Source organism: Pholcus phalangioides, unplaced genomic scaffold (genome assembly GCF_987345545.1).
Source record: "Pholcus phalangioides strain wild (caught in Gottingen) unplaced genomic scaffold, Ppha-v1.0 ptg000013l_1, whole genome shotgun sequence".
Taxonomy (NCBI): Eukaryota; Metazoa; Arthropoda; class Arachnida; order Araneae; family Pholcidae; genus Pholcus; species Pholcus phalangioides.
Genome location: NW_028301606.1, coordinates 38,138,221 through 38,282,399, shown reverse-complemented (window position 1 = coordinate 38,282,399; position 144,179 = coordinate 38,138,221). Strand labels below are relative to the sequence as shown.

The window sequence follows — 144,179 nt, the reverse complement described above, 5'->3', positions numbered from 1 at the left end:
CCATCTGGTGGCAGTGTCGGCAATTGTGAGCTTTTTTCCTGAATTAGGTCCGACCGTCTATGAACGGTCCCGTTCAGCTCACACGAGCTCTAAGAAAAGATTAAGAGTCGTAAAGTCCTCTAGAACTCTCACCTGGCAAGGAAGAGGACGTGGATTCGATTCCACGCAAGGGCAGGCGAATTTTCTCTCTTTCCTAAATTCATCTTTGCAACAGCCAGCTGTTGAAAATATTCGTATTAATATCCGGAATTATTTTAATAAAAATAATTAAATTCGTATTACTATCGGATCACATAAAGTATTCTATGGGTTATATAGAATTTTTACATGTAGAATCGTAGCCGTGTAACATTGATTGAATTTCGAAGGAGAAAAAAAGTGTAATGAAGAGTGTGAACGGAAGCAATGTTAGTTAGAGAACCAAGTCGACGTTTTTATTGCAGAGGGAAATAAAAAAAGAGAAAGATATCACGTCAGAAGTTGGTAATAGGTCCAAGATGGAGGACATAGAATCCGATCCTCGAGAGATTCGCTTTCTGTTTACACAGTAATCATGGCAAAGAGAACGAATGTTTGTCCCAGAGGAAAATCCTAGGCAAAGACACGTTCACAAACACATTGTCATTGTATGTGGAGTATAAGAAACTGTATATTTTTTCTTTCGCAAGTCGACACTACAGTGACAGCTGTACTGAAATAATACAGAATGATACAGAAATAGTCCATGTACGTGTAATAGACATTGATTGATAAACTGATCGAGAAAACTTTGATCAGTCATTTAATTTTGAATTTAGCAACATGATGAAAATTAATTGAAATTTGAAAGAAAATGCAATGTTTGTGAGAAATCAATGAAACATTTTTAAAAATTGATTAAAAAATCAACCAATTGACATAAAAAGAAATGTAGTTTGCACTCAAATACTCATTATGGCGTACAGCAGGGGTGGACAATCTTTTCAGTCTGCGGGCTAGAGATATACTTTCATTCTGCCGTTTGCGGGCCAGAAATCTGTATCTATGAGGTGTGTGACCATATGATCTGTAACTTTATACAACTTTCAATTTTCTTCGTCCCAACTTTTCATATATAAAATGTCCCGTTTTTTCCCTTATTTTCAACAAGGCTGGCTCGGTAGATTTGAAAAAAATAATAAGTTAGATTTAATAATCTTATCATAATTTGCATTTAATAATTTAATAAAAAGGCAACTTTATTTGCATTTAATAATTTTTTGTAATAATTCGCAACTTTATTTGCATTTAATAATTTTTTGTAATAATTCGCAACTTTATTTGCATTTACTAATTTTTTTGTAATGGAACCGGCACGAGAATGGAAGAAAGAATTTTTACTCAATTTCAGCGGTCTACAATGAGAAAGGTTAAAGAACCCTGAACTAAATCATACAAGGCCCAGGCTTTTGGTGCCAATAGGTAATTTCATCCATTGCCTTACAATTTGACTCTATAATGCCTTCTGAAATTTTTTTTTTAAATTTCCCGATTTTTATCTAAGGATTTTTCTCCTGAATAATTCTAGAATTATCCCTCTCATTTATTTTAGAATTACTTCATTTATTCTAGTGTTATTTTGAATTATTTCTTCATGAATTCAGAAATTATATTTTTTCATGAATTCAGAAATTATATTTTTTCATGAATTCAGAAATTATATTTTTTCATGAATTCAGAAATTATATTTTTTCATGAATTCAGAAATTATATTTTTTCATGAATTCAGAAATTATATCTTTTCATGAATTCAGAAATTATATCTTTTCATGAATTCAGAAATTATATTTTTTCATGAATTCAGAAATTATATTTTTCATTAATGCTGGAATTCATAGTTTTTCAAGTTTTAAACCATTTCCTGAAAATGATCGGCGGGCCACGACAAAAAGCTCTTAGGGTCAAATGTGGCTAGTTGGAGATGCGTTGAAGACACTTCCCTTGGTATCTAGTATAATAGATTACGATGAGGTAAATAATCGTAACTGGTTCACGGCACATTCCTAGATTACTTGATTGACCAGCGGTATACTGAAGTAGCCCGCGTCATGTTCTTGAACTAATTAAGTGGCCAGCGCTTTCTAAAATGTTGAGCCCACTTGCTCCAAATTATGTTTTATATCAATTGTTCTTGTTTCTCAGTCGCATGGTCTGGCCACCCTATTCTAGGCTCGTGGCTGCCGACTGTTCCCTCACAGTAAATCGGTTATAATTATATGAGCGAGGTGAATAGTAACTTGGCGAGTTCTTTTCAGTCGCGAGAAGTGTGGAAAATTACAAGTATCGGGTTGACAAATTTTAGATTTTTTATTGGTGAATACATTCCTTTTGAATTTTAGTATTTCTTCCAGAATTTCAATTAAAAAAAAAATTATGATTGAAATTTTTTATGAAAATAAATCAATTTGTTTTTAAAATTTTTGAAGTAAGTAAATCCAGTGATGATATATTTCGTGCATGTAAAATACAATTCGGGCATCTATTATTTCAAGTTACATGTCTGACCGGGCATGTAAATGAAAATAAATTTTTGGAGATTTGTCCAGCTTTAGTGCAAATGCAAACCACACTTTTTTGTGTGAATTGGTTTATTCCTTTTTAATCAATTTTTAAATTTTGTCATCGATGGTGTCACTCACCCTGTATATTTGTGAAAAAATACAGTAGTATGATCATATGTGGCATTTCTCACCTTTACAACAATGCAAGCTTCACCAGTCGAATGTTAACGCAAGGGAATTAGGAAACTTTTGAATTTTTTCCGATCGCCATAAACAAAAAAGATCCGTGGAAAATGTCACATACCATTAGTCTTAAAGGTAATCAACATCCACGTCCCTTTTTAACAGGCCACCATGGCGGTAAAAATCGGGTGTCTGGAAACTTTTGCCGCAGGCAGCGGCTTAATCAGCTTAATTTGCGAAGGATATAATCTATAGGCAGTGCAATAAATCACAAATTGTTCCCCCTGCATCAACAAAGTATTATCTTTCCCATTTCCTAGACAATCATTTTTGCAAGAAATCCTTCTCAAATGCGGCACATACACGCGGCAGGGATCCACGGATCTCTTTGCTTCTGAGACAATCGATTTTTACCACCAAACCATTAGCAGCTGGAGACACGTTAGGAAAAAAAAAAGTACATTGCTATTAATAATGGTATACAACAATTGCTGCTAACATTTTTCTTTCTGACAGTAGAAAATCAGAACTTTTCTGGTCACTTTACGATATTTTCTGACGTATTTTTTGAAAATTTGTTGATAATGAAGAGTGAGATTCATGTACAACGGCTTGATGTAGTTCATGATATTTATCTGTACGGTATAGACATAAAAAGAAACGGTGTCTAAAAGTAGTTTTATTTTTCTCTTGTGAGTAGACGGCAAATACTTTTTTTTGTGTGTTAATATTGTATTTACTGGTAGTTTGAATACAAGCATTTCTAACCCACCCTTTTGATGTTTTTAGACTTAAAGACTTCTTTAGATTTAGCAAAAAAAAAAATATTCCGTGAAGAATTTGTTTGTGTGTCAATGGGGAAAAAACAAAAAATCAGTCTATATAATTGTGTGTCTTAATGTATATTTTGAATATTTTTTGAGTTTTGACCCAAGTTGGGTGCGGTAGACCAGGTCGATAAGATACTCGCCTAAAGTGCCAAAGGATGCTTAGAGTCGTCGCGAGTTCGATACGCGGTTCGTTCTTGTCAGAAAACCTTCCTGACACAGGGGTACAACAGAAACGACGACATGACCGCAGAAAAAATTGTTACCCCAAGGAGCCTCCCATCACACCAACCTCTCGATGAGTATGCCGCCCATTTGAGAAATGGCGGAAAGAATTTCGATTCGATTCTAACGTGAGGTAATTTTCATTTACTTAGTCAATATATGTACGTGCGCGCGTGTGTGGTGAGTTGGTGTTGCTTTTTGAATCTGCTGTTTGATCAAACCAAGTTAACCTCTTTTTTGAAATCACTTTGAAAACGACTGAATCGTAAATAAATTTTTGAGACGGTCATTTTTCAATTTTTTTCATTTTGATATCAAGCAAATAAAAAAAAAATTGAAACTCAACTACTTAATATAAGGGGTCATTCAAGTATTACGTCAGCATCGAGGGGGTTTCGGATTTGCTGCCTTTTGATGACAAAGGTGGGGGGGGGGGTTTGAAGGTTGCTTACGTCAACCACCCCATTTTAAATATATGAATTTCAAGTTTTTCCTTGGTTACCTATTTATATTTTCAATAAACCTTTCAAAATTTGTTATAGAGTTTGAGAATGTGAAAACTTCTTTCTTGAGATGTTTATTTATTCTAAGGTCTGATAATTTTTTCCGAATAAAGTATATGTACAACAAAAATTGATTTAGCCAAGGGGTTTACGGTAAAAACTCAGAGAAAAAAGTTTGAAAAATAATACTCCAAAATATATGTTTCCGTTACTTGAAAATTGAAAAAAAAGTTTATAAAACTAAACAAAAATATATGTAAAAAAATCTATCAAACTTTACTTGATAACTTGGCAAAATACACTACTGTATATAATTCCATAAATTACTCTATCCTTAGCTTTATGATAAACACTATTTAGTCACTATTTAAGTTAAAAAAATATTACCCATTTTTATGGTAAAACAAACTATTATTCAAATAATTATTTAAATAACTCTAATCTTGATTGTGAATCTCTGAAACAAAGGGCAATTTTTCTCCCAAAAGTTCATGTTTTGTGATATTTTCTTCAAAAAACTCACTTAAAAAAAACTTCCCGTTGCTTTTAAAAACCGCTTTAATACGATAAAAACTTGAAATATCGGGGCTTTATATCATCTAATTTGTTTTCCTTGGAAGGACATTGACTGGTACAGAATGAGTTCAGTCGAGCGAGAGATAACAGCAACCGTGAACCATCAGTCAATGTTGAACCGCGGGGCTTTTGTCACCTCAGTCGAGAACGGCCCCGTGAACATATTATTATCATATTCAATAGCGATAAAATAATCTCTTTTATGATATATTTTTTATGCACTTATTCAATATTGTTTATCTGCTCTCTGTTCACGCTCAAATTCTGATCCGAACATAATAGGTTTAATCATCTGGAACACTAAGAGCTTGACAGTTATTGATAAACTCACTGTCTTGATACGAAAGTGACAAGAATATACATAAAAAAATATATACTATAACACAACGTCGGGTTATCCTAATAATATTTTCCTTATGAAGAAAACATAATTTTTATTTCGATAACATTTTTGTTTTTTGCATAATCATGTACAACAAGCAATATTTCTGTCAGATAGTAATTTATTGGAGTATGGATTTTTAATAGATCTTTGTTTTACCAATATCTAAACGATTTATATGCAACGGTAAATGTGATAAATCGGTCATTATGCATAACAACGGTTTATTATGCAAAATTGCCAATCATCTCAGAAAGGTTGATAAATTTATCACTTTCACCGGCGATTATAGCTAATACCCAAGCGTTGTTGGTATATTTGATAAATACTAAAAAAGTCTTTCCACACATAGCAGGCAGACCCTGAAACGGGAAAATGATTTTTTGCTGTGATTTGCATAGCTGTCATTTCAATTTGAAAATCAGATGGCAACACTTCGAACACATAATTGCACGCATCTCGGACAGTCATAAATATACTATTCATAATTCATGATGCACCAGCCATAATTCATTATGTACCAGCCATGATCCATAATGCACAATGCATAATACACACTGTTTATAGCAATACTCATAAATATACTATACAAACTTTACACCACCAATTTCTCAGAGTAGATGCAAAAGGCAGTTCAGCGTTAGTAATAGCAATGCGTATCATAATACACGTTGCACTGGGTATCTCATAAATCCGTAGATAGTCCAAAAATTCATGGAAGTTGAAGGAAACGGTATATTTGAATGCGGTTTGTGAAAAAAGTTATCGAGTTGTTGTTCTTGTTGTGTGTGTATGTCCACCCCCCCCCCTCCAGAAAAAAGGTTCAGATTTTTGTCGATAGATGGCGCCACAAGAACTCAAGAAAGAAAATAACCGGAAAACATGCAAATCATAGTCCTATGAAATACAGGGTATAGAATTAACAGCAAATTTCATAATTTTCCTGTCACTGACGCTGTCAATGTTTTCATTGTGATGTTGGAATTGCTGGATGAGGTTCACAACTGCACTTTTGGTGAAGTTGTTTTATCTCAATAACGGCTGAATGAAGTTTTACGAACGTTTCGGACACAGAAGTGATTGAAGAAAGGTTTAGTACAGAATAACATTATTTGCTTTTATGCAGTGCCCTATATTGACAAAAAAAAAACTATTACCAAAAATAATCACACTTGGTGAGAATAACATTTTATATAGAACTGCATTTAAAATATACCAATTCTTTCAATATTCATGTACTTTCGAACTATTAATGGATTTGAGCGACACTTCTGTATGAATATCATGGTAATATACAAACATAAATACAGTATGTATGGATACAAAAATGATGCATACTCGAGATCGAGTGCCCGAATATAGCTTCTTTGCAATAAAACTGATTGAGCAGTGAAACAACATTTGCAGTTCTGGTTGAATCCAATTTTCGCCAAACTATACCCGAAATGTGTTTTTATTTACAGTAACACGTTTTGAGGTGATTCCTTCGACATTTAATGTTCGTGTCCTCCCAATTTTTTTTTTGTTATTTTTCGTGCCCTTTAAGGGATCACATACCTCTTAACATGGGAAATAGTTAAAATGTCATTAAAAATACTATTTATCCATTGGTTTATTAGAATTTTTTTTCACATATTTTTTATTAAATATGCTATCCTACACTGGTATAAAATTTTGCATATCTTTCACACTTAATTTTTTAAAAATTTTCAAAAAAATACAGTGTTTTAAAAAGAGTCACCCAATTAAACAAAAGTCATAACTATTCAGCTTTTAATCCGTTTTGATCGAATAATGTATAGGTAGAAAGAGGAAAAATCTTCAGTTTCACGCAGTTGTCGACAGGTAACGCTAACGCTGTTCTTTTTGTCGCAACTACAGTGTTTTCAAGATTGGCTTTTCCCACAGTTAGAACCGATTCGAATGACTTCATTTTCCAGCAGGATGGGCCACCACCACACTGGAGATTGGACGTTCGAGAATTTTTGAACAATCGCATTCCTAAACGATGGATCGGCCGTACGGAGCATGACGATTCAGTTAAGCATCAACATCCCCGGACCTCACAGAGAGCAATTTCTTCTTGTGGGGTTTATAAAAGACTCCGAACTGGAGATACGCATAACGGCAGCCGTGGAAGCAGTGAATGCAAACGAATTTGACTACCGTATAGAATATACCGAACCGTATAAAATATACGGTAGTCAAATTCGTTCCAAACTTTTGCGAGCGTGTTTGCATTCACTGCTTCCACGGCTGCCGTTATGCGGTGCATCCCAAGGTGGACATATTGAGTACCTTTAATTTGGTTTGTAAACAAACTTTATGATTAACCATGTAATATGAAATTAATCTTAAGTGTCTATGTTCAATATTTTTAGTAATATACGCAACGCATTTCAAATTGAGTGATTCTTTTTGAAACACTTTGTACATTAAAAACAGCTTGACGGTAAAATGACATGACATGAATGTAACTATGCAATATTAAAATTAAAATGAAGAAAAAACGGTTCATTTCATAAAATGAACTGATTGAAATTTTATTCACTCATCTCTTATTTAAAATTTAAATCTTGAAAAATTAAAAAAAATTATTATTTTATAAATCAAATATTTACGAATGGATCTGAAATCTTTTAGTTCATTTTATTTAGTTAATTTCAATATTGTATGGTTACACTGATTTCATGTCATTTTATCATGCGCTTAAGCTGCTTTTAATGTATTTTTTCGAAAATTAAAAAAAAAAATTAAGTATCAAGATACGTAAAATTTTATACCAGCATAGGATTGTATATTTAATCATAAATATGTAAAAAAATTTCTCATAAACCAATGGTTATATACAGATAAGTAGTACTTTATTTTTATAATGATATTTCAACTTTTCCCCATGCTAAGAGGTATGTTGCCCCTTAACGTGATTATGAAAACACAATTTGAATGTAACAAAGTCTTGACCACTTATTTCTCTTCAAGATTTACTTTTCGAATTTATGAAACACTGTATAACGCTTATTATGGTTATAAACAAACCGAGATCGGGCGCCTGATCATAGCTTCTTTGCAATAAGACCATTTGTGCACTGAAACAACACTTCCGGAAAAGGTGTTTCGTCACATTTTCATTTCAAAAATTGTGAAATAAAATTTCACAAATGAAACTTCTCTTAGCGACATAACAGTAAAATTCTGTGAGGGAAAGAAAATTCATCATATAAACTGAAAGGCTTTCTTTTTCCTCAAAATCAAACTTTCTTTTTCCTTCTAATTGATTGTGTGATGAATGCTCAAGAAGCAAATGGGTTGTGGTGGTGATGGCGAGGGGTGTCAACAGAGGTTCGACCGTGTAAGAAAATCAAGTTGCTGGGGGAAAGTGATTTGCGTCAGACAAAGGTTTATTACCTTTCCCTATACTTCCCGTGACGCCGCAACCCCCTGGCCACTGTAGAGCATATTTCGCACGCGAATGCTAGTTTTGTGACGTCACAGTGCCAACTCCTAATTGGCTGTGCCGTCACGACGCAATTTCTTTTATTTTGAATAAATTTTTATTCAATTACATTGATGTCGGGTTATTTTATCATGTGTGCAAGCTATTTTTAACGCATTTTTAAACTTTATTTGGCACATACATTATATTGTTGAATTTATAATAATTACAAATTTTCAAAAATTCGGGAATCTTGTCATGTCAAACCTAGAAATTTCACTTCTACCGGGCAAGATGCCCACGCAGATTTTTTTTTTTTTTGGAAACAAATAAATTTTAAATAAAATTCAAGGAACAAAATTCGGTATCCATTTACATGAAATTTAATATTCTTTTCGATAGGTACGAATTAAATCACAAACTTTTTCCTGTTCGAAAAACATTCCTCATTCATTTTAATGATTTTAATGAATTATAGCACAAAAAGAGAAGGGAAAACAAAGGAATTGAAATGCATTAAAAAAAAAATGACAGAAGCAGCACAAAAAATGCCAAGTACGATCTTTTAAAATATTTCTTCTAATACATAATAAAAAATTGATAATTGCGCAAAGGAACAAATTGAATTTTATGTCACTCTAATTAGAAGAATCAAATTATTTTCCAAAATGTTTATAACTTGCACTACTTTCGTATATTAAAAAAATTAAAAATAAAGAAGAAAAAAAGGAAAAATCCTATGGGATCAAATCCTTCAATTTCGGTAAAAAATAAATTTACGGGAGAGGGGAATAAAATTTTTCTCCGCAGTTCCGGTTGAACTCAATTTTCGCCAAACTAAACCCGAAATGTGTTTTTATTCACAGGAGCATGTTTTGAGGCGATTCCCTCGACATTTGTTGCTCGCGGCCTCCCCCTCTTTTTTTTTTCTCTTACTTTTCGCGTCCTTTAACGTGATTATGAAAACGCAATTTGAATGTAACAACGTCTCGGAGCACTTATTTCTCTTCAAGATTTACTGTAAAATAAAAGAAACAATTTTTAGTTTCCCTTTTCCAAATAAGTTCAAACTAGAATCTTAAAAAAAATTGTAACTGCAGCTTTTATTATTATTACTGTTTTTCTTGTTTTCTCTTCCGATTGATCGCCTGAGGGAATGTTGGAGATACTATTCTTCTGTCTAAGTTTTATTTTCTTGTAAGGACATTCCATTGAGGTGATCAACCATAAATTTTTAAGCATAACCCCACAATTTTTCCTCCATCAAAAAGAAAATACACAACACTATTAACATCTTCATTTCCTCAGGGTTACGGTTAGAAAGCGGTATTTATTAGTTAAAATACCGAACGATGGTAATTGATGTAATTTATATTCAAGACAAACTTAAAAAAAAATCAAATGTTTTAGCTTCTAATTCTAAATTTCATGCATGGATACATTTTCCTGTTTATTGCGTTCATTCTTTCATTCATGCCTATTGCGTTTTTGTTTAGTAATCATTTTTCATCTTGTATTCTCACTGCTGAAAAACACACACAAAATAAAATTTCAGTCATTTCGGCACACATGCTATTAATTTAATTTTTTTAAATAACCTATTTTTTTAAGGAAGAAAAAATTTATTTATTTTTTTAGTTTAATGTTGTTTCTATAGACATGGGGAAGTCCAGAAAACACAGGAAATTTTTCATCTCACATTCTATGGATATTTTTATAAAACTTAAGAAAGCTTCTAGGACTTTAATTGTGTTAATTTTAACATCCATAACTTGAAACTTTTTGAAAACACAAAACCATATTTTATACCATAACAATTTTGAAATCATTCTAACGGGAAATTCTCTCGCGAAAGCGAGAGTGTCCACTAATACCTCAGTGCTGAGACACACTAAGTTTCAACTCATTTAAAGAAGTGGTGTTTGAAAAAATGTTCGTTACAAATTTTCCTTACTCTGACAAAAAACATAGCTTTGAGAAATGACACTTTTAATGGAAAAATTAGTATATATGAGTACAATGCCTGCTAGCGGTTTATATTAAGATATTCTAAAAATACTTCTAGTGCAAGTAGAACAAAAACTCGAAGGCAGTTGGACGCAAATTTTTTTTAGTATTTAAAAGTTGAAACACATGGTTTTTTGCAAATTTGCGAGCACCCCAATCCCCGCTAAATGATTTTCTCCACTGAGAGCAGACGGACCATCAACATGATACTTAACTTACATAGACACGAAATTCAGGCATTTCTCATTTCAACTTCTAATGCTGAAGCCACTTGTAGTACTTCTCGAACCAGAACACATATCTTTGGCATCATGAATCGCTAAGACCACGTGTATGTAGGGTGTCCCAGAACTCTGTCGCTGAAACGAGGAGAGGATGATAGTACATGTAAAGGCAAACAATTTTTCCAATGGAACCTAAAACCTAAGGCCACAAATTAATTTTTTTTTTAAATTTTTTGACTTTTCATCAATTAATATAAGCTATTCGGTTACGTTACCTTTTAAATGTGATAACCAGTCCTACATTCAGTTATTCTTGGGGGGGGGGGGAGGGTACTAGGCGGGAAGACACGAATGGTTTATAATGGCCATTACAAGATTACATGAAGTTTTTATTTTATATATATACATTTTTTTATAGATATAACCAACCAAAGCGAGTCAACAAAAACAACGACTGAAGATAATCCCTATCTAAGGCTCTCTTCAGACAATCCTCCACTTGAATTAATACCACATTGCTCCCCGAAATAGGTATACTAGAGCGACACGACTCGGCTTGGCAGTTATGCATATGAATGTATGTATATTGTGTATGTGTATATATGTGTGTGTATGTTTTTTCCCCCTCCCTTTATTTTAGTTCCTCATGCACAACACACGTGCATACTCATATTGTCGTGTTCATGTCGCTCACTGAATAAGGTGCTAAGCGAGATGGCATGGGTGATCCCAAATTACATGTATTCCTCCACATGATATTGTTGAGTGAACTCAACCCAATAAAAATGATGCTAGCTTCTGGCCCACAAGTTATGAAACCCATTTGCTCACCAACAAGGTGTTAAGCGAGATGACTCGCTCCGATGGACATTTTATATTATGCAATAAGATTTTCGTTTTGTTTGTTTGTTATACCCTACGTATATAATATGACAAGTGTAAGGTAACAGATCAGATGGCATGCCCCCTTCCTCCAATTGCTTCTAAAATATACCTTCATTGTAATATGTGTGCGTTTTCATCCTTCTTAATAAAACCCCGGAACTTTTGTCTAACTCCCAAATAAATCTCATCTGTTATCACCACAAAATTTGTTGATCGTGACAGTACCCAATTGTCCGGGAAAATATGTCGTAAAAATTTTGTATATTTGTTTTTTTTTGGTTTTTTATTCAAAATAAAGTGTTCCGGACTGTGCCACGAAGCTAGGCTGGAAAAGATCTCGGCAATGGGATGAGTCCAGTGGCAATCTTCTAGCGTTCATTAATTGCTTTACAATTTTTAATTCATTTGCACTAAAAGTGTTTAAAAATTTTTCATTTTAGAAAATTTCAAATGTTCCTCAAAAGTGGGTGATTTTTTCAATTGGAAAGCATGGAATACCAAGATAGTGCACCAACCCCCCCTTCATTGAGTTCAGCTGCATTGAATTATCATTCATTAGTTAATATCTAACCAGATTACTTGAATTTTAGGCCACCCAAAATTCAAAATTTACAATGAAAACTCTCGATATCTGTCACGGATATTGCATGTTCCCCGTCATTGTCATGGCGGAAGTTCGAGAGTATTCGATTTCCCGAGAAAGTTTTGAAATTTCCGAAGGATCGGTCAGCCTGGAATCGATTCCAATACAAACACGATGCGCGCACGCAACGATAAGCTATTAGCGGTGAATCGTAGCGTTTATTAACTTTTCCGCTCGAGCATCAAGCGGATAACATCGATTGATGAAGGGTTATTTGCCCAAGTAATTCCATTCCGAGAGATTACCTGCTCAAGAGATGCTCTTAACTTTACTCTCTCTCGTTTGATAAACACAATTTAGAATTTCCCCTTCACTCAGGAATGGAGAGAGATGAGTTGGTGGATCTGAGAGGAGTTCCCTCTCTATACCAAAGTCGGTTAGTGCAGCCTAACAAAGTTATATTTCGGGGTGGAAAGGAATACACCACTGGATAAATAACCCGCCAGTTCAAAAGGACACTGATTAAATATTGAAGTTTCCTTTCTCCAATACACCAATCCTCATCTACCAAAGCATTATAGGTATTTGTATTAACGTCAATTACCTCGAGAATGAAATATGCTAGAACCAACGATGAATTGGAACGAGTGTCTCGGCAAGACTTATATTTGAGCAAAATTATGAAAAACTGGAAAAAAGACCCGCTCTAGATTTCGACTGCATTAATGAATATATACGGGGTGCATGGTTAGCATCTCGCACCGTAAATTACTGACGAACCGTTTATCTTAGAGACATAGTCCCAGTTAGAAAAAAATATTCAAATAACGTATGGACCTCAAGTAAATCGTTCATATGGCAAGGGTTGTGTAGTTACTAAAATAAAAAATTAACTGTTTATATGAATAACCTGCGCTCGAAAGTGGTTGTCCTGTCTTTCTTGAGATAAACGCAAATTATACGTTTTTAAGTGTAATATTCACTGACCTATTTGACTTCACAAATTGAAAAACAACAGGAGATATATATCTGTGGTATTTGGTCAGAACACGATATCTCCAAAAAATGGCTTTTTGATCTAAAATTAAGTCTTGCTAATTATAACTAATATGACACGAGAAAAATACTCAAATACGTGCGTACAGCTGAACAACATGCTGGTATGCTGCATACAGTATGCAACATGCTGATGTATGATATTTTCATTTGTATTTGTGTGTATGTTTTGTTTCTGATTTTTTAATGACAATTAAAATGCTTGTATCTCAAAACTGATTTTGGAGAGAGAATTATCATGTTCTGACCAAACGAGGTGTTGTCTGCTAGTTTATGCTGTTCTTTTCCAACTTTTCTCCGATTTTTGTATCGAATAGGGGGTCATCCAAGTATTACGTCAGCATCGAGGGGGTTTCGGATTTGCTGACAAGAGGGTAGGGGGGGTTTGCAGGTTGCTTACGTCATCAACCATCCTTTTTTGAAGATATCAAATATTCTAAGCTGCTGACGGGGGGGGGGGGGGTCAAAAATAGCTGACAATCTGCTTACGTAATACTTGAATGGCCCCATACTGCTATCAGAAACGTGGAATTTTTATTCGTTGTTGTGATGGTTTTAGAGAACAGTCGGCCCCGAATACAATCCTCTGCACAATATAATTATTTATGGTAAAACAACGCTAAATCCTAAATCCTAAATATGACATAGTGGCCTGTGGGTTCCGACTGAAATTGGCAATCAGTGCATACCCCTGAGTCATTTCTTAGCCATCCTGGACTAGTAGTGCGATTTTCGCCATGGTTGTATATGTTTTATTTTTAAACTACTTAGAGTTTAATATTACCCATATTGGGTTATTAATCTAGGGGGAAAAGAAAGCTTAAGTAGGCTGGAGGAGAAATAGAAAGCAGAAAGTGTCACTCAACAAGGCAGTGACAGAATGTCACTTCATCAGCCTGTTAGGACGTCATTAAGTTATAATTAATGCTATTCTTTTAACATTAATCATTCAACATAATGCATATATTACCTACTCTCATTTTTATGTTCAGCGTCAACTATAGATCATATTAATAAATGCGATTATATGTTATTAAATGCAGTTAATTATGATTATTTGATTAAATATATATTATCTACAAAATTTGATATTTTGCAGTTGGTCTAATTATTTAAACTATATATAGTTGCTTATATACATTTTTCACAATCCCGGTACCTCCGGTCTTTTCATAACCAGAAAGTTTTTGGGTCTGGAAAAAGCTGATATCTGATCTTTTGGGTAAGTGGATATTTCCCTAAGATGTTGGTATTCTGACTCTTCAAGAGTTTGGAAGAGATTATTAGCCAGCTTTTGAGCAAAGGCGTGTATGGTGGGCATTCCTATATCGTTTCTTATACTTCTATTCCTGATGAACCAATTGGCTCCCAGCATAGCTCTTATTGTTTTGTTTTGATATTGTTCTAATTTAACCATGTGTTGATTGCTCGAGTAGAGCCACACTGGTGCAGCATATAAAAGTATGGATCTGATAGCCATTTTGTATACATTTAATTTGTTCTTGATTGTCAATGTTGATCTGCTTGCAAGTATGCGTTTTAAAGTGTGTTTTGCTACGTCTGCTCTTCGTATTACATAATTGCGTTGTTGCACAAATGTCAATCGTTTGTCAATTATTATTCCCAGGTATTTAGTACTTATAACAGGTTCAATGAATTTCCCCCCAACCACTATTCCGGCATCTGGGGGTAGATCTAGTTTTCCTGTGATCCACATAAATACTGTCTTGTCTGCATTAAGTTTAACTCTGCTGTTTTCGCACCATGTTTCGACTTGATAAATTAATTCTTGTAAATTACTTAATGCCTTCTGTGGTTTTCTATCTGTACAACTTATCATTGAATCGTCTGCGTACATCGCAGTAATACCCTTAATTGCCACTGGAAAATCATTCATGTGATAATTGTGGAGGCAAGGTCCTATAACACTGCCTTGCACTAACAACGCTAAATTTTGGATTTTAGTTTAATACATAATTTATATACTGTAAATATTTATTAACCGCTATATGAGTAATATATTTATCTCGTAAAACATTTAAAAATTATGGTTTTTATGAATTGAGAATTATGAGAAACTCAGACTTGGGGGAGTTGAAATGCTAAGCTGTCTTCAGTATATTTAATTACTTTATTTTTGTTCTCTATTAAGCCCATAGAGGACGCTAAGATTTTAATTGATGGTAGATCCCATAAAATGTGCACAAACGCAATGGTTTCTTGCATTGTCTTCAAATTAGAAACATGATCACGGAAAGAGATGATTTATGTTTGTGCAACAGATTAAAAGTTTTGCATGAAATAGAAAAAAAACCCGAACTGAAATTGCCAAAGAGAGCATGGAATTTCTCAATCTCGAATATGTGAAACATTAACAAAATTCTGATGTAATTGAAGACTGGCGACAAAGAACAGAAACTTGATCAGAAAACAAAAGAGAAAATCTGATTTTGATGGTGTCGGAAAAGCTGTATTATGATAGTTTTATGCTGAAAGAGCCACAAAAGGATGGTTACATAGATGGCAGTAAAGGAACAATTTGATGTTTTTAAGAAACTGCAAAATATACCAGCCATTTTACAAACAATACTAACAGTTGAAACGAACGACAATTACATTGTTCCCCGTATAATCGGATACCCTGCTTAATCGGATATTATGTGCTAGAACCGTTGATATCTCCATTTAAGCATGCTGACGGTATATGACATGTCATAAAAATGCAATAATTTCTCATCGAGCCATCTTCAAATCTGCTTTTGGAGAAAAAGAATGAAAAAAAAAGTATAATTCTCTGACTGAATTTGATAGTTGAGAAATATTTCCTGCCATATATTTATGATAAAATATTTTATTTAAATATGATATATTAATAAATACAAAGAAATGAATGTAACGTATATACTCAGATATATCAAGAATATACCGATAAATTCTAATAAGAACTGAACTGAACTGAACCTTTAATGATTTGCACAATCGTGCCTATCAGTACACCAGTGGATGGCAAGTACAAATATTAGTAATTAAATTATTGGAGATACACAAGACAGGAACAAATGCATAAGGTTTGAACACAAGAAATATAGATGCATAATATAGTTTCGAATCCAGATAGATTTAAAAAATAAATAAATAAATAAAATAAATAGAATAAATAAATAGAATGGCGCATGGGCAGAGATATGGAGCAAACAACAACAGAAAGGGCGTCGAAACTACTGCCCCAATAAAAATAGAATTTTTGATATATCCTCGATAAATCGAAAAAAATGTAGACACATAGAAGGAGAGGGGTTGCTAAACATTAGATAAAAGTTTGATCGGGAGTAGGTATGGCGAAGGTATTTAGAGATATGAGTATGTCTTTGAAGGGCAAAGAATGTGCATTCCTTAAGAAGGTGAAAAAGATCATTGTAGCTATTTAGTTGATTGCAATACTGACAAGGTTCATCAGGGTTAAATTTGTGCAATATACCTTTGTTAGTATAAAGTATAAAAGGGTAAAGGCGAAGCCTGGCCATATTCTTACGGACCGCCAAGGGGAGATTGAAGAGAAGGTAAGACTGTAGGGATAGCGAAAATTCAAAATTATCGGCAAAATGAAATAATGTTGAAGCAGACAATCGAGATCTGTCTTCTTGGAGAGAGATATCAGTAAAATTATAAGTAAGGGATGTTAGAACTACTGGAGTGAGGTAAGGAGTGGGTGTACACCATATATCAGGTCGACCGCAGTTATTCAGAAGGGTCTTGACTGAATTTGCCCAGTTTTCCGAATCTGTGTGCCGGCAGAGTTCAAGTAAGCAAATTTTTGGTAGACGGTTTTCGTCCATTTTTTGAAGCCTAAGCCAGTACGAGATAAGTTGGTTAAACATTTGAGTGGCAATGGGGCGGCGACCAAGCTCAAGTCTAACAAGATAACCAGGACAATATTTGCTCAGATTTAGTAACTTTTTCAGAAAACTCGTATGGACTCTTTCCAGCATATCAGCATAGAAGAAACCCCAAACTGGTGCAGCATAACATAGAGTAGATCGTACAAGGCTATCGAATAATTTGAATGCCACACACAGCGAGGGGTTTCTGGAGCTACGCAGTAAGTCAAGTAGTTGGTTCATGGCCGCGAAAGCCTTTTTTATCATGAAATTAGCTGCTAATGAAAATTTTCCTGAAGATGAAAAAGGGAGGCCAAGGTAGACATAGCTACTGGCTATTTCGAGTTTAACGTTACCCCAAAAAAAGTTAGTATTTTTTGCGAGACGGCCGGACTTTCTAAATACAACAATTTTTGTTTTGTTTAAATTAACAGTAAGGTGGTTAGATTTAAAGTATGAGTCAAGAAGATTGATTTTTTTTTGCAACTGTATTTTTGAATCACCCAGTATTACAATATCATCTGCGTACAGGAGGATGTTGAGTTCAGTGGAGTTATTAATTGAAATGCCATGGACATGAGGCTGACAAAAAGATTTTTCAATGTCAGCTAAAAATAGGGAAAAGAGGAGGGGGGAGGCAGGTTCGCCCTGCAAAATTCCTCTGGCTACAGGGAAAGAACTTGTTAACCCATTAGTGCTTCTTACTCTTGCACGGGCATCACTGAAAAGCAGATCGTAAATTTTAATAATTTTATGGCTTACTCCTAGGTCAGAGAGCTTCCACCACAAAATGCTTCGATTAACAGAATCGAAGGCTTGACTTAGGTCAACAAAACACGCAAAAACTTTGCGAGCGGGTTTTCGAAGATGGATTTGAACAATAGAGCTAAGTGTGAAAATGTGATCAGTGCACTTCTAATAAGAAATGAAATATGATAAAAATATGGATGAAAATACCATAAAATAATATTTATATCATAAATAAATGATATTTATGGAATAAAAATAAGTGGATTTTATATAAAAGTTTTCGGAAAAATAAGAAATTTATGTAGTTTAAAATATAGTATGTTTATAATGCAGCTATACAGTGATATATTGATATACTAAAATTCTGGAATCCATATTCATGGATGAACAAAAACATTAGAAAATATGCATAGTATTTTAGGCTTCATTTGTTTTTGAAAATCGTAAAAAATATCGAATTCTGTAACATGTGAATTAAAATTAATCGATTTTTTCGTTAAATGAATCTGATGAAATTGAATTATCAAAAAAATATATATTTTCGTTCAAGATTCAAAGAGATTCGTAAAAAGATTCGTTTCCAACAAATATTATGTTATTCAATTCTATTAACACCGAAAAAATTAATAAGAAGTTTCTGTAATAACATTTTCTTTCAAAAATTAAGAAATAATTATTTTCTTAGTATTTTAAAATTGAGCTGCATCCATTCTGGGTTATTTGTGATGACCGTTATACAGAGCACCGAGCTCAAAAGAGTCCTTCATCTTGGAGTAACACAGTGGCATAAAATGATCATATTTGAAGGGAAAAATGAGAAAATAAAATAGCATTTTTGTTGAGGAAATTGCCTTTTCCACCAGTTCGTCACATACAGGGTGATTATAATTAAAGTTCGTTTTTGAAAAGGCTGTAAAAAAACCACTGCTTAGAGTTACCCTGAATATACATTGAAGTAATGGGATTTTTTTAAATAGTTAAATTTTTAGGACAATGGACAATTGATGAAGGGCTATTTGCCCAAGTAATTAAATTCCGAGAGATTACCTGCTCAAGAGATTCTCTTAACTTTACTCTCTCTCTCGTTTGATAAACACAATTTAGAATTTTCCCTTCACTCAGGAATGGAGAGAGATGAGTTGGTGGATCTGAGAGGAGTTCCCTCTCTATACCAAAGTCGGTTAGTGCAGCCTAACAAAGTTATATTTCGGGGTGGAAAGGAATACACCACTGGATAAATAACCCGCCAGTTCAAAAGGACACTGATTAAATATTGAAGTTTCCTTTCTCCAATACACCAATCCTCATCTACCAAAGCATTATAGGTATTTGTATTAACGTCAATTACCTCGAGAATGAAATATGCTAGAACCAACGATGAATTGGAACGAGTGTCTCGGCAAGACTTATATTTGAGCAAAATTATGAAAAACTGGAAAAAAGACCCGCTCTAGATTTCGACTGCATTAATGAATATATACGGGGTGCATGGTTAGCATCTCGCACCGTAAATTACTGACGAACCGTTTATCTTAGAGACATAGTCCCAGTTAGAAAAAAATATTCAAATAACGTATGGACCTCAAGTAAATCGTTCATATGGCAAGGGTTGTGTAGTTACTAAAATAAAAAATTAACTGTTTATATGAATAACCTGCGCTCGAAAGTGGTTGTCCTGTCTTTCTTGAGATAAACGCAAATTATACGTTTTTAAGTGTAATATTCTCTCTCTCACTGACGTACTTCACTTCACAAATTGAAAAATAACAGCAGACGTATTATATAAACGATGAAAAGAGGTGTTGTCTGTGCTAGTGTATGCTGTTCTTTTTCAAAACTTTTATACAAATCCATATACATATATGTGTATATATGGAAATATTTTTTCCGATTTTGGTATCCGAATTTATATACTTTAAATATTTATTAACCGCTATATGCGTAATATATTTATCTCGTAAAACATTTAAAAATTATGGCTTTTATGAATTGAGAATTAAGAGGAACTCAGACTTGGGGGCTTTGAAATGCTAAGCTGTGTTCAGTATATGTAATTACTTTATTTTTGTTCTCTATTAAGCCCATAGAAAACGCTAAAAAATATTTAAAAAAATAATGTTAAATAAATTGTTTAAAAAAATTGGCCGATAGATAGCACCGTACTCGGCATAAGACGGAAATTGAAAGACACGTGATATGCGCACCGCACATTGCAATTGTGATAATAGGCGGGGAACATACAGTTCCTGTTATTCTCTGCGTCCGTAATCGCATATTATTTTGTAAATAAACTCTTGGCAATTATTCTGTAAAAAATTAGACCTTTTTTCATAAAGGTACTATGATTATGTATTTTAAAATGTTTTTGAAAAGTATTATAATTGTGTAAGAAAATTAGAACTCTCTCTCATGATAATTTGATTTACATGCCTGATATTAGTTATAAATGTAACATTCTATGGATGAATAATTTATGATAAAGTATTGTAAAAAAATGATGAATGATGAAGAGGAAAAAAGAAAAAGGAGAGAATGAGAAGTCATGATATATCTAGAAAAACAACCGAAATGATTGCAAATGATAATTGATTGACCGAACCTGCGTATAATGGCAGAGTGTGCGATGGGATAAAATAGATTAATAACTGATAATAAAATAACCAGTACATAGAGCTGTCCTTGGGGAAACTGCACATTGCAGTAGTAATTAATTCAAAAAAAGGGGAGGGGGATAAATTAACCACTCCCACGTTTTTGTAGCGATCACGCCAATAGTGGTCACCATGATGGAGATGTAAACCATTTAAGAGAAAATGGCTCTGGCGCTCTACATAACTGATTCACGGCCACGGTCTCCGTCGCAGAAGGTCGTCATGACATTGTTATCGAAGGGGATCGGGTTCTGCTTTTACAACTTTCTTACAAGAACGGTGACTGAATGGAATCTACATTAAAGAAATTCCGGACATTAAACGGTATTAGAAACGGTCTGAAGAAGATAGGTGCTAAATTCGAAGAGACAAGCTAGTATGTATAATTTCTAAATATTAATTAAAAATAATTTTTAATACAAGGTGTGCCATAAATTTGTAAATATATAAGTTTAAAAATACCTAAAACATGAAGGAGTTGGTAAATTCGAATGCTGTTTGCGATTATTGTTTTCGATTGCGATATATTAAGTTATTTCCACGAACAGTTGCACTCTGGAATAACTTGACAGGCTGGCGTCACCGCTTCTTATTCACTGTGACGCAGATTTGCATACGGTTTCTTCTTCTTCCCCAGGTTACATTTGCATGCATGGTGTTCTTTTTCCCCCGATACATTTCAACAGGAATGCCGTTTTAATGTTTGCGTACTGGCCGTTTCGAAAAACATTGCATTTCACGTTAGGCCATGCATTCTTTGATGGCAATTGTTTGTATTGGTGTGTACTATCATTTCTTAAAGTTTTTCCCATCTTTTCTGAATCACCCTGTAGAAACGCAAATGTATTACCGCATAATAGTTCATTCATCTGCGTCTGGCACATTACTTCGTTCTGCATTACGCTTGTACTGGATATCAGGACTATCTCTTACAATTGTCCAACAATAGTCATCCAGCATCGAGGTTGACCATTTTCCCTAGTAATGGGTAAGTAATTCCTTACCGCGTTTTCACCATACAATAACGCTCATGGCACGCACTTTTAACTGCTCACAGGGTAATATCTCAAAAACAAGAGCAAATAAAACTTTGTCGTGGTCAATATTCGTGTTTAACAGGTCAAAACCCCATTCGGGATTATATATTTCCGTGTCGGACGCAATCTCATTGTTGTCCAGTATAATTACATTTCTTGCTGACTTTGGCCGAAAGGTGTTTCTAGGATTAATGCCACGTAAGGAAGAGAAAATGTTCAGTCGCGCCAGGACTTGACTTATTCACTGCAGGACGAATGTATGACCCACACTCTTCAGTAAATAAATAATAATGATAAAAACAGCAATTCACGCAGCTAGTATTTTTTCTGCCCATTTTTCCGGAACGTTGTGTTGTCTCTTGCGTTCATTCAGGTGAAAAAAAAGGAAGAGAAGGAGGAAAAAATAAGGAAGGACATCAGGAACATGGAGAGATCGATGGTCAAGTCAAGTCAGAGAAAGCTGCTTTGTCGTATTGCTGCTTTTTGCTGCTGGATGAGGGACGTAAGAGATTTAGAGGAGAAAGAGGGCAAATAAGAGGGAGAGAAAAAAAAAGCTAAATGGGTCTGACAAAAAGAGTAGAAAGGTGAAGGCATCACATAATTCTTAATGACCGGTTCCTTGCCAGAGAACGTTTCCCTTCACATTTTTTTATCTTATTTTCAAAAAAAGGTTACTCTACACACTTTCTCTACAACTCTATTCTTGCGTCCACTTCAAGAATTTTCGTTTGCTCTCAAGTTTCGTAACAAAATTTACGGGTCGGAGAATCTAACGTAGACAAAAGTGGGAATATTCGGGAATGTCATGTGTGTGTGTTATCCCGCATTACCTACAGCGTGTTCAATTTGAAATTGAAACAAAAGCATTATTATAGTGAATACAGGCAAACTTAGTTAATATATGAATTTTTGGAATTCCCCTCGAGTTTCTTGATAAATCCAATGTTAAAACTGCCTGTTTAATTCGATTTTTCCCTTCATGTTTTGGATAACTCGAAGTTTGATTCATGCATTTCATTGGCAAAATGTATATACTTTTTTTCAAAATTTCTGTCTAAATTTTGATAATCCTTTTCTTTATTCCATTGTTTACCGGTCTTTTTCAGAATATAAAAACATAATATCCAATCATTCAATTTCAATCGTAATTTGGAATGTAGATAGAAACACTAAAAATTCACACACAAAGCAATTATGGACTCGGACTGTCAGGTACACATTCACACTTCCGTAACAAGAATTAATTGCTCATGGCGATGGACCGGAGTTGTGCTCGATTTGAAAGAAAGCCATTGGTATAACACTACAAACGCAACAAAAAGCAATTTCATTAGGTATTCCAATGTGCATATTGCGGTAAAATTTCAAAATGAACGAACTGTATTATAGATAATAAAGTACAGGGTGATTCATGGGATAAACTTCAAGAGGTGACGAACGACACCTAAACAAGAATTTTTGGTCATACAATGTGTGGTCGAATCGCAATAGCAAAAGCAGAAGAGGGGTTTTTTTTAATGAGTGTTCAACGCACTTCATCCAAAAAAAACCATATTTTTTCAACGTATTTGCCGCGAAACGTGCCATCAATCATTCGATGGTGCAGGGGGGTTGTAATAAGGCAGACTTCTCCTTATGGTGTAATCTGGGTAACGTAAAATCTACCACTAGTCAAGCAGGGAGTGGTCACTGCTCCCAAGGGCTAAATAACATGGAAAAAAATTGCTGCGCCCCGTATTTTACAGAGCAATCAAACGAACTTACACACACACACACACACAATAAATCGCTTCTCAACGAATTTCTCTGGATCCGCGCGTGGCTTGTCATTGTTTGGCGCATCATAACCTTGATGGACCAAACACGAGTAAAAACAAAACTTTGGATAAAAAAAAGTTTGGTTATTATTGGTGTATATGCACCTTCGGATTGGATTAAAGTTTGGTTTTATTCGTGTGAGGACCATCAAGGTTATGCTACGCCAAGCAATGACAAGCGGTGTAATGTCTTGTGGTAAATTTTGTGTCATCCAGGTTGCACCATGATAAAACCTACCATATTACAACCTCCTACACCCTCGAACTGTTAATAGCAGAGATATCACGGCAAATAAGTCGAAAAATACGATATTTTCTTTTGGTGGAATGCTGTTGTGCATGCACTCCTTAAAACCCTGTATATCGATATTGATATTCTATAGCAAGTACAACTTTTCCAGTTTCTTCCCAGTCTAATCCTGTTATAATACATCACCCTTAACTAGCGAGTGGAGTTTGAATTAAGCAGTTGATGGATTGTCCAGCATCTCATTTAGTCTATTCATGGCTTTTTGAAAAAAGTGACTCGACTAATTTTATAACTAGAAGTTTTAGTGAAACTAATACAATTTTCAAAGTAGTATTAGCGAGACTGAAATAAAGAAAAATTAAAAATAACAATAATAGAGAGAAGTGAAGCGCTAAATTGCACGAGAGCCTAATTTTTTGCTTGAGAGCTCTTCCGAAACTTATTCATTTTTATGGTCGTGACGAATTAGAAAAAATTAACTCCATCACGTTATCTGTTACGGACAGAGATGATATTTACATATTCGTAGCATAGGAAACACCTGTTGCCACCGAAACACAAGATGGTTGAAGCACTGGTGAAATATGTAAATTACATAATTTATCGTTTGGAAATGGAAGCTTTCCAAGTTTCAACTCTGCATAGCAATTTTTGTTAGGGTGCAACATACTATGTACTTTTCGTCTTCGTCCATGAAATAAACCGCATCAGCTTCCAGTACTTTATGCGGAGTAATTTTTGTTCGTAAATGAGATTTTCAGCTAAAATATTGCGGTATTTATAATAATGCTTTCAGATGGTTGCATTAGTACATCCGAAAGAGATGAGTCTACAATATTGGCATACATGGCACGTTTCCAAATGGATCTTGTTAGCCATATAGAGAATATGCCGTAGTTACTCTTAAGTATCCTTCAGCGTATTCTGAAAAAAGTTAAAATAAAAATGAACTCTTAAAGTGGTTTCCCTTCATATAGTTAGTGCTATATAAATAGAAAGTTCTTGGAAAAAAAATCTCTTCTTGCTTTTAAATTGTAGAAATGTGATGTTATTCCATAACTTTAAAACTATACAATTACAAATGAATGTCAGTAAATCAAACAAGATTTTATTTTGCACAACATGCATTGTCCTCTTCACAGCAGAGCCAAAAGTGACAATTAAAAAAAACCGTTTTTTGATTAATTTGTGTTTATTGTAGATCAAAAAATGTTTGAATAGAAAAAACAATTAATTAATTAATTAATTAATTAATTAATTCCTCTACACGGATCTCAGTACGTGGTACGTCACAGGCAGTGAACTTTTTTACCACTTGATTATTTTTTAAAGTAATCACAGTAGGATTTTCATTGTATGTTGTATGGAGTAGCTAATTTACTATACCATAATCATTTCCACAATATTTAGAATTAAAATTGGAAAATATATTAATTATTTTCAGCAAAGAAAACATATTTTCTGGATATTATATCGAGGTGAAGTCAGAAAGAAGAGTCATATGGTCTCCACCGTGACCCGAACCCAGGCCCTCTTGTAAACCGGAAAAGCATGATACCATCTACACCACTGCAGATTCGACCTTGTCTACCTTATTCTACGCGCTGTGGTGTGAAGCTCTGAAGAAGAGGCATTAGTAGCCTCGCGAAGGTTTTTAACAGATGGTTGATGCGAAGATCAATTTAGGAAAGATAAAATTAACTGCCCTTGCGGGGAATCGAGCCCACGTCCACCCATTTGCCGGTCGAGTGCCCTAGAGTCTAGGGCACTCGACCGGAGTCTAGGGCCTAGACGACTAGACTACAAAGGCAACGAATATTTCGATCTTTCCTTAGAGCTCGTGTTCACTGAACGGGACTATACATGGACGGTCGGACCTAATTAAAAAAAAAAGCTCACAATTGCCGACACTGCCACCAGATGGCAAGTTATCCGAAGATTACGCCAGTCTCCGCTATCCATACGAAGGTTTTTTAACAGCTGCCATTCGAAGATGAATTTAGGAAAGAGAGTGAGAGAACGTGGGTTGGATTCCCCGCAAGTGCGGTTGAATTTTCTCTTTTTCCTAAATTCATCTTTGGCAGAAGCTAAAAACCTTCGTATTTATAGCGGAGAGTGACACCATCCTGGGATTAGTAGCCTCTTCTACTTCAGCAAATGGCTCTCAGGTGGGACGGTATAGAGATAGAATAGATAGACTCTATATAGATAGAATTTCTTTACTTATTAAGGTAAGAAACACTAAAACTGAAAAACGACAGATGAAATAATGAAGATGAATATTGACTAAATTATAAACTCATATTTTCGAATTTTAAGGTCATATTTTTATTTTTCAGGTCATGGATGCTTGCATATTTTAATATTTTTATGTCAAATATCCGAGCCCTAGTGATGAATATTCACATATATTCATATGCATTAAAATATAATTTCTAAATTATGCAAATTTGTCTTGAAATGTGTCGTCGTATTTGACAACGTTGCGCTTCCATCGATGTTTTAAAGAAGATTCGTTAACATCAATGAAAACATATTTATCGTTAATGGGGCATCAAATCACCGAGAGCCATTGACGTTACAGCCGAAATATCATTACAACCGAGGTTCTTATTACAGAGTTTGACTATATATGGGGGGAAACAATCGAAATTCGTTTTATAATTTTCCATAGAAAAAAAATAATTTTTCCAATTAGTTTGATTGATTTATATTCATGTTGAAATTTATATGAAGATAAGAAGGTGCATAAATCTTGTATCCCACTAACCTGAATAGCATGAACAGATGCTTTTTATTGGTGTGCATAGTCCACGGATCACGTTGAGAAGAAATAATGGGACTCGTGGGTGGCGGTTAATCCCCATAACGCGATTAGTGAAATTTACGGCTCATCAGAAGAATATACCTACAGAGCTATATTTTCAGGTTAGAATCACTTTTATTCTTTATCTCGGCCATGAACAAGTCGAAACAAAAGATTAAGCGAATAAATGGCGATAATAAAATACATTCATTATATTTACTTTCGAGCAGAGAAGAGAAGCTTTCCTACATTTAAAAAACATCCAAGTGTAATTATTTGAGCTTGTTGTTTATTTGGAAAAGTTCATATTTTTTGTGTTATAGTAATTAACATTATCTAGTTAATCTAGTAGAAATATATTGAGACTGAGTTTTCGCTCATGGAATATTTATTAATAGCAATTTAATATAATTGAAAAAAAAGGAAATATTATAATTAAAAAATATATAAAACTTATATATGTTACGGTAAATGTGATAAATGCGGTTATTATGTGTAATAATCGGTTATTATATGCATAATCTCAGAGCATTTTTTGGTATGTTAAATAAATTTCCCTAAATATATCACTTTTACCGTAGATTATGCATAGTGCTCAAGCGTCGCTGGTAAACATAATAAATGGTGCTAAATTTATCACTTTTGCCATTTTTATACGTAACCGTCATTTCCTATTGATAAATATGATAAATCGGTTCCATTGCCGTGATAAGATTTAGATGACCGTAACGAGTCAAAGTCTGAACAGGATATAATGAACTCTCATTTAACGAATTTTTCCGAACATCCATGAAGTAATTCCTATTGACGATAATAAGAGTAACTCCTATAACTCCTATTGACGATTCGCATTTGATAAATTTTACAACCTTACTCCAACATAATGCACTGTCATTCGACAAATTTTTATGTACTCACACCCCGATATAACGAAGTCTCACTTAACAAACACTTTGATTTGACGATATTTTACGAGTGTATGTGCGTTTTCAGACCCCAATATAACAAACTCCTATTTGACGCATTCTACAATCGAATCTCGATATAACGAATATCAAATTCACCAACTACACTACTGTTATATGCACGATAGTCGGCAAAAGTGATAAATTTCAAGTATTTATCAAATTAACCAGTTACGCTTGGGTAGTATATATAATCACCGGTAAAAGTGATAATCTTTTTTATATTATTTATCAAATTTACTAACGGAACTTGGATATTATGCATAGTCACAGATGAAGGCGATAAATTTCAAGCATTTATCAAATTTATCAACGACGCTTGTGTGGGTATTATGTATATTCACCGGATAGAAAACAATAAATAATCTCTCTACTACTATAATTTTTCTTAGTTCACACAAACTCGTTATATCGAGGTTTCACTGCATATACGATTAAAAAATAATTATAACAGTTTTCGAACTCTCTAAAGATTGCATTAGCTCCGGGAAATAATCAAATAAATAAAATATACTAACATAATTAAATACGTTTCGAATCAACTAATTACTAAAATCAAGACGTTTTCAACGTGATTTAGTAATTATTATTCCTTAGAATAAAGCGGCTTAATTAAATGGAATAAAAGCGTAAGAAAAAAAACATTAATAAGAACAAAAAATGGTAATAATTTCTTAACCTTCATTAATCTTGCTTTGTCTTATGACGAGAAAATTCGAGTAATCCGAGCAATGAACAGTAATTAACATATAAAATGGCTTTCTTTTCAGTCAACTAGTCCAAATAACATTTACGTAAAGAAGAGATTTCTTCTATTGTATAATTGCTTGAAAGATCTTTACGAGTCTTTCTGTAATTACATTTTTGCGACGGAGAAAGAAATAATGACAAATAATGCTTTTAGAAATAGAATAGTGTTGTTTTTTTTTCTCGGATCCTCTTTTACGTTAAATTCTTAAAATTACGATCTTTCGCTTATATTTAACGATGTTAAGAAGAGAATCATTTTTAATTCATATGGAATTTACATAAAAATGTGAATCTTTTTTTTGGACGATTTTTCCGAAAGTTTAGATGATTTTGCATTGTTTTTGTTCCTATATGTAAATGACATAATCGTTGATCACGGATAATCGAAATTTTTCATATAACTGTAATTTGATGTAGTTTCTTAATTTTTAACATTGAGTTACATTTTTCTTACGGTTATTTAAATATTTTTTAACTATTCATAAGAACTACACACACAATTTGATATACACGCTTTCTTCATTCTTATAGTTGTATAATATCACGGGTTATTTTTATAAAATGTTTTCATATATTGTGTAATAATTCATGAAAAATATAATGTAAAAAAATATTCATATATATATCTCCGTCGAGGTTTCCAATATAACATTATACACGGAAATCGATATTTTCTGTATATTATGCCGAGGTGAACTCGGAAAAAAAAGTTATCTGGTCTCCACTGTGGGAACCGAACCCAGGCCCTCTTGCACACCAGGTCTAACATCTACACCACTGGTGACATGGCCCTACCTACTTTCTAATTTCACACACTTGTGGCGTGAGGTGCTGAAGTGGAGGGAGGCATTAGTAGCCTCTGTTCAGGAAGGAAGGCAGGGTTGTGTCTCCATGCTTGCCCGGTTCGCAAGAGAGGCCTGGATTCGAGTCCCGACGGAGACCAGATGTCTTTTCTTTCCGAGTTCACCTCGGCATAATATCCAGAAAATATCTATATCCAGAAATATCCAGATAATATCTGTATCCAGAAATATAAAGATAATATCTACAGTATATCCTCGATATATTGGGCTGAGAAAAAACACCGTCTATAATATTTACAACCTAAAAAACATTAACCAACCCTAAAGTAATATACAAATATTTGGCTCCATTATATTTCAATAATCTGTCAAATGAAATAAAATATGAAACTGAATTAGTTTTCTAAAAACTAATAATTAATTATATTTATATTTTATTATAATAATAAAATACTTATACAGTGTTGTCACACCAAGGGTTTTTATAATATTTGTCTTTATTTGTATATTTTGTTTTAGTGTACTTAATATCTATAATAAAAGTGTTTGCAACCGCAGAAGAAATGTATGCTGTATACAATGGACGGATCAATCGATCTTTTGAGTAGAATAATGTGTGAGTATTGTATTATAATATTATATATAAATTCATATTGTATTTTATTTCTCTCCTCTATTTTTTTTCCAATAAACTATTGATATTATTATCAAAAAATTGCAATTATTCATTAAAAATTTAATTTTGCAATCATTCATAATTTTTCAGTATTCAAAATAAGTTTTGCAATTGTTTGTGATGTATTTTGTAATCATTCATAATAAATTTTGTAATTATTCATGATAAATTTTGTAATTATTCATGATAAATTTTGTAATTATTCATGATAAATTTTGTAATTATTCATGATAAATTTTGTAATTATTCATGATAAATTTTGTAATTATTCATGATAAATTTTGTAATTATTCATGATAAATTTTGTAATTATTCATGATAAATTTTGTAACTATTCTTAATAAATTTTGTAATTATTCTGAATAAATTGTTAAAATTTATCACTTGAACGATATTTTTCTGGAGTGACCCAATGAATCAAAAATTCGATAGCATTAGATATTCGGATTAATTTGTGACTCGACTTTCAAGCGCTTTTTTTATTTCAAAACAAAAGAATGCTCTCTCTACTGCAAAGTATAGAATTTTCACACACATTCATGCAATCTGCAGATAAAGACCTCATCCAAATAGGTACATACATGTTATCCAAATTTGCTTGTTTTTCCATCGGATCCATCGATTACACAACAAAAGTTTCCGAACCCAGGATTTCCTTACGGGAGGCAAAAAAGTATAATAGAAATTACGGAGGACTCTCTCTCTCGAGGAAATATTCAGCTGAGAATTAATTTGTTCATTAGCAACTCCGTAATTTCAGTACATAGAATATATATGCATACATTTGAATATTTATAATTAAAGAGAAAAAAATAATAATAAATAAATTAAGAGAGGAGAAAAGAATGTCTCTCGTTTGGGTCGGCATTGAATGCATTTCTTTGATAAACGATGGCGTAGCATTATAAGCAACTTCATTATGTCTGACATCTTTCTGCAATAATTTTTCCTTGCCTCAAAGCAATCTCGTACGTAATTTTTTTTTTGTATACGCGCGTGTCTGTGTGTATGTTTATTACTCCTTGCGGTTCTTACTTTATTTTTACTTATTTATTTTTTCTTTTGTTTTTTTCGTAGATTGAGGGAACGAAAGCAAGAAAGAAAGAGGTAATTGGGTGATACATCAGATCTGAATGATATCGAATGGCTGATATTCTTCTCCTTTCTTATTATATTTTTCTCATTTCGTGGATGAAGAGTTTTTTCATTTATTTATTTTTCTTTTATAATCTTTCTTTTCCGATGATTCATTGGCCTTCATTTTGTTTTTTTTCATTCCTCCTGATGAATCTCTGTTAGGGTTTTTATGTCTTTACTTATTTAACCGAATCGAGGTTTACGTACAGCTCAAACAAGATGTGATAGACTGTGAACGTGTATTTATTTAGAATAAAAGAAATTACTTTTGTATATGGGAATAAATTTTTAACATTTATGAATGGTTTTTTTTTGTTGATAGAATTAATTCTCAGAGTTAATTCAATATATAGTTAGCTAATTTTTTCTTGTCGTGAAGGATTAAAGTTGTTTTTAAATACTCCACGGATTGACTTTTCTCGACAGATGACATTAACGGTCACCTCATGCATTTTACCTGGAATTTTCATCGAGAAAAAGTTGAATTTTTCTGTCAAAAAAAAACGTAAATTTTATTTATTTGTGGAAACTGTCGTTTAAATCATACCTATAAAATAGTAATTAACTGATTATTTATCATTAACTACTCGTCAGAAACTTTCTTGACACAGGGGTACATTAGAAACGATGACATTACCACAGAAAAAAATTGCTGCCGCAGAGAGTCCCACATCGAGGGGTTAGCGCATCAACCTCTCGGTGAGTATGAAAAAAAAAGGCTGCCGTTCGGAAATGGCAATAAATTATATGTTCCGGTCTAATTAGCCCTCGTGTGCAGAAAATGACCGTGTTGTCATCAAAGTGATCAAAATGATTGATATAACAATAAATCTGTCTGCAACGATATTTTTTCGAATCTGGTTTGGAATTCTGTATAGTCTAATATTAAACTCCTCTCGATACACAACGGTATCCTTTACTGCGATAAATTCCTCTCTAACGATCTTTTATGGGGATATTTCGAAATTGCTACAATGATATTCTAAATATTTCACTCAAAATCGCCTTAAATAAATTTTTAAGTTTTCCACTAGTGTTTGTTTTTACGAGGATGTTTAATAACATCATTATTTTGCACTGTCAACCGTCCTAAAGTGTTAATGAAGCTACAACTCGTGAAGCTCTTTTCCACGTAGTGGAAACTATTTCAGAGTGTGGAATAAATGATTAAATTTTATTCATCAATCAATTAAAATTTGTTTTTCTGATGATAAATACTTATAAGGGAATTTTTTCGGGGTACTAACAACGCCAGTTTAGAAGGAATGCCAACAGTATAAATTTTGTGGTGCCTGATGATAACGCTATCTCTCGATATAACGTTAACTTCTCTACAACGATATTTTTTCTTGTTCCTCTGAGTGCGCCATTGTATGGAGGTTTCGCTGTATATATAAAATTTCATTCATATCAGCTGCTTTTTTTACACGTTTAATAGCGTGAGTTGCATTTCTGGAATTTTGTTAATTTTTTCTGTTACAGACCAAAAAAATCCATTTCTTGTCAGTTTTTCGTAGTATTTATATAGTCTAAACAAATTTCAAGTGGGTCGACAGTATTCCAAATTATTTTCTTGCTATGAAATAATCAGTATATAAGGTGGTGCAAAAGTAACCCTCTTCTATGCATGTTACTTTGCTAATTACCAATTTTTAAAAAAATTCATAAGAATTAGAAAAAAAAATTGTGATGGCTTTTTTATGGCAATAAATCTTTCTCACATCATCTTAGAATATATGAACATCATTTTCAAAAATCCTTTCATTTATTTGAAATACGTAGAATGCGTTTTTCCCGATAAACTCTTAAAAATGGTGTGAAGTGCTACGGTATGTCTCACATTCATTCCTTCGGTTGCATATTTACATATTTGATGAAGTTTAACATTATTTTCGTGTTACCATATCACTTATATATTTTTCTAATATATAAATCAGTCAATTCTATTTCGCATTAAAACGTAAATTTTAACTAGTTGTTATTTGGATATTACGCCAAAGTGTTAACCAGTTGAGTGAAAAAGACAATGGAACTTTCGAGAGTGCTTGTACCCGATTTCAATAAATGTTGCTCGATCATGGAAACATTTTACTGATACTCCAAAATACAGTTTCATTGCTAGGCTAGTTCACCAAGCTCTTGCGTGAGGGGCATGCATATACAGTGAAACCTCGATATGATGATATTCTGCAGACCAAAAAAACATCGTTGCATAGTGATTACCGTTATATATCAAGAGGCAACATTATCATCACGTGCCATATTGGGCTGAGAAAATGCTGTCTATCTCACTCTTTGTAGTAAAGGATATTTCGAGTGAAGTATGGAAAATATCATTGTAGCAGTTTCGAAATGGTCCTCAAAAATATCGAATATAAAGGGGACACATTATACTATAGACGATTTCAAACAAAATTAAAAAAAACACATCGTTACAGAGAAATTGATCGTTTTATCGAGTATCTTTGTATCGAGGTTTCACTGTACACATACTTGCACAACAAGTTCCTGCATGTACCGATTCGTTAGAAATTCTGCATAGGAATGTGTACGAGATGCACGTATGGTTAAAAGGCCGGAACTCTTTACACAGACATGACGATACTATCACGTCGCTTCAGAGACGTTGCGAAATCTGATTCGTGGAAGTTCAGGGACGTGGAATTCCACGTCACAGAATTTCCACGAATCAGGATTCACAACGCCTCTTACATGTCGTGAAATCACATCACGTCAGCGTGTTTCGGCCTTAAGATGCCCAAAGAAGCACGAAGAATGAAGTTCGTGATTTTCCAGGAACTCCTTCGACTGTTACATGTTGTTATTCCTTTTCGCTATAATAATAACAATGGTAATGATGCTGATGATAGCGGCGACTGTCGGTGATTCGGAAAAGCTGCTGTTCTGATGGATGGCCTAAATGCCACTTTCCATTCTTCACCTCTTACGGTGTAGGTGGGGGCGAATATTTCCTATTTACACTGTCGAAGCTACTACTAATAGTTCTTTCCAGGGAAAGCAGCGCGGGGGAAATCTCTTGCATAACACCAGAACCCATAAAATCGATTGATTTATACCAGATCTGCATGAGAAACGACTACTGCGGGAACGTGACGGAAATTGTTTATACATAATTTCGCGAGCGTTATTGGCAGTTTCATAAATCCTCTTGTATCGGGTTTAACATCTTATCGGTGACGTGAAGGAAAAGACGAAAAGAAACAATTTGATAAAACATAAAGATTTGCATAAGCATTCATTTACACACATTTTTTTTTCTTTCAAAAGCTGCAACCAGAGAAAATCTGTTGAATGTCAATCGTCTCCGTAATCGTAACTAATAGCAAGAATTCGAAATTTTTTTTGTCACTTGCTCGGAACCATTTATAAGAAATCTAGAAAATTTTAGGAGCGTCTTGATGAAATGACGGGAATGAGAGAGAGAGAGATTGAAAAAATAAAGAAAAAGAGTTTCGATATATCCATCTCTAGATGTGCAGTGGAAGAATCCTGACGGGAAATAGGATTTTCTGGATGTCATGCCGAAACGATGGAATGGAATGAAAAGTGATTCGTCTCCCCCCAAGGGAATCGAACCCGATTTCCTTTGTATAACAGGCAAGTGCGCTATCCAATGCACCAGGCACTTTTCTTTCCGAAGATTCGTTTGGGCGCAACAATCAGAAAATTCTATTTCAGGCTTGATTACCAACTTCGCGGCGCGAATGCGGGTCCCCTCTTCCCGTGAAAAATTCTCGCCAAGAACAGCATATCAATTATTCAATAATTACATTTCATTCACAGTTGTAAAAAACTGATGGCAGATGGCGGCACTACAAATGACAAGAATTGCACAGAAACAAACTTCACGGCAGGTTCACAACACGTATACGCACATTCCAACCTGTACCAATTCGTTAGAAGTTTCGCAGAGGAATGTTGCGTGGTTTAGTAGTATATTTCGGGACGACTTCGAGGCACGAATGCGAGCCGATCTCCCCGTTAAAACGTCTCGCCACATGCCTGCAATGCAACAACTATTCAATCGTTGCACTTCACTTAGTAACGCAAAAACCCAGGTTCGACCCATTGGCAGCTCAGTACTGGTCAGTTGAAGCTTTTTTTTTATGTATTTCTCTAACTTTGAGACGGCACAACGTTTCAAATCATGCATGAGTCGTACAAGCCTGACGACTTATATTTTTTTCGAATTCGGAAGATGGATGTCAGCGCTTCTCGAACACATTACACGCATTCCTAAGCAACCAATTTCACGTAAGGTACAAGACACATTCCGGTATGCACCTATTCATTGGATTTGAGACATAAGTGGATACAGGCTCTTCGAACGAGGGGGGCGGATTTTCCACCTCCACCCGGCCACCAATGCTAATAATTCAAATTTATTGGGCAACGGTGGGGATGGTACAAGATTCGGCAACGAATTTGGATGATCTTCATTAGAAGAATCGGCGATAAATCTGGTAACCGTGTTTTAATTTAACCGCACGTTAGAAAAACGACGAGAGGGAAAGAAAAGTAGAAAAAGGGGGGGGGGGTTGTATAATACATAAGAGAGCCTCTTTTCTCCCTCACCCCATGAGAGTCTCCTTTGCTCTTACATGTATATAGTAGAAAGATACATCTATGTGTGGAGAAGAACTCACTATCAAGGAAAGAATCCCAAGGTGTCGTCCAAGAAAAATTCCGAAAAAAAAATTGAGCATAATCATCTCACCCCTAAAAATGCATAAAAAACCCAAAAAGTGAGAAGTTGCTGAAAATTACAAAGCAGAGCTGAAGATCAGAAAAGTGTCCGTTAACGGGGATTTTCTATCAGGGGAGGTTGTACTATATATATATTTCTTTGGTTTCAATATGCCTCTTTCATCCCTTAGTAAGAACAATTCTAAAATTGTGTGTATCTCTGATGAATAACTTCGGCTGTGGATAGTTCAGAACTGGTGAAATCCAATCCCAGACACCCCGTATCACTCAAGTGAATCTGCTTCTATCCTACGAAATCCATCAAACAATATTTGTCTCTCTAAAGAATCAACGGAGATTTAAAAAACCATTAATTCAAGTTACAATAGCTTATCAATATCGATAGCATCTTGGTCATGTTTTCATGAAATCTATTTCCTACTTCTAAACCTGTTGATATTATTATGGTTCGAGTTCCATCGCCTTTTTCCTTTTCCCAGTAACAAAAAGGTAGTACAGCGATGTGCGTTTTCACCCACATTTATTCGTTAGCTCGTCCCAAATAAGGATTTATGGGGGAAAATCCTCTTGCGCCCTAGCATTTTATTAGAATCTAAAAATGTTTGGACTAGAGAACGAACATCTTGTATTTTTCTTTTTTACTTTGGATTAAGAAAAACTGAGTTTTTTTTTTTTTTCAACATCATAAAACATTTTATTTTGCAACTTTGCCTTTGCGGCAACAACCGGGGTTAGAGGTGGGGGAATAAAAGGAACTTCGGGACGCGGTGGTATTTCGAGAGGGGAAATATAGCTCTTCGGTTGTTTTGGGAGTTCCTGTGTAAAACAAAAAGCTTTGCAGGAGGAGTGAGTTGAAGAAATGCTGAATTTATTTTGTCAAGGGGATTTGCTTCGTGGGGGGAAAAAAAATCAATGTCTCGCATATTTCTTCTAAGTTTTTTGTTTTATCCGTCTCTTTTCACTTCTTGTCTGCTCCACTGTGATGATCCACCACCACGCTCAAGATACAGAAATTTCCTTTTCTGGGATCAGCCTAATGGGGATTTTGAGATTTTTTCATCCGGATCCTGAAATTTCGTCCCTGGTACGTTTCGTTGTCGGAAATTTCACACCTTACATTCCGTCTGCCCTGACCGTATGAGTGACTGACTGTGTGAGTGACCATAGGAGCGACCAAGTGAGTGTGCGGTTGACTGTAGGAGTGAGTGAGTGACCGTATGGGTGACTAAGCGAGTGACCATATGAGTGACTAAGCGAGTGACAGTATGAGTGACTAAGCGAGTGACCGTATGAGTATGTGAGTGCGAATGACCGTATGAGTATGTGAGTGCGAATGACCGTATGAGTATGTGAGTGCGAATGACCGTATGAGAGACTAAGCGAGTGACCGTATGAGTATGTGAGTGCGAGTATGAGTATGTGAGTGCGAGTATGAGTATGTGAGTGCGAGTATGAGTATGTGAGTGCGAGTATGAGTATGTGAGTGCGAGTATGAGTATGTGAGTGCGAGTATGAGTATGTGAGTGCGAATGACCGTATGAGTATGTGAGTGCGAATGACCGTATGAGTATGTGAGTGCGAATGACCGTATGAGTATGTGAGTGCGAATGACCGTATGAGTATGTGAGTGCGAATGACCGTATGAGTATGTGAGTGCGAATGACCGCATGGTTGCTTGAATGACCGAGTGAGTGACACAAATCACGTAATATTTATACAAGGGGTGAAATGTCGGGTGTGAAATATCCGGGACTGAATGTCAAACTCGCTGTCGCTCACTTATTCACTCATACTATTCAATAAAAAAAGGGCATTGTGGGGACAGCTATTGACTGTACCAATAATACTGACGTCACATTGTGTATTAATGGTGGATGATGAGTCGGCTTGGATTTATCCAGTGGCTATAAAAGGAGTGTAAGTGGATTTCTATGACTAATCTAAAAAACCGCTGCAAATCATTTTTGGGTCGTGACCCATTGAGCTTAAGAATCCTTGACTGTGAGTAGATATGCTCGACCCCATCTCGAAGCACCCGAAAATGAGGTTTTGCTCGTGACCCATAGCTGAAGAACCCTGGTATAACGACTATGCGTGACCAAATAGGAATTTTAAAATGAGATAAATATTTTGCTATTTTTTAATAGTTTCGAAAGGTTTAAAAGTATTTTTTGCCACTAAAAAGGGGAAAAATAGATAATTTCTTTTACTAAAAATTTAAATTTTAGCTCTAAAATGCTCTTATTATCTATCTTTTATGATTCCGTGCAGTGTGTCGCTCAGAATGGTATCTATTCGCTCAATATCCATTTACAGTTGTCGTGTGAATCGTAATATTTGTGGAGTTATTAGCGTGAGATTTTCTTTAATGGAAACAAATCTGAAACATATATTCAACAATTGCTTTCATTCACTTTCAAAACCAAATAAGTCCCTCCATCTATCGGTGTTTGTCAATTTCAAGATTATAATATATTGGCTGCTGTATCTCGTACTTTCTGAGATAGAGTGAAATTATTATTTTTTTTCGCGAACCTCTGCTGCAAGTCTTCTACTCAAATCTGAAGACGTATTCATTCCAGTAGGCCATTAAAATCAGAAAATCAGCCACAATACTATATGCGCACCCAGACTGTTAGGTACACACACTTACGTTTCCGGCACAGCTCACTCTGTAGTAAATTGCCCATGGCGATAGAATGGAGTTGTGCTCGGTTTGAAAGAAAGTAGAAGGCCATTGGGTTTGCCTAAACGAGATCTATCCATAAATAACCTAAATTATTCTTGAGATATGAGAGCTAAAAGTATTTCCTATCACTCAATTTTCGGAAATGCAGTCGCTCGTTCAGACAATAGATTTAAGAGAAACGTATTCATTCCGAAAGAAAAGAATAAATTGAAATTTTACCTAATTTTGATGAAAATGAGTGTTGAGATGAATGACCACAAACATTATCGATACAATAGCTGTTTGATTTTTCGGATTTTTTTTTATAAATTTCAGAAATGCCAGGCATTTGTTGTAAATTCTCAAAATAAGAGGCAATGAAATGTAATGTTAGTGTGTAATAGCGAGAAAAATACTGAAAATTCTCGAGAAATAATCAGCTTAATTTGCTAAGCAGCTTATGTTCCGTGGGAAAACCCCATTCTCTTGCAAGTAAGTAAATATACCTCACTCAAATATTTGACTACATAGATTTCCCTTTCCTTTTTTTTCTTGAACTAATGTGATCAAATATTTCTGTCGGAAACTCTTTTTTTCTCGAAGAATTTCTTTCTTTCTACTTATGAAGGCTACTTAATAATACCCGGTATAGAAAAGCTAATTATATTGTGGCTATCAGAAGGGTATTGAAATGTAGCAGATTATCGCATTAAACCAGTACGTTCACTGTGAGGAAAATTCCAAATTCCAGTAAACTTTTGTATAATCGGTGCGGTATGAATGATTGTTATTCACTTTTGGATGGGGTAGTTTCAGTCAGAAAATGTTAAATAACTTAAATATGCAAAATTCGACGTTTTGATGGTTTATTTAAATGTTTTTATATAAAATGAATACCGTAAACTGGTGTTGCTTGGATACATGCTGTAATTTTTCATTTTAACCCTTTATTCGACAGTGTTGCTCTCAAGCAACAGTGAGTTTTTTATAGTTTTCGAATACAAGCACATTCAGGTCACATTTCACCACAACAGGTGAAATGCCCAAGAAGGCGGCTGATGTCCATAAAAGTATGGATATATTTTTATATATATATTCACGAAAGAAAATATACTAATAACTAATATTATACAGGGTGATTCAGAAAAGAGGGGAAAAACTTTAAGAGGTGATAGTACACACCGAAGCAAACAATTGTCATCAAAGAACACCATGCATACAAATGTAACCTGGGGAAGAAGAAGAAACCGTATGCAAATCTGCGTCGCAGTGAATAGAAGGCACAGATACCAGCCCTGTCAAGTTATTCCTGCGTTCAACCGTTCCAACAGTTGTAACGTACGTGATATTGACGCACTTTAGTAATAATGAAAAAGTAGACAGGCATTTCATTCATACATGTCTGCTTTTTTCAGTATTACTAAAGTGAATATTCTATTTCTAGCGATAAATTTCAGCAGGAATGCCGTTTTAACGTTTGCGGGGTGGCCGTTTCGAAATGCGCTAGCGCGTTTGCGTTTCATGTTAGACCATACATGTTTTGATGGTAATTGTTTGTATTGGTGTGTACTATCACCTCTTAAAGTGTTTCCCATCTTTTCTGAATCACCCTGTATAACACACACACTTCCCATAAAAAAATGGCTGTCTTAGTAGCGTATATTTTGAGCTAATTTCGGCATTGATGCTTGCTTCCAATCAACTCCTAAATATTAGATTTTTTACCTGTGTGATGTCTATAAAGTTTTTGTAATTACCATCGGAATGTCTCAAAGGTACACGTCTCTTGTTTCTTATCAAGCCAAGCAAAGAATGGTTTTTTACCCTTGCATTTTAGAGGGAAATAACATGTTCGGAGAAGACATTGCATTCTTCAACACTGATAGCAAAGTAAGCTAGTGAACAATAAATGCCATTTTGATACTATTCAAATCTATGTAAATTATATAAATACAGTGTGTTGCACCTTGTAATTATATAATAGTTACCCTGAAGTGCAACATTTCATATTTTTTTTAATAATGACAATGATTTTTTCTTTTGTCATGTACAATAAAACTTCTCTTTCGCGGACACACCGGTGGGAGAAAAAAAATCGTCCGTATAGGAGGGGTGACCATTAAATCAGGGGTTCGAACTGCGTAATTGCATTATACAAGGGGAAATTATAATTTGCCCGTAAAAGAAGGCTGACCGCATCTGAGCGGTGTCCATTAGGATGTGTTTTACTGTAATAGCATTCAGGATATACCTCATTTGTTCAGTATAACCCCTCAAAATTTTCTCTTCTGGATATTTCAATGCTCGCCAATTAAAGAGTTATGGATGACGCTATAGTCACTGTAAATGGAATGAAGAGGTGATCCGAAGTCCAGCCGCCAGAGTGAGTCCCCCATGATTAAAAATGGTGTTCAATGTTTTATTGTCCAAAGGGGTTTACAATGTTGTCACACCAAGGCCTTTATAATACTTGTCTTTATTTGTATATTTTGTTTCAGTACTATGATATAGTAGTAGTTCAGTACTTGTATATTTACTATGAAAGTGTTTGCCGCCACGGAAGAAATTTATGTTGTACATTCTATACGGATCAAGTGATAAGTAGAATATTGTGTATTTATTTATATTCTTTATTTCAATAAATTATTATTATTAATCTCTCATAATTATCCAGTTTTTTTACGACTACTTTTATCATATCCTGTATTTTAAGGTTTCATGAAAACATTGTTTACAGTGCTAATGGTTACATCTTTACCTAAGTAAGTCTACCTAACATAAGTCTTGATAGAAGTTTGATTTGGTGAGTATAATTATTGTTATATGTATTATACAAATGACACGAACATGTAAGAAAACAAACTCCTGGCTCTAAAGAAATTGCAAAGAAGATTAAATCAGCTTTTAAATTAAGAAAATAACAAACCGCATTTAAAGATTAACACAAAAACTAGGCAGATGCACATTGCAGACGAGGGTTTCTCAACCTATGGTCAGCGGCGATGTCATAGGTTGCTTGCAGGCAGACATGATAATTCGATTGCAGTTTAATGATAAATTATTCAATTGTTGTAATTTATATTGCTGATATCCGCATGAGTTTAAATGAAAATTTTACCTTCATACTTAGGTTCACTATACCTCATCAAGCAAAATGCGAGAAATTCCGATCCTTTATACGTGTTTTCACTGATTGTAGCCAAAATATTTAGTTTATGACAAATTTGCTAATTACACACTGCAAAAGTGGGTGAAGGGTGGCGGAAATGCACGGCTGTTACAAATCGCAGTAAACAAAAATACATTTGACGGGAAAAAAAATCCAAATTATAGCCATATTTTACTGAGAAAAATAAGGAGAACTGGGATCTCTATTAAATACGGGACGTTGACAAATGTCATCAAAAACATTGTCATAAGTCAGTAAAATCCCTAATTGTAATTAAATCACAGAAAAATTTAGGAAAAAACTATAACATGGCAAATGCGTAAGATGGATATTTGTATTTTTAGCCATAATTAACATAATAATTATGAAAACGCTGCTTGTTAACGACTTTAGAAAACATTACAAATTTGAATAAGCATCGGTGAAAAAACTGGACAAATGTATAAAAGAATTCGGAGCAAATGAAAATATTTTAATGTCCCGTAATACGAGACGCAAGTGGTCCGTCGAATTGTTCTACTCCTTTTACTGGTCCTTGGGCTTTGAAAGGTAGAGAAATGCGGTTGTAGACATAAAAGAATAATTCCCTGCATTTACACATTTGTAATAAAAACAGAGTAGTCATCCTTTAAGGCGGGTTGATTTGGTACACTAATGTATTACTCTGTACCCAAGTCACTACCTGAAGGAATAATTCGGGCACTACTTTGCACTCATTTGTCTCCATTGTATATATATACAGGCTATATATAATAAGTTACAAACAAATTATTCTTGCATAAACAAATAACTAAAAACGTATTTTCTCTCTCTAGTGGTGCTACTTTTAGTAGAAAAAATGTTAATTCATAAGGGAGATAATACAAAAGAAATATTTCTCAAAATCTTTTCACTCAAGTCACAGTTTACGATATACTAATATAAATACTAATACAAATGCAAGGCCACAACAGGCAAAATGTCCAACGAGGTGGCCGAGAAAAAGAGACCCATAACAATGTTTATGCCATGCATGTGTGATTATAATCTGTGTGTGTGTGTGAACGCTTGTTTTCTCAATCACTCTTTATTATCCTAGAATGATAAAAATTCGTAGTTGTGAAGATTTTGAAATTCAAGTTTATATGTATAACGTTTCAAAAACTGTCATGTTGATGCCAATAAAACAATGTCTAACCTTTTACCCTATCTGTAATTATTATTCTTAATAAAAAGTGGATTCACAGCAATGCATTTGATAGCGTATTTACTAATGTACGTTCTACATATACAGCAATGCATCTACAGCGTATTTCTACATATAAGAAGAATGTCCAGTTCAAAGATAGATAGATAGATAGATAGATAGAATCGCTCACAACCCCGGACTAATGAAAGCACCAAACTTCCGTTACCTCAAAAGAGGCAGAGTTGCGTCGGAAAAGTTAACAAACATTTATAGTGGTGGCTCCCCTTGCTCGCAAGTTTCGAATCACTCACGTCGTTCTCTCCATGAAGACAGCCAACTCGATACGAGACATTTGACTGAAATGGACAGCTGAACCAATTGACTAGGGAGAAAAATTGCACGTGCGCCCAGTGGCACATAAGGGTCGAAGACCGCAGCCACAGGGATTTCGAAAGAAGTGTGGAAAAGACTTGTGGGCAAGAAAGAAGAAGAAGAAGCTGGCATGTTGAAGTGGGAGAGATTTGAGAATGGTCTAAATACACAATGTATACAAATTACATATATACAACGCCTCGACTGTAACGGGAAACAAAGAATCAAAGCCTTCGTCCACAGTGCTGGACAGTTTTGTTTCCCTTTCCTTTTATACAGAATATGCAGTACACACACACAGAAAACACACAGAGCCTGCACTGCGACGGGAATAATTGGACAGAGCCTCCGTTGACAGTGCTGGACATTCACATTTGAATTACACACCCCAACATTATTTACGTTACAAAAATTTCCCAAATTTATACTATTGGGAATGCACATACACATTACTATGAAAATAATATTGGGCACAAATATTACACCATATATCACCATGAGCTCATACAAATATATATTCAAGGTTACAAAATTACTATCACACTATAAAAGTGCGGCGGGAATAATCAAACGCAGCCTCCGTTCACAGTGCTGGGTGTCAGCGATCACATTTGAATTATTCACACATATTTACATAATATATTTCTATAATATACGCTATTTACATAATATAAATTTTCCTTTTTATAATAATTATTGATACACATAAACATAACTATGTACGTCACATATTCTCAACAAATGCCATAATGAGCTCATACAAATGTTCAAGGTTAGAAAACCACTATCATACTATGAAAGTGTATATACAAAAACATTCATAAATTATGCAGGGTGTAACAAATTATACAGGTACAAATTATACTTAAATATTATGGTTTATTAGCCTAAGTGAGTCCCTCTATATATTAAATCTGCATCTGTTTCAGATTCTACTTCCGAGTCACTAGTGGATTGTTCACTGCTCCCAGTTATTATCAAAATGGCTTCTTTATTATTTATCAGATAGCCCAAGACTTGTCGTAGTTTTCTTATTGCAGATCTTTTTAAAATAATTTTCCGTTTCCATGAGATCTCGCGTTCGTTTGGTGGTGATTCTCAATGGTATCCTTTTGTGTACTCACACTGTGTCACATAGTGTATCACGCTTCCCGGATGGCCGCATCTACACGTGCTGGTCTGGCTGATTTTGAACCTTTGCATATATTCACCGAATGGATCGTGTTCTGCGAGGAACATTACTATTTCTCTCGGCATGACTTCTTTCATTTTACCCACTTTTAGTATTACGTCGAAGACTTTTCTTCCAGTTGTGCATATTTGCCAATGGTGTTGCCATTTCTCTGACGCTTCTTGCGAGAGCAGATTTTTAATGTAGGATGCCGGTAATTTCATTAGGTGGTTTTCATGTTGATGTTTTGCAGCTTCTTTTGCGAATTTATCCGCCATTTCATTCCCCTCAATGCCATCATGAGCTTTCACCCGTCGTATTGTAATCCTCCTGTTGTCCATTAGTGTTTTTCTAATGTCATACACTAAGCTATGAGGGGATTCCACGTCTCGCATTGCCTGTATACAGGACATGCTGCCTGTCTTCATAGTTAATTTTGCTGCAAAATGTTTTGCATAATTGATCCAGTTCAAAGATCAATTCAGCGTTCGAAGGTTTTTTTTCCCGCATCGCTATTGTCACTCCAGGAAGAGGAGTAATTCGTTTTTAATTCAATCGCACCGGGCAATTTTTCCTAAAACTTTGATACAAATCTGGATATTTAAGCGTCGCGAAATCAAAATCCCCGTTACCAGATGACATCCCATTTTCAGGAACACGATTTTTTTCATTTCCCGATATAACGTAAGTTAGAGTGTCAACAACAATAATTTATTTGGCAATGTTTATATTGAAATAAAATAACCATATATTATATGAACTGCTCATATGGGGTGGACAAGAAGTCCTGAACATTTTTTAAAAATCATTAACAAATCAAGCAATTGACTCAAAACGATGCAATTTGCTCTAAAATACTAATCACACAGGGTTCAAAGTTCTTTTTTTTTGACAAATTAAAAAATATTAAAATTTTACCAACAGATGCCACTATAAAACATGCCATAACATAAAATGCAACACAAACGGTGTATTGATCATTTTTGTTGCATCAGTGGCAAACCAGACCACAGGTCCTGCAATTTATTGCCGATTCCGACCGGCAACACTTGACATTCTTCCATTTTTTATACTCACCAAAGGGTTGGTGCGCTAACCCCTCGGTGTGGGACACTCTGCGGTGGCAATAGTTTTCTTTAACCATGGTGTTGCCGTATCTGTTTTACCTTTACGTCAGGAAAGTTTCAGGCTAGGGCGAATCGGGTTTCGAACTCGCGACTCTTCTTAACATCCTTTGGTACTTTAGGCGAGTATCTTTTCGACCTGGGCTACCGCGCCCCACAAACGGTGCATAGTTAATGTAGTAATTTGCATTACATCAAACTATCACATTTCAATATGAGCACCCTTTGTACCTCGGGCTACACCAAACGCGTAACGAAAATTATCATGAACATTAATTATACAATTTTCGCGTTGCATTTTATGCGTTATGTCGAGTTTTCCGTTTTACAGCTCCACCTGTGCGTGAAATTTGAGCTTTTTTTTTTTTTATAATTTTACCAAAAAGGAATTCTAGATGATTATTAATATTTTAGTGGACGTACCTTTTTAGGTCCACTGATTGATTCGTCATTACTTTTTAAAATGGGTCCATCCAGGACTTCTCTTCTATCCTGAATATTTCTCACGAATATCTTAAAAACCCACACCTCAGTTACAACGACACAATTGTGTGGCAAAAGTTTGTCATAAGTTTAATAGTCATAAGTTTGTGACTTTCTCCCCTCGCGGAATCTGCATTTGTTTTGAGGTAAAAAAATGCATCTTGACTGAAAAAAATGCTTGAAACGAGCGCGCAGAAGTACAAAATAAGCCGAACATTAATTTACCTGAAGAAGCGTGAACTAAAATACGGTGTAATTAAATTACGGTACTCATTAAGTGCGAAAGATCTTCGAGACATTTTGTTTTTGATTCAAATACCTTGTTATTTCTTTAATAGGAAGCTAAGTTAGAGTTCGCTTACAGTTATGTGTTTGTGTGAGCTGCTAACTTCTTAGTCTGTGGTCTTTACGAGCACCTCTGCGGGAAAGAGGTAACTCTTCGTCGTAACGAGATCGGGTGGCGGCGCCCGAATCGCCAGATTCCTTTTTTTTTCTCCCCACTCCAGCTCCCGTGACTTGCCCGTCAGGTAGGGGGCCGAAAATCCCGAAACAACTTTCGGGAAAAGGGCAGTCAGTAGTTGTTGCGATTGCGAGAGAGCAGTCGCTCACTCGAATTCACCCTTTCACTTGCATCGGTTGTAGTGTGTTCGACTCTTACTCTACTTCTTGTAACACTCTCTGTGTGTCACTCTGTCTCTGTTTAGAATTTTGTAGTGAGGCCAAATAACTTTTCTAATGAAAAATGTAAACATATCTGGCCTATAAACGTGTGATTACAGGAACGATACCTCGGATAGATTCGAGCATTTTGGCTCGAAAAAAAACTCGACTAGAATTTCGAACCATGAAATCTAAATGAACAAGTGTTCTCATTTTGTTCCTTTTTTTGGTACCGTTGCTACAATTGTGTTTTTCTTCTATACGTGCATCAGGTGAAGAGTTGAGAAGATGAACTTACTGACTCTCCTCCCTTGGTTCTACAGCACGTTTCTCATACTCTTCACCATCCACAGAGGTGAGTTTGATCATTCACAGCAATATATACGTATAATATTTTCAGCAGATAAAAACATATTGAACGTCCACCTGTATTTTATGTTGGTTTCCGTAATTGACCTTAAAAATCCCGGACATATATTTATTCATTTATTGACAAATAAATGAACATTACAAAATAAATCCCATTGAACGGAATAAATTAATATATTACTATAAATCCAAATATCAATTTTATTGCAACACATTCAACTCATGGGTGACTTGTAATGTACTCTGTATAAGTCATTGAAACTCGAAACTTGAGCTATTGGTCTCTATGCACTAATCATCTCTTTTGATAGTCTGATAACCCTGAAAGATTATGCTGATATATATAACTTACATGGAAACGGTGATCTAACTAGGGTAGACAAAAATTATTTAACAGAAATTTTATCAAAATTGAAAATAAATCTACATAAAATTTATAGAGTTTGTTTTTGTAAAGAGTCAGGGACATCATAGAGCCCCTGCATTACTTCGAAAAATGTTCATGCCATAATCTATGTTCACAATGTTCTGTAAGAAATTGATGAATGGGTGTTCTTTACTGTGAATTTGACACAATTCCTGCCACGTTGTGGAATCATCAGTATCTTAATACACGACGATCTGTTTTTGAAGATTAATTTTTAAACCATATTTTTCTTGAACATATTCCATAAATATGTCATTTATGGAACTTGAGCTGCACGTATATGCACTAATCTTCTCTTTGGGTGCTAATTCAAAAAGAATTCCCGAACATAAGCAAATATATTCAAACATGCTGATACATACAAGATTAATGGAATGATAATACTTCACCAATTAATTAACTTCAAAAATTCTCGAATGCTCGTTTCCTTCATTTATTTAACGATAATGAATTAATATATTAATATCCTAAATCTAAATAGGCATGAACAATGAATGATTTTTATTGCAACTTGCAACACATTCACCTCATAGGTGACCTGTGAGGCTTTCTATATGTTGGGGAACCCGATATTTTCAGGTTCATTCACTAATCATCCCGTTGGGTGCTAATTAAAAAGAATTTTCGAAGATGGTAGATATATTCAAATATGCTGATATATAAGTTTATAGAATAAAACTCCCATTGGGGATGGACAAAAATTATTATAAAGAAATGTAATTAATTTTAAAGTAAATCAACATAAAATTACAGAGATTTCGGAAAGAGTTAGGGATATAGTTGCATTGACTCATCAGGAAAAATAAGACCATACCTAAATCTAAGCTATAGGAAGTTACTCCGACCGTTAAATGTTTATTCTTTGATCTTTTTTCACAATGTACGATATGAAATTAACGAATGGGCCCTTTATTGAGACATGGCACGTTGAGAACGATTGGTACTTAATACACTCGATAATGACGGATAATCTGCTTTTGAGGATTTATTTGTTAACCATATTTTTCAGGGTATCAGATTATGAATACCTTTGTTTTTATTATATGCATTGTCTATAAATAAACATATTCTACAAGTAAGTCATAACAACACGAGACTTTAGAGCTGTCGGTCTATGCAATAATCATTCCCTTGGGTGCTTATTCAAAATAATTTTTGAACGAGTAAATATATTTAAACATGCTGATATATACAGGATTTATGGAATGATAATGCAACTTTGGTGGACAAAAATTATTTTAAATATATTTAGTTAAGATTAAAATAAATCATTAGCCAATTTAGAGAAGTTTTGAAAAAAAAAATTTTGAAAATAAATCTACATAAAATTTAATCTACATACATAGCTGTATAGACTCATCGGATCAATTAGACCATACGTAAATCCAACCCAAAAGGAAGTTCCCCGTCCGTTGAATGCTCATGCTATACATTTCTCGCAATGTACATGTTAAATTAATGAATAGGTCCTCTAATAACGATTTTACGCATTTCATGCCACGTTGTGGGGTGATTGGTACTTATTACACGCAATTTTGACGACGATCGCTTTTGATTTTTTTCTTAAATAATATTTATCACATTATTATGAAGGTTTTGTCTCCACCGGTTATGAACATGACCGTAACATACTAGCAAATTCAGCAACTTCTTGAGGAGTTAAATTTTATTGAGTTTCCAAATGCATGTCTTTTTGCCAGACACATGCTTCCGAGAACATACAAATGCAAGAGAAAACATTTACAAAACACTTCTTTCACTGGACCATTAGCTTCCTCAAGCAATGAAAAACATACACACATACATACATATATATATGAACAATGGATTTGAGTCGTTTTTTGTGTTAGAACTTGAGGATTTTTGAGAATTTAACAAATAGTAGGATTTCTATAGTATCTAAATAGGATATGCACCAATGAATAAATGAGTAAAAATTAATAACCGTGATTTAGATATGAATTTTTTTTCACATCTTATGCCCAGGATAGCTTTGAATTTGCTCCATTTTTCTCTCTTAGATATTTATGACAAAGTAATCGATGGCCAGAAAATTTCGATGATAGTAAACACCAGAGAAAAGCGATACATTTGTTTCGCTTTCTGCTTCCGAGTAGAATCCGTATTTTCTCATTTGTTGGACGTGGACATTATATATCTGCTTTTTTTTTATTATCCTGTCTAACATGTTATGATGACAGCTGGGATTTATTCAGTGCCGTTTGGCAGTACGTACATACCATTTGGTTGGAGTGGCACTCGGCTCATTCTCGGAATACCATATGCTACATACGTCTATATATATATATATACACACACATAGAGAGAGATAGACAAAGGAATGAGGCAGAAAACGTTGATATCGATTCCTGTACGAGACATCATTTCTATTCTTCATATACGATTGGGACGATTCCCTCTAATAATTCTTGGCTCTATTTGTGCTTGACTCAAGTGGATGATGATCAGTTATGAGCTATTTCCTGAGTTTCAGCGACGATGAAACAGAAATAAATGGAAGAAAACGTACGACATCATACAATATAGCGTGAAGTTTTCTGTACGTTTTCCCGTGAGAAAATTTTGAATAATTTTTTTTTTGGGATTTTTGTGACAAACATACCTATTTGCATTCAAAATGTGCCATTATTCTTAGAAATATTTTCAATCATTTCAGTGATTCCTTCAACGTTCTTAAATTCTATTAATGAATAGTATTTCATAAAAAAACTGTTTAGAGTCACTCTGTGTTGAACGATCAAAGTGGGCAGCCAGTCACCATGGCTAACATGAGGCTCAGCGATTCGATTTTTCCTCAATGCATAATATGTGAGTATCTGTGAAGCTTTATGAAAAGATAGTTTTCATGTATGAAAAATTCGCATAACTTTTTCATTAATCATAGCAAATGGCTAATTTGGATTCCGCGTCCGTCGTGCGTATCCCTCATCAATTTACTGTAGACTTCGTTTATGACGAGCAATGGCTACTATTTTGCTAACAACCATATTCTCAACTGCTTCGGGGGTCGAAATTTCACTATTGCAAGCACGACCGGCACTGGATTGGGGGAGAAGGGCAACAGCCCCAGGCGGGAAATTTTTGTAAAGAACAAAGATATTGGTATGAAATGATCGAATTGTGCTGAGGGAAGGAGCATGGCGGAATCATGTACCCCCCCCCCCCCCATAAAAAAATCCTGGTAACAGCTCTGTTTGGAAAAACAAAAAATTCCATATAAAAAACATTGACCAATGAGCAGTGGTTTCTCGAGTTACCAATTTAGTTCGTTCTTGAAAGTATCATTAACAACTCATATCTAAAAGCGATCACACTTTGTAATATACAATAATAGTGATATATTTGATTCGCTCGATTTCCCTAAAGTATCAATGCTTGTATTAAAACTCAATTGGTATGGTAGGGTATTGTGTATATTCAACACAGAATGAAAGCAGTTTTGTTTATTCAACACCTGCATTACTCAGTACACTCCAACAATCGCTATCGGCTCGGACTAAATCAATGAATGATCTACACACACTTTCAATGTATGTAGAGAGAGATGAGAGATGTCCTCTTCACTTATTATTACAAAATATACAAGAAAAACCGGATCTTATGTAGAGATGACGATTTTTTCAAATAAAAATTCACACATTTAACTACTTCACCGCACACCAACTCGTCAGTCATATATCGCCATATGGCGATAATTTTCCAACTAGTGGAATTGGGTGGGAAATGAAGGCGCCATCTATCGGTGGTCGCCCCAGGTTCGATCGGTAAAGAACTTTTTTGATGTTCTTTTGACTGGATTCGAACCCATGGATTTTGACGGCAACCTTCATAGTGGAAGACGAGCATCTGCGTCACTATTTGCCTCCACTGGAACTAGAACTACAGCCCTCTCGCAGTCCGGGCGAGTGTATCTATACGATATAGAAGCAATGTTAAATTTCTTGTATGGGGGCGTGTATATCCCAAATGGTACCGTGCGATGGACGATGACAAAAACCATAACACCAAACGTGGCCCCCGCTCTGTCCCTTGCGGGATATAAGCGGGATGACAACAACCAGCTAATGGGTCGTAAATGACATTAAAGATGTCAGATTGCATCAAGGACGCCAATTGATATTATGTATATAGAGCATAGCCTCCACCCTTTTTTGTCCCATCGCCCCCCCCCCAACGCAATCTAACCCATAGGATTCTATGTTATACCCGTAGCTTCTACCCCCCCCCCCCCCGGAACATTCCCATCGCCTCCCGGGGGCGTTAATGCCCAAGTTGGGATTCACTGATGTAGAGAGAGAGATGTCTCTTCATTTGTTGCTTCATATATTGTTATTACAAATGATGGAAGCAACCACTTAAACTAACGGACAAGCTCATTATGCTACCCTTTCCCTTCTTTTCAGTGATTTTTTTTTGGTTCAAAAAAACATATCTCAGCGAATATTACAATTAGAAATATGGATTTTTTTTTCTGTTGGTCTCAGACGAGTCAGGGCAACAACTTTCTTATTGGTATTTTTAGGACAGGGTGATCAAATAAAATTTTAACATTTTCTATTTTGATAACTATACAACCCCTTGCAATAGGAAACGTTTCTGAATTCTACATGTTATTCGGATACTTTTGCTAATTACAAGTATGCCTCCAGGATCAACGGTTCACCGGTAATTTGCGGCCAAGGGACTTAAGGCATCACCCTGTACATTCATAAACCTTGAAACGGACCAATGCAACATCAGCATCCTTTAAGAGCAAACTCCATTTTGACACGCACGTTAACTTTAAAAAAAAAAAGGGGGAAAGTAACAAAAAACCCTCTTGACACGCAAATAGATAACTGATAACTTGATACAATAATATAAAAAAAAAAACCAGACAAAAATTCATTATAAGAAAAACAAGAGAAATATATTAACGTTACGTTTCTTTCATTTAAGGTTTTTATTTATGAATAAAACACAAGGATTCGGGTAATAACAGGGAAGGAAATTTTTTCAATCGTTTTCATAAGAGATAAATGAAAAAAAATGGCTGACGTGATGCATTCGAAAAACAAATTATACAGAGGAAAATAAAAAAGGAGTAGAAAGACACATTCTCTTCTCTTTAAAAATTGCTTCTGGTGATTCATCTAGAAAAAAACTCTTCAGAGCAGACCACACAGAATGGAAATTTTCTTTTATTCTTTTCCCCCATGTACATGTATTAAATAAATATATATACAATTCATGTTTCTAAAACTTCACATGCTTCCGGGCGGTTTTTTTGGCCAAAAAAAAACTTACAAAATTTTCTTTTTCCTAAAATTTATTCTGTCGTCCATTTTGATAAGTTAAAAATAAATATTTCCTCGAGGAACCATTTAATCTATATTTACAAGAAGGGAAAAATATAAATCGTACATATTTTTTCAATTTTTTATATAAATATTTCTATTGTATATTTGTTGTTTTTATTTATATTGTAGATCCGAATCATTCCAGCAAATATTGAATTTCCCCCTAGAATTAAATACAGTGGAATTATTAAGAACTGAATTAAATTCTTATCTTTTATAAGAAATGAGGGAGAAGTTTTTGTTTTAATACTTCAATATTACCAATGCAATTAGAGTTTTGATAAATGTAGTAGAGAATCTATATACGATGAATTCATAAGGAAATATTTTCTGGAACGTTCACATTTTCGTTTATTTATTCCAAATTAAAATGTTTCTGTATTATGAACTTTCACATTCAACGGATTATTATTCAATGATTATGTACAGGGTGTCAAATAATTTCGTGAATTGTTCAAATCTTCGTATTTTTAAAGCATTTTATACATAATTATTTACATACATTATTTTTTACATAAAAAATTTAAGGCATTATTATATTTGAATGGGTTTGCGAAAAAATTGTTCGCACGAAAGGGAATTGGTTTTGGATGAAAAAAAAAAAATCGAATTTTCGTCGATAGAGGACGCTGCATAGTGGAAATAGGTGCACGCTGAAAATAGGTGCACATATGCAAATCAGAGTCCCATAAAATCCAGGGTTTATGACTGATAGCTCATTTCTGAATTTTCCTGTTGCAAGCTGACATAAGGTTTTTGTTGTGATGTTGACGTTCGTGAATAAATGTAATAAATAATATGCACTACTGAAGTTTTTCTTCAGGCCACGAATCACTGGCTGAAGCTTTATGAATATTTCGGCCACAGAAAAGATTGTGTGAAGGTTCAGGTCCAATCACTCCTGCCACACTTTTGTGCAGCGCTCTCTATCCGTCGGCATTTTAACTTTTTTTTTCGCATTAAAAAAAATTCCCTCCTCGTGAGAATTATTTTTTTTCGCAAACCACACTCAAATATAATACTTCCTTCAATTTTTATGAACTTTTAAACTATTTACGAATTTATGGGACATCCTGTACATCACTACCATATGGAAATAACTTCATTGTATGGAAATTCAATTGTATTCTTTATACTTTACTGCATGCATGAGTATAAGTTCATTTAAAACTGCATTTTAAATGATGAAATTACATCAAGTAAGACAAACAGAGTTTTTTTTTTAAATAATTATATTTGAATATAAATTTTTATGTGATGAAATGAGTACTAGATCTATATTTAATTTTTTTTAACTTCTTGAATATCTTATGCTCAATTTTTAAAAAAATTGTATTTGGTAACTTGATAAGCTAAAATAACAAATTTTGTAAAACAAAAATATTATGCCTTATAATCTAATATTTCATACTTATGCAATACCATTGATAAACATACATAGGGTCGTCATAAAATAACTTCACCGATATACGAGCTCCTAGCGGCCGCAAAAATCAACGAATGCAACTGAAATTCGAGAAAAAAAGTGTTTCAAGGTATGCGCTCGAAAATGAAGAGAAGAATAAAGCCCTATCTCTCGCGGTAACGGTCGCAGCAACAAAATCTTGAAAAATTCAAATGACACCACTCTATTTTATACATTGCTAAGTGGTCGGCGCAATAAAAAACCATGAATCGCGTTGGGACGGTACCTGTAGCATCATAAACGCCCGTGCTAGAGGCAGAAGAAGAAAAAAATCTTGAAATAACCAATACAGATCACATTTATGCCGTAGGAAGTCTCTCTCCGAAGTTGTAGGGCACCATCCAGTTGGTGAGATCATTTTTCTTGTGTCTGCGGCCTGCGCCGGCGTTTATGGGGTATACAAGGGACCGTTGCAAAACGCCATTCCTGATTTTTCACTGCACCGACCACTTAGCAACACGTTATTGTGAGTAGTGCTATTTGGATTTTCAAAAAAAATTTTTGCTGCGATCGTAACTACGACAGCTAGGGTTTTATTTTTCTCTTAATTTTCGAGCACATACTTTGAAACACTTTTTTTCCTCGAATTTCATTTATATGCGGTGGTTTTTGTGCCCGCTAGTCGCTCGTGTACCGGAGAAGTTATTTTATGATAAACCTGTACATGGTCATCATTTGCTGTTTTTAAAACATGATGAGAAATTTAAAAATAGGTAAAATAATTCGAGATTACATTTGATTAGATTGACGTTCTTTTCGATAATTATAATACTTATTAAAAAAAATTGTCTTGATTGTCCGAAATATCTTGACTGAAACAACATTTTCATGACGAAATAAACGCATTCTTCCAAAGGAAAAAAAATACAATAAAAATAATATGATTTTTCACTTTGATGCTAAAAGTTCTTAAAGTCTTTCGAAATATTTCTCAAAGACATCAAAAACAATAAAACTTGTTGTTGTTGTTTCTCTTCTACCATACATATACGACATAAGTCTGTCTCTTAGTTTCACCAGATTGTCACCAAGCACGGCATCGCAACATGCGAACAGCTGCGTATTTCACATTGCGGCGGTGCCGTTACATTAACAGAGTTCTGTATATACACACATAAACAATTCTGACACGAAATTTCCTTTATCTATTTACGATTCCATCGTTCCCAGCAAGTTGGAAAGAAAAAGAACGGATTGTGTGCGCCAAAATATAAGAGGAAACATTTGACATGGTGTTTTCTTTTCTCATATAAAAAAAGTGTAAAGTGTAGAAAATACGCAATCCCAAGAAGGCTTTGATGTTTCGAATATATATATTCGAGTACGTCACATACTCAGGCATACACAGAAAGAGTGCTTATCCGCAAATCCCCAACACTTTTCGTCGCTCGATTTTACCCATTTCCTATCTCTAGATCCTTTCTCTCTCATTTCCGCACGCGTGTCCTTTTGTTTTATATGCGTAGAAATATATATTTTACTTGAAGTCAATGCAAAAACCTCGAAGGCGTCGTTTAAGGTAGAACCGGAAGATGGATAAAATCAGAATTGGTGTCGCAATGGGAGGTGCCAGAAAACAAAGAAAACTTTCCATAAACCTTTAGGAAAACACAAGAAAAAAAAATTGGTAGTACACTATACATGCCAGTCGTCGTAAGAATAACAACGGAAGGTGTTTTACTGCAGGGTGACAATATTGTATTTTCTCCCTTTCCGAAGAAATAAGATGGCTTTTCTTCACAAAAACAGAAGATACCGAGGTAATGGCTTTCCTCATCTTTTCTCCTTTGTCGTCCTCTAAGAGAAGATAAAGAAAATGTATATATTAAAAGAAAAGAGAACGTGTCTCGTGGAAACGTGCCTGAATCTCAAAGAAAGAGTTCAAGCACGTTATGTTTAGAGCTGGTGATGGATAACAGATGGCAGATACAACTCCTCCTATTTTTTTTGGCTTTTTCAGAAAACAAAAATATATAAATTCCGATATGGTTATATGGATGCTACATGGGAATAACGATTCCCCTTGAAATTCGTGGAAAAAATTCCCACTTTGCTGGCGTATTGAGTTTGTTGCACGAAATTCCTTTTTTTACACAGTAGTAAGCCTATTTACGAGTACCTCGAGTTGTACAATTTCGGAATCACGTGAAAAAAATACATATTTTTCCGAAATTCAAGTGTGATTACGGGATTATTGCTGAGATAGTAGAGATTACTAATAAGGATATGAATCCCAAGGTGACGCCTTTAGAAAGTTTTGAAAAAATTACTACTAATTTAAATGGGTACAAAAATTTGAAAAAAATCCGCCGGAATCATTAAGCGTCATTAAAAATATAAATGTTAATATTTTGAACGCCAATAGAAGCAAAGAATGAATCCCACAACCCTATAGTCTTTAAGTTACGAGTTCAAACAACACTTGGTATAAAAAAGACAAAAGCTGACTGAAGGTTGAAATGAACAACTTTAAAATTGGATAAATCTACAAGCAGATGCCAAAGACCTTTTTAATCTTACCCTAATGTAGGCACATACACAACAAACACCAGCTTTAGTCCACCAAAGCTCGTGTTGACACCGCCCAGTCGAGTTCGTACATGTACCCATCCATTTGTGATTTGGTCAACTCTTTTCAATGATAAATGCAGATGGAAAAGATAAGGTTCTACGATATGCAGACTGTACAGTTTGATGATCAGAGTCTTGTACTGAAAGAACGCGTGCTCTGAAAACATAAGCTCTTTTTTGTTTTTAATGCATCTCGCATTAGTTGAACCTTTCATTTTACATGAAGTGATTCAAAGAATTTCGAAAAAGAAGCGTAGGTACATCTGTCAAAAATTCCTAGAGGTAGACGTGAGTTAATAGGACTTAAATGATATAAATCCTTATGATGATTAGTGCGAAAATTCAGCTCACGACGTTTCATGTTATCACGTGCATCTATACCAACAGCAATGTTCGTTAGCCGAGGCAGAAAAATCTCGAAGAAATCGAGTATGATGGTGGTTTAGTAACCTTGAATATTAGTAGGAGCTCATTATGGCATTTGTTGTGAATATGTGACGTACATAGTAGTGTTTATGTGTATCAACAATTATTATAAAAATGGGAATTTATATTTTGTAATTAGCGTATATTATATAAATATATTATGTAATTAGCGTATATTATATAAATATATTATGTAATTAGCGTATATTATATAAATATATTATGTAATTAGCGTATATTATATAAATATATTATGTAATTAGCGTATATTATATAAATATATTATGTAATTAGCGTATATTATATAAATATATTATGTAATTAGCGTATATTATGTAAATATGTGTGGGTAATTCAAATGTGATCGCTGCCACCCAGCACTGTGAACAGGGGCTGTGCTTGATTGTTCCCGCCGCACTTTTATAGTATGATAGTAATGTGTAACCTTGAATATATATTTGTATGAGTTCATGGTGATATTTGTACCCAATACTACCTTCATACAGTAATGTTTTTGTGCATTCCCAATGGTATAAAAAAAGGGAAATTTTTGTAAAGTAAATAATATATGCATGTAATTCAAATGTGAATGCCCAGCACTGTCAACGGAGGCTCTGTTTGATTATTCCCGTTGCAGTGCAGGCTCTGTGTGAATTCTGTGTGTGTGTGTGTGTATATTGCATATTCTGCAATAGGACAGGCAAAACTGCTCAGCACTGTGGACGGAGGCTTTGTTTCTTCGTTTCCCGTCACAGTCGAGGCACTGTATATATGTAATTTGTATACATTGTGTATTGTGTATTTTGATCATTCTCAAAGCTCTCCCACTTCAACTTGCCAGCTTCTTCCTCTTCTTTTCCACATTTCTTTCGGAATCCCAGGCTGCGGTCTCCGGCCCTTATGTGCCACTGGGTGCACGGGCAATTTTCCTCCCTAGTCATTGGATTCAGTCACCCATTTTTGTCAAATGGCTTGTATGTTGCATTGGTTGATGGCTGTCTTCCTGGGGAGAACGACGCGAGTAATTCGAAACTTGCCGGCACGGGGCAAGGGGAGCCACCACTATAAATGTTTTTTAACTTTTCCGACGCAACTCTGCCTCTTTTGAGGGAACGGAAGTAAGGTGCTTTGCATCAGTCCGGGGCTGTGAGCGGTTCTATCTATCTATCGAAGAAATCGCCAATAGCCTAAAAACTCGTAAGCCGAGCCGTTGTTTAGCTGAGTTATCACTGTATAGAAAAAGGAGAGATAGTTTTTGTAAATATCGCCAAAAGAAGTGCGAGAAGCGATGAGTTGTCAACTGTTGTCGTTTTTAATAATTTTCTGCGGTTTTAATAATTGCACTCCACCGCTAATTTTTTTGTTTTGTTTTTAAGTGTTTCCGGGTGAGATGAATGGACTTAGGCCTTAATTATAACTAACAATGACCCACCAAAAATTTGCATGATAATAATTTCATTTTTTTCATAATGTAGTGCATAGAGGCTTAACGTTATAGCTGATGTGTTTTGATAGCCGAGGTCATTATAATAGAATTAGATTCTAGATATAACTGCCAAGTGAATAGTGTGGGTTTAAAATAAAAAAAAAAAATCAACCATTTTTTTACTACGTCTATTACTAAGCTATTGACACTATACAACAGAAAACTCGAGTCATAAATCCACCCACGAATATTTCGTATAACAAAAAGCCCGTTGTCGGTATCTACATCTGAGCCGAAAGCTTCCTGTTCATATGAATAATGGATGCCATCAGTACACATCATCGTACAAAATCCAACCTGAATCCACGTTCCGATAATGGATAACGTGGCCAGACACGTTATAAATTACGTTTAAAGATGCCTTCATTCGAAAAAGGTGTGTATAATCCCTCTCTTTTTTTTTATTTCCACGAATTATTTATCACTGACACATTCCATTCCGTAATAATATCAATGTTACGTGTCGGGAGGGAATAAAATAAAAAATAAATATGGACTAAAAGGGGATTTCCAGAAACAGATTTAATGTACTCTCTGGTACATTCTTTTTTCTATTACTCCGTTCGATATCTCACGCAAAAACGGTATGAAACTCGATAGAACCGTGAATGCACATGTCGAATTGAAGTAAGTGAAGATTTTCAAGGCATCAGCTGGTGCGAAGATGAGTTTAGGAAAAAGAGAAATATCAACTGCCTTTGCAAGGAATCGAACCCACGTCTTCTCACCTCGCTTACGAGTATACTAGACCAGTGGTGCGCAAACGGGAGATTCCCCAAAATAAAAATTTCCAAATAAAAAATCAATTTTTATTTAAAAATATGTCAAAACTAAAGAATGCCTTTATTCATCATATATATCATACAATGTAATTTTTTCGAATTCGACTTGTATAATAATGAATATTATCGGTTTCGTCATGTCAGAATCATGAATATGCAATGTCCTTACAAAAAAAAAAAAAAAAAACGTGGGAAATGACGTTTGAATGTTTACTCTATATACATGTTACTCTATGCAAGTTGTTTTCCTAGCATGTTTTGTAACGTGTGTTTGAGTAGGGCATTATTGAAACACACGCGTGTTACATTGGAGTTTCAGGCACAACTGAGTTCAGTAACTTCTTAGTAATAGACGTAGTTAAACTATAGTTAAATATTCCCAGTAGAAAGTACAGGCGCCTGAGTGGCGTGGTGGTAAGATGCTCGTCTACCACCGTGAAGGTTGACCTCATGGTCCCAGGTTCAAACCCGAGGGAGGATATAGATAAGGTAGTTTCTATAACGAAAAATTGACGTGACCACCGATAGATAGCTTATTCCTTTTCAACCCATCTCATTAATGGCAGTAAATTGCGGTATGGCCAGAGTTCGTGTTTGGTGAAGTAGTAGAAAATACTGCAGCTCTCAGGGATGTAAAACTCCGTCCTGTGTGCCAAATGAAGCCCACCAAGAGGTTCCATCTGGCCAGCAAGGCGTTCAGGTAGAAAAGTATCAATACACACGATAAACACCTTGTGACTGACCCTATTTCTTTCATAAAAATATGAAAAATTGGGATCCATTCGGGATATCGTCAATTATCACAAAAAATTGTCAAGTACAAATAAAGTAGACAATCATCAAAAAAAAAAAAAAATTGTTAAATGCAATTAAAGATTTAAAATTGTTTGAATACAAGTAAAGGTACAAAAATTTCAGCCAACAAATCGTCAAAGCTAATAAAAATTACCAATTTCTGCCAAAAAATTAATTTTCAAAAACAAATGAAGCAACCAATTTCAGCTAAAAAATTTTCAAAGACATGTAAAATGGCCAAAAGCATGCAAAAAATTTTCAAAAGCAAATAAATATGCAATGATAGCCAAAAACTTTTTTCAAGGCAAGTAAAGTTGCCAATTACAGAAAAAAATTTTCAAAGGTATGTAAAGTTGCCAATGATAGCTAAAAAAATAGTCAAAAGGTAATAAAATTGCCAAATATTGCCGAAAATTTCCGAAAAATCGCTTATGACGGGAAATAGATGGCTACTGCTAGTCAATGGGCTAATAAAAATATAATTGAAATGACTGGAATGTCCCGTGAAATTACAGGTCATATGGTCACTCCTCCTATATCCAAATTTCCAGCCTGCGAGCGGCAAAATTACCTCATGTCTGGCCCGCGGACTGAAAAGATTGTGCACCTGTGCCGTAGCTCGTGTTGAAGATTATGACTATGCATGAGATTTGGAATGATTGATGTGATTGACTTGCCAGTATAACTTCCCTGAACAGTGAAGGGTAATCGAGTATATTACACCGAAAATTTCTAACGTTTCCTCTCTCTCTCTCTCCTGTCAGATATTACCGCATTCAAAATTTAAGGGGTGGGGGCAGTGAAAACTTGAGATTTACTTTGATGGCTTCGTGAAGTGGAGACACGTTGTTAGGAAAGAGAACTCGCTTCCCGGAAGTGTAAATCGAATTTACTCGAGGTGGAGTGTGGACGCGGAACACTCCTATAACGACTGTTGTTCCGCCTCAAAGAGCATTTTCGGAACCAAATTGTGCGGAATCTTAGAATGACCTCCTCCGACGGAACATTTTCTAAGGCGCGTAATTTGGAATGTGTGGACGGAAACGGCTATAAAGTTTCTCGTAACACGGTGAACATGTTTATGATACATTGTAATGTTCCGACTCCTGTTGTTGAAAACTTCATAAACGAGGAAACACTTACGATATTTATGAAAATCACTTCCCCTTTGGATGATATTGATGTTTAAACAGTATAGTACTCTCAAAAGTTCGCGGCTACGGAATAATATACGTAATTTTTCTGGCAATTTTTGGAACTACTTTTTTTCAAGGGGCTTATATTTTCCTCGAATGTGATTAACGCGGTATCCATGAAGTGGATAAGTAGTTCAAATTGGAAATCGATTTCCCACTTAAAAAAAACGAAAAATTCAGCTCACGTTAAGATTAAAACATTCAATATCTCAGAAAGTATAGGGTGTTCTACAAATTCGTAAGGAGGGCAATTGAAATTTCTGTCTTTCCTAAATTCATCTTCGTATCAGCCAGCGGTTGAGAAACCTTCGTATGAATAGCGGAGAGTGACATCATCCACGCCATCTCGTGGCAACGTTAGAGATTATGAGCTTTGGTCTGAGTTAGGTCCGACCGTCCATGCACGGTCCCGTTCAGCGCACACGAGCTCTAAAGAAAGATTGCGATATTCCTTGCCTTTATAATGTAGTGGTCTAGGACGCTCACCCTCCAGACCAACCGTGGCCCCCGCTCCTTCTCCCTAGTGGATAAGTTAGGACGCTCACCCGACAAATGAGAGGACGTCGGTTCGATTTCCCTCTAGGGCAGGTGAATTTTCTTGTTCAATTCATCTTCGTACCAGCCAGCTGTTGAAAACCATCGAATTCGTATAAATATTCAAAAAATTGGAGGAATCGGTATATTTGAATGCGGTTTGAGAAAATGTTGTTCGCACATGAAGAGAGGGCCCCCCCCCCCTGCCCCCGTGAAGAAAAAAAAATAGTTGATATTGCTGTCGATAGAAGGCAATGCACGAGTGCAAATCACTGGAAATATGTAAATCAGAACCCTGTGAAATATACAGCATGTACGATTATTAGCAGTTCGTTTCTGAATTTTCCTATTACTGACGCTTACACAAGGTTTACATTGTGATGTTGGCATTAGTGGATAAACAACTATTAATGGTTGTTTTACTTCAGCCACGAACCACCAGCTGAAGCTTTACGAGCGTTTCGGACGCACAAGGGATTGAAGAAATGGAATTCCACATAGAATTCTTTAATGTGGTTTTGTGAAACGCTCTCTCTATATATATATATATATATCGATAAAAATTTTAACTAACTTTTTTTCAGTATCAAAAAATGTTTCATCGTGATAACAACTTTTCTCAAACCATATTCGACTATATAATGTTTTTTTAGTTTTATAAACTTCTAAACTTGATAAATTTATCAAACATCTTGTGTTAAGAGTTATTTTCAATCAGTATATAGAATATTTAACTAAAAAATTCTTCCTCCATTTGCATTCATGTTCTTTTTCATTGGCTCTTTTAGTCAATGTTTACGTACATAAGTATCTCGTGCTCCTATGTGGATACGCACGCATATTTATTTTTGGAAATAGATAATTGCGACATGTTAATAGTTATTTCATTCCATGAAAATAATTGTGACCTTACTGTGTCTACCAGCGGTTTTTGAAATATTGAAGCTTCAAATAGTTTTCCAAAGGACTAGCTCTTCTAATTCAATTCTCATTTTCTCACAGTTTGTGCAAAAACTTAATTCTTCCCTCCTCTCATTTCCCTCCCTGAATTTTTCGCACACTTATTAACCTTTACCTCGACAAAACAAACGGGTTTATATAATGGGTTTTCCCTTATTGACAATTCCCCCCCCCCCCCATATTTTTCACTTCTTGGAACGTATACACTTTGAACATGACGTTGAACTTGATTTTTGTTTACACAAACGCACGCTCATGCTGTACAAACTTGTTTTTCTTCTTCACAACGCCTAAGAAAGGCTATTTATAAGTTGCCAGACAGCCTCATTAGGCCAGTAAATGACGAAATAAGTTAAATTCTGTTCTCTTCTGTGAAAAATACGCAATACGTTCATGAATAATGAATATGAGGCCCTGGGTCATGCCTTCATATGCCCATGGTTTAAGTTTGCCCTGATTCTATGGATTGTTGTGCTGTATTCTGAAAGTAGTCATCTATTTGCCCACCATATCATTTGAAAGTTCTATTTATTGACAGCTCTCTTTCGCCCCGCCCACCTCAACACTTTTGACGTGGCTCATTTCATCTGATTTTCACCCGTGGCTCCTCCTTAGAACATCCCAGTATAGCAATGGAGCCATATGAGGTTGAAAACCACTGTATTAGGTCAGTCACCATTGATGTTTATTTATTTATTTACACACCTCAACAGGCTGAGCCCAATTACAGAGGTGGGAAAAGTTATGAAAATCAATAGAAAAGCAAATAATAATAATAATTTACACGTTAAAGAAAAAATCATCAACAAATGTATAATACAAAAATATACATGCGCAACGGAAGCAAACATTGAGAATTCAATATGAGGAAGACAAAACGATCAAAATAGATGAGAAAACATAAAATATATACAAATTCATATGGTACCTAGTAGAACATGGACAAACATTGACAAACCTTCCCCGTGACTTCCCCCACAATACCCGATTGCTCTGTTTCAGATATATTTCAATGCCCACCATAAAAGATAGGCCAGTGTGCGTAGAATTTTTTATTCATATGAAAAATATCTTAAAATTTGGGTATGATGACGTATCACAAAAAATTAGAAATCAAACGCGGTGTAGAGAGAAAGAATTACAAGTGTTTACAGGTATTTCTCTCCTTGTTAACAAATTGAATGACAGACTCTATTGATGTGAATGTGTTCAAGTTGGTGCCAATGAGCGTCAAAACTCTGTCACCGGATTTATCCCGTTGCCGAGATCTCTTCCAGCCGAGCTTCGTGACAGAGCGCTCGAATAAGAGCCAGGCTACTCGCCCTGTATCAGTTTCCAAGACGGAATGGCTACGTTCAAATTGATGGTTTACTGAAATTTCGGCTCCGACATTTGGCCCCAGAAATGTTTTGTTCCCGGCCCATACTTTCATCCCCGGAAATTTCGCCCCAGATATTTTGGGGTTGACATTTCGCCTGCCCCGACCGTGTGAGTGGGTGAGTGACCAAGAAAGTAGCATAGACACCATATAAGTGACCAAGTAGGTTGGTGAATGACCGTATGAGTGAATGCATGACCGTATGAGTGAATGCATGACCGTAAGACTGACCAAGTGAGTGGGTGAGTGACCGCATAAGTGAGTGGCAGTATTTGACAGTAGGAGAGACCAAGTGAGTGCGGTCACTCATACGGTTACTCACTTGATCATTCATACGAACGATAACTTGATCACTCATACGTTCCCTTATATGGTCAGGCACTTGGCACTTTGTTACTCATACGGTCACTTATATGGTCAGACTCTTGGTCACTCACTTGGTCATACGGTCACTTATATGGTCAGGCACTTGGCACTTTGTTACTCATACGGTCACTTATATGGTCAGGCACTTGGTCACTCACTTGGTCATACGGTCACTCACTTGATCATTTATATAGTCATTCACTCAATCATACGGTCACTCATACTTACACATACGGTCGCTCACTCATACAGTCAAACACACACCGACTTGGTCACTCATACGTTCATTCCATTCTCCCACTTACATGGTCACTCATTCGGTCACTCACTTAGACAATCACTTTCTTGGTCACTCATACGGTTAGGGAAGGCGCTATGTCAATGACGAAATGACTGGGGCGAAATTTCCGGGAGCGAAATGTCGGACGCGTAATTTCCGGATCTCCATATTAATGGTACATCCCGCCCCATTGGTTTCTCTGCAGTGAAACTAACGTCACACGCATTTTCCATCGTGTTTTAGATAATCCAAATTCTCAATAAATTCGTGGAGGTCTCGTCGTGGCGCTCCTCTGTACGTGATTTTTCCAAAGCTAATGCTTGTTGTTTTGATTTAATATCGGTTGACTTACACAGAACTCTTCAACCTTTTTCAAGTCGCGAGCACTGCTTGTACCCATCATCAAAAGAAGAGCACCCTTATGGAAAGTTTAACATACGAATTCGTGAAATGACGATGATTTCAAACCTTGAATGCAATTCCTCTAAGCTTGTTCAATCGGAAAGTAAATCAATTGCTTGCGAGCACGAAATCGGGCACGAGCATTGAGCACTCTGGGTACTTCAGGGAGCACCGTTAGCACAACGGGTTGAAGATGCCTGACTTACAGTGTAGAAATATATTGAATTCCGCTCTATGTTAAGTGGTTCTTTATTTCAATTCAGTAACTTCTTAAAAGGGGGCTAAATACATCTTAAACATGCAGTCATCGATTGAAAGATGTAAGGCACGTCGACTAAAAATACATTTTGCTTTGAGTCATCTTCTTCTTCACAGGAGGAGAAAGATAAACTCGGCCAGGTCCTGTCCTGTTTTCTTTGATGGAATACTTCCTGTCCCACGAGTGTTTCTTCTTTTCCCTTTAAAGCTACGCTCTATCTTTATGAATTATTGATGAAAGTCCGTTACAAGATGGGGCTTAACGCACACATGCTACTTTTTCCTTGGCTAAGTATGGGTAGTATGTACCAATCATCGATTCCTAAAAGCCCACGTCGATTCTGGATATGTCAGTATCATTTACCTGAATGCATTTCGACATGAGCCACACAGAAAGTTAATCTGATAATTTTTCCCCAAATGACGATGGTTCAGTCTTGAAAATCTGCTAATCGGTATGCATGTATGATACACACCCCGTATTTATTTCACACAATTTCAAGCTTTATATGTACAGTAGACAACGCTTATGAAAGTCACAGTTTATGTTGTCATTCGGGTGTCGTTATCGCTTTCGCTAGGTTCGGAACGGTCCAGTATCACCACAAAGAATTCGTTTGTTGTTATCAGGACTTTGGTTTTTCATGTTCATATTCGTCTATTTTTTTTTTCTTTTTTTCATATTTTGAACCCAGGGCCTCACTAGGATTTTTGTCGCTCTGGGAAAACATGATTTTGCCACCCCCCACAAGTTTAAAATTCGATAATTTTATAACAGTGTTCTTTGTGCGCACCTAAAACTGCCAACCCTTAAATTTTGTCATCCAGGGCAGTTGCCCCTGCCCCCCCTCTAGTCCCGAAAATGAGTCTAGTTGAACCGGACTCATTCTTCGCTGTAAGTTATCGTTATCAATCCGCGAGACTGTGTAGTGCATCAAAAGGCTCCCTTATTCACGAACATTTCCGTACGAAAAACGCGAACGGTCGTAACTTCTAGAGTGTTTTTGAAGCAAATATTTGCCGAAGAACATTGGGCCATGTTTTACAAGTGTGTAGACAGCCTACACCACTAGTCCTACTTGGTGCTTCATTGCAGCAGTGGGAGGGGGAGACGAAAATTGGAAGCAAATATCTGCTAATGATTGAGCCAGGCTGGACATGAGTATGGCGCTACTTTAAGCCGTGGCCACATTCATCCAGCCTGGCGCAATACGTTCCAAGGTCGGTCATAGGCGAGTAGTGTGGTCACTACTAAACCACACATGCACCTCGTCCATATTCCTCTGCGGAACTTCTAACGAATTGGTACATGTTGGAATGTGCTTCCCCTTGTTTTGTGAACCGAATCTCACGTGGTTTGTTTCTGTGTAATGATTGTTAGAGTGCTACCATCTGCCATCAATTTTTTGAACTAGTAGTGAAGTGTAATGATTAAATAATTGTATCGGTGAAGGCCTGTTGCTCTCTGTAGCGAGGCTTTTAACGGGGAGGTCGGCTTACATTCGCGTCTGAAAATTCGGAAGAGTGGTGTGGCCGCTCCACCACTGGCAATAATCGTCAAATGTTGGAGGTTGGGAAGCTGGTCGAGAGAACGACTAGAACTTTCCAGCACGAAGTTGAAGGAGCCTATCTCACTAATGGCAGTAAATAGCGATATGGCCAGAGTTGATGTTTGGTGAAGTAGCCTATACCGCTGACGTTTCATTACAGCGAGAAGGGGGTTGGGGCAAACTTTGGAAGCATATATTTGCGAATGAATATTAAACCAGGCTCGACATGAGTGTTGCTTCACCTTGAAACCCAAACTCAAAACTATATTCACACACACACACACCAGTAGGATCATAATTATTTATTCCAAACTAGAAAGCTAGATGGCAGTACTTCTTGAACACACATACAACAATCCTTCCTCAAAAACAACTTCGCGTTTTTTACAAAACACATGCAGAGCCAGAGCGCATTGTAACAGGTACCAATTCGTTAGAATTCTCCCAGAGGAATATTTACGAGGTTACATGTGTGCGGTTAACTAGTAATACAGTCGAATGTCGTTATAACGAATGCCAAAAGACCGGAGGAATCACTCCGTTAAAACGAAATTTCGTTATAAAGGAATTCCAGGTTACCTAGCATTGTTCCTGTGTAAACTTATTTGGGGGATTAGAAAAGTGTTCGTTAAAACGAGATTTTTGCTATAACGGTATTCGATAAAACGGAATTCAACTGTAGTATGCCAATGGGATTTTTCCGAACGAAAATTATCAGTAGACATCAAACAATTTTATATGCTATATACAGGGTAGTAACCATCGACCACCCAATAATTACACACATGATTCCTTGTGAAAACTAATATAGAGAAGTGTTTTCCGTTTTTCGATCGGGCGAATATTAAGTGAGTTATAAGGTTTTCAAATTTTGTGACGGGTCATTTTTCTAACGGTCAGTTATGTGCCAAACTCCGAACGAAAGTACATTTCTCCGCCAGCAGCGGGTTGTCTCTTCTTGAAAATGAACTGAAGTGTTCAATACCATTAGAAGCCAAGTTCTGCCTTTTCTTCCTTCACAATTGGTGTTTTTTCTCTCCATGTAGTGTTATATTATAACCTTGTTATTACATATAACTTACGTATTAGCTTCCTCCCCTATGTTTGCAAATTTATTACCAGATTTGTAAAGTGTTAGCCAAACGAGATCTGTTTGAAAAAATTTTATAGTCAAATCAACACTTTTTTGCCAAAATGTGGCAATTTGTTTACCTTCACTATCAAGTCAAATTTTTTGAGGGAAGGTGCATACAGTGCGTACGTGTTTACTGTGCGATTGTTACTTTACGTTGTCATTTGAATTAGATTACATGTTGGTCAATAAAACGGCAATATTTTTTTTTTTTGGAACTTTCATCGAAACTGTTACGCGTAAAAGGCTTCAATGAAGGATGTAAAAATGGTGGCTTGACTGGTGGAAACAGTAAAATAATAACAAAGATTCAATCGGAAATTTTTAATCAAACTTATTATGTTATGAACTGACCTATTCAAAATAATTTATGGTTTCGGAATTTTCTATATGATCACACTACTCAATACTGATTTTGTTCTAAAAAAAATTTCAGTGATTTTAGGGCACTGATTCCGAATGGCTCTAGTTTTTGGGGTGAAGTAAAAGTTGAGCTTCAATGGTAATACCATAAGCCAAGTGCGGATCTATGGGGCGAGGGGGATTTTTTTCATGAATTATCGCGTTCTGCGATAATTTATGAAATTTTCGGAGCTTTTATATGATATAATATTACATTCAATCAATCCGTTAAAACTTACCTGTATAAACGTTTTTGATTGAATAAAAAATTCAAGAAAACTTCGACTAAAACATAGGAAAAACCAGTACATTTTTTCAAAAAAATCGGGACTATTCCGAAAAATACGGGACAAAACGAAGGATCTATGGGTCACCCTATTCACAGTGTATAACTCATTTTATTTATTATTATTATTTTATAAAAAATCACCCCTCCCGACAAGGAACTCTTGATCCGCTCATGCCACAAGCAGAATACAAATAACATTGAAAGTGTGCGAAATGTAATTAATTAATAAACTTAATATCAATACATAAAGATCACTGATGTCTGGTAATGATGTGTTGAATGAAATAGGAAAGTAAATAAAAAAAGTTGAAAGAAAAATTTACACGCAAAAATTAGTGGCTGCCGACTACATTAAAATATTGATAATATGCACTATCTCAAAAAATAGAGTCCATTCAGCAAAACCAACACCAGTTTTGAAATCAGCAGTCCCCAATATACTATATAAAACCATTAAAATTTCCTTTGGGAACATGAAAACGTTTTTTATTCTGGCCTAAAATTTGGCTATTTTAACCTACTCACAAGCGTTTAGTTGTATGGTAGTTATTAGAGCCAGTATAAATATTATTCGAAAAAATGAGTTTGAATAATAACTTCATCCCTCTCAAAAATTTTAAGGGTAGTTCTGAATACCATAAAATTAGAAATTATAAACCAAAAAATAAATAAAGAAAGAAAGAAAATATACTCAGTACTTTCTGGAGAAAATAAAACAAAATGAGAGAAAGGCTAATAGTGGAAGCGAATGAGAAGGAAGAGAAGCGAGATGAGAATATATAGCCGAGAGCAAATAGTACACATAGTGGGCGTTTAATATAGCAGAGTATATCGAATATCGTTCTCGCAATATACTTGGTTGATTGAAAATTGAAGAATGCTTAAAAATTTCATAATTGTAAAAATCATTGCTCAGGCAACAGTTTAGATATAATAGTGTTGTGTGAGTATCACTATTTTTAAATATAAATTACGGAAATGTTCCTCATATTTTGGTCGCTTTCTCCCTACATCTTTTCCAGCGGCACTTGAGTGCGATCACTTCTCGAAAGATCAATAATATTTTCTGCTAAATTTATGAGTAAAAAATTGAGAAAAATATCAAGTTTATGAAAGCCTCCCCCCCCACCGTTTAAATTTGTATTATTAGCATAGGCGGAAGGGGGGGGTAGAATCCCCTTCCCCCATGTTCGAATATCGTTATTTGTATAAATATTTGTTGGTTTCATTTTTTTACACGAGAAACGTAATTATTAACACACGAAAATCCAGCATAAAAAACATTCGGTACGCTTCCAGTATGGAAATATTGACAGTACACAGAAAATAAACAAACGAATGAAAAGCTTGCCAATTTTTCCACAGAAACATACGTGATTTTTAATTCTGACTACTCAAATACATTGCTAAAATACAACATACTACTCTAAAAATATCTGTAACCTTTGAGAAGCTGGTGTTGTGAGATGGATGCAAAGAACATATCCTGATTAACAGTAGCGCTTAAAAATTGTGAGCACTTTATATGCTTGCTAACTATTAGCCAATCAGAGTCAAGCAACTGCGACGTCACAGAAACGTCACAGACCACGACGGGGCTGAGGGGCCGTTCAAGTATTACGTAAGGAAATTTTTAGCAATTTTTGACCCCCTCCCCCCACTTGTCAGCAAAAGTCAGCAAAACGCTGACCCTCCCCCCCTTGTCAGCAAAATTTCGTCATCAGCTCTGCCACTCTGAATCCTAACTCATATTTTCATAAAGGGTGGTTGATGACGTAAGCATTATCCAAACCCCCCCCCTTCCCCCCATGTCATCAAAAGTCAGCAAATCGGAAACCCCTCCCACCCATCGATGATGACGTAATACATACTTGAACGGCCCCTAACGAGAAACTCTCTTTCTCGTTAGCCCCAGGACCGCGAGGCTACAGCAACTTTTGATCCATTTGGCGCCACCATATTTCCTGGTGACATTTAATAATGTATAATAAGTTATCGTTTATTGAATCACTAAGAAATGTTTTCATTTTTTTCTGATTTAATCCAAATGTTATTCAGTTGCATAAAGTTGACAGTAATAACGGCTCGCGAAGCGACCGCCCAGCGAAGTCGGTCCCTGCTATCATTTATTGATTCATATGGAACACCTATTCCTTTGTTATTGGTTCATAATGAAAATAGATTCATTAGGAAACGAAACATAGAACTTGCGTTGCAGCAAGCCGCTATATTTATTGCATGTCAATATCATTATTATTATATAATATATCATTATTATTATATAATATATCATTATTATTATATAATATATCATTATTATTATATAATATATCATTATTATTATGATCGTTATATTATAGTATTATTAAATTATATGTCATTGTAATATTGTGGTGTGAGCAACGAGACGTCATGGCAAAATAAAAGAGAAATCAATAGAGGCTGGTGTTTGGCGAGAAGTTGCCAAACGTAACAGCAGGAGGTACACTTTACACATACGGTGATGTTGCTATGACGTCACATTACCCTGATTCTGATTGCCTGATAATGTGCTAAGTATAAAGAACTCACAATTTCTAAGCGCTAGTCTGATTGACTTGTAATAAAAGTTTTTTCTCTTTCCTTAAAAATATGAGGAAAAAAACTTGTTTTTATATGTCTTTCGTTTTCTGGATTTCTGTGTGGGGGTTAATATATTTTTAGCATTTCCAAAAACACCAAGTAATACGTTTGGTGTCCAATTGGTGAATTTGGCGGGATTTTGAAGTGACGTCATCAATTTTTAAAGCGTTGTAACTCATTATTTATTGGTCAGATCAAAAAATGAAAACACTATCCCGTATTAGTTTTTCACAAGGAATCACGTGTTTAATTATAGGTCGATAGTTACCACCCTCTATATCCCGTAAAGAATTTAAAGGATACATGCAACACAATATTTTATTAAATTCCCGCCGATATAATTCCTACGGTATTCGGAAATGCAGCTGGTTCAGTAAGGTAGTTAATTTAAAACAACGTATTCACAAGTAAAAAAACAATGCGGATGAGAATCTATGGGGAGGTCTAAACAGCATGTATGCAAAGGCGATAAATTAAAGATTGCGAGCACAAATACCACTCGGATATTAATTAGATAAGTATTGTTCTGAATTCGTTTGGAAAAACACGTACCCGATCGTTGTACGAAATCGTGATGTTTACCGTAACTTGTTCCACTCCTGAATAATCCGATCATTGCGACTTTTACGTGGAAGGACACGGGGAAAGAATTCGGCAAGAAAAACAAGAAGAGAGAGGGAAGCCGCGCGGGCTAAATTTAGCTTCGAGATTAACTAATTTCCATCGCATTGTAGGCGACCAAGGCGGAGGAAAGGAATTTTATACCGGAACTAGCGAACCACAAAATTGATTGCCTTCTCCGAAGTATGTGCTCTATACACACGGTTGATAATGGTGTCTTGCGCTCCAGTCTATCGTAATAAGTAAGAAGATCAACTAAAAAAGTCTCAATTATCGTGGTTTTGTCAATCCTCTTTAAGAGATCGTCATATCCGAGATCATTCGGCAAAACACGGAACGGGAACCCGTTGAACGCTCTGACAAACACATAAAGTGGACGCGAAGATTTTATGCATGCAAAAAAATACGTACTTATCACATCTCGCGTACGTATTCATAATTCTCTTGGTGGCAGGTCTACGTATTTGAACCATTAGTCTGCGGAAATAGTCGGAGAATAGCTGCTCTCACAACGGCTGCGTAAAATTTTTCTCTTTTTTTTCAGTTTTCTTTTGTAAAAGACAGACGACACACAAACGCATACGTTGCAAATACACAGTGATACCTCGGCTAACGAAGATGATTCGCTCTGGAATCACATTCGTTAGCCGAGGTATCACTGTGCAGTGAAACATATCTAAGACGGGCACTGTATGAGACGGAAACTTGACGAGGACAAGTTCATTGATTAATTAATGTGTGCATCGTTGTGAAATGGAAACCTGTGTAAAATGGAATATATCACCGTTTCGTACAGGTTTCATTGTATATTACAATCGAAAAAAAACCCAGATACAAACAAAGAACCTGGGTTCGAACTCGCAACTACCAAAAGAATAGTGATGGATGGGGGAGGGGGGGGCAATGGACACAATCTAGCACTACTCGATAATGTACAATCATCCCACATAGCACAAGAAAACCTGTTAGAGAAATTGTTCCCAAATTGTGAAACTGTGGGTCGTGACGCACTGGGGGGGGGGGGGGGTGCACTAACGAACTAAGGGAATCGAAATAAGTTTACGAGAATAAGACGCCGCGATAAGACATTTATTGTCTTCATCATCATCTTCAATCGATACATTGATGCTAACACTGGTACTTCCCCATGTTGAGCAATCGCCATCCATCTCTGTCTCGGGCATTGTTCTTTAGTTGGTTAAATCTAGTACATTCTGCGTTATTCAGTAGCATTGAGATCCAGGTCACTCTGGGCCCCTCCAATCCTTCTTCCCTCTTCAATCTTGCCTTCTATTTGGGGAATAGGGTGTCTGTATAAAAAATTAGTTTTTGTTTCAAAAACTATACAATCTTTTGCCATGTGAATGTCACATCTGAGGTCCAACCGTTATTTGAATACTTTTTGAAATTGTATGTAGGAAGTATGCCTCTAAGATGAACGGTTCGCCAGTAATTTGCGGTGCATTCTGTTAGCTATGCACCCTATATATGAAATTGTTTGGTGTCCACCGGATACTTTTTCGTTCGGAAAAATCCAATTATGATCGTTCTATTAATACTAATTGAGGCGTTGACATGAAAAATCATGCAAGAGTCACGAACATCTTTCTTACAGAACACTTCACCAAATACCAACTCCGGCCATATTGCAATTTATCGCCGTTAACGAGCTGGGTTGGAAATGAAGGTGCCATCTCTCGGTGGTAGCCTCAAACACGTTATGGAAAATATCTTGTTATCTACATTTCTCCTTTGTTTCGAACCTGGGACACCTTCACGGTTGTAAACAAGCATCTTACCACTACTCCACTCTGGCGCTAATTTTGCAGGACAAGTCCAAGTCTCTGTGCCATTGATCCTTATTGCTAAAACTATCTTTGGAGAGCTACAGAAACTTAGCTATTTCTTCTAGTGACTTACTGGCTCTACCATGTCACTTTGGAATAGATTCTTACCATCTTATCGGCAAAAAAAATAATTTTTGTTTTTTGGTGACTCGAATGCTTTTCCATGTCAACGCTACGATTTCCACACATGCACCTCGTAAATATTCCTCTGCGGAACTTCTAACGAATTGGTACACGTTGGAATGTGTCGTGCATGCGTTTTGTACCTAACGTGAAAGTTGTTTCTGATGAACGCTTGTTATGTGTTTAAAAATGCTGTTATATGCCTTTGGATTTTGCGAGTAAACAATCATTTATAATCGTAGGCTACTGGTGTGAATATGGCTGATTTGCGGGTATAGGGCCCGCAGCCCTGTACAGGAAGCGATATCCTTTTACGAAAAATTTCAAGAAGTATAAAATGTTGATGAACTATAAGGTACTCTTTTATTATTCTACCTTTAGGTAACCCTACACTATCTCCCATTTATGTGAACACATATTCAAATTTCGTTACTAGACAAAACAGCCATTGGGGGGGGGGGCTGCTCAGGGATTATGAATAGAAAGAAAATATACGGATATTATACATCGAAATGCACACTTCACATCAAATCAACTGTGACAGGGGGATTAGGATTACAAAAGATCAAAAGTTCAAATAACAATCTCCACATACATTGATCATATTCTTGTATTGGTACCGAAATCCCTATGGCAGTTTGGATTTCGCATCGCGCTTACATACCTAGAACATGCAATGCGATAGCTTTTACGTCTTTTTATTGTTGTTATTTCGAAAAACTAATACTTAACCGTAACCAATGTACATTGCAAATTTTACGATCATCATACCGTCCCATCTATACCTTGGATGAGTATTAAAATCTAGTCATAAAAATGAATAAATATAAGTACAGTAGATGCATCTTCACTGAGCCGTATCAATTCCATATATCAGGAAAATTTCTTAAACTCTAGAAAATTTCAGACCATGATCGATGAGTTTCTATTCCAGGCTCCTCACGGTCATGGTTACTGATGGGAAACACTCTGGAAACCTTTCAGTATTGAATTTCAATGCGTGTATGTATATGTATGTACGTCTTCAAAAAACATCTAAAAACCTACACGATTAGGTTCCCCCCTCCCTCTCCTAACATGAATATATATCTTCGCCGCTTTTTTTCTGTATAAACTGTTCTATGACAATATTGCGATGATTCATCAGGTCATGATCATCATCTCGAAATTCAACGAACTCGAAATACCTTTTTTTCCTCTCCAAAGTATGTATTAAAAAAAAAAAGAAGGCAAGAAAAATATCGGTTCTCGTGTAACACGACGGCTGCGGAACGTGTGCCAGAAAATGACGGATCTAAAGTTAATGTGCCGCTTGCTTTTTTTGTATTTTCTTATATTCTTATAAAAATATTTTATTCTTTGACATCAGCCGTTCCGATCGATGAAAGCCATTTTTTCTGTCGACTTTCTCCCTCTTGCCGCTGGAGAATGTGCTTGTGTGTATGGCATCGGATTCATTCTTTTTCCATTCCCCAAATGCAGACAGAAATATGGATTTTCAAGCACAGGAGCTCTAAGGAAATAAATACGTGGAAAAAAAACAAAAGAAATCCTCTCTATTTCCATCCTGCTCTTGACTATAGTCTCCCTTTCTTCTCCTCTTAGAACAAAAAACAAAAAATCCTGTTTTCGGTCTTTGTTTTCTCGTAAGTTCCGTCTGCTCCAAAGAACTGCAAGAGGTGGATTTGAATACAACAACTATGCTGATTCTTGGCGGAGCATTTTCAGAATAAAAGAAGATAAGGAACAAAACGAATAGGATATAGATGTAGACAAGAGAAAAGTAAAAAAAAAAAGTGTTGGGTGAACTCTTTTGCTTTACGTATGCATTATTCCGAGAATGGAAGGCGTACGTATACGTCCGACTATATGTATATAGGAAAGTAATTTCGCTGAGTGTAAGCGAGGTCGTCGAATATAGATGAGTGTGTGGAGATTTGACATTTATCCGCGTCTTTATGCGTCGAGTTCTGAACGGACTTGGCGGTAAGAAGGAGGAGGTGCAAGTCTTCTTGAAGAGCATATGTGGTGCATATAAATATGTACTGCAAGAAAAAAAGAAGATGGCCGGAGTATTGAGATGGATATCCAAAATTTTCCTTGGAAACTCTCTCTCTAGAGGCTGGAAAGCTTTTATATTCGCCCACATATGCTACCGGGAATCCTTTTTTTGAAGTCTCATTGAAAACACGACATAAAGCATAAACACGGTATATGATTTGAGTATTTCCTTTTTTCCTGGGTATGATGATATTTTTATTTTTATGATACGTAATGTATTTATAACGATGGCATGGAACTGGAAATGGAGGAAAGAATGTTGTATAAAGACCAAGAATATTTTCTTGGATGAAGAGAAAAAGTCAAGGACAATAAAGGGGATTAATTAATTCTATGTATTGTACAGGGTGTTCCAGGAAGTATATTCAAAATCAAAGAAAATATTGAATTGATTCTGATAAAATATTAAAAATTATCAGTATATATATATATAAAAAAAAATTGCGATAGTTTTTCAATGCTGTCTATAACTGTTACACAGACACGACTGCATTCAAGTAAATACAACAACTATGAATACACGACTATGCTGATTCTCGGCAGAACATTTTCAGATAAAAACAATTGATAAAAAGATCAAAGGGAATGGGATATAGATGTTGACAAGAGAAAGGTAAAAAAAATGTTGGGTGAACTCTTTTACATTATTCCGAGAACAGAAGGTTATATACGTATACATACGTCAACATCTGACTGCATATATGTGTATACATGTATATGTGTGTATATAGGAAAGTAATTTCGCTGAATGTAAGCGAGGTCGTCGAATACAGATGAGTGCGTTGAGATTTGGCATTTATACGTCAAGGTCTGAACGGACTTGGTGGTAAGAAGGAAGAGGCACGAGTCTTCTTGAAGAGCATATGTGGTGCATAGACATATGTACTGCAGAAAAAAAAAGAATGGCCGGAGTATTGCGACAGATATCGAAAATTTTCCTCGGAAACTTTCTCTCTATAGAAGCTGGAATGCTTTTATATTCCTCTACATATACTATAAAAAATCCTTTTTCTTTTCAAGTCTCATTGAATACACGACATACACAAATAATGTACTGTGTTCATGCTTTATTTTTTTCGCGATACATAATGTGTTTATAACGATTGTACGGGACTGAAAATAAAAGAATGGTGTATGAAGAAGAACATTTCTTGCGTGAAGAGAAAAAGTCAAAAACAGGAAGGACACGATCAATTAATTTCTTTTTCGATTTGTTGTACAGGGTGTTTCAGAAAGAATACCTAAACGGAAAAAAGTATATAAGGTTGATTCTGATAAAATACTAAAAATTATCAGTAAAAAGAGAAAAATTGTGATAGTGTCAGTGCTGTCTATAATTTTCATACAGAAATAACTATATTCAATCAAATAAACAACTACGAATACACAACTATGCTGGATCTTGGCGAAGTATTTTCTGAAACAAAAATAGATAAGGAACAATAGGAATAGGATATACAGAAATGTCGACAAGAGGAAGGAAGGTGAAATACCTTTTACGTATGCATCATTCCGAGAATGGAAAGTGTACTTATATATCTGACTGTATATGTCTCTGTGTGTATAGGAAAGTAGTTTCGCCGAGTGTTAGCGGGTTCGTCGAATACAGATGAGCGTGTTGAGATTTGACATTTATCCGCGTCTTTAGGCATCGCGTTTTGAACGGACTTGCTGGAGAAGGAGGAGGTACGAGTCTTCTTGAAGAGCATATGTGGTGCAGCATATAAATATGTACTGCAAGAAAAAAAGGAAGATGACCGAAGTATTGAGATGGATATCGAAAATTTTCCTTGGAAACTTTCTCTCTCCCTCTAGCAGTGGCCGGAAAGCTTTTATATTCGCCCACATGTGTTGTTGGAAATCCTATATTTTTCTTTTTTTGTCTCATTGAAAACACGACAAACATAAATCATATACCGTGCTCATGCTTTACTTCTTTTTTCGTGGATATGATAGTATTTTTATTTTCGCGGTACGTAATGTGTTTATAACGATGGTAAGAGCTGGAAATAAAGGAAAGAATGTGTTTGTAGATACGAAGAATATCTTCTTGCGTGAAGACAAAAAAGTCAAGGACAGGAAGGACGATCAATTAATTTCTATTTCGATGTATTTACAGGATTTTTCAGAAAGAACACTCAAAAGGGAAAAAATATGCGCATAAGGTTGAGTTTAAAATTAAAATAGAATGTGAGAAATTACCATAATTAAAAGAATAAAAAGTAAATCATTAAAAAGAGCATATTTAGGCAAGTACATTATTTGGAGCTGTATAAGGATGTATTTTAAGTTGGTGGCTGTTATTTTTTTTTATAATGCGAATATTACAAGTACAGTAGGAACTCTCTAATGAAGAGTCCTTGGGACCTGGGCGATTCCGGATTATGTACCAAGTTTTCATATTTGAAGTAGTAAATCTTTTTGATATACATATTGATTCATATTTTCTTGTAATAACTGGAAATATCATTAGCATACCACAGTACATATGACTGATATCATGTAAAAAAAATGCGTACTAATATAGTAGAGGGGGGGGGGCTGGTTACTTTAGAAGGGTTGGTGCGCTAAACCCTCGGTGTGGTACTTCCTGCAGTAGCAATTTTTTCTCTGGCCATGTTGCCGCCGCATCTGTTGTTCATCCACGTCAGGAAAATTTCTGACAAGGATGAATCAGTATCTAACTCGCGACACCTCTAAACATCCTTTGGTACTTCAGGAAAGCATCTTACCGACTTGAGCTACAGCACCCTATGAATTTTCATTAATTACGAAATTATTTTTCATTAATTACGAAATTATTTTTCATTAATTCCAAAAGTAATTTTGATATTACTCCTCTCATCAATTCTTAAATACATCGAGATTTTTTGCAAGCATTTATTTCTAAATACTGTTGCTGAGTAAGAATTTTCGTTGGTGAGACACTGTAAACAAAGCTTTGAGGGTCACATTTGGCCAAACAATTCATCGAAGACCCTGGTTCAAAGTAAATGAAAAATATTCATAGCCCGAGAAATATGTTCGGGTTACGGACTTTCGACAATGCAAAAATATAAAATTTGAAAAATACAGACACTAACAGACACAATTATTTAGGTAAAAAAGAAACTAAAGTTAGGAAATCTTAAGAAGAGTTATTTATCATGGATACCCAGACGCTATTTATCGATACCTTGGAAATTAAAAAGAATTCTCCAACCTCAGACCTTTGCAAATTTTTCAGAAACCACTCGGAATCGACAAATTACACAAAGTTCTCTTCCCCTCGCGCATTTTCTGTTGTTTCTACGTTAGAAACGAAGCAAAAAGCTGCCAAGGTTGCTGTTTGAACATTCCTCGTCTTCAGCGAACAATACGCAGTTATTTCTTTTTTGGGGTCTCCAATTCTTTGTCTCATAATTAGGCTGCGTTCAAGAGAAAATTTTAATGATCCTCATCCTATTCTTTTTTCCCCTCCCTCTCCTCCCCTTATTCCTCGTAAAAGAGTATATCTCTCATTCTCTCTACTTTAATTACCAACAACTCATTAGGGTACATGGTATCATCATTATGAAAACAATTTCTGTGATGACACCCTCTCTTTTATGACTTCACAACTGAATGGCGGCGGATAAATTAATCAAAACGTTGGAAGAAGAGAATGCTCTCCTTGCACATATAATGTCACTCTCTGTTCTCAAAGAAAGTGTAATAATATCTTCTTTTTAGACATTGAAAAGACGACGTACAATAATATTTTGAAAGGTACGTAGAAGGGAGGAAAGCCTCGAACCAGCTGTAAAACGGAACAAAGAGGAATGGAATCGTGAAAGACGATATTTTCGCGATTACAATCATGTAGAGAAGGTTCTTAACCATTGAATGTAGCTGACGTGCCTTCCAGGAGATGAATTTATTAACGGGATCTTGTGTTTATGTTACGGTGAATGTAATAAATACTGTTATTGTGCATATTTAAAAAGAATTTTGGTAAGTTTGATAAATTTCCCTAAATTTATCACTGGCGATTATGCATAGTACCCAAGCGTCGTTGATAAAATGATACGACTATGATATACTATACATAATTATTCATAAATGTATTGTATAATTATATCGAGATACGATTGCAAAATTTACGATTATATCGGAGCATGATCATTTTAATCACACATAGGCCCTACTCATTTGTACTTTTTTTTTCATATTTACCAAATTCACCAACGACACGTGGTTATTATGCATAATCGCAAACAAAATCGATAAATTTATACTATGTATCAAATTCCCCAATAACAATTGGTTGTTATGAATAACCTCCGGTAAAAGGAATAGTTTTTTTTAGTATTTAGCAAATTTACCAACGACGCTTGCGTATTATGCATATTAGCCGGTAAAAGTGAAAAATTAATCAAACTTTCCATGATGATTGGTAAATATGCATAATAACTGGTTATTTCGTATAATAAAACGATTTATCACATTTACCGCAACATCTATGTGGTGTATGAATCATGGGTGTCGTCGCTATTCCCTGAGGGTGTCACCATTTTTCTGTCCTGCACTTGTTGCTTTTCCAGATTAAGGGGTACTTTTTTCCTTTCTATCAATGAGAGCACAACTCCGGTCTACCGCCATGGGCAATTTACTATCGAATGAACTGTGCCGGAAGTGTGCATGTGTACCTGAGTCAACAACAGTCTGAATGCATATCTAGTGTTGTATTTGACTTTTGAAGACCGGACACACCCCACTTCCCATCTCAGAGAGATATCGAAATTCTAGTGTGTATTTTAGTGCTGCAATCTATTATTCAAACTATGAGTGAAGCGAAAGGACTGGATAAATTATACCGTTGTAGGTCTATTACTTTCTGTGGGGAGACTTTTAACGGGAAGATCGGCTCTTTCTCATCCACACCTAGAAGTTGGGAACGCAGAAAAACAATTTCAGCAGATCACCATCTTGTCGCCTGTGGGCGGCACTATCACGGGTCCTCGCGACGTGAGTCCGTCACCATGACTATACGACTGCACAGTAGCTAAAATATACATTCCGGGAAAAGAACTTTAGAAACAAGTGACGAACCTCGGGTGACCACCGATAGATGACGCCTTCATTTTGCTATGGAGAACGGGAATTTCCCACCCTACTCCACTGGTTGGAAATCGCCGTATATCATATATGACCGGAGTTGGTGTGCGGTAAAGTAGTGGTGTAAATGGTAGCATACTTGCCCAGATTGCAACAGGGCTTGGGTTCGAGTCCCGGTAGAGACCCAATGATTTTTCTTTCCAAGTTCACCTCGACATAAAAAACCCAAAAATATCTGTTTTCCCGAATTCCCCAATGTTAGAGGTCAAGGTCAACACACTGATGGAATTTGTACATTTCTTTGGACCATGAGTTATTAATACGCTGTCAATCAACTGCTTCGTCGATTGTTAAGGGACAATTTTACGTTGCCGTATCGCATGAAGTTTTCCTCTAAAAGTATTTTTAATAAATAGAATAACTTACTTTCTACGGGGTTCTTGAATTCTAACTCAATTGGCACGTTTAGAAAGAAATACAATACACGCATACTGGAATAAATAGAGAAGCTATCTATACTTTGATCAGGCAACTATAATATTTTTTCATGGGCAGTATATTCATATTTAACCATAATTATTGGTTTTTTATTGCTCTTATTGGGTTGCTGTATTTCTGATATAGTTTAGATATGTATTCGACGCATATAATATTTTTTATGGGCATCTTTTTTCACCCCCCCCCCCCCATTGAGCATTTTGTCTGTTGTGGCCTTCGTTATTATTATTATTTTTAATTTCTATTAAAAACGGGTAGTGCAGAGCGGAGTTCGGACGTTGTATTGGATCGAAAGATCTTTGCAGGAGGTTATACTGGATCGAAAATAATATAGGATGAACACGAAAACATTTGGGTCATATTGTACTGATCGCGCGATAGCGCATGGATTATTAAAACGAGCCTCGGCTGTAGCTAGAAATAATTTAATAGTTTTAGCAATGTAATTTAAAAATAATTATTTCTAAATTATGTTACTTAAAATTGTTAGATTATAATCCAATAATTTTAGTTACCATATCTTAAATAATTTATTTTTTAAAATTTGGAAAAATGTGTAGCTTTATTTTTCTCAACTCGTACGGGGAATTGTTATTGATTTTCAGAGCTAAATTTCCGTATTAAGAAATTCCTACTTTTTTCAAACGCATAATCCGTGGATAACGTATAATCAGGAAAATGCAGTGTTACCGAGAAATAAGCTCTTCATTTTAGTTTTGGAGAGCGTTATACTGCTCCAAATGAGAACAAAATTTGTACTACAGGTAATTCAAATGATAAGCTTGTCATTTATTAAGGGGGGTTGTTGCACAATCTTGACTTCCCTATGGGAAAAATATTTTTTTTTAGGAAAATTCAAAAATTTTCTACTCCCTTTAGGCACTCTATTTGTTTTCTCAAATACGATGGATAATTTTATACAATTTAATGAGAGCGTTTAGGATTTTGTTTGGTTTTTTTCCTGTCGAATTTTAACTTCAATATCAAGATTTTTCAAAAATCATTGAAATTTACCCATATTTCGCGCCATAAAACTTTTTTAAATAATTTTAATAAACAACCCACCTGCTAACCTATGTAACATGATAGTGTTGAGAGACACAGAAAATTTCAATACAGTTCAATGAGTGGTGTTCGAAAAAATGTTCTTTAACTGACTTAAAACTTCAGTTTTGAGAAAAGTCCATTTTAGTTCATTGGTATCACAGCCTGCCAGCAGTTTACATTAAACTATTTTAAAAATATTTCTGGTACAGGTAGAACAAAAACGTGAACACGGTTAAGCGCAGAAAATTTCGTAATATTTGAAAATTGGAAAATTGGAAATAGTTTTCGGAAAATTTGCATGCACCAACCCCCTGAAATAAAATAATAGTGCAATAACTCGTCGATAGGTAGCACTAGAGCACATAAAGTATATAAGTATTGAATATGGTTATACATATGGTTATACATATCGCGTGCAGGCATATGAATGACCAAAACATTGACATAGAGCATGCGTAAAAATGCAAATGATCAAAAGAGTGACCTATAAAGCATAACATATCAGTGAGCGATTGAAAGAATAACCTATAAAACAAGGAGCCATGTCAGTGAGCCACCAAAAGAGTGACCTAGAACGTGTGCAAGCATGTATGAGACCAAAACAGTGTGCAAGCATGTGAATGAGTAAAAGAATGATGTATTTTTAAGAGTTGTGGGAGGATAAGGGGGTTTCAACAAAGGGTGCCAAATTAGAGGAAAGAGAAATCAAGAAAATTAGAACTACAATGGGAGAAGGGCTGCAAAATTCATGTATGGCAGCAAAAGGGCAGCAAAACCATAAATGCACCTCTGTGTGTAAGCACATTCAATATTTATATATATGTGCTCCCAGCACCGCCTATTAACGGATTTTTATAGTATTTTTTATTTAATGAATGATAGGCGCATCATTTGGATTATATGTAGTGCGAATTTTGTGTCACATTTGGAGCAGTAGAACGCACTCCAGAGCTCTCTGAATTGGGAAACATTTCTCGCTCTCTAACCCCGTACAATATGTAGAGTTCAGATACATCGTAGAGTTTGGGAATAAACATTTTCGAGCAAAATTACCAGGGATTATTTGAACCATTTTCTAAAATATTACGTACGTTAATACCCTCCATTTGCATATACACTAATGCTAAACGACTCAACCTATTTCACAGATAAAATATGGGAGGGGGAGCAATGGAAACTACACTCATATCTAAAAAAAATATTTATGTACATAAGAACAGCCGGATATACACCCATATCCTTTTTTTTTTCTGGAATGGTTTAACGTACACGTGGACCAGTTCCACAAGACGATGATTAAAGAAAGCTTAAAAAAGACCCGAAATGCACGAGTTACAACACACACAACCAATACCACAAAACTCTTATCTCTTCTTTGGACATCGTTTCTTTCGAATAAATCATGGTTATCGAAATCCTTTACTCCCCCTATATATATTATTTTTATATTTTTCGGGGGAAGGGGTGGGGGGTTGCTCCTCTTTTCCACAGTCCAAGACATTAAACTACATCGGGAGTATGTGAGAGAGGGGATTTTTTTTTCCCACACATACACATGTACATATATATATATTATTATTTTGCTGTCAGCACAATTTTCTCCTGTTCTGCTCGGTGAAAACATCCGATATCCACTCTACAGATTCGCACACAATGTGCGCACGAGCTGAGAAAAAAAAAGTTATATATATATATGAAAAAAAATATATTATCGGTTCCGAAACATTTTCGAAAATATGGGGAGAAAAATGAAAAGCCATTTTTTTTTTCTCCACATATATACGGGCATGGGTAGAGAAACATGGTTGCGTCAAGGGATTTAATGTGATTTTCGGTGAGTGGTAGACCCATATTGGTTTCCGATGACTAGTTTTTTTTCCTGGTTACTTCTTGCTAACACTGTAGATACTCTTCGATACTTATTTTTTCTTCCGTTTTTTTTCTACCCTAAAAAAATTGCAATATATTTCTTTTTTTTAATTTATTCTTTATAAATATTCTTAGAAATATTTAGGAAGAAGAGGAGAAATAAAAAATTTCGAATATATCTCTGGAGAGAGTTTTAATAAATTGTATGAACGGTACGGGGTTTTTATAAAGCGGAAAAAAAATCTGTTATGCGGAAAAAAATATTTGAAAATTTTTATTTTTATATTACAATATGCGCAAATATATTTGCTCACGCTGTTTGTATTTGTAGTGACTGTGAAAATACTATTATTGGTGTACTGGAAGTTTATCAACACGCGTGAGAAAATTGAATAGAGGAATTACCATAGAAATATGATTTATTAAAGTTTAGGTTAACATATTTTTATCTCTTTCGAGAAAACTAGATAAGATAGTGTAAAATCTCTCGATATACGCTACGTAGCCTTGTCAGTTCTCACTTTGGGGCTTAGAAAGTTTTGGAATTTCTAAAAAACTATTTGATGAATGTTTTTGTACTTTTGGGCATAATGCTTGAATGATAATTTATAGAAAACAACTTGCATCCCAGCTACATTGAGAAAGTAAATTGAATTACTGCTCACTATATCGTCGACATCCTCCTGAATTTACGCGATACTCAACTAGAATTTTCAAATGTTTGTCCGCACATACTTGACAATCAACTTTTTTAAAAATAGATTGATCTTTCACGCATAGATACTAAAAAATTATTTCTTTCAAGAGAGAGAGAGAGTGGTCACATTTCACTGAATATATATATATGTATATTTTTCATTTTAAATAGCAGTATAGTCGCCCCCCCCCCCATATTCACGGGGGTTACGTTCCTTGGGCGACCGCGAATACGGGAAATCCGCGAATAACCGAAACCATAGGTATTATTTTTGTATAGCTCGTTTATTGAGCAGCTTGAGAAGAGCAGGGTGACGCAGAGGTAGATCTAATGTGAAAGAAGGTGCAGCGATTGTTGGCGATGTCTTCTGAAAGAACATCGTAATTTCTGTTTGGGGTTTCTTATTCTTTATACCATCAAATATGTTAGAGTATGATGACAAGGATTCCTCTACCAATTTTTTTACATGTGAAGAACGTACCATGGAGGGATCTATATCATGAAAATAATCTATTGCTGATTGGAACTTGCGAAGCCCTTCCGCTATGTTACTGATGGTTTGAACTTGCTTTCCACTTCTTGATCTTGATCTCCTTCATTTGGTACCGCTTCAGTTTCAGTAGCAGTCTGCTTCATTAATTCCTCTGAATTGCTATTAATTAGTTGTTCGACTTGTATATCCATATCATTGAACCCTTCTCCACCCACCTGTTACGCTAACGTGACAGTGTCTTTTACAATCTCTTCAGTTGGCTCTGTAGAAATGATTGTATCCTGGAGCGCACATTGTGGCCAAAAGAAAATAATTCGAGGTGACTGTTTCTCTCTTAGGAGCTGCCACGGCTCCAATGATGACAGTAATGTCATTAGCGAGCCATCCTAAACATGCACAACTCAAATTTTGTAAACAAAACACATGAATGACGATTTCTGAGTGTTGCAAAAAACTTTTCCAATGAAGGGGGAAAAAACTGCGAATACAGGGGAGGGCGACCGTATAATATTTTCTTTATAGGCCTTGTGTTGTTAAATTTTCTGTTAGTTTCGTGAAAATTTGTTGTTTTTTTATCTGCAGTCTATAAGCTAAAAAAAACATTCGAGGAAAATTGAAACTTTTAAAAGAAACATTCATATCTACGTGAATATACGGAGATATTTAACTTTGCAGTTTTCAGCATTTGTTACTAATATTTGGGGAAGGGGGAAGGGGGGGGGGTCACAAATTGCTAAAGGTGAATTAAATTTAAATTTGGCAGCTTGGATTATGGAGAGGACTGTTCGAGATGCATCGGACGAGCTGCATTCTGCACGGGTCCCACTACTTTGGGGCTTCAAATTTAAACAAAATACATTTTTTGAAAAAGTAGACGTTTTTTTTTCCAAGTTGAGGTATGCTAAAGTCTGCTTTTCCCTGCCTGGGGTCCCCTCAAATAAAAAATGAGCCCCGTGTTGAAGATTACCTTAACAGTTGTATCATGAACTACTCATGAAGAATTAAAACACTAAAATATACGGGGTGATTATAAAAAAACTATCCCGACATATGGGCCCCTAACTATCATACCATTCACAGAAACTGAATGAAATTTTGGCATAAGGTATTTTGATGTATGCGCTCAAGAATGATATGGAAAACAACAGTGTCACTCTAACAGTTACGGTTGCAGTGACAAAATTTCGAAAATATCAAATGACAACACCAAGTTTTTTGCATTGAAATGCGATCTCCATACTGAAAAACACTAAATAGCGTTGGAATGGCACCTGTAGCACGAAAATCCCCGGAGCTAGGCAAGGAAAAAGTAAAAAGGACTTTGCCGTGCACCAGAGCATTAATGTTCGTTTCATTCGGCTGAGATCCCAGCCTGATTAGTCCTCCACAAGGTCATGTGGAAAATTTGTGAAACACAATAAAATGCTTTATTTTATGCTGCTTCTCTGTCCTTATTGGTTGTCCTCACTTTTAGCCTATCTACCGCCGGTGATTTGCATGCTACAGTTGCCGTTCGAACGCTATTTAGGGGTTTTCACAATGGAGATCACATTCCAATACAAAAAACTTGGTGTTGCCATTTGATATTTTCGAAATTTTCACACTGTATCCGTAACTGTTAGAGTGACACTATTGTTTTCCATATCATTCTTGAGCGCATACCTCAAAATACCTTATGCCAAAATTTCATTTAGTTTCTGTGAATGGTATGATAGTTAGGGACCCATATGTCGGGATAGTTTTTTTATAATCACCCTGTATACGCAGAATTAATGTGCAATAGTTCCGTTCGAACAAATGCTAACTATTCTAACAGTTGCTCTGATTAGTCTAAATTAAAAATTACTAGTATAAATCAAAGTGTGTGTGTACCAGTATATTTTTCCACAATAAGTAAAATACTAAGAGCTGAAAAAAGATTTTTAAAAATTTCTATTTTTTTTCCTTTGTAATATATAAATTTTGTTAATATACAGTAATTTTGATTCATATTTCAATAAATGTTATATTACTTTAAATTCATGCGATTTTTACAATATTGAACATTGAAGCTAACGGTACTTCGCTCAAGTTGTCATTCCGTTTAAGCTGTAAATTTTTTCATAACGTGAGGGATGACTTTTCGAGGTTTTACTGTGTATTTAATGTACTCTCTCTAATCTCTCCGAGCGATGTGAAGTGGGGTATGTCCGGTCCTTCAGTATTCAATGTATTTAACCACTTTACGATCAAGGACGTAATATTGCGTCCAAATGCCAGTGTAATCAATTCAAACAAGTTTACTCTGTTTTCTTTCCTTTCTCCTGATCATCCCGAAGCTTTGTTGCAACCTTACAATTTTTTTCTTCCTTTTGGTTTTTTGTATACCCTGATAGCGATTCTTTTTCCTCATGGATAAAGGAAAAGATATATTGGTTTTCTCGTGGTTTCCATGATTCCTCATGGGAAAGATATATGGTGTATCTGTCTTATAATAGTGAAGAGAACAGGTAGGGTGAGGGTGAAAAGAAATCTAACTTTATACCTACATTCTTATCACCTTATCTTTTATACTGGCTTACTCTTTTATATGTGTCTTTTTCCTTCCGCTTTTCTAATGTGCGGTTAGGTTAGGACAATGTTACTGTATGTCTATTGCCGATTCGTCAAATAGAGAGCATCCGAATTTCTTGCCAATTCACTTGTAAGCGAAGGGGTTAATGTCTCGATTAATATCGCATTTAAAAATATGAACTTTTTTTGCAAACAAATTCTACATTTCAATTATTGGAACTTTTGGCACACTGGGGTTGTATCGAAAGCTGATTTCGTCATTTTCTATGTATATGATCCTTCAAACAAATTTTGATATTGTAAGTAAATGCACGTCATTTGAGAAACACGTAAACTTTGTAATTTAAGGATATGTTTCTAAAATTAACAGTAACAGAGATATCTGCTGCGCAAATGATTTGAGATAGCCTGTATAGTGTAAGAAGTATCTGTGATATATCTAAAAATATAATTTTTAAACTCTTCATTTACAGTAAATTGAAACTATTGAATAAAATTACAAAATTCAATTTTAATTGAAAATTCAACAAGAACGTGTGCTTTTTTTTTATGTAACACGTTTTAACGGTTTCACAGAAACTCTCACGAAATGATCTCGTGATTGTGAATCGAAGAATAATGATGATGATCGTGACCATGATGAAGCCGCCACGTTTTGTTTTTTTCTTAAATATGCAGTGCTTTAGTGATATATATATATATTTTTTTTTTTCTGTGACTACTCTCACGACGCCAGTTTTCTCTAGAATATCAATTGAATTCGAATTATGGAAATGTGTTTCGGAATCACGCTTGTCATTTGTGGAATCGTGCTAGTCATTAAGGTGATGCATGATAGATGAGAATCCTTTACGGCCGAATCGCGAACACGAACGAAGACGCGATTAGAATTTCGAGTATTACGAGTCCGATTCGATTATTATTTACGGCTAATTCATAAATGTATTTCGATATAAATGTCACGGATATTATGCGTTTCTGGAATGAGAAACGAATATATATATTGTGTATAGAGTGTGCATTTTATACGTTTCAATAGCGGCACGATCCTTTCTGATATTTTCTTAGAAATCATTAGAATATATTACATTTCGCTGTTATTTAAAATAATATTCACAAACTATCTCAATTTAGACACGTTGCTTAGTTATAGTAACACAGACAAGGAAACTCTTATAACGAGCTCGGCTGTAACGACACCTCGGCTATATCGTTAATAATTGGTGATACGGACTGATTGTCATAGATAATGTTAATGGATCTTGCTTATAACGTCAAGCAAGATCCATTAACATTATCCTCTATGACAATCAGTTTGGTTCACCAATTATTAACGATATAGCCGAGGTGTCGTTACAGCCGAGCTCGTTGATAACGTCGATGAAAAGCAACTATCCCGGAAGACAATTTTTTTTACATTTTCTTCCGTTTCAATGGCGTTTACCGAAGAAATTTCTGAGATTATAGCTGATCACATTTAGGGAATGTTCATCTATCGTTCTGTTTATACGTAACGTTAAATAAAAGATTTATTACATGTTTAATGCTCTGACTTGCTTATGGACATGACCACTATATGAAACATTTGCCTTATTTTCCCATTACCAGCTTTCTCTTATAAAAATGTCTCGTTTTTTACAACGAGGTTTGCTCAAATTCCTATTCTTTACTAAAATTAGGAATAAAAGTTGTGTGCATAATTCATAAACTGTTTTAGAATTAATATGACTAATAATGAACAATAATACTAATGAATATGACTAAGTGAGAAAAATATTCATCTCACATATTTACCACACACACAACTTCATTTTATCTCCATAAAATACATTTTAGCGAACTTGCTGTTTCACTGTACTTCTCACCAAAGTTTAGTTATAAGCGATATTTGGCAATTTGTATTGACATATTGTAACAAACTATGTCCCGTAATAATTATTCCAATTTCCCGTATTTTTCTCGATCAAATACGGCCACTCTAATCATAAAGAAATAAAAACTTCATGTATGTTATTTGATTGCCACTAATCAAATTTTTCGAGAACAAGGGTCTTAAAAACTTCGACTTCGATTAAAACGACAAAATTTGCTGAATCTTTGATGTCGTTATAAATGAAGTTGACTGTATTTATTTATTTAATCATTTATGATGATCCCAATTGATAAAAAATTGTTAACTTTTGTCACATATTTACTGAAAAAACACACTTTTTCATGGATTTTTTCACGAAAAATCTATGAAATATTACATAAAAATAATAAACTTCCTCCTCCATGTTAATATTTTTTTGGCTGTACAGTTTGTGATCCAACTTCGCCAGTTGTATCATCATGGCAATATTCAATAACGTTCGCGAGTTGGATTGGAATTAGTTCTGTCCTAAAAAAAAAATTCACATGTAATGTAAAAGCTTTTGATGTTTCAGTTCGCGTGGAACTGTAGATGGTTACAAGACTGTTCAATGGAACTCGATCAAACAAGGATAGTTCGCGAATATAGATATTTTTATTGCAACACCAATGAGAAAAATTTTGCAACTCTTGACACTATGGATCTCCAAAAAGGAGATGGGGATGGATGCGGGCTAGAAATCTATGCTTTAGAAGCTTAGAAGTTTAGAGTGCTAATTGCGGGTAGTTGGGTTGAAAGGGGTGAGTAGTCCCCTCTCCCCTTCTGGTGTGCTTAGCCCATTTTCATTTTGTTTGGGAAAATTGTTTTCCACTGTTCTTTTACGGGAAAGAAGTACAGTCGGTAAAAATCTCTTTATATTCGAACTTTCTATTTCCGGAACAACCAAAATAATTTCCACGATCTTCCACATTTGCATTCTCGTATTACGTAAAGGTGAGTTAAACGAAAGTTTTTACGGCTGGTTTGAGGATACACGTGAGATCAGTGAACAAAAACGTTCCGAAAAAAGAGAAATAATGTTATTTTGTAGAGTAAATTTTTGGATTGGTTCTATGAACAAAACCTGAAAATTCTATAATGCTTAGTTCTTCATTGATAGCATTTTCTAGATCATTTACAGCCCTACGAATATATACAGGGTGCCCCATAAATTCCAAAATAGTTGAAAAATTCATGAAAATTGAAGAAGAGTTGGTATATTTGAATTCAGTACACGAAAAATTTATTTTCGAGAAAGGACATTTTTTTGATACAAAAAAAAACTCAAATTTTTTTTGATAGAGGGTGCTGCATAAACAGTTAATCACTGGACATATTCATGTCAGTGTCCTATAAATTGAAGGGTGTGCAATTAACCACTCTTTTGTGGATTTTCCGGTTACTGGTGCTTGCACAAGGTGTTCATTGTGATGTTGGCATTGATGGACAAAGCACTATTGGTGAAGTTGTTTTATTTAGCTAGAAATAGCCGGCTTATGAAAGTTTCATACCCAGAAGAAATGCTTCGTACCAAAAAAAATATGCTGGGGGAAAGGTTCAAGTACAGAATTCTGTGATTTGCTTTCATGCAGCTCTCTCTACCGACAAAAATTTTAACTAGTTTATTTTGCTCGTAGTTTAAGTTTAGTAACTAGTACTAACTAACTAGTAGTTTAGTAACTAGTTTATTTTTCTACACTATTTTGTAGAAAAAAAATCCCCCTTCTTGAGAATAGCTTTTTCTTATATAAACCGCATTCAAAAAATACCAATTTTTATGAAATTTTAAACTATTTCCGAATTTATGGGACACCCTGTATTTACTCATATTTAAAATGGATTTAGCTCCCTTCCTCATTATTTAAGATAAGGAAAATTAAATGTATGAGTTACATTATTACATTAAAATATATGAAATTAAATATGCTACAAATAGATCGGACTTGGAACTGCAAACCCGTCAAACCTCTCTATTCCGAGTCGGATACGTTTGCCTAATAAAACTATTTTAACACAATTTGAATACTGATTAACGATATCATCAGTTGAAAGACTAATGCCAAAAACTACGGCATTAGTCTTTGTTAAGCTACAGTTAGTTAACAAACTGTTACTACATTGCTGCTTATTAGAAACTTCACAAAAATTAGCTCTATACCACTATTTTCGTGCCTACGATTTGTGTGTAGAGCAGCATATTTACAATTATATTTCTCCACACGCGATTGACTTTTATATTTTCATATCGGAACCCTCCACACACAAAAAATACCTTACAATTTTTAACGGATTAAAACTACATCTCTCGGAATACTCTCGAAATGCGGATCGTATCAAATTCTACGGATTGATATATCGAACTAGAATTTTATATATTCCTATAACATTGAAGTAGAAGATACTGGATATTCGAAATAGGAAGAAGAAGAAGAAACCGAACTGCGTAAGATTGATGATGAATATTCACGAATATGAAAACGCGCGTGTTCATAGGCGAGCTTTTCACTTGAATATTTTATTTTCAATGAAAAATAACTCTTACAGTATGAAATATACACGGAAGAACATAAATTTATAGATATTAAAAAAAATATTTCAAAGAAGAGTGGGAAAAATAGCAGGAAAGATATGAAGCGTAAAAAGAAATTGAAATACTCCAGAAATAGTAGCACGTGTAAAAGAAAAGACAAAAGCTATTGTTTCTTCCTCTGAATACGTCAATGGTTTTTTTACGTATTACTTCTTTTCTGTCGAACAAAGAAATGAAACTTCGGCAGAAACAAATGTATCGAACATCTTGAAATGCAAAAGTAAGGAAATATTTTATTCCGTGCAAATAAACAGGTATTGTTCGCGAATCGAATACGGTATAATATCGGTCGATACGTGTCTCACTCACCAATTGCTTTGACTGTTCGTGAAGCTATCAAGGATTGTCTTTTAACCTGTTTATCAATTAGGAAAACCGATATATTTAGTACGAAAATGCAAACGCTTAAAAGTTAGCTGCTCAATCGATTCATTGACGCAGTGAAGAAATAATCGTGTGTTTAGCGAATTTTCCGATACACGTTTGAGATTAATTTTGGTTGAAGTCATTGCGCGTGCGCGAGATCAATTGCGCGAAGGGTGTTAACAAAATTTATCAGAATCTTCCTTCACAAGTGGATATTTGTACTCGAGTATGTTTGCTGTTTCGTTGTGCATTCTTTTGTCCTACGGAAGTGAAGTAATAACTGAAGTTTAGTATGTTTTGTGTTTTAACATGTATAAGGAACCCCCTTTTTGCTAAAAATTAGATTCTTTTCTCCTTTGATTTTAGTAGTGAATTTGATTTTTTACACAATATGTTGAGGAAAGGAAAATCATGTAAGTGTTGCAAAATGTCAAAAAAGTCGAGGTTTTTTATGCAAAAGAATGCAAATTCCTAGCTAGATTGGACGGACAGTTTACAAGTACGTCGGTCCGTGGGCCAGATATGAGATATTGCAACCGCTCGCGGGCCAGAAACTGTATATAGAGCAGTGATTCCCAACGTGTGCGTTAACACACCCTTGAAGTCGATGGAATTTTCCAAGGGGGCGGTAGAAGCTACGAGTATAACCTAGAATCCTATGGGTTAGATTGCGTTGGGGGCAATGGGAGAAAAAAACTTCTGAAAAAGGGGGTGATGGGACAAAAAAGTTTGGGAAACTATGATATAGAGTGGCGATTTGCCATTGTCGTAATTCTGACCACCCGATTTTTTTTTGCACAGCATAAAATATAAACATGCAAAGAAAACCAACCTAAGAGATCAAAGATTCCATACTGGTTGTTACATACAAATACAAATACAAATACAAATACAACGCCACAACAGGCAAATTGCCCAACGAGGTGGCTGACTTAAGAACATCATGGATCCCCGAGCCCCTACCTACTACTGCTACACCACACATGCACCCCCTCCCCCCGCGAAACCCCCCAACGAATCGGTACATGCGGGAATGTGCGTGTACGTGTAGTGCAACCTGACGTAAAGTTTGTTTCTGTGTAATGCTTGTTATGTGTAGTGCTGTCATCTGCCCCCAGTTTTACTAACTATGAGTGAAGTGTTATGGTTGAATGATTTACCGTTGTAGGACTGTTGCTCTCTGTGGCGAGACTTTTTAACGGGGAGATCGGCTCGCATTTGCGCCTTGAAGTTGGGAACCACAGAAAACCAACTTCAGCCGACCACCACTGTGGGGTTCGAACCCGGATTCTCGCATCACGAGTCCGGTACTATAAACAAGCGGCTACAAGCAAGTTACTGTGTTACAGTAAGTTTTCAAAGTAAAATAAGACTTCTTGTTGATTAAAATTAAATGAAATCAAAGTTATAAACATAACACTTGTTTCTAGTAAATCAAATGGAAATTCAAAAGAAACTTTCTCGAATTTTTACTCTCAACTGAAACTAAAGATTACGATTATTTTCATAACTTAATAAGTTGCATTATGATAATTATGACTATAATTGTCATAATTGATTAATAGTCAAATAAATATTTATCTCACGTATTTGCCAACTATTTTTTTTCATGCATCATATTTTAATCCACTGCTATTTATGGAAGCGATTTATTCCAACCATTGATGATTTTTCAGCGATCTATGGCAAGTTTACTTACTTTTTACAACATTTTTTGCCTTAATTGGCGATGCCTCGTATTTCCCCAAAGGGATGACGATTCCAAAAATTATGAGTTCGTGCAGACAATTTTGAAAAGAAAAAATATGATGGAAATTAACATTTTTCTGGACACTGAAATTTCTTCAAAATCTGACACAGTCCCGTATTTGCCGAACGTCTGGCTAAGAAAGAGCAATGATGAAAACATGAGTGGCATAAGCAAAAACCTACATTTTCGAGAGAGAAACGAAGTTTATAGTCAACACTAACACGATCTTGTATGAATTTTGACTTCCATGTAATTGTTGCTTTCTTGTATTCTATAAATAAATATCTATTAGAAAATGTTTGCTGAATTCTTATAACCAACGCCGAAGCTTCCAAAATAATGTTTTTAATCTTTAGGCTGCGAGAATAGCTGGAAAAAGCTGCTGTCACTGCAATTAACTTTTGTGAGAGGTAGATGGCAATCAAATTCAGACTTGCAAATTTAATACAATCAAAAAAAAGGTGTGGTTAAAACAAAGAATATCTGACTTCGAACCCACAATTGCCGACAAAATAGCGATTCGGCTAAGCAAAAATTCTACCCTGCTCAGCAATGCACTCCCACCCAATACAGTAGGCTATAAGCGAACTTGTCCGAAAATAGAGAAATAATAATAAAAAAACTAAAAAAAAATGTATATATATATATCCCAGCAGAAATACGTTAAATCAGATTGAAAATGTTAGTACACATAATACACAAAATAAAACACGTAATAACATACTAATATTAGCACCAAAGGCAGCTAGAATACATAGTGTGCTATATATAAAGGACGAAGATGAAATGAATTTGAAAACATTTTTATAGCTCAGCGTAAAAACGAAATCAAAAAATGAAATTTGAAAACATTTCTTTTTTTGTTGAAATTGATGAATTGAAAATACAAAGCCATATCTGGGTTCTTGAGCGGGGGGGGGGGGGGGAACACCGCAGAGACTGGCCGAAATAGCAAAAAACGTTTCTGAAAGTACTTTAGGCATAAACCTGAAACAGAAATACTTGTCCCCCTACGTGTTTGGCAATGCAGAACATCAGAAGCCTAACGAACAAAATCAAATTCCACAAACGAATAATCCAATCACAACGATCTTTCAAACGTTTAACATGAATAAAACTATGAATAACAAACAAGAGATGCAGAAAATAAGTTAAACACCACATGCAATATAAGCTTACCCCTTTAAACAGTAATAATACTTTATCTTGTTGGTCCATATAAAAACTCACGCGTTGTTGTCGCCTTTGATGAAGATATTTGACAGTGAGAAGAAGGAAAGCTGTTGCCAACCATGGTTTTCTCAAGTTACGTTCTTTATCGCACCAAAACAATCCCCGGTGTTGTTGCACATGTATTTGATTCTACTGAGTTGAGAGAAAGTGATATTTAAGTTTTTTTTTTATACAAATACACAATACAAATACAAGGTCACAACAGGCAAAATGCCAACGAGTAGACTGAATGAATGAACGCCAGGACTTTCCCACTGGACTTATCCCGTTGCCGAGATCTCTTCCAGCCCAGCTTCGTGGCAGAGTCTGGAACACTATTTTGTGTCAAAAAAGAAGAGAAAAAAAAACATACAAACCTTTTACAACATTTTCTCCGGAAAATTGAGTAATGACGCGATTTACAAATCGCATGTGGTGATTACAGGTGAGATGGGGTTGGGAGTTGAACATCGTGGCACATTTTTCAAATCACACAAGTAGGCCTGTGGCACATTCAAGGATCACTTAAGTTACCCGCGACACAGTTCCAGAACACTTAAGAGAATCCGTAGCACATGTAGAAATCCCTTGAGTGACAGTTGGCACGATTTTAGAGCACTTACGCGACCCCCAGTGCGGCTCTACATCACTCAAGTTACCCCCGGTGCATTACCTGATTACTTAAGTGATCCACGGCATAATTACAGATCACTTGAATGATTCGTGGCACAGTTCTTAAGCGGCTCAAACACATTTCTAGATCACTTGAAGGATCCACGAAACATTTAGAGATCACTAAAGTGGCTCTCTGGGAAGCTTATCAATAGGGAAATTGTTACTTCAAGTCCAAAATGCCCCAATTATGCCCACAAACCACAGTTCAGGATGCCATTAAGAATATTTCATATTTTTATACAGGGTGGTTGATGACGTAAGCATCATCCAAACCCCTTTCCCCCTTGTCATCAGAAGTCAGCAAATCGGAAACCTCCCATGGATGCTGACGTAATACTTGAATGATCCCATAGGCCAAAAGAAAAACAGTAAATACATAACGTTAGTAGTAATTGAGTATGATAAACTTTATAATTAATTTTCTAGAAATTTACTTTTCACAATTTTTTCCCCGTAATCAAATCTTCGCAATTGAACTAAGGGGCCGTTCGAGTATTACGTAAGCAAATTTTTAGCAATTTTTGACCCCCCACCCCCCGTCAGCAAAATTTCGTCAATAGCTCTGCCCCTCTGACTCCTAACTCATATTTTCATAAGGGGTGGTTGATGACGTAAGCATTATCCAACCCTCCCCTCCTCCCTTGTCATCAAAAGTCAGCAAATCGGAATTCTCCCCCCCCCCCATCGATGATGACGTAATACTTGAACGGCCCCTAATAGGTTTTAGGGGATACATACAAAGAAATAATATTCAGAATATACTGCATACAAAGAAATAATATTTATTTTAGAATATTTACAAAAGTTTCTCGCAAAAGTCAAACGGAGCTAGAGCAGATTTAACGAAATTAGAGCGTTACTCTTTTTCGACCGAGAACTCGAACCTATATTCGTTTTTAGCTGTTAATATACATCCAAAACAAGAGTTGGAGTCATTAAGCAAATTTAATCACTGATTCGCTGCTTACGAGTCGTCCTCCTTTCTGGCGGAAAATTTAGCGCCGGTCCAAGTAAAGTCTTGATCCAATCAGTTTGAGTCGTCAAGAATTATTCGCCGTTTGTTATCTATCTGCAGAGTCATCGTTTTTGGAGGTATTGGGGTAATAAATTCTTTTCCTTTTTTTTCTTCTATTTTTGCCGGAATTTCCTCACCCCCTTCGCGCCGCACACAATTCTTCCATAGTATATAAGTACTCGGTTCTTTACCCCTAAGGGTAATGGTTTCATTATCTCGAGTGATTTATTGCGGACGATAACCTCATTTCACGTCGGTTTTTTAGTTTTCGGGCTTTATTTGCCGGCGGTAGATAGAAGGGGAGAGTGTTGTTGTTGATGCTGTGTTTTGTCCAGATTTATTCTCGGTCACAAAATACATGGCGGACATTTTATAGCACGTGTGTTCCGTAGTATATTTAATAGTTAATTCAATTTTTTGTTAGCGCGGTAGCCTAGGTCCATAAGACATTCTCCTAAAGTACCAAAAGGCGTTTAGAGGCGTCGCGAGTTCGATACCCGGTACGTCCTTGTTAGAAACTTTCCTGACACAGTGGTACAACGGAAACGGCGACATAACTACAGGGAAAAAATTGGTACCGCAGGGATTCCCACACTGAGGGGTTAGCGCACCGACCTCTCGATGAGTATAAGAAAAAGAGGTCACCGTTCGGAATCAGCAATAAATTATAGGTCCCGGTCCAATTAGCTCTCGTGTGCAGGAAATGACCGTGATGTGACAAAAATCGTCGAATGAAAGCTCCGTCCGTTTAATTTGATAAAACCACCGGAAGGAAAATAATACGCTGCCAAAATTTTTTTATCAATATTTAATTAAATTTCTCGTAAAACTTGATCACAAAAAGCCTCTTTACCAAAAAAATTAAAAAGAGTACATTATTCAGTACTGACAGTAAAATATTTTTCAGAATTTATCGCGTTTATTCATTATAGGTGATGAGCTGAGGTCGGTTTTCCGTGGTTTTCAAAACTCCGAAGCGTGAATGCGAGCTGATCTTTGATTTGAAAAAGTCTCTCCGCAGAGAGTAGGCAGACATTCCAACACAATACTTACATGACACGAAAATTCAGGCATTTGCCATTTTCACTTTAAAATATGGAAGGAAGGTGACAACACACGAGAAATGCATAACTTTTCCATCATAAATAAGTCAACATCCCGCATATATACAGGGTGTCCTGTAAGTGCTAATGCTGCCTTTATCGTATCAACTGTTGGTAGTAAAGGTATGGTTCTAATTTAAAAAAATGCTCAAAATGTATTTAGAAATCCCTCTGCACCAGTTTCGAGAGTGACAGTACATTGCGTCATAAAATAAAAAAGCTAAATAAATTTTTGAACAGTCCCCCGTCCCCTAACTTCCAATTAAATATGTTGCCCTTTCTCTGAGGTCAACAAAAAAAAACACCATGATTCTACGTGCAATATTCACTAAAATATTTTTGAATTGAGTCGCTGAAAATGAGAAAAGGAACGTTTTCTGTTATTTTCACTTTTTCCCCGATTTTTAAATTCAAATATATCAGCAAATATTGCACTTAGGAACATGATTGGTTTTTTTTTGTTGGCCTTAGAGAGACAGGGAACAAGCTTTCTATTTGGAAGTTAGAGAGCAGGGAGACCGTATACATTTTTTTTTTAATTTTATGACAATGTATTTTCACTCTCGAAACTGTATAGAGTTATAGTTAAATAACATTTTGAGCATTTTTAAACCATTTTAGAACCATACCTCTACGACAAATGGCTCACGAAATAAAGGTCAAGCCAAAGAGCCAACCATCCCCCCCCCCCTGATCTGTCCGCTTGGGATGATATAGAGGCCGCATTAGGACTTACAGGACACCCTGTATACGCAAAACACGTTTCTGCATCTAGTAATTTTCTAGAAACTCCTTAGAGAAACATTTACGATGTGCATGTAAGGTTAAATAGTAGTATATATTACATTATGGTATCCGACTACCTTTCTCGTCACTTTTCTTTAAAATGGTACTGGAGTGAACTTTAAATACATTTTTTGGTAGAAAGTGTCTCGAAATGGGGAAAACCGTGACAAATTTTGGTCTATCTATTATATTTTCTATGAAAAAGTCGTTTTTAGGTCAAATTTTAGGCAAAATTCATGTGATATTCGAAACATGATTGCAAAAAATTTTATCAATGAAATGCTTTGTGATTTTCACAGCTCATTTAGCTAGTAATGTTGCAGGTTATGAACCAAAATTTAAAGAATTGCAGGATATGTTCATAAATTACACCAAAATATGTTTAAGTACGTGTGAATTTTTGAAATTTCATCCTACATTTTGTCTATAAAACACTGTAACTCAAAAAATATATTTGGTAGACCTGAGATTTTGGTTCATAACCTCAAAAATATATAGCAAAATATCACATTAAAATTTCATAAGGATGCAATGCACCAATGTTTACAAATCATGTCACAAAGTCAAGTAAAATGTCAAAAATTTTAAATTTTAATTTTAGTGTGCAAATACGGTAGTTGTACGGAACTGAAAAATTTTTGACATTTTGCCACACTTACATGATTTTCCTTTCCTCAACATATTGTGTAAAAAATCAAATTCACTACTAAAATCAACGGGAAAAGAATCGATGTATGGTTTACGTCAGTTCCGTACAACTACCGTATTTTAACGTGTATAAGGAACAACCCAATTTTTTATTCACGTATTACTTGTATGTAAAATCGCAACACTAAAGTGAACGTAACTTTGATTCTAAGCATCATATAAACAAAACAAGGCCCGTTTTGGAATCACAACAAATAGGGCTTTTATAAACAAGAAAAAAATGAAAGCCATACTTTCTTCCAAAATGACGTTTTCAACGTAGTCGGGTACCTTAAAGTGAGAATTTCTGAATGCATTTAATTGAAGAAATAGTATTATTATCATCATCGCTCCTCGATATCATCACTAACTCCTCGCTTTTATCAAACCTTTATTTATTTGGATATTGTCTCCCATGAAGTGAACGTTTCGGCAAAACAGTGTAAATTCAATTAATAATCCCGGATTGGTTCCCCGAAATTCTACACTATAATTCCGCGAAAGGCAGTATGCGCATGCGTGGAATTTTCGGGAGGACTAGTGGGGATAAGGCTGTCCCGGAATTCAGTACTAATCCGTCGCAGAACTTCTGTCGAATTGCAAGACACTACTACTTACTGTAACTTAACCGTACATGCACCTCGTACAGATTCCTCTGCGGAATTGCTAACGAATCGGTGCGTCTCCGAATGGGTGTTTTGAATGTATGTGTTTATGTAGTCAGAGTCGTGTTTAATTCGTGTTCTTGCTTTAATTTCCACGCAACCCCGATCTGCCTGTCATATTTCGAAGTGGTAAATGCCCGAATTTTCATAGAAGTGTCATGTTAAAGGTTTGCCTGCTACCTGCGGAAAGACTACTGTGAGACACCACTGCATTCAAAAAACTAAAATTTCAGTTTATTCCATTAATCAGTATCTAATAAATTTCCTTTCCATAATTACAAAAAAAAAACCACAAGGCAACGCCCCGGAAAATTCCAGGGTTTTTCCGGGACATCGCGAAACAGCGATTCCGAGAAAACAGAATGAAGTAATTTTTGCCATTGGAAGAATATCGCGCCGATTCCTCTTCATAACGAATTCCTACGCCATTGGACATTAACTGAACAAACACAAGAGATACATAATTATATTTATAAGCGAATGTTGTACTTATCGCTTATCTCAGCAAAAGATAAACGGACTGAACTTTGAACTGACGCTTCCCTTCAAACCAACGGAAATTCTCGTATCCAAAACTAACTCATTTAAATAGCATGCCTAATTTGAGATATGACTCTTCAAGGTTTTCAAAAGAGGAAGGGGGCGAAAACGGTTCGTTCGACTTAAACTAACGTTTGTAGTGAACAATTCATTGAGGATTGTTAGGGATTGTTATCCTTCTGTGTGTCATCCATTACGGTTACCGAGAGATTCCTCCCGATAAATTTCAGCTGAATAAGTAGAAGATACTTTCGCACGCGCTTCAGCGATTCTAATGCCAACGGAATATTATTTATCGACGCAGAAAATTCGTTCCTACTACAGTGCTACGGATTTTCATCTCCGACTTTCGTTGCTAAGCTCATTGGGCTGTTATTTTTTGTTATTATAATTATTACTTTGCTATGTGTGTGAGTGTGTGGGGGGGGGGGCGTGCATTCGTTACTCGGGATATATCATTAATTATGAGATTAATCTCTTTTCTCTGTGTGTATGTGTTTATGCCGTTCTCTATTACTGTTGATTCGATAGACCGACCGACGTGATTCATAATCTCCGAACACGATGCATATGATAACACTGGGGGGATCATAATTAGTAAGAATAAGTAAACGAACCAAAAAGACAGTCATTGCGGAATTAAAACACCAAAAACACTGATTAGAATCTAAAATTAATCATTTTTGGCATTATTTATGAAAGGAAAACATCCCATACTCGTAAGTATTTCTGCACTATCATTTTTCCCCTTCTTAATATATGTACAGGGTGCCCCATAAATTCGTAGATAGTTTTAAAATTCATAAAAACGAAAATATATATTTTTTTGAGTACGATTTGCGAAAAATATATTCTCACGGAGATTTTTATTTGGTACAGAAAAAAATAAATAAATGAAAAGTCACAAATTTTTGTCGATAGATGATCAGGGAAACCAAAAAAGTGATTTGACCAGAACCTTATTTCAATCTTTTCTGTGTCTGCAACGTTCGTAAAGCTTCAACCGGCGATTTATAGCTGAGGTAAAACAACTTCATCAATAGTGTTTTATCCACCAATGTCAACACCATAATGGAAACCTTATGCAAGCTCCAGCAACAGAAAAATTCAGAAATGAACAGTTCATCGAACACCCTGCATTTTATAGGACTCTGATTTGTATATTTTTCAGTGATTTGCTTCCAAGTAGTGCCCTCTGCCGGCCAGAAATGAAACTTTTTTCTGTACCACAAAAAAAGTAAAACAAAATAAAAATCCCCGCTTTGTGAGAATAACTTTCTCCCAAACCGCATTCAAATATACCAATTCCTTACGAATTCCTTAAACCAACTATTTACGAATTTATGGAGCTCCCTGTACATAAAAGTTATTTTCTATCTGTGTATGTTACCTACACAAATTTAAAATTTTGGTCCCGATCTTCTAATTTTGCACGTGTACTGAATAGAGGCATAGGGCAGAGGCCCAGGGCAGCGCAGGGTATTTTCACTAATGATGTTATATTTCTCGATATAAATTGACATTATGTTTCGAAATGTAGTTATCGTCTTCTGTTTTTTCTCTTTGCAGTTGTGAAAGGTGTCGAAATACGTCGCCTCTCGGTGCCAAGATGGGTCCAGAACGGCACCGAGGTTTCTGTGGTCTTGGACTGCGAGTACGTGTGGAACGAGAACGACTTTCGTCTCGTTGTCAAGTGGTTCTTTGAAGACAACTTGGAACCTGTATACCAGTGGATTCCCGAATTAAATATGAGGCACACTTCCGGAGTTCTGAAGAACAAACTGGACATGGACTTCACAGTGAACACCGTCGATGCTTACTCCAGGTTTCGAGCGCTGAGGATTCCTAGGCCTTCCATCGAGCTCAGCGGGAAGTATACGTGTCTAGTTACGTCACTTGCTGGCCAGGACTCGAAGGAGCAAGTAATGACGGTCTTTGGTAAGTTTCGATTTTTAAATGATGCCCAGTTGAACTCTTGGACCATCCTTTATGTAGCGTAAATGTCCCTATACCTGAGCAGTTATATTTACCCTATACTCTATATTTTACGAGAAATAGGAAATGGTAAAAGAAAAGCATGTTGATAAAAAAGCAACATTGACAAATTTTTTGTTGTGCTCCTTTTTTCAGGATGAAAAAAATCACCAAATGGCCACACAAAACGAAAGCGGGCATCACATTTTGAGATTCTATAGTTCCACTTTAAAAATTGCATGGGGGGGGGGGGGGAGTGTCAGAACTTCCCCCCTCCCCCCGAACTCGGCAATTGTGCCGACACTTTTCATGTAGGACACATGAAAAGCTTATGAGAAAATTTGATCTTGGAGAGGGAATCTCAGGTTCATCGTCGATGAGTCAACATTTCCGCAGAAGAATGTGCACTTCCTAATATGGAAAAACCATTTTTCTCTTTGTTTCGTCGTTATGATACGTAGCGTACGTGATGACGCTTCCAAAAGATTTTTCGCCGTAATTTCGTAGTTCAGCAGCGAAGTGCATACATGTGCGACATGAATTGGCGAAACAGCGTGTAGGACTATTTCTCGATGCTTACTGGGATGTGGCTATGTTTTCTTTGATGAGAAACAATTTAGATGGATGGACCCGATGGTTTTAAATATTACTGGCCTATGCAATGACAGAGCCATATTTTGAAAATATAGGCATACAGAGACAGATTTTGCAGAATTTCTATTTTCTGAGGCACTACTTGTAGCCAGTTTTTGTTTCAACAGAATAATGCTCTTGTATAACGTTTCAAAGCTCAAAAAGTGTTGGTTTGAAGCCAATTCAGTGGAACCCCTCGAGTGGTCATTGAGAAGTGCTTTTCTTAATTCTATAGAGCAATTGTGAGGCATTTTTACTAACTAAGCGTATAGAAATGGTACCGTGTACGAAAACAAACATAAGCTTATTGCAGTCACCAAACAAGCTCGGAAGTCTGATTACGCAACTAGTTATTAATGGATTATCTCTATCAATGATATCCCAAAAGATAAAAATTATAAAGAAAGAAGGTGTCTCTTTTGATTAGAGTAAACTTTTTGCACATAATTTTTAATTGTTCTTATAGTTTTTTCCAGGTTCTGACCTTTACTGTAATTGCAAAAAAAAAAAAGAAAATCCTGAAGCACTCATTGAAATCAATATCACTAGAAAATATTTACTGTTCCATTTTGGAGTTACCGCAGTAAAATTCCCGTACATCAACAAGCACACATTTTCAAGATACAGGGGTTTTTTGGTTGTTCTCAAACTTTTTTCCACCACTGTACAGTGATACCACGTCAGTAATTCGTTCCAATACTAACGACGTAAGTCGAGGTAAACTTTTCCACTGATACATTGTTATAACAACGAGGTTTCCTCAACATCTAGTGGCCACAGTTTATTGCGTTAGAGTGAAGAAAAACCGGGACGAATAAAAGTTTGGGAAAATATGAGGATCTCCCGTAAATTATGGCCTTTCTTTCTTTCTTATCTATTCGTCTCTCCAATGCGAGTTCCGTGGGAGAACATTTCCACTTAAAAACATGACATGAATAGCTTTTAGGATTCGCTCAAAGTACGTCTAACTGAAAAATAAATCACATTTTTAGCACTAGACGACGTGAATGCAGTCACCTAAGTCGGGGTATTATTGTTTTGTAATCATGTAATTAAGTTAAAAGTACAGTACTTCCGATTTATTATCCGCCCAAAAGAGCCGGTTTAGTCCCCCCCCCCCCTTCCACGAAGAAAATTTCTGTCAAGAATTGTGGTTCCCAAAGTGGGGCAAACGCGCTTTTTAAATGGGGCAATTTTGTTTTCAATGGGAGCAGACAGAATTCATGAAAACTCGTATTTAATGAAAAATAATTTCAGAACTTTAATCAGAAAAAAAAATAATTTCATAGTTTTAATGAAAAATAATTTCAGAATTTTAATGAAAAAATAATTTCAGAATTTTAATGAAAAAATAATTTCAGAATTTTAATGAAAAAATAATTTCAGAATTTTAATGATTAAATAATTTCAGAATTTTAATGAAAAAATAATTTCAGAATTTTAATGAAAAAATAATTTCAGAATTTTAATGAAAAAATAATTTCAGAATTTTAATGAAAAAATAATTTCAGAATTTTAATGAAATTCATATCTAATGAAAAATAATTCATTTGAAAAATATGCATTTGCAAAATTGTTAAAAAAAGTGATTAAGATTTTGTATAAATTGAAAAATATGCACTTATTCTGAAAATAATGATTTTATGCCTTTTTGCTGAAAAGGCCAAAATATGCAAATACATATTTTCACCTGCAGATATGCAAATGCACATATGCATTTACATATAATCCGGGCACTATTTATTATAGTATTGCGCTTGTTAATCTAGTCTGCGAAATATTCAGGTGGATTAGTGAGAGATAAAAGAATAAGTTTCTTTTGTACTGTTCTAATACATTTTTTGATTAAAGTGACCTTGAAAAACAGAGGTAGACAATGGCTATAAACCGGTTCCGTCAGGCCGATGACGTCAGCTGATGCGGACTCCTGCGTATCATGAAGCAGCCCTTATTACAAAGGGTTCTTAACCTTTCCCAACCCAAAATCAACAAAAAGATCAGCTTCGCGACCCATGGTACTGTTTGTTTTACGAAAGTAGTGAACCCATTGACGCAATGAATGCATTCACAACTGGACTGTGTAAATGGATTCACTCGACTCCTCTAGGAAGCTCCGGCGAATAAACGAATAAAGTTTGGAACGTGACCCATAGCTCAAGAATCCTTGGCTGTAAGGGAATTCGCACGATCCATCTCGGAATCCCGTGTGAATCAAGATTGAGTCGGGACCCTTCTTGATAGCTGAATCCCTGGCTGTGAGTAAGCGAATTTGTACAACCTTTCTCGGAAGATCCTGCGAGTCAATTATGGCCGTGACCCCCCATAACTCAGATAACTCAGGAACTCCTGGCTGTAGGAATATATGTACGTCGAATCTCGGAAGCCCCTGTGAATCAAGGTGGAATCGAAATGATCGTGACCCATTGCTGAAGAATTCCCGGCTGCGCACAAAGGGATTCGTACAACCTTCTTGAAGCATCACCTCCTAGAGATAGAAGGCCTCCGCACTCTGCCTGTGACGTCAGTAAGCAGTCTACTTCCCCTCAGAATATTCAGGGGAAAAAATTTCATGCTCGTGCCAGTATCAATGTTGTGAGGAAAAGGAATGATCGAGCTCAGAATTGGCGATTGCTATGCCACACATCCAATCACTATGCGGCTTTAGTGAGGCAATCAGGAAGATTCGACGCCAAAATAAGAAGAAACGAAATACGATGCTGTGTGGCAAACTTGCTAGGTAGTCTGAATGACGTTTATGGCAAACACTGCAGAGACCTTCTATCTCTAGGAGGTGGTGCTTCAAGCCCCTTCAAATCAAGCTTAGGTCGTGACCGATAGCTTAAGAGCCTCCGGCTATTAGCGAATTTGAACGACCCATTTCAGAATCCCGTGTGAATAAAGTTTGATTCGTGACCCATACCCCAATAGTCCCCCGACTGTTAGTGGATTTGCACGACCCATCTCGGAAACCCTTGCCAATCAAGTTTGATAGCGACTGATTATTGAAGAGACCTTGACTGTAAGTGAACTTGAACGACCAATCTCGTAATCTCTCTACGACCCAAGTTCGGGTCACAACTCATAGGTTTAGAACTCCTGCCTTATTATATAGCTTTGGGTTGGTTTGAAGGGGAGTACACAGAATTTCTGCAATGAAATTTTATGTTTTAACCTTCAAAAGGAAACTTGGAATCATAGAAGCTGATTGAAATAATATTTAAAATATTTCATTTTTTCAATGTTTAGTTTGTTTTGCATTGTTTGTTGTAAAATTTTGATCATTCGGGGAAGGGCTACATCGGCCTCATATTCCCCCGCATATGTCCTTTAAAAAAAGGAATTTTGCAAGATGTTCAAATGGGGCAAGATGAACAAGATGTTGGGAACTATTAGTCTGGAACCTTGCCATGGTATGATTTAATATGTCTAATGCCAATTTATGATTCGCCATTTCTCCATTGTATCGTGTATCCTGATACTAATTGTTTTCAATTTCTCAAGTTCCAGCGAACGTATTCGAGCTTTCATACTTCGAAAGCACCTACGACTTGGTGAATGTGACTTGTGATGCTCTAGGAACGTTTCCGAAGCCAGACCTGAAACTTTTCTTGCTTCCTTCCAGTAGCAGCCCCCCGCAACTTGTACAGAACGTGAACATTATATCGAGGAGAAGAACAAACGGTGCCTTCGACGTCCAGTTACACAGGACGTTCAGTGTGAAAGAACTCGCGAAAAACGACGCGACGGTGTTTGAGTGCAAACTTGAACTTCCAGGAACGAACTATGAAAAAGCAAAGAGGATAGCCTACTATCCCGGTGAGTCAAATCTCTGTATCATTTGGTACGACTTAATATCGCATTCGTATACTTTGTACGAATGATTTCTGTCGCATAACTTTGAATCAATTACCATAAATTACCGCGAATAAAGTTTACGAAAACTATTCCGTGTAATTAATGATGTCCTTTGGTGAATTGGATAGCGAAAATCATCTCTCAAATCATAGAAAAAGGGGAGACAAAACTTCAAAAAGGTTCCATTAAATGTTCCATTTTCCAGCGTGAGTGGCATCATTACAAAATTACGAACGTACATCAAAGGGATTCGTGTGATTGCGAGACTCTCTCTCCTCGTAAAAGTGAAGCTTCGGCAAAAATCTATTCAAAAGATGGCTCCAGTAAGATTTGGATGCTCTGCGTGAAATAATCAAAGGAAACTAATGGATTTCTCCCTCCATTCGAAAAGCACACACTCGCACATAAATCAGAAAAAAATGTATCTGTATTTTGTTTTCTTATATTATATGCTTTCATATAATACTCGTTATCATCGGATCAGAGTAGAAGCAAATATACTTACTGTAAAGGGGAAAATAAGCAAGTATTTAGATTCTCTTATATTATTCTGTATATCTCGGAATAAATCTTCTAGGTATCTATAGAGTTGTTTATTATTCGGAGAAATGCGCATCTGTAGCTCTGAAGAAATATTATACAGGGTACACAAGAGAAATAGACCTTTTTCTACATTTCGTAGAAAAATAATTTAATCAAAAAAAAAAAAAATCCGAGTGTGAAAAGATAAAAAATCTCGAACCAGAGAACGAACCTACAACGGCTCAGATATCCAACCATTACACTTCACTCCTCAGTTCAAAATATAGATGTCAGCACTAACTTCACGCACAGCACACAGGGTGAGCTGCGAATAATCTGCTCAACGGAAAAATGGGTGATAGACGAGTTCAAGTGGAACATAAAACACCCTAGCAACCCAGTCCTATCTCTAACCGTTTCCGAGTTAAGTAGTGGAAAATGGATTACAAAGAAACATTAGTCAGATCTGGAAAATTTTGTATAGTTTATGAAAGACCTATACGCAAACTAATCACATATTTGGGAAGAGCAGAAAAAATCCTACAATGTGACGTCATTTTCTTCAGAATATTATCTGAATTCAATGGCGTGCTACAAGTGCCGATCGATTAGCAAAGTTCAAAATTGAATTGTCGCGTGAAAAGAATTTTAATCGCCAATTATGCAAACAACCGTATAGCTACAAATTTACGAAAAGCTTTTCCCACTGCACCAGCCCTACAATAATATCTAATAATATCGGTGTTCTAGTTCAAGAGAAATTCGCCCTTTTGTTTGCAATGCATCACTGAAATCAGTGTTTGCGAAGTAGACATTTTTGTAGATTTTGTGACTATTAGATTTTTCACTTTGCCTATCTCTCAGTGCTTGTAGCTCACCATTAAATCCAGATATCCTGATAGAGGTGGTGTCATCTCAAAGGATTTTTTCTGCAAAATCAAATTGTCGCCAAAATCTGTAATCGCCAATTCCAAATTTTCGTTGAATTAGTGTGATGAGTTTGACACCCCTGGATTAGATCATTATAAATAAATCAGATAAATTAACCGAACGTCCATGCTAAATCGAGCTTCCAATTATACGCGCATAAGTCAATCGTCTAATGTTATTCGTCCATATAGGAATCTCAAATTCGAATATGAACTGTCCTACGCAGTCCAGTCAGAAGCACCCCTCCTCTCCCCCCCCCGTTCTCGACGCTTCTCTAACTATGCATGTAGGTACTGCCTAATTCATGGAAAATCTTGAATGTTCCTGCGAAGCTGTCGTCCTCGGTGGCAGCACACAAGTTCGCTCTCTATCTAGACCGAGTAACAGAAGGTGACCGTCTGGATTGGAATCCTATCACCTCGTTTTGTGCTAGTACGACATGGAGAATGATTGGGATACGTCTCGTTCTGTTGTCGCTGCTGGTTACTGGACCGAGTACGTAGGTTCGTTTGCGGAAATCTCACTAGAAGCTGTAAAGGCCAAAAATTTTGTTGGCGATCGATCTCACTCTTCTTCCAACGGGCCTTATTTTTCTCCAAAATGATGCTTCATCGTTCGAGAAGGAATGGAACGCTTCGTACACGCTCGCCACGGCTGCTTTGCGTTTCACTGTTGGCACAAAATACAGTATTTGTAGCAGCCAACTCACGATTATGCAACTAAGTCGAGACAAATACAAATACAAGGCCGCAACAGGCAAAATTCCCAACGAGGTGGCTGAGAAAAAGATGCCCATAACAAATATGGATGTCATATATTTCAAAAATACAGGAGCCCAATTAAAAACGCAATTACAAACAATATACATACATGATAAAATATTATACAATACCCATAAAGAATACTTATGGTTGTCTTATTCTAAGTATGGATAGCTTCTCGATTTACCCCAACGTGTATCGTATTAATTTTTAAACGTGTCAATTGTGTTAGAATTTGCTACCCCCGGGGGTAAGCTATTCCATTTCTTAACAACCCTATTAGAAAAAATTAGATGCCAACTATCGGATTTTCGCTAAGCGTCCTCAAAATTTTTGACTCAACTACATCCACGCAATATTTGTTCTCCTATGAAATGTTTGAAGTGTCCATTTCTGTTATGCTCACCCTGTATAAATAATATTAATAATTCTGAGCGTTCAGAAATCTTTACTTACATTGCAGGAAACATTAAGGGGTAGAGTTTTACGGTGGGAAATATTGCATTTCAAGAAGTCACGATGCATGCCAACGTAATGTGAATAATAAATATAAAAGAAAATTGAAATATAAATGAAAGAATTGTGAAAAGTAATTGTTATTTTAAGCTTCTGTTCTCTTCTGCCGAAGAAAAATGCATTTAACTTCGCTCGAGTTTTCGTATATTGTGTGTTTTGCTATTGCCGTATGTATACTTTTCCCATCGCAACACTAAAACTCGTTGTTCGTATTATATAACGAGAGAAAATTTAGTTTGCATACGTATGGGGCGGGGATGGGTGTAATGGCGAGAGGCGTTGTTGAGAAGAATAAATTGCCTGGAAACGAGCAACTCCTTTTGCGCACAATTTATTTCTCTCGAGAAAAGTGTTGCCCCGAGAATAAACGCGTCTTCATTAACCGAGCAGCACAAAACGGCCAGTTTAAAATGATAATTTAATAAAAGCACGTTTCTCTGTCGCTGGCATTACGAGCCACTCATACAGATGCAGATTTCGAATCGTAATGGTTGAAGAGCTCGTGGTGGTGGTCACCTGATTCCGCATCCTCTTAACACAAAAAAACTCCTCGCCGTTTTGCAGAAAATTTCATCTCTATCCACTGAGAAAAAAAAAACAATTTCATTCAACTTTTCTCATGGGATTCTCCCCGACCCCATCTGTTTGAGACGCAGTTTTTATGACAATAATAATAATAACTATTCTTATCATGAATCATATTTGTGAAGATTCAAATATAATATGATAGATGTATTTTAATAATAAGAACAAATTAAGCGAAAATCGCTTAAAACGAGGGAAAGAGTAGCACCTCACGGAAAAGCTCATATGATGTTCTTCTCCTCGTTATCAGTGATTTTAGAATTCATATATCTCAATATTATATTCATATATATCAGAATATTGTACTTAGAGACATGGATTTTTTTTGGGTACAGGGGAGAGACGGGAAAACAAGTTTCTAACTGAGCATGTTTGAAATACAAATACAAATACAACGCCACAACAGGCAAATTGCCCAACGAGGTGGCTGACTTAAGAACATCATGGATCCCCGAGTCATTTTTTGAAGGCCCTACCTACTACTGCTACACCACACAATCACCCCCCCCCCCGCGGAACCCCCAACGAATCGGTACATGCGGGAATGTGCGTGTACGTGTAGTGAAACCTAACGTGAAGTTTTTTTGTTTCTCTGTAATGCTTGTTATGTCTGCCATCTGCCACCAGTTTTTCTAACTATGAACAAGGTTGCCAAGTATGCAGTTTTTTTTATTTTATTTCAATAACTATACAACCCCCTTGCCGTACGAATGACGTATCTGAGGTCTATACACGTTATTTAAATATTTTTTCCAAGAGGAAGTATGCTTTTAGAATCAACGGTACGGTGAGTTACTTATAAGAATTTCCTATGCACCCTGTATAGTACATATTTTACATGCTACTTATCATGCACTTTTTAAACATTCCTCGGAAGAAATAATGATTTAGTGCAGGCTGGAATATATGGTCCTAACGTGTTTATATTATCAGAGAATTATGTGCATTTCTTGATGTCTGTCTTCAATATTAGAAGTGAAAGTTTCAGATCCCTGGATTTTTGTGTTATTTAAGTGAGTGCTATACTTACTTGTTTTGTGTTATACTACAAAAACGCTATATCTATGGCCTATGGATATAGGTCAGATATCCTCCTTCAGTAACGTCACGAGCTTCGTGCGGTGGCCTTCTTCTATAGGTGGGGTTGGTTGAAGGTCTGCCTACTCTTTGCAGAGAAACTTTTTCAAATAGGTATCGGCTGGAATTTTTGGCTCGCAGTTGGTAAACTGCAGAAAACCAAGTTCAAATGACCATCACTGTACTCCAACACGAGGCTAGGAGGTTTTTTATTTTTTCTGTTGCAGTTTAAAATTTAGTTCAATATTTTGTCAATAGAAAACAAAAAAGATCCAGTCCGGCATTAGAAATTGGACCTGACCTTTCTTCAATCTCTTCTGTGTCTAAAACTTTTACAAAGCTTCAGCTGGTGATTCCTTACACTTCTCTCACTTCATTTTTGACAACACTGAAAAACAAGACACAACACTAGATACGCACCCAGACTGTTAGTTACACACACTTACACTTCCGGCACAACTCACTAGGTAGTAAATTCATCATGGCGATAGACGCGAGCTGTGCTCAGTTTGAAAGGAAAAGAAAAGCCGATGATTCCTCTGACTGAGGTAAAACAATTCCACCAAAAATGCATGCATCCACCAATGTCAACGTCACCATGAAAAACTTATGTAAGCGCCAGTAACCGGGAAATTCAGAAAAGAGCTGCTAATCAACCTACTCACGTTTTATAGGACCCTGATTAGCTTTTTATGCTGCGCTCTCTATCGACAAAAATTAAATTTTAGCCAATTAATACTTTTTTTTGCAAACCGCATTCGAATGTGTGAATGAATTCCTTGAATTTTAATGAATTTTTAAACTATTTAAGAATTTATGGGACACATTGTAATTCAGTCGTGTACTCATGTGGAAGCTAAAGCTACTATTACCCACGACGAGCGCGAAAAAAAAAATATTTCGGCAATAATATCGGTACATGTTCGATACTTTTCCAGCATGCCTGATCACCTTGCAGAGCAGTAACGATTACATTTGATGGCAGTAGGTCTTAAAATTGCCCCGGTTTATTTCACCGCCATACTCGTACATGCTTCACGGTACGAGTTGTAAACGTGTTATATCCGTACCACTGTTCTATCAATAAAACAACCGATTCGTACCCGAAGATAAAGCACCAAAAGAGTAGCCAAGCTGTAAAACGTCAAAGGAAACTGTAAGCTTGGTTGGTGGGAGGAAAAAACAGAAAGTAGAAACATTTACGCAACAGCTCGTCCACACTAGAGACAATTTTCGGCAACGTCTTATTCTTGAACGTCGTCTAACAATGAGCGTGTTTCTTACTTCACGTTCGTCAGGCACTCGCACACTATTCGAGTTTATTGCAACGAGTTCCTTCACGTACCAAATGCCCCCTCTCTCTCTCGTATTACTTTTATTCCTTACGTATCCTCCCAGACTACGAGAGAAGAGAAATTTCTTAACATTCCGTAAATTTCTTTCTTCGTGTGAATCTTGGCAAAGTGAAGTCCTTGGAGTAAAAAAAAAAAGAAGAAAAATAGAGCGAAAGTGAGAGAAACACAATAATTCAAAGCACCTCCCACAGTTGCCTGTTCTCATGCATTATTCAAAAAGACCGACCATTTCCAAGTGTGAAGGAAGAGGAGCAAAAGAAGCTGCGGCAAAGGTACCTTACGGTTTAAGACGTGGTGCCATCTTCTAGAATATCCGCGACAGCTTAACTCCATGCTTTAAAAGTTGTTTAAAATGACGGGACAAACTTTTTTCAGACGTTGGTTTGCTCTATTGATCATGGAAACTTGCTTTTTCTCTTGAATTACCACCTGCTTTACTCAAAAATTTGGTTATTCCATCAGATTCTCTCCCCCCCCCCCCTCCTCCCGATGATTGGATTATGCTGTCTGTCATTTTTACACTGTCTGGTATTGTGGTACATATATATATATATATATACAGTATATAGGTCTCTTTCAGCACGAATTAGACCGGTCGTTCACTGGAAGTGACTTGAAGCGATAACAAGGCACACGGAATTGTCTGTACTCGCAAAACTGATCCCATTGCACTTTCTATGCAATGGGGTCAGTTTTGAGAATATTGTCCATTAGCAACGCTCTTCAGCTAGTGATTTCGGGCTAAAACAGCAGACGACCAAAAATTCCGAATCGAACGGGATCTCAAGCCTCTTGCCGTATCTGCGCAGGCTCAGAATGATTGTTTTTTTTTTCGCGCCTCCGTTTTTATTCCTCTTTCTCTCTCTCTCTCTTTCTTTCTCCCCTTTCCCGCGTGGTTATGGATGCTGGAATTCTATAATTGCCGTTCACTGGTTGTGATGGTAAATAGTATTTGATTATGTAAATTATATTATTTATTTAATTAACAACACGAGCGCCTTCTCTGAGTTTGTGTCAGACGTCTCGTTAAATATGAACTTGACCGCTTTACTATCACGGACGAAATATTTCGTCCAAACGCCTGTGGAATAAATTCAATCCAGTTCTCTGCGTTTTTTTCTCTTTCCTCACCATCGCAAAGCTCCACTGTAAGCCTTTGACACCAAAATTATTTTTCCGCTCCGTTTTTTTTCCATACGCCTTAGTGACTTCCCCCACATATAATGTATCTTTCTACTGCATATACAGTATGTAAAAGCGAAAAAAAATATGTAGGGGTGTGTGAGGGTGAAAAGAGAACTCTACTATATTTCTATATATACCTCTTTTATTTACTTATCTATTAAACTGTTTTCTTTTTCCATTAATTTTTTTTTATTCATTTTCTTTCCCCTTTTCTCCTTTTTCCTCACGTGCGGTTAAGTTAGGACAAAGTTACCAGATTTATCGCCAATTCATCAAATAAAGATCGTCGAAATGTGTTGCCACAAAAGCTTGTAAGTGAATGGGTCAATAAATACAGGTCCTCTGGATACATTTCTCAAAAATTCCAGTTCTCAATATTTTAATTTTTTTCAATATACATCAGTTTTTTTCGTTTTTTTACATGGACGACATCAGACTTCCCCTAGGCGTCTGACTCAATGCCGGCTGTCGTCTCTAGCGTTGCTTGCCACGTGTTGTCGCTTCCATCCTGTGGACGATCGTCCTTAGTCTGTCATTGGTGGTACAATAAATTTACACAATATCTCAATACTAATTTTCAGGCGAACCCAGAGATTTAAAGCCAAACGAGCTGGAATTAAAGCGAAAAAAGTGAAACGTGCGTGTGCCCTGAGAACTTTATATACTCACGGAAACGTTCTCGCATGAAACTTAGCCGCTCTCATTTACGTTTTTTCTTTATATTTTGAGTCGATTCAAATTGGTTTATTATCGAGCGTAATTTTAGAGAGAGGGATGAAAAGAGAAACGAACAAAGTACTTTGGTGGTGGCACACAAAACTTTCATGCCAAGGAGCCCGAGGAAATGATCGTTAAAATTCATTAGGTATACTCGCTTGTTAGCTACGCGGTTACATCGAAAGAGTTACTCCATCGGCGAGCGTAAAAAAAAAAAATCTTTAGAAAAGGAGGAGGAGGAAGGCAACTCTTAATACGGCACGTTTCATCTCAATATAAACGCCATTAATATTTTACGAACATTTTTCGCCACTCCAAAGGGATTCATTTTTGAGCCTTTTAACTTGATTAGTAAAAGCGGATTTCCTTCTCCCCGGCTTTTTACTTTTTTTGTTGTTGTGAGAGCCAGCAAAACGCCACCACTGCCAGCTACCGATCTTGGATACGCAGTGTCGGAGGGCTGAGTATGGGCGTCACGTATCTGGCCCATGTATTCCCACGGGTTCGGTAGTTGCCCCGAAATGAACATCCTATGCTAAGGGTTAACGTGTTATATAGTATTTTCCCCCTCCTCTCTAGCGCCAAATAACATTATAGGACATGGTATTGGGGAAACACGCCGCCATATCCGACTTGTATATGCAGTATGTACGTTGACTCCCGCCGGACGGACCACTGATACCACTAAGTGTGTTATAACCTCACACTGAAACACACAAATTCCCTCTATTACTATCCTTTTTTTCCCCCCGACGGGTGTCGAGACGGAAATTCTTTTTGTTTTTCGTAAAAGTTTCAGTCTGCAATACATTTTATGGTGGCACATACACATACGAGGGTATTTATCATCCGTAAATATACGTGTATATACGAACCGTACTAAGAATGATCCATGATATTAAGTGAAATTTCATCATGGTGTTGCTTTTTTTAGAGTTCTTCCGAAATATTTTTGCTCTGGTTCCAACATGTGTAATGTGAACTTGACTTTTTTGTACTGAATCTTCAGTATGAAATATGTACGTACAGGATGCAGTGTCAAGTCTTAATTCGGCCTTTCATATCATCAACTGTTTGTCGTAGAAGGGTTATGGTTCTACTATACGTTTCTAAAAGCAATATCCATTTTAATATTTATATTAAAAAATCAAAAAAAGTGGGGAAAGAACAGCATAACATGACGGCCAACGCTTCTTTCCCTTATTTACGCTGTTCCTTCCCAACTTTTCGCCGACATTGCAGTTCAAATTTCTCAGCGAAAGTTGCACTTAGAAACATGAAACTTGTTTTTGTTGGCCTCGGGAGAGATAGGGCAACAACTTTCTATATGAGGGTTAGAGGATGGGGAGGGACCGTGTAAAAATTTATATTTTTTTATTTTATGGCACACTGCTCTTGAAACTGGTACATAGTGATTCCTGAACACATTTTTTAAACTAGAACCATACCCCCTACGACGAACAGTTGATGAGATAAAGGCCGAGTCAGGACTTACAGGACACCTATTTCTGTTCGAGTTGCTTCTATCAAATAGTGTATAGCAAATCCATTTTTTTCCAAGATGAATTTCTTGGTACATGATACATCGACTTGATAGCTGTCTTCATGGGGAGAACGACGCGAGCTATTTGATACTTGCAAGCACAGGGCAGGGGGGGGGCACAACATCTTTGCTAATTTTTCCGACACAACCCTGACTCTTTTGAGGTAATGGAAGTAAGTTGCTTTGAATCAGTCCGGGGTTGTGAGTGGTTCTATGTGTCTATCTTGGTACACGATAGACTTTGTGGACGTATAGTATCCACTACTAGAATGAAAATATTGATTTGGAAAGAATAAGAGGATCGTGAAATAATGCTCAATGGAGTTTATGCCACTTGAACACGTTAAAATATTGTGCTATCTATAACCTAAATCACTAATATAACGTTGAGCACTATTTGAAGAAGAAAAAAAAGTTATTGGTGGAACTCATTACTGTCTGCACGCCTGGAAAGTTTTATAATACACATTTGGCATTGAGAATATAAATTGACTCATTCGTGAAGCAATAAAATATATTTGACCCTTACTGATGATACTTTAAAAAGTACCACAAATTTTTAAACCTCTATAACATACTTGCATTCGCTTTTGAGTATTGGTATTTTCAAGTACAAAGTCTGTATAGCACTTCAAGATTACCAGATGACAACGCAGGTGTGGGGCTATTATTTTTTTCAAATTTTTAATTAACAATATTTTCATTTAGATGTTTCGTCCCCTGTAAAAGTGTTTACTGCATCATACAAAGAGTCATGCAGTAAAACGCTGCTTTTACAAAATGTTTCCTAATAAATGTATAAAACATTTAACAAACTATGGCTTTACTATGTTTATTTAGCGTATTTGAAAAAAAATTGAATTTTTTTTTATCTTTATTGTAAGCGTAAGTGCTGACGAAACTTTCATGTACCAGGTTAGTTAACCCATTTGTACTACTATTTGAGTACAGCTTAACCCATGTGTTGCAAATTTTTTCGGAAAAAAAAGCACTCGTGGGCACAAATGAATTAAATCGTTGTGTAATAAATATTATTTTGAAATTTTTTAAGGACTCATTTAGAACTAAAATGACCTAGCAAAAATTTTCGATAATAATTATTTCTTTTTTTCATAATTTGGCACTGAAACTTTTAAATACTACCATATACAGTGAAAGCCCCATTCAACGTACTGTGCACACCAAGAATAATTATCATCATATCGGGAGCATCAGCATCATCACGTGCTACCTAAATTATGCTGTTGTCAACATGTCATCTTTTGATCGTTGGTGCTTGCACCAGCAGAAAATGCACTTCTAAGTATTTCTTCCCCACAAGTAATTACGACAGAATCCTGCCCCCCATCCTCCAGCAGGATTCTAGCCTGAGATCTTTGACAGGCCCCAGGCCATACTTTTTTCCGGACCACTGTGACTTTATAGTGCAAAAGCGAAGAAAAGTGTGTGTCCTAAAACGTACCGTAATTACGCATGGGCTCACTCAGGCGCGGCCCGGAGCCTCAGAAGTGTATGATGATAATGAGTTATAGTTTTTGAGAGTAAATACATTGGCTGGCAGGTATTTCCAGTCGGGTAGGGGAGGGTTGTCCAAAAAATCATTTTCGTCAATGAATAAAAATACTCAGAATCTATCATTAGATATTCTTGGAAGGTGTTTACGAAAAAGCAAAGTCATATAAATTTGTCTACCCCAGTTCACGTGAGACTTATTCTGGAAGTAGGAAAATATAACTGAATTGGCGAAAACTAGCCAATGCTGTCAACTTTCTGGAGGGTTGAGACGAATTCTGGCGACAGAACCGAAAGACTTGTTGAAAAGTTTGAAAAGAAAATGACACGCATTTTGTTTTTGTTTGTTTGACGCTCATTATGGTGACAAAAATATTCTTGTTTATGAGAAAGAAATTGAATTAGTCTTGGATACGGTAATAGGGTCACGAAATTCATTTCAAACACCAAAACTAAAGCGTTAACACACGGTGAAACAAATTCAGAACAACACACGAGCAAATACAACGCCTCAGAAAAAGTCAACACAAAAAGTCACTTTTTTATAGTGTTAATAGTAAAAGAAAAAAAGAAGGTTGTTTTTTATGTGTTTTCATTGGCAACGTCAGTAAGTTATGAATCTGGGTGAATGCGAACAAATGAATGCCCTCACGCATAGCAAAAAGCGCATTCACAAGGAGAAGGACTTTGAAAAAAAGGGTAATTCTCCCCATTTTGTTTTCCACGAATATGGGTAATTTATGGATCCCCGCATTTTACTAACTGTGGCTGATCTTTTTTTTATTATTATTACTATGGATTCTGTCAAAGGAGGGGGGGGGTATATCACACTCGGTGAAAAAAAAAATAACAAATTGGGTATCGGTGGAATAGGTGTGTTTCCTAAAAATCTGGGGCAAGAGCTCGAACGCAATAATGATCTATTTGCGTGGGAAATCACAATTTCAGTCAAACAAGATCCTGAACAACGTTAATGATAGAGCGTGCATGTCATGTGCTCCTTGGCGACAAGTGGGAGGATACCCGCCGCCAAAAGTAATTGCGGGGGCATTTAAAGACAGGCTGTGAATCGAATCCATCACGTGATAAGATAGCAGCCCTACATATATGTATATTGTCACGTGATACCCAACATTTTCGGGAAGCGTTATTATTATTACATGTGATCATCTCTCGTACAGTGCTTCCTTATTATGATTTCTGCCGTCTTTCAATCCGTCTTTCTTTGTTCTCGTGTTCGCTATAACAAGGCGTCCGTCGATAGTACGCGATCGATAGTGAATGTTCACACGATTGATGGAAGACGATGATTGATCCTTGATGCTTGGGAATTACTTCCCGTTCATCTTGCCACAATTACAATTAGAAGACGCTTTCCATTGGTGGAGATCATTTCTGTGTCAGTGACGTTTCGTACCTAGGAATTACATAACCGAAAACCGATGCACTATCAAATGGCAAAAAAATATCATGGTCTAAAATTTATATGGGACCATATCAGCAGATCCCGGAGGATTCAGGTGCATGTAGAGCTCTGGGACAATTGGGTCTGGTGCTGTATGATTTTCGAGAGCGAGTATGTGAATTAATAGTCAGTATTTTCAGCCAGGTAACGGACCCCTTCAAACCACAATTTTGCCAAAGGGTCCATGATACTGTTTAGATGATGTTACGCGGGATCAGTCTGGTTTTCTAATTTTTTAGTCCCGATTCCGTTATCTCCGACGACCTTTCTTAGTACTTTTCTATAAAATTGTACTGGAGTGAACAGTTTGGTGATGAAGTATTGTCTGGTGCTTTCATGACCGGCGTTTAATGATTTATAACCGGCTTCCGGGTTATTAGGCCATGGTCTAAGGCATTTCCTTTCTGCTTTTCATCCACAAGGGGAGGTTAAACGGAATAAGGTCTCCACGACAAGACAGAAAAATTTCTATGAAAAGCCATTTTTATGTAAAATTTTAAGCAAAATTCATGTAAAATATTAGAACGATTGCAAAAATTCCGATGAATGAAATGTTTTATTACTTTCACAGTACATTTAACTAATAATGATGCAGGTTATGAACCAAAATTTAAAGTATCGTATGATATGCTCATAAGTTACAAGCAAATCTGTTTTGATGTTCGTTGAATTTTTTGAAATTTCATTCAACATATCGTGCATAAAACAACATAATTATAAAAATAAGTATGGTAGACTTTAGACCTCCCTTCGAAACCGTTTAACAATATGTAGCAAAATATCATATTAAAATTTTTGTGATGATACAGTCGATAGTTTTTAGAACTCATGCTTCAAACTCAAGTAAAATGTCGAAAAAATATTATTTTTTGTAAAACGCGTTTAAATTTTTTTTAAACAGTTTACAAAAACAAATTCAAAGATTATTAAAAACACAACACTAAATTGGGGTTGGCCCTAAGCGACATATAAACAAAACAAGGCCATGTTCATGCAAGCCCATTTGAAAGATGTCTCATGGCTCAGTGGTCAAGATATCTGGCTCCCCAATCTCGAAGACCTGGGCTCAATTTCCGGCATGGGAATATAACTTATTTGTTACCTCTCCGATACATTTACAGCAATCCACCTGTTTCCAACATTTCAAAAATATGTATAACATATTCTCAAACCCAATATGAAGATTTTCCCCTTATGGTCCAGTGCTCACTGTCAAAATATGTTGTCTTCTTAAACCCAATTCGAAGAAGTCCCATTTGATCCAGTGGTCAACCAAAACCACGTTCTGGTGAAATCATTGAATGAAGAGAGTCATTCATGTACTCGTATTTTTCTTGCCAAGAGGCTATCGTGAGTTCGAATTTACTCAGACTTCCTATAACCCCGGTGTATGAAATAGATTTTTAAAATATATTCGATATCGGCCGGTCGTCCACTGGAAGCTACCACAAGCGAAAACAAGTCGCGGAACAAGTCACGTGTATGCGTGAGACTACTATAGCAGTCATGCGCATACACCACGCGACTTGTTTTCGCTCGTGGTAGCTTCCAGTGGGCGACTGGTCTTAGTATATGTTTGTGCATCTTGAAATGGTGGAGATCATTCACCATTCAATCGATCACTGATCATTTTTGTCGCACCAAGGTCATTTTCTGCACACGAGTGCTAGTTATTGCCGATTCCGCGAACGGCCGCCTTTTTTATACTCACCGAGAGGTTGGTGCTCTAGCCCCTCGATGCGGGATTCCCTGAGGCAGCAATCTTTTTCTGTGGCCGTAAAGTCGTTTCTGTTGTACCCCTGTGGGATGGAGGTATGATGGTAATTTGAATAGTAGGAGTCATTCCTATGGTACGTTTAAATAAACATACTCGCTTTGACCACGAGGTAATAAATACGCTGGTATAATGTGTTTTTTATTTTTTTTATTTTAATCCTTTCTTATAATTTTCTTCTTTTCTTTTCTTCTTATTTTCTTTTCTTATTTTCATTCGTTTCTTCTTCCTTTCGTCTTTCCTCCACCTACGCACAACCCGTTTGCGATCCCCGCAACACAGCCTTCTGTCGTGCTACCTAAATGTTTGATGCTTGTTCGCCGGCTTTGTGATTGCGTCTTCCTACTATATTTAAAAAATCAATAAAATTTCCATCAATAAATCAGTTTTTAAAATCATTTATCAAAAATGCATTTCGATCTAAGATTACAATTTTATTACTTATACGAATTTAAGACAATTATTTTTCTGTTTTTTGCAGGTATACAGGGACCTTGGATAGGTAAGAACAATACTGACCAAAATTTTTAGCAATTCTTTCATGTCATTGATATGAGATTAATATTATGACAGTAATTAAAAAAATATTATTTACCTATTTCCATTGGCAGAGAGAGAGAGAGAGAGAATTAATATACATGGGCTTTTCAATTTAGTAGGTTCAGCAATTTTGTAACAATACTGTTAAAATTTTTTCTGACATAAAAGCGTATTTTAAAAGCATTTCCATTTCTGTGAGCAGGGAAATAAAAATTTACAGAAAGCTCCAAAACGTAATCCGTTTACATTAGTATAATTGATTTTGAGTGAAATGGGTGTTTTTTTCCAAAATACTTGGTCCTATCTTACAATATCATGTGTGCAAAGTGAAATTAGAAACAAACAAAAATTAGAGAATGTAAGTCATTGCTGCGCATCTTTGAAAAAAGAACAATAAATTATTCCTGTAAAAATTATTAAAAGCAAATAATTCTTACTCACGATGGCATCTAATGGATATGGCGTGATGCAAATCCTCCTCGGTTGTTTTTTTCTTCCCGCCGCAAAACATTAAGCAAATTAATGATTTAATGCACCATCGTGCCTTTGATGTTGCCTCACCGATATCCTCATCATCATCGTGAACATGAATGATTTGAGCTTGTAATGTCGGGTTTTAGTCCGCGGATCTTACGTTTCAATTAATGCTGGTGTATTCAATCATTTAAGCTATTAGACTGGCTTTTACATGTTTTTTATTATAAATTTTTTTTCATTATTATGATTTTTATTTTCGCATTCAGTAAATCTGTTTATATATTTTGTAACAAAAATCTGTAGTTCATTATATGTTTGATGCTTGAATTAAAAATATATATTTTTTTAATACGATGTAAACGGAATATCTTTTTAATGCAAACGTCTATCTTTCAATTCCAAGAATATTTACTTCATTATAAGTTTCTAAGAAATATTGAGAATTTTTTAGTAATTTGGGATTATTTTCCAGAAGCGTGTAATCGCATGTAAAAGTAATATTTATTTTTCAGTCACAATTAAATCTTATCTTATTGAAATTCATTGAAGTAAAAGGATTTACAAAATATTTTCCATCAAATTCAAAACCGTTTTTCAATATAGCCGTGGTTATTTAAATCGACGTATGAAATATATACAGGATGAAATGAAAGTGATTTGAGTTGAGTTTTCGTTGAAAAATTTTTATGCTTTAGCAATTCAATGTCATTGCTGATCGGCTGAAAAACCGGAATTTCATTTTTTTTTACCAATCAGCAACGACGTTCCATTTTTAGTGCATAAAAATTCTAGCCCTAAGAGCTCTTGTCAGAGGCGGAAATTGCAAAAACCAGTCTGAAGCGGGATTGGAATAGCGAAGAAAACATCTATTCGAAAATTATGAAATATGCAAAACCATGCCTTAAAATTTTGAAAATATGCTCTATCACTTAAAAATAGCGAAATATGCAAAAAGACATAGAAATTCGAACCCTAGTTGTGAGTATTGTGTGCCCGCTAACGTATTTATGTAGGCAGAGTTATGAGTATTTCTAATAGTACTGCCATCTATCATCCATAGTTTGAAGGGAAAATCATAAATGCTTGAATTTTTTTTCACATTATGAAAGTATCGTGTTGAATATCTGCTGGTTCTCTGAACTATATGTTGATGTAATGGATAATAGAAATAATACAGAAACAGAGGTAAATGAAGAAGTGTATAACAATCCTCTGAACGCGGAATCAAACACAAATAACGCATACGCAATTAAGTCTATTGATGAGGTAAAGTCCTTGAGTAAGCCAAATTTACCAAAGGGTAATAATAATTCCAACTCATCAGCTGTTCTTAATGAAATTTTACAATTTAATGACATACTCAACACTATGTTGAGTGCCGCTGGAATATCTAGTGAAAAAATAAGTCAAATAAATAAAGCTTTGATTGACATTCTTTCACAGCCCAACAATTAGCACAACAAGAAATATCTATACCAGGCCATTACATATTAGGGCCTGGAATGCTAATGGTCTCAAAGACAACTTAAGGGAATTAAAAGAAGAATTATTCAATTATCAAGTAGATATCTTACTTCTATCAGAAACATGGTTATTGCCCTCACAAAAAATCAAAACTAATGGTTACACTGGCGTCAGAAAAGATCGATTACATGGTAGGGGGGAGTAGCTGTATATATGTGAAGTCTGATATTCCATTTCAAGAATTACAACTCCCTCCTTCCACTCAAATGGAATCTACTGCTGTCACTGTTTACATAGATAGAACACCCATTTCTTTCTGTGCAATGTATAAGCCCCCCAATAATTGCATAGATATTTTCTTACTAAAACACTTATTCAGAATAGGGTTTCCAATTTTTGTAGGGGATGATTGGAATAGTAAAAACGATCTATTCTTTAGTAAAAAATCCAACAGATGTGGTCGAATGTTGAGAAAATTCTGCCTTGATAATTTCCTAAATATACATTCATCCACTACACCAACACATGTACCACCTCAAAATAGATAATCAACCTGATGTAATCGATTTTGGCACCTCCAAAAATATTCTCTTTGACGTTCAAACTTACATAAAATCAATTCTCAGCTCACCGCACAATCCGGTGTTTTTTAATAATGGATTTTCTTCGCTCTTGCACCAGGAGAACAATTAAACGTATTAATTGGGACATGTATAGACAAATTTTGGAAACAAATCAAACAGCGGGGCTGACCCTGAACAACGCTCAGGATATAGATGAGGCGGTATCACAATTAACACAAATAATACAAACTGCATTAAATGATTCATCTACAGAAGTGCTACAGCCTGAAAACAAACATGGACTTTCTAGAGAAATCATGCAAAAGATTAGACACAAAAACAAAATACTTACTAATTGGCAGCGCTTTCGTAGACGTTCAGACAAAATTACACTAAATCGTCTCAATCGTGAGATTAAAGAAGAAGTGCAAAATTTTGTAAATGGTAGGTTTATCAAATTTGTAGAGAATGCTACCTCAAAAAATGGAAACATATGGAAAGCATGGAATCTTTGCAAACCTGGTGGTACTCGTATAATCAATAAAATACAAGGCCTTAATGGTCTGGTTTTTTCAGCAGAGGAAATATCTGAAGCCTTTGCTACCACCTATGAAAAACAATTTACACCCAATCACGTACAACCGTTAACGACTCAAGTTGAGCTCCGTCGTAGAGTTGCTCGTTATACACACTTTCACATTAATAATAATATTTCCAGTTTTGAACCCACAGACTTGGCTGAAGTCACTGACATTATAAACAAATTAAACAACAGAAAAGCTAGTGGCTATGATGGTATAAGTAACAAAGCTCCCAAAAATCTGCCTTGTCATATTATTTTGACATTCACGAACATTATTAACGCAGCATCAAAATTTAACCACTTTCCAAAGATATGGAAACATTCACTCATTAGAACAATACCCAAATCAGGAACTGACCCGTTACTTCCTGAATCGTTCAGGCCAATTAGCCTTTTATTTAATTGTTCGAAAGTCTTCGAGAGGATTTTAGCTCCTAGATTTCAAAAATATCTGGATGACAATAACATAATTCGAAAAGAACAACATGGCTTTAGACAGGAACCATCTTGTGTCACTCAATTGATTAGGGTGACTGAATATATAATCGATGCATTCAACCATTCTGATTATGTGGTGGCCGCCTTTTTGGATATTAAAATGGCCTTCGATAAATGTGACCACCCCACTTTACTAGCCAAAATGATTGATCTCAATTTTCCCCCACACTTTATACTTTTCTTCTACAGTTATTTGATCGGCAGAACATTCCAGGTAAAAATAGGGGATTCTAATTCATCTGTTAAGAACATCAAAGCATCAGTACCACAGGGTAGTGTTTTGGGTCCACAGTTGTTTTTAATATACATCAATGATTTTCCATCTCCTCAAGTGGGGTATACTTGCCTTGTTTGCCGATGATGCGGCTATACTATGTGATAACCGAAACTCCTCCAAGGTCCTGGAAAATCTGCAGGAAACCACAGAATAAATTATGGACTGGTGCAAGAGGTCGGACATTGTATTGAACCATGAAAAAACACAATTCATATGGTTTACTAGAAAACATAGTATACCGAATAGGCATTTATATATATAGGTAATCACCAGATCAGTCCGGTTAGAAAAATAAAATACCTGGGATGCATTTTAAATAAAACAATGTCATTTTTACCGCACATTAATTATGTACGTAATAAAACAAACAATGTAATGGGTGCTCTTAACAAAATTTCATTCCCTCCGGCTAAGCTATCTATTAAAAATAAAAATTCTTTTATTTAAGTAAATACTTCGCCCTATGATGCTTTATGCCTCACCTGCATGGGCCCATGCATGCAAAACCAATATTAAAATCTTGCAAACTGGACAAAATAAAATTCTAAGGAGATTTTTTGAATGCACCTTGGTTCATCAGAAATCTTAATATTCGCCAAGATCTGGGCATTCCTCATATATTCAAATATATCAAAGAAATTAATAAAAATCAATTTGAGAGAATGAAAAATTCCAGCCATCAACATATCAAAGATTTGGTTGATTATAGTTCAGCACCTACACCAAAAACATCGGCTCGAACAGTGTATAGGAGACCCCAACAGATTTTCCACCTCCCTTGGGAGGAGATTGGATAATGCAGGAATAACTTGGAAGCCTCCTAGGCTATAATTAGGACTGTAAATATTATATATATATACGCTTATTCTGTACTAACGTGGCACCTATTTTAATCGCATTTATCTATTTGGCACCTATTTATTCACTTTTTTGAGCATCTAATTATCGTATTTAATTAACACCTTGCACATACGGAAATTACTATAAGGCACATACATTGGAACTTAGAAAAAAAAAAGCCACCCGGACGAATGACAATTATTTTGATAAGTGTATAAATTAAAGCTTTGGATTATAACCACCATTCTTTTATTCTGATTGAGTTCACTTTGACGCATGCAGTTACCACTAAGATAAATGTGTGGGTTGGACCTCTCTCCATCCGGCAGTGACGTGTCATCGAAGAGTTGTGGTGGCATTTTCTTAGTGATTTATCTGCATTCGGGCTAAATTCTGTGGAGCTATGACCATCACCTGGATTTGACTATGCTTTCTTTCCCACACAAAACACACACACGTACACACTAATTATCTAACAAAACTGACAGTCTATTTTTTTTCCCTCCTTCTTCATAGGCCTTACTGGGCACGTTCGTAACCCCACAATCAGCCAACAGCTGGGCATGGGGGGTAACAATTTGATTCTGTTCTGTTCTGTTACATAAATATGTGTATGATGGCAGAAATTCAATAAATTTCAGAATTTGTGGAACTTTTCAATAGTTTTGGGACCCCCACCCCCGTTTGATTCAGGGGTCCAGGAGGTATCCAAATCTATTATATATTCAAGTAACTCCCACAAAGAATACTTTTTTCAACTTCATTTCAGTTGAATCGCGTGCGTTAGTTAACTCTTATTGGGTTGATTGAAAACCAACTCGAGATAGATAATTTCAATTATCTTTTCTAATATTTTTTTTTCTTTTTACATTTGAATAAAGTGTGGCTTTTAAAAGCCTGTGACTTCGTTATTATCAATACAACTGCAATATAGAAACATAGGAAGGAAATACAAAACAAATCCTGATATATAAAATGTTTGAGGTTATTTATTATTATTATTTTGAATGTTCTGATATCAAGAGATCACCAAAAATACTTAAAAACAGTAAAATAAACAAACTAAAAATGGCATGTTTCTTGTACTGATGTCGTTCGTCTGTTAAAAATAGTGTTTAAGCAGGGATACGCGTCACGGAGTAGTTCCGAGACCACACCCACTGAGCCAAGACGGCAAGGTCGACTTGAAAGGGATTAAATAGTCCTTACTATACAGGGTGTCCTGTAAGTGCTAATGCAGTCTTTATTTCATCAACCGTTCGTCGCAGAGGTATAGTTTCAGTTTGAAAAATGCTAAAAAGGCGTTGTAAAATTACCCTGTACCAGTGTTGAAAGTAAAAAATACAGTGCATTAAAAAATAAAAAAAAATCTAAATTGTCATGCGGTCTCCTGTCCTCTAACTTCCAATTAGAAGGTTTGCCCTGTCTGTCCTGAGGCCAACAAAAGAAATTCAAATTTCTAAGTGCAAGATTATCTGAGATAGTCGAATTCAAAATTCGCAGAAAGTTGTTAAAGTACAGCATAACTGAGGGGAAAATAGCGTTGTGTGTCCGTTAGTTGTTGCTTTTCTTTCATAACTTTTCTCCGATTTTTGAATTCAAATATCATAGCGAATATCGCACTTGGAAACATGGAACTTTTTCTGCTGACCTCAGGAGATACAGACCAACAATTTTCTAATTGGAAGTTAAAGCAGGAAGGGGGGACCGTGTAAAAATTAAGATTTTTTTTATTATGTGTGAAACTTTATTTCCTCTGTCAAAACTGGTACAGGATAATTTTTGAATGCCTTTTGAACATTTCATTTTTCACTTTAGAATCATACATCTACGACGCACGGTTGGTGAGATAAAGTCCATATTAGCACTTACAGGACACCCTGTATAGCAATGAGTAAGTACCGAAGTATTTCCTAAATCCTTTCAATCCAATAAATAACTAAATGAGGTATGGATCTGATAACAAAAAGTTCATATACAAAAGTTATTTCAAAAATTTGATAATTTCATTGTTTAAAAATGGTCTTTTTATGTTTCCCCATATGACTGATGAGCTATATTTCAATATTTCAGATGCTCCTCACAGTCTTTCGGCAGCGGCTGAATCGACGTATCACCAACATGCATTGAAACGAACGATTATGGCAAGCTTGTCCTTACTCCATCTACTACTCATAATATCCGGCATCCGCTGACGTTCTGATGTAACAATCGCTGGGTTCGAACGACAAGTCAACGTACAAGAAACTCTTTTTTCTATGAGAAATGGTTTCATGAGGGGGAAAAAAATTCGAATGCAAATACGTACGTAAAAATTCAAGATTGAAGGCCGGTATTTATTCCTCCCACGCAAGCATGGAGCTCTACATATCTCGGAAAAGGCATTTTTCCAATTTACGTGTGTTTTCTCGTGTCAAATGTTTCCGGAATATCGATTCATAAATTATTTAAATGTGATTGAGAAAGAAATCAAACAACGTTTTAGAAATTATCTGATACAGTCAAACTCGGTTATAACGACCTCGGTTTTAACGTCAATAGTTGGTGGTCTGAATTGATTCTCATAGAGAAATATGCTAATTCACCTTGCTTATAACGTCGATAAAAAGAAATCATTTCGGATATAACGACAGATTTATATATAATGACAGTTTCCGTTCCACACACGCAATGACGTTTTCCCAAGAAACTCATAAGATTAGAACCGATTACATTCAGAGAATGTTCGTCTGTTCTTCTATTTATACCTAACGTTGGATAAAAGATTTATTACAATGGCATTACGGTGCTCATAGACATGGCCACTAAGGAATTTCCGTATTTTACCGCATACGGACATTTTCTTATAAAAATGTCCCGTTTTTTCAATGAGCTTGCTTTAAAAGCTTTGCTAGAATCAAGAATGCAGTAAAATGCATAATTTTTGAATTGTATTATATTCAATATATGGCTATGAAAAAATTCATTTCACATTATTTGCCGTGTTCTTTTTTTTCTGAGAAATACATTTTAGCAGACCTGCTGTATCAGTGTATTTTTCGCCAAAGGTTATTCATAAGCAATATTAGGCAATTTCACAGGCATTCAGCAATGAGTTTTGTGAGAATCGGTGATGTCCATCTCGATCGAATCACTTCGATCACCTCACTAAGTGAAACTCTATAATGCATGAAATTTTGGAAACTTATATATGATAATATTATATATATAACAATAAATTTTCAAGAAAACTTCGACTAAGAAGCGGGTAAAACCAGGCCATTTTTCAAAAAGTCGGGATGGAGAAAAAAACGGGAAAAAAGGAACTGTCGCGGAAAATACGGGGTAAAACTTTGCGCACATGGTCCTCTAATACTGTGCTGAATTTTTTTAGTGATTTGTAAAATCACCCCTCCCGACAGCTTTCGAATGCGGTCACTCTGATCACAAAGAAATAAAAAAACTTCTGAAAAATAAAAGCCTCCCAACCTCTCCGCTAATTGTAAGTACAGATGACTGGATACCAAGCGAAGATAATTGGAAAGAAAAGTCACATTCCTCTGTGGGGGAATCGAACCACCAACTTCGCACTTTCCGGGCAAGTTTTCTACCATTAATCTACCAGGGACGGGCATCTTGTTCCCTAAAAACACTGTGTTCCTTTGGATTGAACGAGACTGCGCAATAAACAGCCTAACTCAGCAGCAGCTCGTAATGAATCGTTCACCGTTTCGTTCTGTGTCGCCATCTGGAGCCTTATTTCGTTACGAGCTGAGGCTGAGTTGGGCTGTCTTGCTCAGTCTTGTTCAACCCATAGGAACACAGTGTTCTTAGGAAACAAAATGTCTTTCCTCTGTAGAATAATGGTAGAACCCGAGCCCGGAAAATGCTAGGTTGACGGTTCGATTCCCCACGGAGGAATATGACTTTTCTTTCCAATCATCTTTTCACTTAGCATCCATTCAACTGTACTTCGTAAAAGCCTAATTAAAATTTTCGTCGAAAAGGGTTGTAACGACAAAATTTTACAGAATCTTCGTTATCGGTATAACCGAGTTTGAATGGGGTTTTTTTTTTCTTCACTGACCGAGTTTGATTCTTTTTTTTAATTTGTTAATTATAAGAATTCAAAGAAGTTCTCAAACAAGTCATAAGGCGAATCGTTGCGAAATTCTTGAAAAATTTGGTAAACTCATCGAAAATAAATCTTTTTAGAATTACAAAAGTAAAATTTATGATCATTTTCGGTATTTATGGAAAAATGCAGTGTCTCTTAGTTAATATTCAATTATTTAAATAACGATCTGTGTCATTATATGACTATAAAAAGATTATTCAGAAGAATTATTGAATTTTTAATATAGGCTATAATTTTATGAAATAAATAAATTAGAAAACATTAATTGTCTTATAATATATTATTATTGCGTAAGTGAGAGAATTAATATCTTTGTAAGAAAAACAATCCCTAAAAATAAATCCGAATGATTTCAGTATTAAATTGAATTCAATGGTCCATTTCATTAATGTCGATGATAATCCTTTCATTATTACCAACTTTGCAATATCGATAATAATTATCAGAATGAACAATTTGTTTTTGGTTTTTCGAGATTAATTCGGTGTTTTTTGCTAGAGTTTTTATAAAACTATTCGATGCAATTTTTTGAAGCGAACTTTTTGTGCTTTTTTTCTATGTATAATGTTCCGAATTTAATCATTTAAATATGACATCCATAGAGCTTTTATACTCTCACGATCCGACAATTATTCCATATCATTCGAGAAAATAAAATGTATTCCAAATCGGTGTAAATTGATAACATAATAATTAAAAATATCTTAAATGAATAATGAGCTGGATGTATACTAAAATATTGTAGCTCATAAATTTTGAATATACGCAGAGTCTTGAATGTCATTTTATAATAGACCAAAAGCATATCACCAATTATTATAATGCGTTTCGCCCTGTGATATCAAATTTATGTGATTTTTGCCAATGTAAATACGTAATTGTAAGTTCCATGGTCTTTCTGTGCTTATTTTTCGATTAAGCTCGTATTAAAGAAACGTTTAATGTAAGTGTGACTGAAGCTTTTGAGAGTCTCTTTGCATTTGGAAATTGCATTTTGAAGTTTTGTGATGACGAAGAAATAGATACTAAAGAGATTGTGAAATATCACATTCAGTGCTTGCATTATCACTACAAACTATTAAATTCGGGGGGGGGGGGCTGCTCTACTGGTGTGCGACCCGTGAGGCGATACGAGGTGTGGCTGTGGGGTAGGGGGGGGCAAATCAAGGTGAAACATGAAACTAGCTAGAAAAATTTATAAAAAAAGAAAAAACATTTTCGTCTGTGAAATTCAAACTATGAACGTATTAGATAAAATGATTGGCAAAGAAAAACTAATTTTTGAGGCATTTCAGCTAGCTTGGAACACAGCGGTGAGTTATCGGAATAGTTTCACTGATACGACTTGTACGTTGATGGGGCGCCGAAACTATGTCGCGCAAAGATGAAAATTTTGTCTCGAGCCGCTCGTGATTAAATTTATAAGAACTTTATTCTTGACGTATGTACAAGTCGGAAGAAGTGGATGATCAGACATCCACCAATGTACAAAGTATTGTTTCATGAATCCGAAAAAACACCAAAACGAACTCACAGGCATTGAGAATCAACACATATCTAATATCCCCTTCCAAAGAAAACGTAGTAGCTCAGGTTGGCCAATTGTACCGAACATGTGACACGAGTTTCAAAACCTCTTGGTTAGAATTTTTTTCGTAGCAGCCCACTGAAGGTTTTACAATACGCACAATTATCCAAAAATATCATTTTTAAGAGTAATTCCACTCATCTAAAAAATTTTAAGACTATTTTTGTAAAAAAAGGAGTTTTTTATCAGTAAGAAATAACTCTATTTAAAAAAAAATACCTAAAATTTCAATGAGTATTTTCAGTCCTCAACGACATTTGCAAGAGTAAAATTGAATATTTATGCATGAATCAGGCATCTAGATGCGTATTTGGCGAACAACGCACACACAACATGTACGTAGACAGACCATATTTCCTCGAAAAAAAAAATGCGGAAAATTAAGGTCCCTGCAAGAAATGCAGGACGTTAATAATAATTGCATTCAATTATTGTGAAAAAAAAAGCTGTCAAACGTGTGTTGTAAGTAAAGTTGCCATTTGTCATTCAAATCACTACCGAAATCATCAATGGCGGAATGGTGGTAGACTGTATTGCCATTAGTGGATACTTTTAGAGTTCTCGAGAGAGAGATTTTTTTTCGAATTTCTATAAAAACACTTGTATAGTTCAGGCAAAAATTTAATCGCAAGTGTCCTTAAGGGGCCGAAAAGAAATTAAATAAGAAAAAAATGTTTTTGATCAGTCTTGTACCAGAAAAAGCTTTAAATGATTTGTAACTTTCGAAAAATATTTAACTTGCTATTTCCAATGTGTTTGTATCTATTTTCGTGAAAACTGCGCGTTTTCACAAAAAAGAGATATGAATGTTTCTTATAAAATTTCTATAATTTTCATCGCATTATAATGAAATACTAAAAGAACCATACGATATTCCATGGCATATGAGCGTTTAAAGGCAATAATTTTCAAGAACGCATACGTGAAAGATATTAATTTTATTTTTCTCAATTTGATTCGCCCTACCATAGATGGAGCAAGTTTTGTGAAAACTAAGTCGAATATTATGAAAAAACATAGATATAGACTATATAGTGATCTGCATTTAAGTCACTTTTCTCTCCGATATAGCATCTGGATGATAAGGGATTTTATCGTTATATCCTCTTCAGACCTGACCCAAAACTAACAATTAAAAAAATGGTTTTTTGATTGATTTGTGTTTATTGTATGTTAAAATGCCCACAGGTGATGCGACACCTGTGTAAAATGTCACATTACTGAGGTAAGGGGCACATACTTGTACCTCAGGTGTCAGCTTGAAAAAGTACCATTGGAACCCATTTGAAACTATTAAAAATGAGGAGCAAAGAGGTTATATCTTAAAAGCCCTTGCTACCCAAGGGTACGGCTCATAAGTTAAATACCCCTTAGAGTTAGTTCTACATAAGTCCTATATATATATAATTTGACTCTATAACATAATTTCCTGAATGTTAATTGTAATTTATTTTATTTACCTCATCTTTTGACATTAATCACAGAAATGCAATTCTTCACTGTGAAGTATTTATCAAATCTAATTTATGTGATGGATACGTAATTAATTTTAAACTCGTTTCAATCTTCGATAAACTGGATATCCGTCAGCCCCAATTAGGGACGTTGAAGGAAGTTTTACTGTAGTTATAAAGTAGAACGATATGCGTCAATAAGTTCCTCTTGATTCAGTCTAATCTAGGTTTAGCGAATTTATTTAAAATTGTAATTATCTCAATTAATAAAATCACATTTATAATATTCTTGAGCAAAAATCTTTCCCTTGTGATGGAAATTTCTTTTCATCCATCTCTCAAACACACACGCGCACATCTATCTAATTGGGAGTTATTCCTCTGCTTAAACTGAGATGAAAAATGTCATTATAAAAATCGAGATATATATTCTATTTCTTCTACTCGAGGAGCTTGGAATAAGTTGATTCCAAATCATTATCAAAACCGAAAGCTGATTTATATTCTGAAAAGGTGAAGGAGGAAAAACTCGACTCTTTGTTACCGTGTATTTCACTTTCGCCAAGGAAAACAATTTTAATTTGCGATCGGATTAAGAGCGATCGGTTTCTCTCCTTTCTCTGTGTTGTATGTCCCGAAACAAACGACTATTTTAAAAGCCTCCTTACTTACCCATTTCGTTTAATTTAGACTCATTTTCTACCATTTCTCTCTCTCCCTTTAAGATTGAAAATAATGCCAATCTCGGCAATTTTGTAGAATGGCTTTGAAAGAATTTAAATAGTTCCCAACTTCACTATCTCCCCCCTCTTTATCTCTCTCTCTCTCTCTCTCTCTTTGAATTTGCAATTAAGAAATTAAACAGATCCTAAATCCCGATATCACGAACAAAAGAGAAGATTTAAATCTCTGTATATATATTTTTTACTGATGCATATATATACAAATGTAAGTTAAAAAAACTCTAGGGAATAATTAAATTTATAAATCGTGACAATTTAGTCTGCAAATAATTTTTTTTTTCGGAAATAACAGCAAATGCTTTTGAAGACGTCGTCTTTGTAGTACGTACTTCATGCTGCGTTAACTGTGTTTATTGCTCCCGTGGGTGGAATAAAATAGGTTCGTATCCCTCACAGATTTCTTAAGGCTATTTCAGAGGTTTTTATTTATTTTTTTAAGGTATTTTTTGTGTTTTATTTCTAAGTAGAACGACTTCTATTTCACAATCGTTGTTAAATCTCGCATTGAAAATTTCCCTTAAAGAATCTAAAAGAAAAGAAAAGTGTAACGAGTATGAGTTTAGATTAGAAAAGGGGGAATAACAAAATTACTATCGTTTAGAGGAAAGTTTAAGAAAAGAATGTTGAAGTTTTATCCGGAACTAAGTTTTAATGTACACGAGAAGAGTTCGTTACGTGATCCGATTGAGTCTAATGAGGTGTTGAATAGGGAGGGATATCGTGTGAAAATCGGATGAGATAATGAGCATCGTGCCCGGCGATTATTTCAAACTCTTCTAGGATTCAAATAGAAAAACGTAAATCAGGATTCATTTTCATTATCGTCTGTGATAATGATAATGGTATAATCTACGGCTATTGCGGGAACTCGTTTTTCTGGTACGGAAATTTTCACTCTTTTTTTGGTGAAAACTTTCATATACAACACAGACACAGTGTTATAAAGCGACACAAAATTGTTTTCTCTCAATATCCTTGCATCTCTACTTTTTTTCCAGTCTTGATACAGGGTGATCAAGCCCTTATTTCAAAATTAAATATCTCTACAGCAAAGATCAATAGAATTATGCGGTAAACGGTACGTTTATTAGCAAAACTGTTAAAATGTTGTACAGGAATTTCGAAAATTTAGTTTTTTTTTTAATTTTTTAAAATTAAAAAAAAAACAAAAAAAAACAGGAGATTTTGGGGTTCCGAAAATCGTCATTTGTGTGAAGAGAAACCACTGCATTCGCCTAAAGTTACTGCATGGGCTGTGGTATGCGCCAGAGGCATTATCGGCCCCTTCTTAGTGCGAGAAACGATTAGTACTGAACGTTACGTTATAATTTTGGAACAATTTGTCAGCACACATGGCGCATACCACAGCCCATGCAGTAACTTTAGGCGAATGCAGTGGTTTCTCTTCACACAAATGAGGATTTTCGGAACTCCAAAAATCTCCAGTTTTGTTTTGTTTTTTTTAATTTTAAAAAATTAAAAAAAAACTAAATTTTCAAAATTTCTGTACAACATTCTTACAGTTTTGCTAATAAACGTACCGTTTACCGCATAATTCTATTTATCTTTGTTGTAGAGATATTTAATTTTGAAATAAGGGCGTATTCGCTGATCACCCTGTATCTTGAAACAGGTGTTTCTGTTTGTTTAAGTTGATGCCAATATTTTCAAGTTTTATTGCTTATAAACTGCGCCTCCTCGCCGTTCACAAAGAAAAAAGAAACTAATTAACTATAAAGAAGACTGACTGACAGCACAAGAACAGTATAATGATCGTGGAAATCGAACGATTTAAATTGAGGATGAAATCGATTATCAATTTTATCAGATTTATTATTGATTTCAATATGCGATTTAGGATTTTATATTCGAATTAAGATTTTATATTCGAATTAAGATTTTATATTCGAATTAAGATTTAATATGGAATATACGATTGTATGCTTGATTTCCGATTGTATGCGTAGATTGTGATCTCGCAACTGATTTTATACTTAAATTATGATTTTATACTTAAATTATGATTTTATACTTAAATTATGATTTTATACTTAAATTATGATTTTATACTTAAATTATGATTTTATACTTAAATTATGATTTTATACTTAAATTATGATTTTATATACTTAAATTATGATTTTATAGTTGTTATGATCGTCATGTATATTTTGTAATGTATGCTTTTTTATGAATAAATTGCCAGAGGTATCCAGTCCGTGAGGACAATGAGCCGATATTGCCATATGGCGATGTAGCCTAGGTATCATTCGGTTTGACGATTCGGGTAATCGATAAATTGCTAATCGCAGTTAGAAATTTGAGTTTAGTTAATCGGCGCGATCAAACCGATTAAAATTTTTATTTGTTTTACTTTATTTATATATTTATAATTGAGGAGCTTATTTTCAAAGGGGAATATTTCCACTTTTGCTGAAAATAGCTCAACAGATAGCACTGTCAGAATCACAATCCCACCGCGACGTGGGTAATTGCGATCATGACAGCATAAGGGACTGTTATAAGAATATTTAAATGCTATGTTTCTTGATCAACATTCAGGGGAGACATCTACATTCGAATTTTGGAAATGTTCCGTTTTAAAAGAAAATTAGTAGAAATGCGTGTATCCTTTTCATTAAAATTGGAACTGGTCAAGTCTGAAAAATTAGAAATTTTTATGTCACCTGTTGATTGCAGAAGGTTTTACCTAACCCAAGAAGGTACACTTAGTGCCCTCTCGTCATTAACGAAAGAAACACGATCATTCTACAGTGGAACGTTACGTAACGGAGTCTCCGTTATCGGACACCTTCACTAACGGACATTTTTGTTAAATTACGTACGTCAATATGGGGGACTAAATGCATTTTACTATCCATTAACGGACACTCTTCGTTGGAGGGCAAAAACAAAAGGGGCACGGTAGCCCAGGTCGATAAGATACGCGCCTGAAGTACCAAAGGATGTTTAGAGGTGTCGCGAGTTCGATACCCGGTTCGTCCTTGTCAGAAAAAAAGAACTTTCCTGATACACGGGTACAACAAAAAACGGTGACTTGACCGCAGCAAAAAATTGCTACCGCAGAGAGTGGGTTCCCCCATCGAGGGGTTAGTGCACCAACCTCTCGATGAGTATAAAAAACAAGCCTGCCGTTCGGAATCGGCAATAAATTGTAGGTCCCGGGGTCTAATTAGCCCTCGTGTGTAAAAAATGACCGCGGTGCGACAAAAATGATCAATAATCAACGTACGTCGATATAAGACTCAATGTATTTTACTATCCATTAACGGACACTTTCGTTGGGGGACAAAATTTTAGATTCCATTTGTGAAAATAAGCTCCTCAATTTATTTTGATTTGTTTGATGAAACCGAATAGATGTCTTATTCCTGTTCCAACATTTCAGATAAGTGACCATATTTATAAATGTATGAATGAATAAAATTTTGATCAAATTTTTCAACATGGGAGTCAACTTTTTCAAATGCAAGTCGATTCGAAGAAAACTGGTGATGATTTCAGTCTTAAATTCCGTTCGATGGAAGTTTTAGAAGACAACACCGACATTTTTGTTTCCACTGTGAACAGCAGTTTTCGTGCTCGGGGAAACATCAAACCTCCCTCACTCCCAGTGCATTTTTAAGAGCAGTTTCTAGGTAGAAAGATAACATTATATGAAGATCGAAAGTAATTTCGAAATCAGTGACATCTAAAAAATTACTAATTTTCTAAAATACAAACGATAAGGTTCTTCTGAAGAAATTCCAGGCTGCCAAAATGTTCAGCATTACAAGTGTGCAGCCTTAATTCAGCGTCAATTTCTTAATCTATTCCGATATGTTAACTTATGCACGACGTGCCTAGATTAATTTGCATCTAGCAAATAGGTGGGTGAGAAATCAATGAAATATATTTTTATGAAGCATGAATCAGTAATAAATTATTTCCTTATTTGTTTCTTATAAAGTAATATCATTTGAAAATTTCATTAAAAATATTCGATCAAAACTCGATCAATCGATTCAATTTTTTGATTAACCAGTTGAAAATTTTGATAGATTCTAGCTCTACTTATAACTAAAAAATTACACTTATAAAAGAAACTTTCTTCTTGTCCTTGACTAAAAGTTGTTTCTGTGTTTGCTTGGTCTGAATTATCTTGAAAATGATGATTATGCGCTACAAATTTTGCTTTGGTGATGAGGAGATCGATATTCGTGAATTGATCGTTTACCATTGGCTCATTGGGTTACCGGAATATTGAAAATTAGAGACAAGGAACTATTCGCACTGATAATACTTTTATAAACTTGAAAAAACTTTTAGAATATAAGTCACGTATGAGGACGGACGTATTCCACCCTATATAGATGCTCCAAGTCAAGATATTCTTGGTGAAGGTGCTCTTCTTGGTAAGCACTCGTAAAAAAAAAATTTAAAGAAAGCACGGGTGCTTACCAAGAAGAGCACCCGTGCTTTCTTTAAATTTTTCGAGGTGAACGTCGAGGATACGACGTGCCATTTTGACGCTTCATTTTTGTATAGATTTTTGTTTTCCCCACAAGTTCAAGATGGTTTCTGGTCCAGCGATTACCTAGGAAGACGTTAAACATGCGAATATAGGCATTCCAAGCTTTATCAGTCTCTGACTTTTTTTGGCCAATAGACATAATGGAATCAGCCCATTGAATATTTTTAGCGCAACCGCGCTATTATATTGATTATATGTTTTGTATATATTTGTTCATATATTTTTAAATAAATGTTCAGCGTTAAATTGCTTATTGCAAAGATTAATGGAATATATCGTGCATCACTTCTCTTCTACAAATAAGAATGTACCGATTCCTTCAATTTTTATGAATTTTTAAACTATTTACGAATTTATGGGACACCTTGAATATAGACCAGCGTTTTTGTCTCCCTTTTTGAACCCAAGGACCTCATCTAAAATTTCCAAAATAATTTGATGGACAATTTAATTTACAGTATGAAGTTTTAATTTATTATTCTAACCCAGTGTTTCTCATCCTATGGTTCGCGGACAAGAGGTGGTTCGCGACGATGGCATAAGTTGGCAAACTTGATAATTTAATTCTGAATGAAAAATTATTCTTTTGATATTAGTAATATCCGTAAGTGTTCAAATAAAAATTACACATCACACATGCACACAGGTTCATCATACCGCATCGAGGCAATTGCCATCCTAATTACGGGATATTATTGATTATAGAGAAAAAAATGCAATACACAATATATTTTCCAATTACTGCTAAAATTGATGAAGGACGGTCTTACTAAAAATCAGAGTAAACCATCACGTAAGAAAAAAACACACCCCACACACATTTAAATAACTTGGTGACCATATCCCATTGAGAAAAAATACGGGAAACTGTTATCTCAAATACGGGGTGCCGCTAATCGTAATAAAAAATTTTGCCATAATTCGGCAAAACCAACAATTGTTGTTAAAATTGCCTACATGGAAGGGGAAATTAAGGGATGTTGGAAATCGTGGTGAATTGAAAAGTAGTGCACGGAAAAAACTTGAACTTTCATTGCTTGACAGCTTTGTGAGATAGATATTTGTACTGCAGCAATAATTTTCATAATATAATTTATAAGTTATGACGATTATCTTTGTTCACAATTTGAGTAAATGTTACGAATTCAAATAAGCATCGTGGAAAAAAAACGGGACGAATAAATATAAGAAAACGAATCAGAATCAAGCAGGAATGTTCCGTAATAAGGGACATAAATGGTCCGTTGGATTTTTTTCAGACATTTTACTACTTTACCGCCACCAACTCTGGCCATATATCCTCATACGGAAATTTCCAACCAGTGGCGTTGGGTGGAAGATGAAGGCGCCATCTTTCGGTGGTTGCCGCAAGCTCGGTAGATAAAGAACTCGTTTCTGATATTCTTCCCCGGAGTTTGGCCCGTGAACCTTCATGTGGAAGACGAGCATCTTATTACTGCACCACCCGGGCGTCGCCAGACTTTTTACTGGTACTTGGGTTCAGAAAGGTTGAGAAACACTGTTCTAACCTATGGGAATATCATAAATTCTAAACGCATACAATTGCCTAATTTTCCTCTACTCAGAATCATGCATAATTTCAAGTGTTTGCCTCCAGACCATATGTTGAGAAACGGTAATATAGACCATAAGTAGTCCGGCATACGTTGATTAATCATTGCCAACGTGGTAATTAATGTATATTCGTAAATTATAAGAGAAATAGAAGTTTCTATGATTGAAACTTTGAAATTCTGTAGTTTAAGGGATTGCTTGTAACTGAAATTTCACAGTGCGCTTCACTGAATTCATCGGCAATATGAGTGTATGAATGTATTTATATTACTAGTGCGGTGTTGTGTTGTCAGAATTGCATTCGCTGACAACACATGGAGGTAGGAGATGAAAGTTAGGAAACGTTGATGTGCTCGGAATCCTCTCGTTCGATAATCATGCACCCATCATTGTTTACGGAATTTTCCATCTAGGCACGTATAATAGAACTCGACTGTAATTCTAGCTTCTTAACAATTTCGCGTTCGAAAAGTTATTTCGTCTAATGCATTTTCGTCGTTGTATGAAGATGGTGCGCAGTGAATGGATTTGTCACAGAAATTCCAGTTCCGGAGAAAGGAAATGTACTGTATTGTGTGTGTGTGATGTCGGTTCTATACACGAAAGAGAGAGAGAGAGAGAGATACAAAATATATAAATTTTCTCTCTCTCACACATACAATATGTACGGACAGACAGACATAAGAGATAGCGGTGCGAGGAAATATTTGCTTTCGACCTCACGAATGTAATTCAGTTTCGGTTTGCTGTCAATGTGTTCGAATGGACAGGAACTCGTATTCTAGTTTTATCGCACTTGTTTGATGACGTGTAGGAGGAACGGGGGGGGGGAGGTTGAGCAATATTACCCGGAGGTATCGGGAAAGTTCCGGAGTTACGACATATGAACCAAATATTTACTCCGGGAAACTCTGGCTATAACAAGGACGAAGGACGAGTGCGTGGCTGCTGTCAACTCGAACAGACAGGGTTAATTCGATTCCCCCTTTTGGTACAACGTCCGAAGTTGTCTTTTCCAACGGATTTCCTTCTCCTAGGATTGTATGTGTATATATATTTTCGACCGCTGAAACCTTATATGTATGTAGCAACATATAGTAGACCGAAGCAGTTGGCTCTTTTCCGGTCGCGATAACACGAACTTACATCATTTCTGCTCCGCTGATATTATAATGGAATAAATATGCTGTGCCGAGAAATAAGCAATTCCCTATACCAATCGCACGAGCTTTCTCGGTTCGTGTGATCAATACACCCGTCAGAACGATAGTAACGATTTCTGCGGGTTCCAATCGGGTTTAGACACGCACAATATGTGTCCCTGTGCAGGATTTAGAAATTTGAGATGCAGAGAATATTTCGTACGGGAAAAAAATGGGGTGGCTGTGTGCCATAGACACGACCGCAAGTTTTGACGTGAATACGTAATTCCTTGTGCTTTGAATCGCGTGGGAATTGGAAACGAAACTAGGATTAATCGTATTTTTCTTGAAAATGTTTAACAGAAGATAGCATTTTCTTCTGTTTGCGTCATGAACCGCTCGAGATATAACGTAAAAAGAGAGGACTAAAGAGAAGAGGGACCTCCCGAGAAGGACTAAACTCTTCATCAGGTTAGGTACGAGTCTGTGGGCCCAAATTCGTGTTTCGGGAGCTTGGATCCATTGGGTACGTTCATTGGATCGTCCAGTATTTTACGCAAACCTATTTTTTCCATATACTTTGGCTCTTCAGAAGCATGGTGAGTCACGTTCTGAATCCGTGCATGGCCCAGGGTTTCGGAGATCCATCTCATTTATGAAATTTTTATTCATCATTAAATTTAGTTTTGATAAAATTCAGTTCGATGAGCAGAAAGGTGCTCAATCTTAAATGAAGTTAGGGGGGTGTGTGTGTGGTCCTGGATACGGCCGAGGAGCTACGGGAAGAAAATGAGGTCAAAGTGGGGAGGGGGGCGTGAGCTGAAAAAGGTTTAGAAACTCTGATTTAGAGAGAAGATTTATTCACATAAAATAATAATAATAATAAAGGGGAATGTGTCGGGACCCGGCCACAAGTTTTGACATGAATACGTCGCACAGTGGTGCGTTTTGTGCATACCGTGGCCAAAAATCCCCAAAAAAATCGTTCAACCCCCCCCCCCCCCCAGTTTTTTCACGGATGAAGAGTAAATAAATCCCCATACTCCTCGATATTTGTTATTTTTTCCGCTCATCAACTCTATGTTTTTCCCAGAAGGAACTCTATTGTGGTGGACCAGATAGCAGTATATTGCACATTGATCTCAACTTCTTACAAAACCGCTCTCGGTTAGGCATTTCGCAGCTCTCTCGGGAATTTTAAGCAGTTAATTCCATTTCCTTCGGGATAGCACCTATCTAAGGTGCCACTAAAGTGCTATCACACCCGAAGTGTGTTACACCCAGTAATGTGATAAATCCGTTTATTATGCATAATAACCGGTTAATATGCATAGTATCCGAAAGTTGTTGGTAAATTTGATAAATTTCCCTAACTTAATCACTTTTACCAGCGATTACGCATGGTACGCAGAGCGTCACATTGGTAAATTTAGTACTAAAAAATGATCATTTTTTACCCGCTTTTTTGCATAATACCCAAACGTGGCGTCGTTAGTAAACATGATAAATCATGATCGTAAAAAAACATGATCGTAAAATTTGTTATCATTATATCGGGGTCCGACCGTGTTCATCACACATACTAGACTCATTTGAAATTTTTGTGTGTTCATATTTATCGAATTCACCAATTACACTAAGGTGCATAATCGCCGGTAAAGGCGATAATTTTTTGGCACTTAATAAATTTACCAAT

General features: G+C 35.7%; 1 protein-coding gene across 1 annotated transcript; it reads left to right on the top strand.

Moving 5' to 3' along the window:
* The first annotated feature begins 46,349 nt into the window (after positions 1-46,349).
* Positions 46,350-131,570, top strand: LOC149079080 (uncharacterized). The gene is made up of 5 exons (XM_089241365.1): positions 46,350-46,824; positions 103,254-103,622; positions 107,793-108,107; positions 122,570-122,590; positions 129,404-131,570. Exons 1-5 carry the CDS (start codon positions 46,758-46,760, stop codon positions 129,523-129,525), a joined length of 894 nt encoding a protein of 297 aa, XP_089097491.1. The 5' UTR covers positions 46,350-46,757; the 3' UTR covers positions 129,526-131,570.
* Positions 131,571-144,179: the final 12,609 nt, after the last annotated feature.

Coding starts and splice junctions, on each gene's coding strand:
- LOC149079080 (XM_089241365.1), top strand. CDS start 46,758: ATGAACTTACTGACTCTCCTCCCTTGGTTCTACAGCACGTTTCTCATA. Junction 108,108..122,569: donor GAGGATAGCCTACTATCCCG/GTGAGTCAAATC, acceptor TGTTTTTTGCAG/GTATACAGGGACCTTGGATA. Junction 122,591..129,403: donor TATACAGGGACCTTGGATAG/GTAAGAACAATA, acceptor TCAATATTTCAG/ATGCTCCTCACAGTCTTTCG.